At 45.0% G+C, this 142250-nt stretch overlaps 4 protein-coding genes and 1 long non-coding RNA gene across 9 annotated transcripts; 3 read left to right on the plus strand and 2 right to left on the minus strand.

Annotated features, from left to right (window-relative positions):
* Positions 1 to 5922: 5922 nt before the first annotated feature.
* Positions 5923 to 37729, minus strand: ZBTB49 (zinc finger and BTB domain containing 49). Of its 2 annotated transcripts, none has more exons than XM_012466996.2 (8): positions 37638 to 37729; positions 28442 to 28612; positions 25442 to 26547; positions 22309 to 22355; positions 15461 to 15534; positions 12356 to 12438; positions 12104 to 12265; positions 5923 to 7364 (listed from the first exon to the last, which is right to left on the minus strand). In XM_012466996.2, exons 2-8 carry the CDS (start codon positions 28591 to 28593, stop codon positions 6688 to 6690), a joined length of 2301 nt encoding a protein of 766 aa, XP_012322419.2. In that variant the 5' UTR covers positions 28594 to 28612; positions 37638 to 37729; the 3' UTR covers positions 5923 to 6687. The 2 variants fall into 2 exon arrangements, with proteins under 2 accessions (XP_012322419.2, XP_012322420.2); XM_012466997.3 differs by lacking the exon at positions 37638 to 37729 and adding an exon at positions 27508 to 27632 and having other exon boundaries at positions 28442 to 28505.
* A 111-nt stretch (positions 37730 to 37840) lies between these two features.
* LYAR (Ly1 antibody reactive) lies at positions 37841 to 61200 on the plus strand. 2 transcript variants are annotated; one of them, XM_064365647.1, is made up of 10 exons: positions 37841 to 37965; positions 41106 to 41159; positions 43752 to 43925; positions 45608 to 45722; positions 51163 to 51270; positions 51376 to 51459; positions 55081 to 55504; positions 56608 to 56694; positions 59963 to 60048; positions 60876 to 61200. In XM_064365647.1, the coding sequence occupies exons 3-10, from the start codon at positions 43804 to 43806 to the stop codon at positions 61008 to 61010; spliced, it is 1161 nt and encodes a 386-aa protein (XP_064221717.1). In that variant the 5' UTR covers positions 37841 to 37965; positions 41106 to 41159; positions 43752 to 43803; the 3' UTR covers positions 61011 to 61200. The 2 variants fall into 2 exon arrangements, with proteins under 2 accessions (XP_064221717.1, XP_064221726.1); XM_064365656.1 differs by lacking the exon at positions 41106 to 41159 and having other exon boundaries at positions 37868 to 37965.
* A 6822-nt stretch (positions 61201 to 68022) lies between these two features.
* On the minus strand, positions 68023 to 78357 carry LOC105727231 (uncharacterized). Of its 3 annotated transcripts, XR_010338529.1 has the most exons (3): positions 78151 to 78357; positions 73499 to 77601; positions 68023 to 72591 (listed from the first exon to the last, which is right to left on the minus strand). It is a non-coding gene; the product is annotated as an uncharacterized LOC105727231 (long non-coding RNA). The 3 variants fall into 3 exon arrangements; XR_002478312.2 differs by lacking the exon at positions 68023 to 72591 and having other exon boundaries at positions 73016 to 77601; XR_002478313.2 differs by lacking the exon at positions 68023 to 72591 and having other exon boundaries at positions 73016 to 77601; positions 78068 to 78357.
* Positions 78358 to 78407: 50 nt separating this feature from the next.
* TMEM128 (transmembrane protein 128) lies at positions 78408 to 90699 on the plus strand. Its single transcript, XM_012466994.2, has 5 exons — positions 78408 to 78504; positions 80402 to 80543; positions 85746 to 85904; positions 88357 to 88465; positions 89987 to 90699. Exons 1-4 carry the CDS (start codon positions 78423 to 78425, stop codon positions 88454 to 88456), a joined length of 483 nt encoding a protein of 160 aa, XP_012322417.1. The 5' UTR covers positions 78408 to 78422; the 3' UTR covers positions 88457 to 88465; positions 89987 to 90699.
* A 12194-nt stretch (positions 90700 to 102893) lies between these two features.
* OTOP1 (otopetrin 1) lies at positions 102894 to 142112 on the plus strand. The gene is made up of 6 exons (XM_064363943.1): positions 102894 to 103296; positions 114908 to 115044; positions 124286 to 124344; positions 126355 to 126485; positions 130764 to 131701; positions 140451 to 142112. The coding sequence occupies exons 1-6, from the start codon at positions 102894 to 102896 to the stop codon at positions 140619 to 140621; spliced, it is 1839 nt and encodes a 612-aa protein (XP_064220013.1). The 3' UTR covers positions 140622 to 142112.
* The last annotated feature ends 138 nt before the right edge of the window (positions 142113 to 142250 follow it).

Raw genomic sequence — 142250 nt, forward strand, 5'->3', positions numbered from 1 at the left:
GTAGGATGTACGGTATAAGCTACTTTAAAAAGCATTCAAGTGTCTATATTTCTTTGTGTCTGATTGCAGAGGGAAATGTCTGATAGGAAATAAACCAAGATGTGAACAGTGTGCGGCTGTATCCGATTGTCAAGAGATTTCATGAGAGAACGCACGTGAGGCATGACGGCCTTTTATCTTTTTTACTTATTTGTATTTTCTGGTATCTTTTCCTGTTGTACATGTATTATTACTTAAGTAATTTAAGAAAAAAGAAGTGACTGAGCACGGTGGCTGATGCCTGTAATCCCAGCACTTTGGGAGGCTGAGGTGTGAGGATTGCTTGAGCTCAGGAGTTTGAGACCAGCCTGGGCAACATAGTGAGACCCCGTCTCTATAAAAACATTAAAAAATTAGCTGGGCATAGTAGTGTGTGCCTGTTGTCCCAGCTACTCGGGAGATTGAGGTGGGAGGATCTCTTGAGGCCAGGAGTTCAAGACCAGCCTTGACAAGATAGTGAGACCCCCATCTCTACAAAAAGTAAAAAAATAAATAAATAAAATAAAAATAGCCAGGTGTGGTGGTACTTGCCTGTGGTCCCAGACTATTTGGGAGGCTGAGGTGGGAAGACCACATGAGCATGGGAGGTTGCAGTTGCCATGAGCCATGATCACCATTGCACTCCAGCCTAGGCAACAGAGTGAGACCCTGTAGTTAAAATAATGGGAAAGAATGCCAAACGCTCCTGGAGCAGGATGGGTGATGAGTATCATGAATACGATAGAGCAGGTGTCTCAGATCAATCCACAGCCCAGCAGTCAGCCCTGCCCTCCATTCCAGGCTGCATCTGATCCTGGCTTGGGGCTTTCCCACCAGGTCATCCTGGAATTTTGGGACCCAACTCTCCTGGCTAGGTGGTATTGGGCAAGTTCCTTTGCCTCTCAGTGAGTCACTTTCCCCAACTGTCCACGGGGCAATTATGAGACACACCATAGAGGGTTCTTATGAAGCCTGAGTTGACTTGCAGAGCATTTGCCATTGTGCTGGCACAGTAGACATGATGCGTTCTTGCCACTGTCATTATCCAGCAAGTCACTCACATTTCAGGGTGTCTGTATAATGCAGGATTCACACTAGATCAGCGTGCCTTCCAGTATTGTCCTTGCACTCTGCCTCAGAATCATCTAGAAAACCAGCTAAATGCAGATCCCCAGGCCTTGCCCCAACCTATAGAATCATTTTCAAACATCTGCAATGTCAACAAGTCTTCCAGCTGAGTCACAAAATGTTGAGCCCACGGAAATAAGATATAATTGCTAAGGTCCCTTTCTGCTCAGATGCTGGGGGTTTTCTGATGACCTGCCCAGCCTCTTGGCCTCTGCTACCAACTTTGTAATGGAAGCCAGGTCTTGACCCTGGAAGGTTCTACAGAATCCTTGCCATGGGCCATTCTTAGAAAATCATAGAGCACTATAATGGAAATTCTGTAGCCATTGCACAGTCAGGACACTGAAGACTAGTGAGAAGAGGGCATTTGTCACACGGTCGGCTAGGGATGGAGCCAAGAACACAGTCCTGGTGTCCTGACTGGGATAAAAGATGTGTGTACACATGCGGGGACACACACACACATAGAGTTATTCTTGCTGTAGATGACCCATGCCGTGTTCAGCACAAGGTCAGGGTCTCATCCACTGTCAGATAATGTGCTGTCCACGTCTCATTCATGCATATCCAAGTCTTTTCACCTCTTCTCAGTTTTTTTTTCTTTAGGATAAGGCTTTGGGGCCAGGGTAACAAGGACAGAAAAGGAAGGGACAGGAAATGTGAAAAGAGCTTTGGGGTTTTTGTTTTTTGTGACAGTCTTGTTCTATTGCTCAGGCGGGGGTGCGGTGGCACAATCTTGGCTCACTGCAACCTCTGCCTCTGGGTTTAAGCGATTCTCCTGCCTCAGCATCCCAAGTAGCTGGGATTACAGGCACCCGCCACCATGCCTGGCTAATTTTTGTATTTTTAGTAGACATGGGTTTTCACTGTGTTGGCCAGGCTGCTCTCAAACTCCTGATCTCAAGTGATCCACTCGCCTCGGCCTCCCAAGTGCTGGAATTGCAGGCATGAGCCACTGAGCCCAGCTGAGAGCTTTGATTTTAATGCTATTCCCTAAAGTTTTATTCTACAAGAGCAAATTATTGTCCTCATCAAGCAGATTTATTCAAAATTGTTACCTTGGCCCAGCTGTCTTGTTCTCTGAGCCTTTGGCAAACCCAGTGCCTGGCATACAGGAGGCAACTCCATGAGTGCTTCCTGATGCAGTAAGGTCACTCTTGAGGTTTTTAGCCTGAGTAAAACCCTCAGGACTTTTACTCAATAAAAATCCTGGAAGAGGGCCAGGCACAGTGGCTCACGCCTGTAATCACAGCACTTTGGGAGGCCGAGGCAGGTGGATCACCGGAGGTCAGGAGTTTGAGACCAGCCAGGCCAACATGGTGAAACCCCGTCTCTACTAAAAATACAAAAAAATTAGCCCAGTGTGGGGACAGGTGCCTGTAATCTCAGCTACTCAGGAGGCTGAGGCAGGAGAATCACTGGAACCCAAGAGGTGGAGTTTGCAATGGGCCGAGAACATGCCGTTGCACTCCAACCTGAGCAACAAGAGTGAAACTGTGTCTCAAAAAAAAAAAAAATCCTGGAGGAACAAGATTGCCATTTAATAAGGTGGCCATGAATTGGGGAGAGGACAAGGACCTTGGTCTTGAAAGCTCTTGGTTTGGGGTGTCTTTGAAGACAGTGGTTGGCAGCTCAGGACAGGAATCCAGAGTTCTGGGAGGAGTCACGGGCAGACAGTACTTAAGTTCATGAGATGTGAGTGTAAGAGTTAAATGAAGAGGAAAGAAACACGAAAAGCAGCTCAACAGTCAAAGATAGGTTTATTTTGGAGAATAAGCCTGAGAGGGGCTTCTGGCTGAGTTAGGTCAGAGGCCCTCTCTCTTACAGACTAAAGGTATTTAAGGGTTCAGGGTGGGAGAGCTTATCACAGGCTCGGAAAGTCTCTGTGTCTCTTTGTCTTGCTTATCTGGGAGGGAGAGTTTTTGTGTCTGTTCCTATACATCATCTTGCAGCTACAGGCATACCCTGAGTCTGCTTTTAGCTTCCCTATCTTAGGGCATCTAAAGGGAAAGGAATGTGCTTATTAGGGCTCACTGTTTTACTGGGACCCATTTTATGAAGGTGAAGTTTGGTGGTTATCCAAGAGACTTTCCCTGCTCCCTCTGTGCCCAAGCTGTCTTATCTGTGTTTTATTGTCTGCTCTTCCGGCTGCTTGTTGTTAGAAGAGAGGTGATTTCCTTGAAATGCAGGAGGTTAGAAAGGGAGCGGGCTGACTTAAAGTGGAGTTGTTTGTCCGAAATGAAGGTGCTCCTCTGTCAGTGAGGAGATGGCCTAGGGACAGAGCAAGGCCAGAGAGGAGGTCCAGGGCCTGTGCTCTTAAAGTTGGCCACCCCAACTTTAAGATGTGTGTTGGGGCAGGGGAAGGAGTCCAAGACTGAGCTGCCTGTGCATGAAGGGGAAACTGAGCGGGATGGTCCTCTTGGTTCTTGTTTCGAGGAGAAAAAAGGAATCTACTTGCTGCTGAAGTGTCCTATGTCGCCTAAGAGTCATTAGGATGGGGATTGAGGATTATCACTGGGTTTAGCAGTGGAGAGGTCGTGGGCCACCTGAGCAAAAAGTGTTTCAGTGGAGTGATGGGACAAACGTCTGATGAACAAGGCTCAGGAGAAAAGAAAATTAATCTAGGAAGTCCAGTATTTTGACGAAAAAGTATTCCAAAGACATTCATTTGACAATTTGTTACTGAGCATTTAGTGTCAGGCACTGTTCTGGGCACTGAGGATACAGTGGTAAACAAGAGACACAAAAGTTTACATCCTGGCCAGGCTCGGTGGCTCATGCCTGTAACCCCAGCACTCTGAGAGGCCTGGGCAGGAGGATCACTTGAGCTCAGGAGTTTGAGATCAGCTTGGCAACATAGTGAGACTCTATCTCCATTTAAAAAAAAAAAAAAAGCTTACATCCTAATGCAGGAAGAATATATAGTAACTAGGTCAGATGGTGATAATAGGACTTAGTGAGAAAAAGCAGGGGTGGGAAATCAAGGGGCTGGGGGCAGGCTGGTTTTAGATGGGAAAGTGCAGAGTCCACGGGCATAGATACGGGGAGGTAGGGAGGTGCAGTAGGAGCTTGAGAAACGTTCTTTTCCTATTTTTTTTTTTCAGATGGAGTTTCACTCGTTGCCCAGGCTGGAGTGCAATGGCGTGATCTCAGCTCACTGCAACTTCTGCCTCCCTCCGGGTTCAAGCAATTCTCCTGCCTCAGCCCTCCAAGTAGCTAGGATTACAGGCATGTGCCACCACGCCTGGCTAATGTTGTAGTTTTAGTAGAGATGAAGTTTCTCCATGTTGGTCAGGCTTGGCCTCCCAAAGTGCTGGGATTACAGGCATGAGCCACCACGCCCCGTCTCTTTTTTTAAATTATTTTTTTGAGGCAGTCTTGCTCAGTTGCCCAGACTGGAGTGCAGTGGTGCGATCTCACTGCAACATCCACTTCCCAGGTTCAAGCAATTCTCCTGCCTCAGCCTCCTGAGTAGCTGGGACTAAAGGCGTGTGCCACTGTATCTGACTAATTTTTGTATTGTTAGTAGACACAGGGTTTCACCATGTTGGCCAGGCTGGTCTCCAACTCCTGACCTTAAGTGACCCAAGTGCCTCAGCCTCCCAGTGTTGGGATTAGAGGTGCGAGCCACTGTGCCCGGCCCCTATTAGTTTCTAGGTTGAGAGAAATAGGAAGCAAGGCCATAAACAGGAGGACAGGTGAGCTGCAGAGGTCTGAGAAGATGTGACACAGGCGTCTAGGGCAGCACGTGGCCTGGATCAAGGAGAGGGGATTGTAGGAGACGGTGAGGGCTCAGGAGAGCTGTAGAAACTGGAGAACGGCCGTCTCTCACCAGCCTGACTGCGCTCCCTGTGGATGGCGCTGGAGGGTCACCAGGTCGAATGGATGAAGGGTTTGGTGGGTGAACGACGGCCAAGGAGGGTCCGCAGCGACAGCTGAGGGGAGGGTTGGGCTGTAGGTGCTGGGAGGCTGAAGAGCTACAGGAGTTGGGATGAGGGAGGAGCCAGAGGAGGCTGTGAGAGAAGAGGACACAGGGAGGAAGGGGAAGGTCCACATTCGCGTGCAGCCATTGTGTTCCAAGTTCACTTCAGACGTACAGCGGGGATAACAGATGCTCGCTGAGCCAGCCCGGCAGGACCACAGTGCAGCTGATGGTTGGGAAGCCAGGAAATGCACCTGTAATGGACTTCAGGGCTGATACCCTACTCTGCAACTGTGCTGTTCTTCTGTGAAAATCCTCACCTCCTCACTGGTCTCTCGCTGGGTACCTTGTACTTCCGAGTTAGAGCTGCTCATGAGCATTCAAGGGTGCTCTCAACGCAGTCCTCTGTGCAGGCAGTGCTATAAGCAGATCGCCTGTGACGTGCCACAAGGTTGCCACCTCTTCCCCTCCACAATCTCACCTTGATATTCTAGCGACAGCGCCATGAACACATCTTTTCGCAAAGGTCGTCAAGCCTGCTGGGAAGAAGTACATAATTAGAAAGCCCGTTCAAGGGCCAGGCCCAGGGCAGGTATTTTCAGGTGGATGATCTAACAGTCAAGCCTTGTAAAAATGCTGGAAGATGTTCCTCTCGTACTGTAAAAAAGAAACCCAGAGATCCTGAAGGGTGAGTGGCAGCCAGGAGTCAGGCTGTTCTGACCACTCAGAAACCCGCCGTACTAGGAGGGCAGGCCGGCAGATGCAGCTCTCATCCTTGCAGGGTGAGTCCTCGCTGCTATTTAGTTTTACACTCCTTTAGTCTTTAGATTAATAAAAATGGTAGAAGAAACATATTATATAGAAAAACTTCATTTATTCAAATTAAATTATGGTATGAGTTTCATATACAAATATATTCTGTGTGAATACTTAGTACAAAATGCTACAAATTTCAATCTTGTAAAAATGCAAAAATATTTGTAATATTATACATATGTAATTCCTTTAACATGACCAACATGTACAGTAGCTGACACATGCACTCTCCCTCGAGCTGAAGCTGCTGAGACAGCATCAAGCCTTTGGCTTCAGTGACATCAGCGCTCCCTCCTGCAGCTGCCTCACGGTGAGCCAGCAGGCCCTCCTCCCCAAACCCCCAGCTCAAAATGCTTCAGATTATGAGCCTTCACCAGGAGGAAACCTAGCTCTTCTCTGGCTAGTTAGAAGGAACAGTCATGGGGAAACTGGGTCCTCCTGCAGCCTTTTTATTTTTAAGATGGAGTCTCACTCTGTCACCAGGCTGGAGTGCAGTGGCACGATCTTGGCTCACTGCAACCTCTGCCTACTGGGTTTCAACGTTTCTCCTGCCTCAGCCTCCCAAGTAGCAGGAACTACAGGCACACACCACCATGCCCAGCTAATTTTTGTATTTTTAGTAGAGACAGGGTTTCACCATGTTGGCCAGGATGGTCTCAATCTCTTGACCTTGTGATCCACCTGCCTTGGCCTCCCAAAGTGCTGGGAACACAGGCATTAGCCACTGGGCCTGGCCCTTCTGCAGGCTTGATACCAGCCTGCCAAACTGAGAACAAGCCTCTACCGTGGAGAAGTGCAGTCCATCACTGGTCTAACTCGTTTTCATTCTGCAGTGTCTTCATCGCTAGCCCCCAGAGGGTCATACTGGAGAAAAACTGGCCCTCTGAGTTCCTATAAGTGGTGGAAGATGCTCGACTGCCCAGGGGGTCACCGCAGTGGTTGTCCAAAGCAGTCAGAGAGGAGCGGATCATGGCCATGCCATCCGCCTGCAGTGGCTCACCACCGGCTGAGGAGTCCACATCCGAGTAAGCATATGCCTGAGGCTGTGTCTGTGGCATCTGGGGCTTGGCAAGTTTACCAGGATCCAAACTCAGCTTCTCCTGGTCACTAACTCCATGAGGCTGGATCATGGACCGTAACTTGCAATAGGAGCCACCAGAGTGGCTATCAAATTCTGCCACAGAATCTTCCCCTGAGTGGACGGGGAGTTTCACCGACACCGGCATCAGCGTTACGGATGTGTCTTGGGAGAAAGAGTCTGAGCTCTGAGACTTCTCGAGGTCGGAGGTCTCGATGGCTTGGCTGAACTCCTCCAGCACGTCCGGGCTCTCGTCCCCAGTTTTGCAGTGCATCTTCTTGTGCCGCCGGAGCACTGCGGAGCGGGTGAAGCACTTGTTACAGATCTCACACGTGTACGGCTTCTCCCCAGTGTGAGTGCGGACATGCCTGCGGAGGTCGCCTGATCCCCCAAAACACTTCCCTGGAAAAAGAAAAACATTTATTTATTTACTTAAACAGGGTCTCGCTATGTGGCCCAGGCTGGTCTTGAGCTCTAGCCTCAAACAATCCTCCTTCCTCAGCCTCTCAAGTAGCTGGGACTACAGGCACATGATACCACACTTGGCTAATATACATATACATTTGGTAGAGATAGGGTGATGCCCAGATGCCCAGGCTGGAAAAAGATGTTTTTACAGTAGCCATTCTGGAAGGATTCTCCCCTCCCTCCTAAGACACTGAACAACCCTGATCTGAGGAGAGGGGGTCACCTCACAGCTCCTGCTCACTCTGGAAGGCTTTCCATTCCTGTGGGAGGTGCTTCTCCAGCTGCGGACCCCTCCAATGAACAGCCTTTGGGTTTTGAGTGTCTCAGTGTGAGTCCTTTGAGTCTCACCGAGTATCCCTGCACACGGGCACCATGGGCACCTGCCAAGCCCATGCTGAGAAACCACAGCTCTCCTCGTCAGTTTCACTGACATGTTCCTAAATCTAACACAGCCAATCTATAATTTAGAAACATCTTTTCTAAAGGTGTCTGTGTATTCGGGTGTTTTTTTTGTTTGTTTTTGCTTTTTGTTTTTTTTTTTTTGAGACAGGGTCTCACTCTTTCACCCAGGCTGGAGTGCAGTGGTGTGGTCTCGGCTCACTGCAACCTCTGCCTCTGAGGTTCAAGAAAGTCTCCTGCCTCAGCCTCCTGAGTAGCTGGGATTACAGATGCCTGACACCATGTCTGGCTAATTTTTGTATGAATATTTTTAGTAGAAATGGGGTTTTACCATGTTGGTCAGGCTGGTCTTGAACTCCTGACCTCAAAGGATCTGCCCACCTCAGCCTCCCAAAGTGCTGGGATTACAGGCGTGAGCCACCACACCTGGCCTGTATTCAGCTTTTGTTTTTGTTGTTGTTTTTGAGACAGAGTCTTGCTCTGTCTCCCAGGCTGGAGTGCAGTGGTGCAATCTCAGCTCACAGCAACCTCCACTTCCTGGGTTCAAGCAATTCTCATGTCATAGCCTCTCGAATAGCTGGGATTACAAGCATGCACCAACACACCAAGCTAATTTTTGTATTTTCTGTAGCGACGAGGTTTTGCCATGTTGGCCTGGCTGGTCTTGAACTCCTGGCCTTAAGTGATCCACCCACCTCAGCATTCCAAAGTGCTGGGGTTACAGGCATGAGCCAAGGCGCCTGGCCCTGTATTCAGCTTTTAACAAAATGTTATGCATTCCTCTCCAGGATCTATTTCCTTTCTCTGTGAATATGAAAGGGAAGGGATCTAGCTCCACCACTGGAATAGGTAAGATGAGAAGTAACTCAGCACATAACCTTACAAAGGCCACAGACTAGCCAAGAATGCGCTGCACAACTTACATGGATAAATATTTAGAACTTTTCACTTTACATGTCAATTCTCAGCTATCTAGCTCCAGTCAAGCAACGGGCGGGGTATGGTTTTTAAAGTCCTTGAATAATCAAACTGGATATGAGCTTACATGCACTAAACGTTGGGCACATTTTCCATATAAAAAATACTGCAGGCCAGGTGAGGTGGCTGACACCTCTAGTTCCAGCACTTTGGGAGGCTGAGGCAGGGGGCCTGCTTGAGCTCAGGAGTTCAGGACCAGCCTGGGCAACATAGTGGGACCTCATCGCTACAAAAAATAAAATAAAATTTAGTTGGGTGTGGTGGTGCATGTCTGGTCCCACTACTCAGGACGCTGAGGCAGGAGGATCGCCTGGCTGCAGTGAGCGGTGATCGCACCACCACGACTGCACTCCAGCATGAGCAACAAAGTCTCAAAAAAATTTAAAAAACCAAAACACCGCAGCAACACATCATCACAGTGATCTTTGCCTTTGTGATTTCACGTCTGTGTTTTGCCCACAATGTCAGGCTCAGCCTCCTTCACACTAGAGTGAAAGCATATTTAGTCTCCGTGTTGTCCTTACAGCACACACTTTACTCAGACATGTGGTATTCTGTGAATTAGAAGCTTCACTGCTGCACATGCTGGCTGCTTCCAACTGTTTGCTGCTCTAACATTAAGGTTTTTTTCTTTTTTTTCTTTGAGCTGGAGTCTCACTCTGTTGCCCAGGCTGGAGTGCAGAGGCACGATCTTGGCTCACTGCAACCTCCATCTCCCAGGTTCAAGTAATTCTTGTGCCTCAGCCTCCTGAGTAGCTGGGACAACAGGCACATACCACCATGCCTGGCTAATTTTTGTATTTTTAGTAGAAAAAAGGTTTCACCATGTTGGCCAGGCTGGTCTAAAACTCCTGACCTTAGGTGGGATCCGCCCACCCTGACCTCCCGAAGTGCTGGGATTACAGGCGTGAGCCACCACGCCAAGCCAAGTTTTTATCTTTCTTTACATCGTTTCTTCACGATAAATTCTCAGTAAATTACTGAACAAGATGGGACAACCACTTTTAGCATCCTTAATATGTAGAATTTTTAGTCATGATAGAATTCCCACCAAGAAAGGGGAAAAGGGGGCTCTCATCTCTCAAGTAGAGAGAAGCTTGGCTCTCCACCTGTGTCCCGGTGTGAGGAGGGCACAGAGGAACAGCGTCCACCTCCTGCACAGTAGGTCTAGTGGGGGACAGGCGGGTAGGCGCCACACTGCTGTGGGCTTGCAGGCCCCTGAATCAGGCCTGAGTGCTGCCACCCACTGGACGAGAGGCATGCTGGAGCTGCTCTGAATCAGCCGGGGAGGATGCCTGGAGGGCAGTGAAAGCCCAGCAAACCCTCCCTATAGTAAGTGGCTAATAAACCCAGGGAGCCAGGAAAGAGGCCAGCTGGAAGAACACACATGGCCGCGTGTAGGCCTGCCTCTTGGAAAGTGCAGTGAAACGCTGGGAGATGAGAGGGAAGGCCGACTTGAGAAGAACCATGAGGCCCAGGCGCGCATGAGACAGCGACAGCGCAAGCCTGCGAGTTTTCAACACTGAAACGCTTAGCGTGTGAAGCCCTCTTAATGTCAATCAATCTGTCTATAGATCCAAGAAAATGGAAACACACCCCCACGCAAGCATTTGTATACGGATATTATAGCTGATTTGCTGAATCCATAAGTCGACTACAAAAGACCCCATGTTGTATGAGTCCGTGCATAGGAAACGTCTAGAACGGGCAAGTAACAAAGACAGAACCTAGATGAGTGGCAGGAATGGGGTTGCTAATGCGTATAGGGCTTCCTTCTGGGGTGATGAAGATGTTCTAAAATGAGACCGCGGTGAGAGTTATACAACTTTGTGAATCTACCAAAACCCATTGAATTGTTCACTTGAAATTGGGAAATTTTATGGTATGGGACTATTGTCTCAAAGCCGTTAAAAAATTGACCCTGTCACGTAATGTTCCTGCTCTCTTCAGCTCTCCCACAGTCCCCCGAAGCTGACCTTGTCAGGGTGGAAAACCACGGGTAGTGAGGCAGGGAAAGAGCGGAACCCTAAGCGGGGCAGAGAGGGCAGAAGGGCCTACTCTGCTCCCTCCACTGCAGGGTCTGAGCAGCAGCAAGGCCGAGCTGGGGAGGGAGGAGAAAATTTACCTTTAAATCAAGTTCACAGCTGCGATAATTAGTTAGAACTGATATTTTATATCAGTGATTTGAGACTACATTACTGATTCTTTGAGATGAAGGTCTTGCTCTGTCACCCAGGCAGTGGTGCGACCTCGGCTCACTGGTCCTCCAGCTTCAACGTCCCCAGTACCCAGGATTACAGGCACACACCACCACGGTACGCTCCTACATTAGTGATTTAAAGTGATGAAACCTCCCTTTCTAAGAGTCATCAGAATGGTCATGGAGTTGCCTAAATCTGTATCCAGAAGATCTGTGTACAATTTAAATGGAGGGACAGAAACCAGGTTTCCTCTCGTTATATGCAGAAGTCCTGCTGGTTTCGGATTCCAGTTACAATCAGAATGAGCCCCTCCGAATGGTGCCCTGAATCCGGGCTCCCTAAGCTGGACTCTGTGCTGTTTCTTATTTGGTCTAAACACATCATCATGAAAGTTGCTGTCACTCATATTTTGCCCATGATTCAACAAGCACCTCAACTACTTGTGATGGGTACACACACTCCTCTTTAGAGGCCATGTGTGTAGGGATCCTGGCTCCAGCACTGTCATCACGGGTCATGAGTTACCTGACCCTGTGTCTCCATGTCCTCATTGGAGCAGTCAGGTGCCTGAAACCGAGGGCTGCCAGCTTTCCACTCTCCTTCCCGGATGCTCAGAACAAAGCATCAAGTGCCCACAAGAATGACCTCTGCTCTCTAAGTTTGGGGTCTAAAGAAGCCCACCCTGACCCCGGCATGTGCTCCTAATGCTCTGGCGGGACCCCTCTTCTGCAGCCCTAGGCCCCTCTCTTCATGTGCAGCGGCATGTCCTGCTCCCCCCAACTCTCCCAGCCGCCCTCCCTCTTCCCATCTGGACCATGAGCCCTCAGCACCTGGGACTCTGTCTTAGTCACCTTTGTACTGGGAGCATTTAGGACAGTTCCTAATACCTCAAAGACAAGCAGCAAATGCTTGACACACAAGTGAAGGAACGAACGAGAGATCACGTGAGGCAGTAAAAAAACCCAGTACTACTCCCATTTCACCTCAGAGAAAACAAAGGGCTCATCCCAGACACGCAATCAGCTAACGAGGGCTCGGGGGCGAAGCCCCTCCCACACACGGATGACTAGGGGACAGCCAGAAACCCAAACTCACCGCAGGCAGAGCAGCTGTAAGGCCGCTCCCCCGTGTGCCGAATTCTGTGTTTTACTAACTTCCTTTGCATATTAAAAGACTTTCCACACTCATCACAGGTGAAGACTTTATCAGCCGTGTGTGTCTTTTTGTGCTCCTTCAAATTACTGAAGTTACTAAACCCTAGAGAGACCATAACAGGTGTTAAGCTGAAGGACAGAGAACATTTTAATCAGAAATCTTCAAGAAAAATAGGAAAACACTCAGCTGTACCTCGACCACAGATGTCACACAAGTGTGGTTTTTCTCCTGAGTGAATAATAATGTGACGCTGGACATCGCCAGAGGCTGCAAACCTAGAATGTAATTTGAAAATTAAATTAAGAGCCTTTCTACATTACTGTGGGCCTTTATAACTGTAGCTCACTGAGGGAGGAGATATCTGCTCCTGACACTGTTCAGAATAGAATCTGAACTGGACTGCTTTCATCTGAAATGTGCACTGAAAAAATCCTTTTCTGTTTTTTTAAGGAAAGCAGAACATGATGCAAGTGTCTTGTTTTTAAAGCATTTTTTTTCTACCTGATTTCATTACACCTTCTTTCTCAGTTTTACAGAGTGCAAGACCACTCTATGGTTTAGCATCACTGCCTTAGGGGCTATAAAGAGAGTCAAAAAGGAGTCTCACAGTTCAGAGCCAAGCGCCCCTTCCACCCTTGCAGTTCTGCCAAGGTTCCTGGGGTCTCATGGGAGAGACCCTAGCTGGGTGCTGCCAACCCAAGGAGGATGACTTTGAGAGAGCCCGGAGTGAGTTCTGCCCTATCTAGCCAGGTGCCACCTTGGCTCTTTTCACTGTAAAATAAAATGCAAACAGGAGCTCAGAGTCTCAGGGACCAAGATGTATGGCTGTCATCCTCCACTGTGAATATCCCCAGAGAATAAGCTCTCGTCTTTCTGAGCCACAGCAGAGACTTACACCTATCAGTCCTAACATTGAGAACAAGGGAACTAAATGAAGAAAGGGAACCAGCATTCACTGAGCAAATGCTCTGTGCAGGTGATCAGTTACATGTTTTTTTTGAGACAGAGTCTCATATGTCGCCCAGGCTGGAGTGCAATGGTGTGACCTTGGCTCACTGAAATCTCCACCTCCCAGGTTCAAGCGATACTCCTGCCTCAGCCTCCCAAAGTGCTGAGATTACAGATGTGAGCCACCGCGTCTGGCCCAGTTACATGTGTAACAACCATTATCCCACTTAATCGTTCCTCAACACGGCCAGGCAGGCATTTTCACTCCCACTTTCCAGATGGGAAAACCAAGTTCAGAGACAGTTACTAACTTGCCTTAGACAGTAATTCCAACCCAGGCCCTCAGATGCGGAAATCTATATTCTTTACTTTCCACTATGCTTGATAGCAGAGTATGTTATATTTGGACGAAGATGCTGCGTATAGACCTGGTTTTAAACACATGCCTTGGCTAGGCAATGTGGCTCACATCTGTAATCCTAGCACTTTAGGAGGCCAAAAGATGGGTGGATCACCTGAGGTCAGGAGTTTGAGACAAGCCTGGCCAACATGATGAAACCCCATCTCTACTAAACATACAAAAATTAACCAGGAGTGGTGGCATGTGCCTGTAATCCCAGCTACTTGGGAGACTGAGGCAGGAGAATTGCTTGAACCCAGGGGTGAGGTTGCAGTGAGCAGAGATTGTGCCACTGAACTATAGCCTGGGTGAAAGAGCAAAAACTCTGTCTCAAAAATAAATAAATAAAAAATAAGCACATGCCTTACTCCGAAATGGAATTCGGAAGTTTCAGATTTCAAACCCCATGCAAAACAAGACACGCAGTGGCCAGCAGTGAAGTGACACCATCTGAGGTGGCAGGAGGCCTCTGCTCCTCAGCATCTGGAACGGGCAGCAGGCAGCAGATGAAACTGCGTCCTGAACTTGGCTTTTGGCGTTCAGGTAGCTACAGCAGAAAGGGAGATGTGCTGCCTTCTGCAGCTTTTGTTTGCTTTCTACCACTGGCAGAGACAATGGTTTCCCTGAAACTGAATCTAGAGTCGCTTTCTCCTTGGCTTTCCCCAGCATGTGCTGACACTGAATGTGAGGACTCTGACTTCTAATTCATCCCATGACTATCTCTTGCCCCAAGACCTAATTCAGTCCATGACTATCTCTTGCCCCAAGACGCTTCAGTATGAATTCGTAAAAGGCAGACACTCTGTACCATTTATTTTTATTTTTATTTTTGAGATGGAGTCTTGCTCTGTCACCTGGGCTGGAGTGCAGTGGTGAAATCTTGGCTCACTGCAGCCTCTGCCTCCTGGGTTCCAGCGATTCTCCTGTCTCAGCCTCCTGGGTAGCTGGGATTACAGATGTGCGCCACCATGCCCGGCCAATTTTTGTATTTTTAGTAGAGATGGGGTTTTGCCACACTGGCCAGGCTGGTCTCAAACTCTTGACCTCAGGTGATCCGCCTGCCTCGGCCTCTCAAAGTGCTGGGATTACAGGCGTGAGCTACCGTGCCCGGCCTGTACTGTTTATTTTTATGGTCCCATGTAGCACTTAGCATACAGCAGGTATCTAAAAAATGCTGAATCAATGAATGATTAAATAAATGCAAGTAAAAGCTACATAACCAAGGTGCGTACAGAGCTTCATGACTAGTACAGTCCCGGCTGATGCCTGTTGTTCTGGCACAACCACCAGATGACAGAGTACGAGGCCTGACTGACATATAGCCCAAGGGTGGGAAGGAGGGTTGAGGGTACCACCTGCACACACAGCAGAGAGGAGCTCCTCATTTACACCACGGTGCAGATAATTCCAGCTGCCACACACCTTATTCCATCTCAAGAATCAGATTCTTTCCCCAGGTCAAAATCCTAGCCACCCAGAAAGACTCAGTTCCCTTCTCCCAGGGACGGAACTCTCACAAGCTCTTACAGGCCCATGGCTTGTGGCACCTTCCACCACCTCCTCCTGAAATCTAGTCACTCAGCTGGCAAGTCCCATTTCCCCTAGTAGATAATCACCTCCTTGGGGGCATTAATCTATTATATTTCCAGAGACATTTTTAGAATGAATGAAAATTTTAGTATAAAATAATTTTGTTCTACATAAAGCCCCATTTCCTCTTTGGGACTCCTGTCCTAGATTTTCTTTCTTTGAATTAACTTTTCTTTTTATTATTCTCTTATGTGTCACGTGTAAAACCAGAAGGTTTGAATTTAACCTGTTTTCTGCAGTGGCGGAGTGAGCCCACATGTGGCTCATCTGTGAGCCACCACTTCGGAGGACACTGACTGCCAAAGACACTGAGACTCAACATGCTCCCTTCCACACAGAAGAACATGCCCAGCACTGACCTCTTTCCACAGATCTCGCAGATGTATGGTTTGTCACCAGAATGTCGTCGTAAGTGAGTCTGTAAGTTACCTGCCTGCAAAAAGAGGAAAAGAAAAACACACCAATAATGAAAGTTTTTTGTTTTTTAAATTATATACATTCAAAAGGAAAACTGACACATTTAGCCAGGTTTCAATCAACTTCCAGAAGAAGATGAGATACCCCCAACTCAAAAGAAGCCATGTGCAAGGGGATCAAGAACAGCCAGAGTGCCTGGCCACCTGCTGCACACGGCATGCATCTCTACTCCATCCTCCATGTGAGCCCTTGGCTATGTCCTAGCTCAGGCACGTACTATGCAGTGCTTCCCTCTTACATAGCACCCTGTGGAGGCTGCTTTGGTGGTCGTCAAGCCTGTACTTTAAACAGGCCTGAATGCATCTTATTTGGGCCATGTATTTGAAACATCATTTAAAACAAACAAAAAAGCACCATACATCCTTATTTCAGTGTTGTTTCTTTCTAAAAAACATGCTTTTGTTCATAAAGAAGGAAAGAGATTTCTAAAAAGTACTTCCTCTGGCAAGTACACGTGGTTCTTTCTGACAGGTTTCTTATCTTTACCTTTGTACAAAAGTGCAAATCAGGAGGATCACAGCAGCCTCTCAGGTGCTGGGCCACTGTGTTCCTAATTTCTGAAACTAGCAAGGCTTTGCCAAGAATAACACTGAAACGGAGATCATCAGATGGATTTCTATGTACTAAACAACAGGAAATCAATCTTAAATTACCTAAAGTACAGTGAAATTCAAACTGCAAATGCCTCAGATATTAAAAAAGCTATTTGCTAATGTTTCAAATTAGGATTTGGAAAATTTTCCATTGCTGTAATTAAGTTAATCATCTCAACCTGTTATTTTTCCCCATTTTAATTTTGTATAGTGTTCTGTTGCAAAAAAAAAAAGAAAAAGAAAACGCACTGAAATGAGCTAATATACCCAGTGGTAAAAATGAGCTGGCATCATGCACAAGATAAGCAAAAACCAAGAATGAATACTAGCCAACTAACACGTGACTTTTTAAATTTGCAAATTGTATTTTAAATAAAATGCAAAGATGAAGATTCATGATTAAGGTTTGAAGATGAGTTTGATAACGACTTGTGAGTGGAAACTAGAACTCCCAAGAATCAAAAAATGCCATCTGTGGACTATATAACATGGAAGATTCATCATGTCTGTCAAACGCTAGGAAACAGAGTTAGACATTACATTTAAGAATATGATAAATATGGCTTAGAGAAAAACTGAGATTTTCAGTAACCAAAGAGAAATACTTTGGAAAAACTTTGGAAAATGTACAGCTTTTAATAGAATGGCTACTGATAACAATAAAACAAATATCAACAGCAATATACACTTGCTGAACTTCAAATAAGGCCTTTTTATGTATTATCAAATTACCATCTATTTTCTTGAGATAATAATACAACTAACACTGTATTTAGATAAACTGTACAACTACCATTGCATTCAGATGAATAAAGTAGTTCTCCCAGTTACATGGTGGGGCCAGAAATTAATATTGGTTGGTGAGACTCTAAACTCCTCTACTTGTCAAGAAAACTTGAGGATGCACAAGTTTCTATGAATGAAATAGTGTGTTTTGAATATTTGATATGACAGTAGCTCTGCCACATAATGGAGAGTTAAACTAATACGCCAATGTTTTAAATTAGTCACTTGCAAATGTCAGAAAAGCTGATCAGTTATATAATAATCTGAATAGCACCATCTGCTGAACTGTTAAAGTAGAGCCCGCTTGTTTTCAGTTATTTTGTAAACTATGTATTATGATTGAAATGCATTCTGGGTCAATTCTTAGCAATGCTGCATTTTTCCTTTTTAAAAATGGCATAACAATTACTTGTTTTCAAAAGAAATATACTCAAATGATCTTCCATTTAATATTTTAAGTGGTAGGGAAAAAATGTTCTTTACCTATTTTGTACTAGAAATAATGACAATAATCTTTCTCTCTGATAAAGGAATGCATATTTCTGACAAACAATATAAAAGCAGATTAAATAAAACTAATGGATGAGTCAGGCAAAATATCCAATAGTACATTCGGATGATTTATTCCAGGTTACACAGCAAACTCAGGCCCAAATTATTAGAGCTTTAGTCAATTTTTTTTGTAAACTTTTGATATATTCTAGTAGTAAGGATATCCTAGGTGCACAGACCATGTCTTAGAAATCATCTACAGTTGTGTCCATAAAAATTCTAGCAAGTGGTAATAATAATCATTTCCTAAGAACTTACTACAAATGAAGCTCTTTGCTAAGTTGCTGCAAAGAGTATTTAACTTAGTCATCACAATGTCTTGTAAAGCAGTATTATTCATGTTTTACAGAGAAGTCAACAGAGGCTCTGAGAGGTAAGAACCAGCCTTGGGTCATAAAATCGGGATTGAATTCACTAATTCAGGCTTGCCTAGTGACTCCAAAGTTTGAACTGTTAAACCTTTGTTAAAGTTATTAGCAGTAAAGGAACTTTGATCCTTTCTAATACCATTTTAACTTCAGATGGAGTTGTTACCATTTTTAACAGAAAAACTCTGCTGTACAGAAGAATTAACGTCTGCCTTGAGGAATTTTTATAATAAACTCCTTCTGACGGGTACTTCAACCTCAGTATTTAAACATGAACAAACCCAGCGTCTATCATCTATTCCCTATCATGAACACTCTTATTGGCAGCTGAGTGTTTATATTTTAAAAAAGAGAGGAATCATAATCATTTAGAGATAAAAGGGATCCTGAATCTTTTCTTTATTTTCTTTTTTTTTTGAGATGGAGTCTTGCTCTGTCACCCAGGCTGGAGGGCAGTGGCATGACCTCAGCTCACTGCAACCTCCACTTCCCGAGTTTAAGCGATTCTTCTGCCTCAGCCTCTTGGGTAGCTGGGATTACAGGCCCATGCCATCACGCCTGGTTAATTTTTGTACTTTTAGTAGAGATGAGGTTTCACCATGTTGGTCAGGCTGGTCTCGAACTCCTGACCTCGTGATCGACCTGCCTTGGCCTCCCAAAGTGCTGGGATTACAGGTATGAGCCACTATGCCCAGCCGGGATTGCAGATCTTAAAAGTCAGCTAGCTCAGGAGTTTCCAGACTTTAGGATTTCATTAGGCAATAAAATTAAAAAGAAAAAAATGTAAGGATTCACAGAGATGTCACTTAAACAATAATTACCCTTTTGATAAAATGACACTTAACAGTAAAAGTGTGGGAAATATAACCTTAGAGATGAAAATGTAATAGCTTGGGTAAAGCTCATTAATTGTCCTTATTTTTGTGTTTCCACCATGGATGGGTGACATTGTCACCTCTGGCATGAGTCCACATCAGCACCCTGGAAACGCCTCCCATACAGTAATCCTGCAGAAGGCACTAACACCCCCGGACTTCAGCAGACAGCTGGCTAGACGGCGCTGCCGGGAGAGTAGCGCCTCTCAAAACCCATCTCTCTGTACCAGCTGCACAGTGTTTCTATTTCTACCTGCTTGGAGGAACAAAAACAATCCTACTCCTCTCCCAAAAGACAGCTCATTACGCCTCATTTTCTTTCCCGTTTCTCACACGACAAGCACTCAAAACTTGTCACTCTTTTGGTTTCTCTCCAATGCCCTCCGAACAGTCGGAGTTCTGCGCCACAAAGGAAACACTTCCCTCTGAGTGTGACTCAGTCACCCTCTAAAGTATGACATGGCTCTTCCTTGCAGAGATCTGGACATATACAGTGTCCAGTCTCAGGGACAGATGCAGCTTCTGTTGTCACTCTAAGACGATGCTAACTTCCTCATGCTGGCATGCCATTCTCATTATGTGGACTGCGGTTAACTTTTTAAAGAAGACTAACACACTAAATACTAAATTCTCAGTAAGCAGGATGAGAGATTCTTATTTGTAAATGTTTTTATACAAGAGCAATCCAATTCCCTATAACCACAAACATTTATTCTAGTTCATTACAAGAAAAGAATGTTAGGCATATAGTGGAGGATGGGTAAGCAGGCATCTTCTACTATGCATCCCTTTGCAGACAATCTGCCTTCTTGCTCTGCCATGCCAGGGACACAGGCTTGCCCAGTGCCTGCTTGTCTGCAGGGCTCACCTAAGCAATCTCTCAAGCACTTCATGCCCTCATGCTGTCCCAAACACACCTTTCAGGTAGAAAGGACTACTGTCTTTTCTTTGCCCACATTGTTCCTGTAGATACCTGTCAGCATTTCCAACATTTCACTGTACTTGATCACTTACATGTCTGTTTCTTCCTCTAAACAATAAGCACCTGGGCTGGGCGCAGTGGCTCATGCCTATAATCCCAGCACTTTGGGAACCGAGGTGGGCAGATCACGAGGTCAGGAGTTTGAGGCCAGCTTGGCCAATATGGTGAAACCCTGTCTCTACTAAAAATACAAAAATTAGTCGGGCGTGGTGGTGCGTGCCTGTAATCCCTGCTACTCAGGAGGCTGAGGCAGAAGAACTGCTTGAACCCAGGAGACGGAGGTTGCAGCGAGCCATGATCGCGCCACTGCACTCCAGCCTGGATGACAGAGTGAGACTCCATCTAAAAAAAAACCAATCTCTTGGAGGCCATGGCCATTTTTGTCCCCCCACTCCTAGCACATGGCAGAGCTCATGGACAGCACATAGACACTGTAGGCTTACAACAAACATTAAAACAGTTCCTTGTTCACCAAAATCCATACTTTACTATGAAAATAAAGCAGTAATATGCATCTGAATACCATCACGATGTATGACTCTACAGTCACAGAAACCTAACAAATGTACACAGATGAATGTAGAAGGGAAGGATTTCTGGATCAAGCAGGGCTACCCGTGGTAGGATTTAAGAGCGTTCGTACAGGTCAAGGGCTACAGCAGTGGTTCTCAACCTTGGCTGCACATCAAAATTGCTGAATTTTTAAAAATACCAATACCTGAGCCCCACTCCAAATCACAGAATCAGAATCTCTGATGTGAGCACCAGGCATCCGTGCCAGGAGAGAGGAGTGGAGGCGGACTGCAGCCTGCCTGAATGTCTGGTTTTAATTTATAGGGTCAGCGATGTAGAGTCAGAGAAGACATGAAAACGATGGAACTTCTGCTCTCATCATAATTTAAATGTATAAAAGGCTTTCAGCCCTAGTTTTTCATTTCATCTTCCCAAAAGTTCCATGAAGTAGTATTATCCCTATTTTAAAAATTAGAAAAATAAGGCCCAGAGAAGTTGTGACTGCTAATCATTAATGGTTATTAGTCCGATTCTCACACTTTTCCCATCAAACTAAAACTGCTGAGATGAAAATGGTGGGGGCAGGGAGGTGCCTCAGAAAGACTGGCATCTGAGGGTCATGGGGACACACAGGACAGAAGAAAGCGGATGGCAACAGGCAGAGAATGCTGGTGTTTCCTGAGGGCTTACTGGGTGCCAGGGACTGCTCTAAGGACTTGCCCTTATTAGCTCATTACACCTCACACTCTATGGGGTCAAGTAATCTTGTTATGAGTGTTTCACAGATAAGGAAACTGAAGGGCTAAAAGGTGAGCTTTCCAAAAGTCACAGTGCAGTTAAGCCCTGACAGAGGCAGAGCTCCATTCTAGACTATCCAGCCCCAGAGGCTGAACTCTGAACCCCAGGCCAGACTGGCAGGAAGAATGGGGGTGAGGGTGGCTCATCAAGAATGGCAGCTGGACTGATGAGCACTCAGCGCAGCTCATCAAATCCTTCCTGAACACCTGCTGGCTGCTGGGTGTTCTCCTGAATGGGAAAGAAGACAGAGCCCCAGGCCCAGCCCAGAAAAACTAACCACCCACGGGGATACAACCCAACCTAGTACAAGAAGGGAGACACAAGGACTTGGTGAATCCCAGCAGGCAGGGGGTCAAAGACTGGGAGGGTGAAGAGTCATTAAGGTGGCAGGTTTGGGTGTGTGAGAAAAGGAACTGACACCCTCAACAGAGGAAGAGAAAAACTGGAAGAGCCAGCTCTCGGGGGAATGCCAGAAAACACGTGCCTGCCATTTCCAAGCTCTGCGGGGCCTGCCCCTCGGCTCCCGAGGCACGCACTGCTGCCACAGGATCTACCATGCTCTGTGCGAGACAGTCGTGCCAGTGACTGTGCCCTGAAGAACTGCACCCTCACGCCCTGGAGCAGCTTCTGTCTGATTTACCTCTGGAAGCCCAGGGCGCCGCACAAGACAGCGAATAGTTACCTTCTGTTTCAGAGAGAAAGTAGGTTCCCACAAGCCATTTTCTATAGAACATTAGGTCTTGAGGTTTCTTTGTGTCCTATGCCCAGCGCAGTACCTGGCCCATGGGAGGGTATAACAAACGCTTCCTGAAGGAGTAAAGGACTACGTGTCCAAATGACCTTAAGAGGTCAGGTAGAGGCAGCAGTCAAAACAGGGAACAAAACTTGTTTCACCTGTTTTCCAACATCCTACAATCTACAGTCCCAACAAGAATAAGGAGACGACTTGTCTTCGGCCCATCCCAGCACAACGTGCAGCCACTGACCTTCACTCGTGAAACAGAAGACATACACTAAGTTTGGACTCATCCTTAGTGAGGGAAAAAAGTACTGTAAGAATTCACACGTGAAAAGTGCTGTTTTTCTCTCAAAGAACTAGAAATCTGTTTTCTTGAAAAGGATTTTTCCTGATTGATTCTGAAGTCTTTAAGTTACAGATATCATCAGAGGCTTCTCTCACAAGTACAAAAGTATGTCCCATTTCCAATAAAACAACACTGTTTTAGGTTTCCAATTATTAACAATAAATAAGAGTATTCCCACCTGAGAGAAATGTTTCCCACAAATGTTACATTCAAAAGGTTTCTCACCTAAAACAAAACAAAAAGACAACTTGTAAAATCATTACTAATATTTCTTCAATCATTTTTTGTTTAAATGACCTCCTATGTACAGTCAAAATGACATTACATTCTGTATCCTAACAGTATGAAAATGGGGAGTGTCTATTTCCTTATAGTTATCTCTAGCCTTTATTTCTACACAGAGATGACAAAAGTTATAGACGTATATAGAGTCAGAGTCCTGCTCTGTCGCCCAGGCTAGAGTGCAGTTGCATGATCTCGGCTCACTGCAAACTCCGCCTCCCGGGTTCAAGCGATTCTCCCACCTCAGCCACCCAAGTACCTGGGATTATAGATGCCCGCCACCACACCGGCTAATTTATGCATTTTTAGTAGAGACAGGATTTCACCATGTTGGCCAGGCTGGTCTTGAACTCCTGACCTCAAGTGATTCGCCTGCCTCAGCCTCCCAAAGTGCTGGGATTATAGGCGTGAGCCACTGTGCCTGGCCAAAATCTATATTTTCCTCTAAAATATTAAACAGTTCTCCAAATAGAACCTATGTTAAAATCAAATGTATTTATTTGCATCAAAGCAGACCTACATTCTGGAAGTAGTCTTTTCCTGTAGTTGAGATGAGTTTTCCTGTTGAGCGGCACGATCCTGCTCACTTGTTCCTCAGCCTGATGCCCCACAAGCACCAATTCCTAACAGACACAGGGTCACTTGTTCACACCACACCAGGTATGAACATAGAGAACCCCAAACAGAATGGGACCTCCTGAAGCACGAGTGTGACAGGCAAAGAGTCCCTTGCCGCAGTCTTCCTGCCTTGGTTGCTCAAGGAAGAAAGTAAGATTTCATTATGGGAGATGTGCTCCTCTGCCAACTTCTTTATCACCTCTAATTTCAGTAACTGAGTAACTGCACTTGCGGATAGAACAGATTCTAAGAATGGTACTCTACTACAGAAAAACCACAGCTGTAGGCTGGGCACAGTGGCTCATGCCTATAATCTCAGCACTTTGGGAGGCTGAGGCAGGTGGATCACAAGGTCAGGAGTTAGAGACCAGCCTGACCATCATGCTGAAACCCCGTTTCTACGAAAAATACAAAAATTAGCCAGCTGAGATTGTGCCACTGCACTCCAGCCTGGGTAAGAGCAAAACATTATCTCAAAAAGAAAACAAAACAAAACAAGACTGTTGGCCTCACAGACCCCCAAAAGGGTTCCCTAGACCATACTTTGAGAATTGCTGCTCTTCTCAGTAGAATATTTATGTCCCTGTAAGTATCTTTGCCATGACTGTATCTGTCATTCAAAGAGGTTCTTCCAGAATACACAATTTTTGATTCCTTTAAAAGCTAAGCAGGTAAGTTTCACAAATAAAAAATTACAACCATCAGGCCAAGCATGGTGGCTCACGCCTGTAGTCCCAGCACACTGGGAGGCTGAGGTAGGCAGATCACTTGAGGTTAGGAGTTTGAGACGAGCCTGACCAAAGAGTGAAACCCCATCTCTAGTAAATATACAACAACAACAAAAAAAATTAGCCGGGCGTGGTGGCACATGCCTGTAGTCCCAGCTACTCGGGAGGCTGAGGCAGAATAATTGCCTGAATCCAGGAAGTGGAGGTTGCAGTGAGCCGAGATTGTGCCACTGCACTCCAGCCTGGGTGACAGAGTGAAACTCTGTCTCAAAAAAAAAAATTGCAATAATCATTAGGCTGTAGGAGATTTAGGCAAAAGAGAATGATCTAAAGTTTTTTCAGGGCAAAACTAAGTCTGTGATAGTGCCTTCACATGGAATAATTTTGAACTACTAGTGATAATAACAGTACTTCATATTCAAATGCACTAAAATGTATCAAGGACTTTCATAATTATTAATGAAATTTCCCAATAATACAAGGTGGTAAACACCTATGCAAACTGGGAATCCATAGTGATAACGGAAGGTCACATCACCAAACACAATTATACATACACCTTAAAAGCAGTTGTTTTGGAAGCGTCTTGTATGTTACTTCTCATGCCTATAAGGTAAATGTTCATCTGTAATGTGTTATTAAACTCATGTTTAATTATAGGAAGAAAAGTAATATATATGTATTATATAACATAATGTGTGTGTTTGTGTGTGTGTGTGTGTGTGTGTGTGTGTGTGTGTGTGTGTATAGTATACCTTAGAAAAACTTTTGGGAGGCCGGGTGCGGTGGCTCATGCCTGTAATCCCAGCACTTTGGGAGGCTGAGGCGGGTGGATCACGAGGTCAAGAGATGGAGACCATCCCGGTCAACATGGTGAAACCCCATCTCTACTAAAAATACAAAAAATTAGCTGGGCACGGTGGCGCGTGCCTGTAATCCCAGCTACTCAGGAGGTTGAGGCAGGAGAATTGCCTGAACCCAGGAGGCGGAGGTTGCGGTAAGCCGAGATCGCGCCATTGCACTCCAGCTTGGGTAACAAGAGCGAAACTCCGTCTCAAAAAAAAAAAAAAACTTTTGGAAAAGAGAAAGAGGTATGAATTAAGATAATAAACCTTTGAAATTTCAATGTTTAAATTGGAAGAATTTTCATTTGAGAATATCAAATAGTTAAAGCTGATTCTTATTAAAAAGTTTACCTCCTGCCTCCCAAATCAGAATTTTACAAATTAGATACTCTGATTCCTTCCAAGAGAACTTTTAGAATTATTCAAAGTAAATTATGTTAGTCTAAATTGATCTACATTATGCTTTCAAAAAATAAGCTTAATCTAATTCTAAAAAGGCAACTAAATATAGCTTATCCATTTTACAATTAATTTGAAATTCTGAGTGCACCAAAATATACTTCTTTAGAGACAGATGGTTTGTCACATAAAAATAGTTGAAATAAAAATCAAGTGTGTACCTTTTTAAATTGGCTCTATAAAACCATTTACAAAACTTTAAGTCAGATGCATCACCAAAAGTGTAAAACCAAAAGCAGCTAATGCCCCTTATTTTGTTTAAAAACATCAATGACATAAAGCAATAGCAAAACTTCTTACAAAAACAAGAAGAGCCAGTGGTGTCTGAACATCTGCATTACATCCTTCCCTTCTGCCTGTGGGTACTGAATCAGTGTACCTGTATGAGACCGTTTATGAAGCTCCAAGTTGCTTGGGTGTTTAAAAGGTTTCCCGCATAATTCACACGCGTATTGTCTCTGGGACTGAAGTGTCTGGGACTGGTCTTCCAGTGCTGCCGGGTCTTCGGGCCTCTCTGTCTCACTAATGCAGTTATAATTCTCACAACTGACGGGTTCTTCACTTTCTTTTTCTTCAGTACTTTGGCTGCTAGTTTTCTCTAGGGTATTTTCACTAGCAGATTCCACCCTCTTTGTTAAACCATCATCCGACTTGGGTTCAGATGTTTGCTCTGCAGATTTCTGTGACTTCAGGAAATTGAGTTTCTTCAGATGAATTGCCTTTTTGAGCCTCATCTGCTTGACAGGTTGTTGGCATATGGCGTCTGACTCAGGGTCTGGGGCAGAGTCATTCACAGGCTGGGCCAGGAAGTTGGAAGGCAAGTGCTCAGAAGACTCCAAGATGCATTCGGCATGACTGACAGCACAAGGCTGGCTTTCTACTGTGGTAAGGTCTGCGGAGGTGCTAAAAACACAAGGCTGCTCAACAACTCGCTCCTGACTGGGACAAGCTGCATGTCTATGGTACTGCTTACTGTAAAAGTTTCTGAGTTTGTAATAGTGACTTGGCTGTTTGAAAGGCAGTTCTGTGCAGGTGCCATCTGAAGTATCAGGGGCTTGTTTTGATATTTCACCTGTGGAGTGATGAAGATTCACTGAGGGTGAAGCCTGTGAATGCGATGCATCCAACCCTTTATTATGCTGTGTGTCTGCCGAACATTCCGGCAGTAAATGAGGGGGGTAGTTGTTTTCACTGTTAACACAAGTGGCATCGGGGGTCAGGGTGCTTTGCAGAGACAATGTACTATTACTAGGCATGCCAGGTGGCTGTTCTACAGTGGCTGATTTTAAAAATGTGTGACACAGACTCAGAACATTTTGAACTTGCAAACACTGTGCTGTGTCCAGCATTACTTGTATATTGTCCTGGTTAAGCTCTAGATGAGAAGTATACATGAAGTCCAAGATCTGCCCTATGCCACTGACGTTTTTAATATTCAAGTGAAAGACATCATTTTTCTGGCTTGAAGAATTCTGAAAGAGGCCCCTGATAAAAGAAAGAATATCTGTTTACAGTGCCAAAAATCCATACCATCTTTTTCTTATAATAACATTTGTATATTAATATTAAAAAATACTATCCTATGAATGTTAAGACTTTCAACACAAGTATGTTTTAATCCTTTAAAACAATTTAGCAAACCATCCAACTAAATAATTCAGATGAATTAAATTAGTGGATTGGGTATTCAAACTTCAAATATATCTCAAAGTAAATTTTTGAAATATACTCAATTTTACAAATTTAAAAAAATTACATATAGTAATATGACTGATAAACCACGAATCAAGAAGATTCTAAGATAATTCCCAATATGACCTACTTAATAAATAAAAGATTGCTCTAAATATTTTTTCAAAATGTAATTATCCATATATGTGAATTACATACCAATAGAGCATACAAAACTAAAGAATATACAGTTTTCAATATTTCATAGTCTGACAAGTATTATATTTTAGGCCACAAACCATATAAACAAATATTTCTACATCCAAGTGCCTAGAAAACTTAAAATAAAATAAAAATAGCTAGAATAAACCAACCCTCCACATACATTCCTTTGTAACCAGTAATTTTTTTGGCTGTTAGGTTTTACAGCAACTCAGGGGTTCAAAAATCAACAGTGAGAAAAACCCTATGAGTTAATGAAGAACAAAAGGCACTCTAAAGCCCAGGCACTTTATTCTGGATACAAGTCACGGTCACAGGTGAACAAATTTGTATTATGTATGAAATAATAAGCTCAGGTATGTAAATTGAAAACATTTTGTCAAATACAGTCACCTATTTCCCCCAAATAGCCTCCAGTTCTGTTTCTAAGTGCAAAACAGCCTGTATATCACAACATCAAATTTTAATTGTCCTGGGAAGACAGAAAAAACAGGTGATAGCAAACCCAAGAGTTTGGGACCATTTTGCACAGGAAAAAAACCTGCTACCTACCTCAAGAAGCTGATGCACTACAATGTGTAATGTGGCCTATACAATAACTGAGACTTAATTTGATGATTCAGGATTATCAAGGAAAGAGCAAATCATGTCCCACGTTGTCTACTAGAGCAGTAAAACTGTATGCATTTTGGAAACAAAAAGTACTTTAAAAAAGAGACTTTGTATTTAAAGATAGATAAATCTGCTAACTACAAAATGAACTTATGCAGAATCACTTAACTCTAACAATTTATTTTTTAAGAGACAGAGTCTTGCTCTGTTGTTCAGGCTGGAGTACAGTGGCATGACCATGGCTCACTGAAGCCTCCATCTCCTGGGATCCTTCCATCTCAGCCTCCTGAGTAGCTGGGAATACAGAATAATGTTTAAATAAGCTGAAACACAACTTCTTGGTATTATTATTTATAAATAAATATTTCATATAAGCCAAAATGATTATAAGATTTTCGTAGAATATTCCAATGAGAAACAAAAGCTAAAATGCTTTAATTAAGAAAAAAAGAAAGAAAAACACAATACACAGAATATGTTTTTCCCTCTCCGATTTCTTATCACAGAAAAATTCTAACCAGGAACTTAACTCCTCCATCATTTTATGTTGAAAGGATGAGAAATATACATAGAACACTGACAACCAGAATTATTAAAATGAAAGACAAAGAACCAAAATACTTTCAATCATCCCAAATTCATTTTCATTAAGAGTCTCTTTTCTTTTCAGGTTACTCTAAACATGAAAGCAAAAATAATAAAAATGATTAACAAACTTAAAAATTAAAACAAAAAACTCTTACAAAATCCAATGTGTTATAAAAAGATAAACATAGTGAAACTCAAGGAGAACAAAATATGGTCAAAATACTTCCATACTGGAAGAGCTTTACCCTTAATTCACAGCTGGGAGAATGAAGTCTAAAATACCTACCTAAAATACTGGCTGAATGCTGCTAGCACATTCTTATGTGCTTTAAAGCAGACTCCTTTAACCACCAACATACAGTCACAAAGCAGGCCTTGGATTCGCTGCTCATGCAGTTGCTGGAGGAGATGGCAGCTGTGGGTAGCAACAGGGTCCATGCTCAACCATTCAAGAGACCTACAGCAAAAAATCACAAATATGACAGATATTCTCAAGGACCTCACTGGAAACTAAATGGCATTGAAACTCACTGATTGATCTGTGCTTCACTCTCCCATCGCAGTTTCACACATACACACGTGGACACACACACACACACACAAACTCTGTTTCTGAGGCATCTAGACCAGTGCTGTTCAACAGAATTATCTGTCACAATGGAAATGATCTCTATCTGCACTGCTCAATACAGTAGCCACTGGCTACACATGGCCACTGAGCACTTGAAATGTGGCTGAGGGATTGAAATTCTAATTTAATTTATACTTTAAAAGCCACAATATTTAAACAGTACAAATCTAGAATATGACCACGCCAATACTATATGTACTTCTTTTGTGTCCACTAAGGAATATGTCAAATGAAAAATAAAATAATATACACATATATAAAGAAGTATAAGGTGAAAGAAAAGCCAGCTGGCTGAAATCAAATCCATATTTATCCAACATGTGTACACAGGTCACTGAATTAGAAGCTGGGAAAATTAGGAGCCTACTTTGGGAGATAAGGTACAGGTCAAAATACCTACCACCACCAGACAATGATCTAAGAGGCATCACAAAGCGGCAGGTCTCCTCACTTGTGCCTTTGTGATTCTCTAAGGCACTACTTGAGCAGATACCTGAAGGAAGGGAAGGAGCTGTGCAGGCACCTGGGCCAGAGAGAACAGAAGCCCCAAGTCTCTGAGGCAGCAGCTTGCTGGGCTCAGGTGTGGCTGTGTGAGTGGTAAGAGACAACACACTAGAGGGGACACAGGGTCAGGTCATGCCCAGCCTTGCAGGCCCTGTTACGAACCCTGACTCTGACTCCAAATGAGATGGGACGCTGGAAGTCTCACCATTCAGCATCGAGTCACCAACTGACTACTGTGTGCCAGGCTCTAGGGCTACACCAATGCACCAAACTCTCCAGGTCGCCACTCTCATGCAGCTTAAACTGTAGTGAGGGAAACACACACACAAAAGTGCACGACACACGACTAAACAAAATAGTTAAGAGCTAGACACTGGAATACTCAGACCAGTAAGCCATGGTCTCGGATGCCTAGGAGCGCAGTCTAGTAGGGGATGATTTATGGACAAGAAATAGTCGGAAGAAATGGAGTCAGACTGGGACAAGATTATGAAAGTTAAGGTGGCAGTCTGCGCTGGGCATGGTGATTCACATCTGTAATTCCAACATTTTGGGAGGTTGAGGCAGGAGGATTATTTGAGTACAGGAGATCAGTATGGCAACATAGTGAGATCCTGTCTCTATGAAAAATAAAAACAAAAATTAGCTGGGCATGGTGGCACATGCCTGTAGTCCCAGCTACTTGAGAGGCTGATGTGGGAGGATTACTTGAGCCCAGGAGGTTGAGGCTGTAGTGAGCCATGATCGTACCACTGCCCTCCAGCCTGGGTGACAGAGAGAGACCCCAACTCAAAAAAAAAAAAAATGGCAGTCTGGCACTAAAAATCTAAAAAGCCATCATCTGCTTTCTTTGCCTTCATTCTCAGTACTGAAGCACTGCTGAATCACTAAAGCCCAAACCTAAGCTTTCCAATACACCTTCTCACTTAGACTTATCTCCCATTACTCCAAGTATGTGCCAGCCAAAATGAACCACCAGCGGCTCCCCAAACCAGCTATGTTCTCGGCCAGTGGGTTGGAGACCTAGTTCCACCACTCACTGGCTATATGACTTTGGGCAAATGACTTCTCTGTCCTCACCCTATCTCACAGGTTATTGCAGTTACCTGTGTTAACATTTAGTCTAGTATCTGGCATGTGGAAGGATTCTACAGTAAGTGTTATCCCTAAGAATCACTTGGGGAGCTTCTTAACAATGTATATTCCTGGGTACATCCCAGGGTTTGTTCTGTCAGTCTACAGTGGAGCCTGGTATCTGCATCACAGGCATTCCAGTGACTGGGCAGGTGGGCTGCAGATCTCTTCCTGTGCTCTCCTCCAAAAGCCTTTGGTTCTGTCCTGGGAATACTTTACTCATACCTGCCCCTCCCATCTTCCAGATCAGGGCTCAGCTGAGCTGTCACCTACTTTCCCATCATTCTTTTTTTTTTGAAACAAGATCTAGCTTTGCCATCCAGGCTAGACTGCAGTGGCGTGATAACAGCCCACTGCAGTCTCCTGGGCTCAGGCAATCCTCCTGCCACAGCTGGGACTACAGGTGTGCACCACCGTAACTGGCTAATTAAAAACAAATTTTGGCAGAGATGGGATTTTGCCATGTTGCCCAGGTTGGCCTTGAACTCCTGGGCTTAAGCAATCTGCCCGCCTTGGCCTCCCAAAGTGCTGGGATTAAAGGTGTGAGCCACCGCACCCAGCACCATGATTCTTAACCTGCTCTGCGTTTGGGGTTGCTCCTCTGTGATCTTCCCAGTGTCTTCATTCCCACCATATCTCTTTCCCTCACTCATAAAAATATAATGACTGTGATGTTAACTTCACTAAGAAGGCTGAAACCGGCCGGGCGTGGTGGCTTACGCCTGTAATCCCAGCACTTTGGGAGGCCATGGTGGGCAGATTACCTGAGGTCAGGAGTTTGAGACCAGCTTGGCCAACATGGTGAAAACCTGTTTCTACAAAAACACAAAAATTAGCCGGGTATGATGGCTGGAGCCTGTAATCCCAGCTACTGGGGAGGCTGAGGTGGGCAATTCGCTTGAACCTGGGAGGAGGAGGTTGTAGTGAGCAGAGATCGTGCCATTGCACTCCAGGCTAGGCAGCAAAGCAAGACTCCGTCTCAAAAAATAAAAATAAATAACATAAAATAAAAGAAGGTTGAACCCACTTGATAACCACAGTGCCTTAAATTTTACTCAGTTCCAAATTTCCCCTCCCTCACCCCTCCCTCATGCCTTAGGCTTTATGGGATGAAATGTGCCTCCTCCTCCCTAAGGTGAACTTTCCCTCGCCCCTTCACCCTACCTGCCTCCGCTAGGACCTGGTTCCATCAATGAAGCTTTCTTCACCCTATCCTTCGCCGGCTCACTGGTTCCTCCAAACAAACACATCGAGATTGCCCCATGTTGAAAACAAAGCAAAACAGGGTAACAATAAAGCCCTCCCTCTAGGTTCCTCTAGTCATCGCAGGCCTCTCTTTCACACTTTTCAAAATAGCTATCTATCTACACACCCCACTTTACTTTCTCATGACTCCTTTTTCACCTTGTGTATTAGTCCATTTTCATACTGCTGATAAGGACATACCCGAGACTGGGTAATTTACAAAAGAAACAGGTTTATTAGACTTACAGTTTCACATGGCTGGGGAGGCCTCACAATCTTGGGGGAAGGTGAAAGGCAAGGATGGGCAAGTCATATCTTAGATGGATGGCAGCAGGCAAAGAGAGCTTCTGCAAGGAAATTCCCTTTCTTAAAACCATCAAATCTTGTGAGACTCATTCACTATCATACTATCATAAGAACAGCACAGGAAAGACCCACCCCCATAATTCAATTAACTCCCACCAGGTTCCTCCCATGACACGTGGGGATTGTGGGAGTTACAATTCAAGATGAGTTTTGGGTGGGGACACGGCCAAACCGTATCACCTTGCAACCTTGCTGCCACTCTCTCTGCTGAAACAGACTTTCCCAACGACCTTTCCTCAGTCCCCAAACATCCTCTTCATCTTTCCTGCCACACATGGCAGTGTAGTCTTCCAACTCCCATCCTGAAATCTCTCCTTTCCCAGAACTCTTCTGGTTCTCTTCCTATGTCCCTGATCTGTCCCATCCCCATGCTGTGCCTGTCTCCCTCGAGCCTTGCAAACATTGATGTTCCTTAAGGTGCAGCATGGTAGCCCTCTCCTCTTTCACTTGGCAATCACTTTCATTCTTGGCTTTCACATGTTCTAACACAACTCTTAAATGTGAAACTTTAGCTTCAGCTACCAGTTCCAATCTTCCACTCTCTGCTAAATTTCTTCAATGGCATGTCCCTTCAACTTAGAATCTCTAAACTTCATCCTCCCATCGCCTCACCTATCAAGTCTAGACCTTGATTTCCCTTATCTCTTCATGGAAAGCTTTGTTTGGGGTATTGGCATGATCTCCTGGTTTGAGATCACCGTGAGATTCACAGAAAACTGGGACAAAGAGCAACACTGAGGTACTGGGATGGCTAATGCTGCCCTGAACAAGAGTATAGAAAGAAAGGCGTGATGGTAGGTGGCGGACACTGTTCCCAGTGCTGAATCCTCAAGGATAGTGAACAGCCACATGAGTAATCAGTTACCCTTTCCGCTGTGCTGCTTGCCTGAAAAGGCTTCCAAGGTGATCATTGTTTTTAGCTCTCATTTACTGACTACTCACCGCAGATCTGTGCTAAGCACGTCATATCTGCATTGTTTTTAGCGCTCATTTACTGACTACTCACCGCAGATCTGTGCTAAGCACGTCATATCTGACATGGTTTGGCTTTGTGTTCTCACCCAAATCGTAATCCCCATATGTCAAGGGAGGGACCTGCGGGGAGGCGACTGGATCATGGGAGCAGTTTCCCCCATACTGCTCTGGTGACAGTGACTGAGTTGTCACCAGATCTGATGGTTTAAAAATGTCTGGCAGTCCCCACTCCCCTCCACCTGGTTCTCTCTCCCTTGCTGCAATGTAAGATGTGCCTGGTTTCCCCTTCGCCTTCTGCCATGATTGTAAGTTTCCTGAGGCCTCTTCAGTGATGTGGAACTGTGAGTCAATTAAATCTCCTTCCTTTATAAATTACCCACTCTCAGGTCGTATCTTTATAGCAGTGTGAAAATGGATGAACACAATATCCATTAACTGAAACAATTCTGTAAGAACTGAATTCCACCATTTACAAGAGAAACAATTGAGATATGGAGAGTTTAAGTCACTTATCCAAAATCAGACAACTATTATGTGCCAAAGTCAGGATTTGAACCCTGGTCCCTAAACACTGGAGTGTATGCTTTCATGCTATGCTATCTCCCATGGGAATAAAGACATTTTACACACACACACACACACACACACACACACACGAAACCCTCCTCCATGGACCTAACTGTTAAAATTAGGTAAAACTGTCTAATTATACAAATGTAAATGTCTAGGTAAATTAGGTAGAGGTCTAATTAGAAAATTAGACATTTTCTAGCTCTATAGAAGTGATAAAGTAAAAGTTCTTTGGAATGACCCCCAGAGATATGATGCTATGCAGTTGTTAACTGTTACACAATTGACTTTTACTATAAGAATTATAGGCTGGGTGCAGTGGTTCACACTCATAATCCCACCACTTTGGGAGGCCGAGGCAGGTGGATTACTTAAGGTAAGGAGTTCAAGACCAGTCTGGCCATCATAATGAAACCCTGTCTCCATTAAAAATACAAAATCAGCCAGGCATGATGGCTCACATCTGTAATCTGAACTACTCAGAAGACTGAGGCACAAGAATTGCTTGAACCTGGGAGGAGGAGGTTGAGTGAGCTGAGATCAAGCCACTGCACTCCAGCCTGGGCAACACAGCAAGACTCTGTCTCAAGAAAAAAAAAAATTATAACTATTTCATATCATTTTTTATAGTTCTCTAAATAACTTCATGATGTCAATCCTGTACCTCCCCAATAAGGTTATAAAAAGTTCTGGGAAAAAAAATAACCTCTATTTTATATTTCTTATGTGTTCTATAAATTATAACTAGAAACAAAAATTATCTTATTATACCTAATAATAATGATTATGACAAATACTTACATTTCCCAGATGCCAGGCACTATTCTAAGCCCTTTACACTTAGTAATTCATTTACTGTAAGACAGGTACTACTATTATCCACATTTTACAGCTGAGAACAATGAGGAAGTTGGTAGATTTAAGACAGACACAAATTCTCTGATGCTTCTCCCATGGGATGGTGGAGTCTAGGTCTCCTTCCCTTGAATCTGCACAGGCTCTGCCTTAATCAGATTCTGTGCTTATAAAGCTGTGCTCATTTCCCAGGCCCAGGCCTTAAGAGCTAACAGCTTTCACTTCCCATCTTTTGGAACACTGGCTATGGAAGGCCTGAGCCACCTGTAAGATGCCCAACTAGAGATAATGCATGGAAGCAAAGAAGGGTTCAGCTGGCTCCCAGAGAAGCCATCCTGACCTCACCAGGCTAGCACCTCCTCCAGCTGAATGCCATTGAGCGATCCCAGTTGCCACCACATAGAACTGAAGAATTTCCCAGGTGACACCTGCCTGAATGCCTAACCCACAGAATTATGAGATAAAATAGTTTTTAAGTCACTAAATTTGGGGATAGTGTGTTACACAGCAATAGAAAACCTGACTATGTATAGAGAAAATGGTCACACAGCTAAAAAGTAATAGGTAAGCAGTAAGGGACAGAGATGGGATTCAAAGCCAGGGAATCTGACACCAAAGCCACACTCAACCACTGTTTCCTTTGATCGGAATCAGGTGCCTCTTCAGTTTACTGCCTAAGCCTGACTGTCCAGGTAATCCCACAGACAAGCACTGCATTAAGGGACTGCACAATTCAGGACTAACGTGTGCTACACAAGGTGTCGTAGTGTGAAAGAAGGAGCACAGGGTTCTCTTCCATCTTTGCAGCTAACTCACCTGGTGACAAGCAGCAAAGATTTTCTGTGGTGAAGACATGGACTCCATCTGTCTTACTGAACAATGTATCTCTGGTACCTAGCAGAGTGTCTTTGACATAGTAGGCACTCAACACATATTTCTGGATGGATCAGACTCTGGGCCTCAGTTTTTCATCCATAACAATGGAGGAGTCCCCCACTGGACTAGATGAGCTCTAAGGTTTCTTCTTGTTCTAAAAGCTACAAATTTGTACAAGGAATGTGATGGTGGAAAGATGGTATGAATGGCATCAAACAACAAAAATATGGGGGGAAAAGAAACAAGAAAAGGCTTACATCAATGTGAATTAAGAAATGCTTCTAAAGGAAACGAGCCAGAATGGAGTTTCAACCTGCAGAGAAGACTCCTAGAACAGAGGCCCCTCAATTCTATCAACAGGTCAAATACTACTGGATAGAATTTGTGGGTGTTTTCTCAGCTGAGCCATTAATAGACTACTTCTCCAAAGGCCCACAGTTTACACACCTTATTACCAAGCTCACCTTAGAGGGCTCCTAAGGAGTCTGCCCATCATCATACTTTCCAAACGGCTTACTCATAGCCCCTCACCTCCACCCCACTCAGAAAAGCACTGGCTTGAAGCAAACAAACCTGTAGTCTTGTCTTAGCTTTATACTGACTCTTATCATACCGGGAAGGCCAATTCAGTTAAACAGATATTCTGTGCCTAATAAGTACAACAGATTGTCGAGAGGACTGAATGCTGACAAATGGAACAGGATGGTTCCCTGCCTGTGCCTCAGTTTTCCATCATTCACCTAACTTTACAGAGTGCCCATTATACTCTAGGCACTGAAGGTACAATGGCAAACACATCAGACATGGTCATCCATGTCTTCATGAAGCATCAGTCTAGTGGGAAAAACAATTGTCACACTGTACCAGAGTTATTAAATGGAGGAAGCAGAAATTAATTTGGGAGGAAGGGTCACGGAAAACTTCCTGGAAGACACATCTAGGCTGAAACATGAGTTAAGTTTGCCAGACAAAAAATGAGAGGGCTCACCCTCTTTCAGTTTTCAGGGGGGCAAAATGAAAAAAAAAAAAAAGGAGGAGAGCACAAACAAGACTGAAGTACACATATGTGCCCTGAACACAAAAAAACACCTTGAGCACCCTGCTTTTAAGCCTCTTGTCCATTCTGTCACTTCTGTTGGAAAATATATCCCTCCTTGTCCATTCTCGTGAATTCCTTTCGTCATGGGTAAACTGTGTTCCCCCAGAACCACAGAATGTGACTGTATTTGGAGATCCGGCTTGTAAATGGGGTAATTAAGTTGCAATGAGGCCATTAAGGTGGACCCTAATACAACCTGACTGATGTTCTTATGAAGAGAGGAAATCTGGATACAAAGAGAGACACCAGAGATGGGGAAACACAGAGGAAACACCATGTGGTGACACAGCAAGAAAGCGGCCACCCGCAATCCAAGGAGAAATGTCTCAGAAGAAACCAAACCTGATGACACCTTGATCTTGGACTTCTAACCTCCAGAACTGTGAGAAAATAAACTTCTGATGTTTAAGCCACCCGGCATTTTGTTTGCAGCCCTAGGAAACGAATACACCTTCTATTCCAGGCCCAACACTGCTCATTTCCAGAGTGAAACCTTCCTTATCACCCACATACACACACCTTGGGGTTAAGGTTTCTCACAATACTCTGTGCATCCTCCATTCAACTTTCATTCATTCCTTTAAGTAACAAACGCCTAGTGACCACCACTGTATGCCAGACCCTGTCTTAAGGGCTGAGAACAGCTAACGTTTATTGAGCACCTACTAAGTGACAGCCACTACTCTAAGCGATTTACATGCACAACTCATGAAATCAGACAAGGTTCCAGCGACGCAGGTGCCGCTATGATACCCGCTCTACGGATGCCGTGCTGAGGCAGAGAGACGTCACACCGTAATGAGACTGAGCTAGGCTGTGGGTTCTGTCGTCTAAAGCACTACTCTCAACTACAGGGTGGAAGGAAACAGGAACTGAGAGATGGGCAGCGCGGGACAGAGGCGGGCGGGGCTGGCTTCCTGCGGGCAAAGCCTGGAGATGAGAGGACGCGGGTGGGGTATCCAGGCCGGGCTAGGCCCGGCTCCCAGGCCCGGAACCTGGCCTTCTGGGTGTCAGTCCGCGTCCCCTGCGATGCCCGGCACAGAGCAGATCCTCGTCGACTCTCGCAGGGGCCGCCAGCTCCCCTGTATCCTCGAGTGCCCTGGGATGCGGAGGGAGTGACGGGTGCATGCCCTGTTGGGCCACCCTCGGACGCCCGGCCTCCCTTCCCTTCCGGGCCATTCCCACCCTCGCCAGCCCCGCATGCCTTCGCAAGGCCGGCCACCTTACCCTCGGAGGCCGCTCTCTGCCCCGCCGCCTACTCTACACCTGCCGCCGATGTACTGAGGACCGCTCGCCAGGCTCCGCCGGCCGCGGAACCATCTCAACCACGCCCCCTGGGCTTGCCGGAAACGCCCTCCTGCTTCCGTTGGTGTCACTTCCGCTGGGTGGGGTGTCGTGTGGCCCCGGTGCGCAGACGCGCTGGGTGGGTCAGGAGTGAATTCTGCGCCGCGAAGCGTGAGAGGCCGGTAGTTGCGGCGCTGGGCGGGCGGCGGCGGCGGCAATTCCACGTGCTCCCTGCGGTCGGTTGAAACCGTTGGCGGGCGCTGGCTGAGAGGTGAGGGGCGGTGGCCCAGAGGTCCGACCTAGATGGCTGGGGCTCAGAGAGTGAGTAGGGGAGGGACTGGGTGGCTGATGCCGGCATTTCCACTGTCAGCTCCTCTAGCTTACGCTTGGAGGAAGGAGTTCCATTCAGATCTTATTCGTGCTCTGGGGAAGTGGCAGGAGTCCTGGACTTAGGGTGACCAACTTGTTTTAGTTTTAAAACTGAAAGTCCCGCGTCCTGGGAACCCCCGCGGGCCTGGCCAAACCAGGACGGTTGGTCACCACCCGACTGGGCTTCAGGTTTGCTGCATGTTGGGGACAGGGCTCTTCTCTTGAGTTTTGAGAGCTCAGTACCTAAGCAGGAAGCCTTAGGATGTAGAGGACCAGAGAACGGACTTAGGGCCGGAATAACTGCGTGTGAATCTGGGTCGCCACCACCTGGAGGTGTGATGACCTGGTCTAAGTTTTTTAACTTCTTTGCGCCTCAGTTTCCTCATCTGTCATAACATATAGAACCTAACTCAGAGGACTGTGATGAGGATTATATGAGTAGAAATGTGTTAACCTCCTATGAGAGGGCTTGGGTGCTCCATAAATGTTAGGATTCTCTGCAGCACCTCCCGCTGAGGAGAGCGGGAGAGGAATGAGGTGGGTGTGTATTTGCAACCTAACTTTCCTGCAGACAGGTCCAACTTGGGACTTACTCACACTGTGTCCCAGGCTTCCAGGGTCTAGCATAGTGCCTGACACATGATAGTTACTCGACTGAAGGGATGGTGTTTAAAACAGTGCTGGTGATGTAGTGGGTGGGGTGGGAGGCAGAGAGACATGGCTTCTGTAAGCCTCAGTTTATCTGTTTAGTGGAGATGGGTGCACCTACTTCCTAGGGCTTTTGCAAGGAACAAGGGAGAGGTCCTCTCCTTGTGAATGTCCCCCGTTGTAACCCTTGTCAGCCCCACATGTAAAGGTTTAGACAGGATGGCAGACAGAGTATGTTTGTGCTTCTCCCGCACCATACCCATGGTTTCTTACAATGCTACCCATGGAAGGGGCTTGAGTGTTGTCTGGTTGGCCTGACTTGTTTCACAGATGAGAGAACTTCAAGTTTAAAGGGGCAGTGGCATGCTCAGGGTCACAGTGCTCAGTGGGGGATGTCCTGGGGTTGCCAGCCAGACTCCTCAGGTGGGCTGTTTCAGTGGTAGTGGCGGTAATGGTGTGCAGGTTAGTGTCTGTCTGTGCATGAAAGGATATTTTAAGAATAGTCAGCCAGCCACTGTGGTTCACTCCTGTAATCCCAGCACTTTGGGAGGCCGAGGCAGGTGGATCATCTGAGGTCAGGAGTTAGCCTCCAGCCTGGCCAATGTGGTGAAACCCGGTCTCTAAACTAAAATACAAAAATTAGCCGGACGTGGGTTGGCGCTCACCTGTAGTCCCAGCTACTTGGGAGGCTGAGGCAGGAGAATCGCTTGAACCCGGGAGGCGGAGTTAGCAGTGAGCTGAAATTGCACCACTTCACTCCAGCCTTGGCGAAAGAGCAAGACTCTGTCTCAAAAAAAAAAAAAAAGATAGTCAATATTGTTTTTGTGAAAAAATTTAATAAATAATACAAAAATATAGAGGGAGGAAGGTAAAAAAAAAATCATTCCAATCCCAGAACCAAACCTAAGGGCATGTTACCAGGGCACATAGTGGTCGAGTAGGCACCCATGGGGTGAGGAGCCAGAGAAGGTTGGAGTGAATTTATAAAGATAAATGGGTGAGTTGATGGTCATATTTAATGGAGCAGGGGCTTGGGAGAGTGCTGGGTATAATGGCATTGATGTGCAAATTAGCAGGTCACAGAGAAACCTTTCTACAGTTGGACAAGGATGAAGCTTTCGTATCTGGTGTCTTAAAACTTTCCACCCAATGCTTTGAGTTAGGTATTAGATCCATTTTATAGATAAGCAGATTCTTGGAGGTTAAGATGCTTTGAGGTCATTTAGTTTTTAATGACTTTTTTGGCATTAGCAGATCCTCTACCCAAGTCAGGGCCCGGTCCAACAAAACCTGGCAACCATCTTATTAAGAGAAACCTATGAAGTTCCCAGCCCCTTACTGACCACTGGCTGCTGTCACTCAACTAGCTTTGCTGCCCACCTGACAGCCTCTCCTGTGACATGGGTGGTCTCCTTGCCCACTGCGCACAGGCTTTATAATTAAGGCTTAAGGTTCTAATATTTATACATGGAAAGTCATCTTGTGGAGGCTTTAATTTTTTTTCTTTTTGGATGAGGACCTCAAGGTCTCAGGTGCTGAGTAAAAGTCAAGCAACAGCCAGGACACGGCAGGTCAAGATGGAGGCAGGATGGGAACCTGGGCTTGTTGCCTGGTCTTTCACGCTACCTGTCCCACTTACTGTGACTTCAGGCAGTTCACTTACCCTCCTGAGCCTTGGGTTTTCCCTCCAGATGGTGGTAGTATGATCATAGAAGTCCTGGTGGACATACATGGGACATGGCTTTGTAGAGAGCTCGTGATCATGTATTCTATTGTGCAGACCCTGTCATCTTTTTCGTGGGTATGGCATGTGATGAGAGCTCAGTAAACTGACCATACAGACAGACGAGGAGGCAGCCAGAAGCGCACACGCTAAGTAACTGAGTGAGGGCCCCAGGCGTATGCTGTGGTGGATAGCATAGCGCCAGCATTCAGGAAATGTCTGCTGAACTGAGTTAAAGTGACTTACCTGGGGCAAGAATGGAAGTATGCTCTCAGCCAGTCCAAGAACACTACCTTCTGCTTGCTTTTGTCTTTTAACATGCCCACAGGGCTAGAAGGAAAGCGTATAGAATCTCTGTCGCTGCACTGGAACTGGACATTGGGCATAGGAAGCTGAGGAGCCAGGGAAGGAAAAGAGGACTCTGTTTAGATCCAGCCCCATAAAAAACTGCCGTCTTTTTACACTTAGGGCTAAACGTTGAAATCTGTCACATCTGAGCCTGGCAGACAGGGTGTCTTCAAAGTCTCAATGCAGTTTTAAGCTTTCATAATTTCAGAAGCATAAATGCTGCATACTTGCCAAAAGCGTCATTTGAAAGTTTAATTAAATTTTCTTTATGCTTATCTAGTCTTGTGGAATTTGAATAATACCATTTTACTTTATTGTTTTAGGCAATATTTGCTGTCTTCCATTAGAGGGACTGAATTTCCACGTGATGGCTTTTTGTAAGTTTGTAGCGTTTACACTTACGAATATTAAACCTGCTGTGCAGTTATGCTGACTTTGAAGGTTTTGATGGTTTTGGGCTTTTCTTTGAAGCTCTAGCAAGTGTTTATGGCGTAAATAACAGATATTTTCCCCTGGGGCTAGGTTGGGTTTGAGGTGTAATCAAGGTGACTCTTGGCCAGCTGCTGGGATGTCCTCCAGGCTCTGAATAAGGGGAAGGTAAGCTCCTTACAGACCTTAGCTCATTAGCCAAGCAAGTGGACACTGCTGTTCCCGTTTCATGGCACGTGTAAAATCCAGAGGAAGGCAGGAAGAGACAAGAGTTCTGACTTCCTGTGCAATCCATCCATTCTGCCTTAAACAAAGACCAAATGAAAATGATGGGAGAGTTATTTTTCAGCTGGCACGTAATCAGATTCTCATCATCTTCCGAATTGATATTAATTACACTGTAGCGTGTGGCTAATCTCCAGAGAGCTCGAATGTTTTGCACAGATACTCTTGAGTACCTTTTTGTCAACATCACTGCTTCTTTCAGTCACTATATTTTGTTTCCCACTTCCTTCCTAGGCCTTTAATTCCTGACCTGCCAGGACAGGAATCTCCCAATTGAATCTTAAGGCTTGTTGAAAGCTTGCTTTCTCCCATCTCCCTCTCCATCAAGAGATAGAATTGTCCTCAGCAACAGAGGTTGGCAAGCTCTAAGCCATATCTAAGTTCAGGGACTGTTTCTTGTTGTTGTATCTTATTAGGAAAGTACTTTAAAGTTTTTCAGCAGATAATTTGGCATATCACAGTTGCTTTCACCTTATGCCCATGATGAGAATCTGTTTCTTGGTAACAGTAATAAGTTATTCCTGCTCTTACACCAAAGTACACCTCCAGGCTCTTTGAGAATGCAGTGTTGGCTCTTGTTCAGCCTTTGTTCTCCCTTGTCAGGCATGATAGTGGCTCTTGTTGCCTGGCATGTGGAACACCCTTGGCCTTTTTTAGATGGTAAGCTTTGAGGGAGCTGGCTCATGGGAAAGGTGGTTCCAGCTCCCAGGAGCCTGGCAGTATCACACATCTTTACAGTAACTACATGAGAAGATGACAGTTGCTGCAGCACATCCAGGGTAGTCGTGTTTTCTTTCCTGAGGATTTGGTGCTAGGTTGTAGCTGACCGCATGCCCCCTGCTTACTAGTGTACACTGATAGTGAGCAGAGGAGTGGGACCTGGGACCCAGGGTCAGGGGTCTGTGGTTTGTGTGTAGCATAGAAGCTGAGCTGGCGTCTGATAGTGTCCCACAGGGCAACTCCACAAGAGACCGGCTGGGCCTCTGTAAACCCTGGAGATGCAGCCAGGATGTACGTTTCCATTCAAGGCTGAATGGACATGAATAACCCTGGTCATTGCTTGGGTGTGACCTTACCAGCGGTGATCCAGAACATGTTGGTGGAGGAGCGACTGTGTTTTCATGCATGAGAATGCTCTGCAAAACAAGGGTAGATCTGAAAGATTGTTGGATGAAGTCTTACCCTGAAGTAAATTACATCGGTTTACCTGACACTCACCTTTATTTTCATAAGGAGAAAGAAAGCGCTGGGTTAAACAGTTCTCAGTATTTTTGCTGTGAAACTTACAATGTAAAACAATTCTGTTTTAAAATCTAGTGATTAAAACATTATGTAAGTATGGAAAATTACTGTGACTTCTCTAACACTTTTGGATGAATGTGTGTTTCCTTGAGCACAGTAGCATTTCTGTGAAATTTTAAAATGATGTTTATGTACATGTACAGAATACTTCGTGCTGGAGCAATGCTCGGCACCCCAGGGTTCGTAAACTCCTCCAGTAATTCAGCACCCAGCAGTTGGGACACCTGGACATGGTTCCATTTCTTTCTGACTTGTCTGACAAGCTGTCACATGAAGCAGGCCCCTGTCCATTACAGCTGAGGCACATGTCCTCATTTTAACATCTGTAGACATATAGTAATATTGATATGAATGCTGTTAGTGCCATAGCAATTATGTCCATAAAATTGCCTCTTCTCCACTTTCTAAACTTCACTCAGTTTTCCTCTTGCTGTGTTCTTAGCGTATTTGAGGACCTGAAATAGTTTGTAGTGAACACCTAAATTGCAGTGCGTTCTATAAGTTTATATAATTGAGAGAGCTTAAGATATTAGGGAAAGTAAGATTTAACACCCTCAAAGCTCATCATCTCGAGAGCCAGTCTGCCAGGTTTAAATCCTGGTTCTGTTAACTGTGCATCCTTGGGCAAGTTATGTAATCTCTGCATCTCAGTTACCTCCTATAAATTCTGAACAATGATGGTCCTTCCCTCATAGGGTTGCTGTGGGGATTTAATAAGTGAATACATGTAAAGCCCCTGGAATAGTGCCTGGCACATGATATGGACACAATAAATGTTAGCCATTGTCACTGTTAATGTTAGTTTTATTTATATGAATGGTGGAGTTTTATGTAGATTGCTAATCAACTTTGACTGTTATTTTCATGTGAAATTATGGTTGAAAAGTTAGCTGCATGAGCCATTTATTGAAATGAGAAGCTTCAGTTTGTAATGATAATTATCTTTTTTTTAGGACAAGACCTAAAACCTGTCTTGAATAGCGAATATTTAGCCATTTACCTAAAATGGTATTTTTTACATGCAATGCATGTGGTGAATCAGTGAAGAAAATTCAAGTGGAAAAGCATGTGTCTGTTTGCAGAAACTGTGAATGCCTTTCTTGCATTGACTGTGGTAAAGATTTCTGGTAAGCTTCACAGAATTCATGTAGATCCATAGTAAATCCAGACCAGTTTTGGAAGCCTTGGCACCACAAAGCTTGGAAAAACTGTGGCAAATTTGAGGAAATAAATTAAGAATAAAAACTGATATGGTCCATTGATTAAAACTCATGTGATTCTTTACAATGTGCTTTACTAGGCTGGGCGCAGTGGCTCATGCCTGTAATCCCAACACTTGGGGAGGCCGAGGCAGGCAGATCACAAGGTCAGGAGTTTGAGACCAGCCTGGCCAACATGGTGAAATTCCATCTCTACTAAAAAATACAAAAATTAGCCTGGCATGGTGAGGTGCACCTGTAATCCCAACTACTCAGGAGGCTGAGGCAGGAGAATCACTTGAACCCGGGAGGCAGAGGTTGCAGTGAGCTGAGATTGCACCATTGTACTTCAGCTCTGGGCGACAGAGCAAGACTCCATCTCGGGGGGGAATTAAAATGTGCCTTACTAAACAGTTTGCTTTCTGAGGATGTGTTAAAGAGAAGACTAGGGGAAGGGGAATTACGATTAGAGCATTCAGTTGGTGACACTGTTTGCTATTGCATTGCCACTGTTACCAGACCCAGGGAAGCAACACATGGAAGATGGCTCTAGGGGGTTAGAGCTGGTTTTGTTAGACCACGGGTATCGTGTGCCCATCACAGTGAAGAGATGGACTTATGAACCGGAAAGTGAATTTATGAGCTCACAGTGGGGGAGATGACTGATAGCAGAGGAAATTATGTCCTCCCTAGAAAATCAGAGCTGCTGGTGGAAGTAAGGCTCTTCCTGGCCCCCTGAGTGTGTCAAGAGACACTTCCACTGAGGAGGCCTCTGTGAAGGTGAGGAGTTAGCGGGAAGGGGCAGGATAGATCCTGCCTTAGACACCATTTCTTAAGGTGGGTCGTTTGCAGAGAGCTGCCCTCTTGAATTTCATGTTGATTCCCTTTTGGCCGCAGAAGCCCCTGGCTTCTGGCAGCATCTGCCCCAGTGTCCTCTCAGGCATTTAGGTGGTATTGGCTAATAGTCTCCTAATTCACTGTAGAGCAGTGATTTTTTAGAAACTGCTAACCTCTGTTCAGACTTAATCCTAGGAGGAAGCTAGATATATAAAGTAGGTTAAAATTGAGTTTTCATTAGGGGACTTTGCCCTGGACCTTGTCCCCAACATTTCCCTGAAGAACCTCAAAGAGCTTCACAAAAATTATGAGACAAAATTGAGTTTTTCCAGGACCCTAAGGTATCCAGAACTGTTGGAAATCTCGTACTGCCATTTTATACCTGTTTTTTATTTATTCTACAACTAATTATTGACTGCCTAGTCTATTACCAGAAAGTAATTGATAATTTTTGTAATTTAAGAAGACTACCCTATTGCATATTTTTGTGTTTATTCAGTATATATGGATTTATGACTAAAAAAGTACTGCCTATCAATTTATTGTAAAGTGTTTATAAAAATGGGGGAAACATTTGGTGATGGGTTTGATATTGAAGACTTTGGAGGAAGCAGGATGTGGTTCTGACCAGGAGGTTTTCAACATAAGTGAAATAGATGGGTACTTGTGTGGTAGATGGATGTGAAAATATACAGAGGGTAGTAGCAGCGTGCTGGTATTAGTCCCTGCAACTTGGTGTCAGTCTAATGGGAGAACCTTTGATCACTTTAAAGGGGCGATGACTATAAAAACCACGTGAAATGCATAAGTGAAGATCAGAAGTATGGTGGCAAAGGCTATGAAGGTAAAACCCACAAAGGCGACATTAAACAGCAGGCGTGGATTCAGGTAATGTCTTTTTAATTCATTGAGTATCTTCCTCTGACACCTTCCGCTTTCTTTGGAAGCCCAAGAGACTAAGAATATATGTGTCATCCTGCAGATAAGCCCTGGAAACCTTATGTCCTAGGATAGACTGAGGTTGAACTAAAACTTCTTGACAAAGAGTTCTTTGGCTGGGCACAGTGGCTCACACCTGTAATCTCAGCACTTTGGGAGGCCAAGGTGGGCAAATCACGAGGTTGGGAATTCGAGACCGGCCTGGCCAACATGGTAAAACCTCATCTCTACTAAAAATACAAAAATTTAGCTGGGCATAGTAGCGGGTGCCTGTAATCCCAGCTACTGAGAAGGCTGAGGCAGGAGAAGTGCTTGAACCCAGGAGGTGGAGATTACAGTGAGCCGAGATCGCACCACTGCATTCCAGCACCAGTGACAGAGTGAGACTCTGTCTCCAAAAAAAGAAAGAAAAAGTTCTTTATTCTTCTAGCTGTTTGAACAATGTGGTGCATTATACCTTTAATGCATGTGTTTTGTTAATTTCTTGAAAAAATATTTTAGAATTCTCATTAGCTTTCCCTTGGCTGCAAAATTGAATGGAAGCCTTCTAATCTTCCCCTGCTTCTGGTGATAATGCAACTTTTCTAACTCAAGCCATGTTAATCTGTCATGTCTGCCAGTCATTAGAATTGGGCAAAATAAAGACACTTTGATCAATGTAAAGAATTTTCTGCTTAACCAGAATAGCATGAAAACATGCACAATAGAAATGGCAGAAGCCTTGACTCCCTCATTCACTGGGAAGCATCACTCTCAAAATGCTACTGATCATTTACAGAATAGGTAGCAGGAGGAAGGATTCAGAAAGGAAGGTGGGAGAATGAAAAGACAGATATGACATCTATGGGAAAATTCTGTTTTTCTAAAATCCAATAAAAAGTAATCACTCCATTTGATAATAGAGTTGAAACGTGAATTTCTAGCTTACTGAATTAGCATACTATTAGGAAGGCATTTCTGTTCACAAAGGACTTACAAAGTCGGCCCAGAGCAGATTGAAAAACCAGTGAAATCCTTTATCTTAACTAAGATGTTTGCGCTGGTGACCAGCAGCCATACTTTGGGGCACTCTCTCTGTAATTCTCTAAAAACTAGATGACGTTCCTAGGCCCTGAGGTTGAGGTACATGGGTCTGTGAGTTCCATCTCTGCTGTTGTCACTCAATGAAATCCTCTAAAGCAGGGGTCAGTCAGCAAACTATATAGGCCACAGGTGGCTTGCTGCCTCTTTGTAATGAAGTTTTACTGGAAAACAGCCATGCCCATTTGTTTATCTGTGGTCTTTGGCTGCTTTAATACTCAATGCCATGATAGGTGTGGCATTGAGTAGTGTGACAGAAACCTGCAAAGCCTAAATACTTACTGTCTGGCACTTTACAGATAAGGCTTGCTGACGCTTGGTCTAAACTGTCAGGCTTCAGCAGCCCTCTCCAGAACTCACTTCTGCTTCTGTCATGGTCTCCTGGTTTCTCCCCATCTGATTCCTTCCTGACTCCCTCATTGCCATTGTTCACAGATGGAGAAGAGTAAGTGTGGTCTGCGGGGGAATCAGCTGGCCCACTGTGGGGGTTTTGCTCTTTTCCTTAAATCATTAAACTCCACATTTGAAAAACAGAATTAAGGAATCTAGTCAGGAGGAATCCCTGTTCTCCGAAAGCTTTTTATTAGTAGATTGGGTGTTGAGGTCATTCATATTATGAAGGGCTCAGAATGTTGGTCCTTGGAGGGACCGTTTCTTCTTTCATCTGCAACTTGACCATTTTGTCTTTCGTCTGACATCTCACTTCTGGCATTTCTCACAATTCCAAAAAGTTGCTACTTTCGAGTTGCCTGGATCCCACCCCATCTCCCATGTTCTATGCTTGGGGCTGGCTGCTCTCAGACCGCACCCATTTTTATCTCTGACACTGTGCTCTGCTGCTCTAATTTTTTCCTGTTAATTTTTATTAATTTAATTTTTTTGAGACAGGGCCTTTTTCTCTCACCCAGATTATAGTACAGTGGTGCAATATAGTACAGAGGTGCAGCCTCGACCTCCTCAGCTGAAGCTATCCTGCCTCAGCCTCCCAAGTAGCTGTAGTACTACAGGCGCATGCCACCATGCCTACCTACATTTTTAAATGTTTTGTAGAGATGGGGTCTCACTGTGTTGCCCAGGCTGTTCTCAAACAATCCTTATGCCTCAGCCTCCCAAAGTGCTGGGATTACAGGCAAGAGCCACTGTGATTTTTTTTTTAGCCTTATCATTTTAATACAAAATAGGTGGTTGTTAACCACTTAATAAAAATAACTCCAGTAATACAGAAGAAGTACAGAGAAGAAAGCAATACATGATCCCCAAATCAACCGGCCAGAAACGAGCAGTGTGAATGTGTGTTGAGCATCCTTCCAGATCCTTCCAGATGTCTCTGGGCTTACAAGCAGACTGCGGGTAGATGAACCAGGAGAACACCACTCTTAAATGGGTTATAGTGTTTTTCTCTAACCTGTGTCTCCACTGCCCTGTTCTCTTCTGAAAGGGCTGGCTGTTCCAGTGAGTGCTAAGCCAGCCTCATTTTTCTATGTTCATGTTTGTCTTGTTTTCTTGATTTTTGTTTTTCTACCTGGGTGCCTGAAGCAGCTTTGCCTTATGCTTGTCTTAGTTTCCGGTTTTTTTCTAGTCTGTTTATATATAGATTCACTTCTTTCCTACTCCAGGGACATTTTCCTGCATTTTATTTGTTTAGCTCCAGCACTGATCCTTGTTTCCTGGTTGATGACCATCCTTCATGTCTACTGTCATCTCTAACTTTAATAATTATTTTTTCCTCTTCCTTCACTGAGATTGCCAGACTCAGAAAATTGAAATTCCTAGGTCACTATTTTTCTCTCTTCTGTTCTTGCAATTTCAGATTAGATTTTTTTTTTTTTGAGATGGAGTCTTGCTCTGTCATCCAGGCTGGAGTGCAGTGGCATGATCTTGGCTCACTGCTGCAACCTCCACCTTCTGGGTTCAAACAGTTCTCCTGCCTCAGCCTCCCGAGTAGCTGGGACTATAGGCACCCACCACCACAGCCGGCTAATTTTTATATTGTTAGTAGAGACGGGGTTTCACCATGTTGGCCAGGCTAGTCTCGAACTCCTGACCTCAAGTGATCCGCTTGCCTTGGCCTCCCAAAGTGCTGGGATTATAGGTGTGAGCCACCACGCCTAGCCCAGATTTTATTAGATCTTAATGCTTATTGTCTTGACTATAACCTAGTCCCTATAATACCCATTTTTTTATCACATTCAGTTTATTTATTTTGTTTTTTTTCCTGTGGTGAAATATACATGATATAGCCATTTAAAAGCTTACACTTAACACATTCACATTGTTCTGCGACTATCACTACCATCCATTTCCAGAATTTTTTTATCTTCCCAAACTGAAGCTCTATCCCCAGTAAACACTAACTCCCCCATTCCTCCCGCCCCCAGCCCCTGGCAAATACCATTCTACTTTCTGTCTCTCTGAATTTAGCAGCTCTAGGTACTCCATGTAAGTGAAATTATTCAATGTTTGTCCTTTTGTGACTGACTTGTTTACCTTCACATAATATCATCAAGGTTCAGCCGTGTGTCACAATGTCCCTTTTATGGATGAAGAATTTTCTATTGTGTATATATTTACCCAGCAGTGGGATTACTGGTAACTCTGTTTTTAATTTTTAGGGGAACCTCCATACTCTTTCTGGAGCAGCTGCAGCATTTTACATTCTCACCAGCAGTGGACGAGGGGTTCAGTTTCTTCACAGCCTTGCCCACAAGGCTTATTTTCTGTTTTATTTTAGATAATGGCCATGCTAATGGGTACAAAGTGATATCTCATTATGGTTTTGGTTTGTATTTCCAGCATCTTTTCATGTGTTTATTGGCTATTTGTATATCTTCTTTGGAGAAATGTCTATTCAGGTCTTCTGCCCATTTCAAAATTAGACTGTTTGTTTTGTTGTTGAGTTGTAGGAGTTCTTCATATATTTTATATATGGATTTATTTATTTCATTTGTAGAGATGGGGTCTTGCATTGTTGCCCCGGTTGGTCTCAAACTCCTGTCCTCAAGCCACCATACCTGGCCAGTACTTTAGATATTAACCCTTTATCAGATATGATTTTCAGATATTTTCTCCCATTCCATAGGTTGCCTTTTCACTCTGTTGATAGTGTTCTTTGATGCATATAAGTTTTTTATTTCAATGCAGTCAATTCATTTTTTTTATTTTGTTGCCTATGCTTTTGGTGTAATAGCCAATAAGTTATTGTCTAGTCCAGTGTTGTGAAGCTTTTCCACTATGCTTCTTTTCTTAGAGTTTATAGTTTTACCTCTTAAGTTTAGTTCTTTAATCCATTTTGAGTTAGCTTTTGTGTATGATGTTAGGTGAGGGTCCAGCTTCATTCTTCTGCATGTGGATAATCTACTTTTCTTACCACCACTTGTTGAAATGGTCTTGGTTTTTCCCCCATTGAATAGTCTTGTTGAAAGTCATTTGACTATATATGAGAGGGTTTATTTCGGGGCTCTCTATTCTGCTGGTTTTATGTCTCTTTATGCCCATACCACACTGCTTTGATTACTGTAGCTTTGTAATAAGTTTTGAAATCAGAAAATATGAGATCCACATTTTTGTTCTTCTTTTCAAGATTGTTTTGACTATTTGGTATCCCTTGAGATTCCATGTGAGTTTTACGATGGATTTTTCTATTTCTGCAAAAATGTATATATACACACATTGGATTTTGATAGGAATCGTGTTGAATCTGTAGATTGCTTGGTTAGTATTAACATCTTAACAACTTTAAGTCTTCCAATCCATGAATACGGAATATTTTTCATTTATTTGTGTCTGCTTTAATTTCTTTCAGCAGTGTTTTTTGGTTTTCAGTAAACAAGTCTTTTGCCTCTTTGGTTAAGTTTATTCTGATTATTCTTTTTGATGCTGTTGCAAGTGAAATTGTTTTCTTAATTTCTCTTTCTGGTAGTTTCTTTTTGTTATATAAAATGCAGCTTGATTTTTGAATGTAGATTTTGTATCCTGCAACTTTGCTGGATTTGTTTACTCTAACAATTTTTGTGTGAACCCTTTAGGATTTTTGACATATAAGAGCACATCATCTGTGAACAGAGATAATTTTACTTCATGCTTTGCAGTTAGGATGCCTTTTATATTGTTTTCTTGCCTAACTGGTCTGGCTAGGACTCCAGTACTATGTTAATAGAAGTTAATCTATATATATTTTAAGCATAGACATAAATACAGAATCTGGGCTGAAAATGTGAACCCTTCAGCCATGGCAAGGACTTTTTTTATTGGCTTTCATGAAACTCATGTTGGTTGTTTATTGTTTTTCTTTTTTCTTCCTTTTCTGTAGAAAATTAATGAATTAATAAAGAGACCTAACGTCAGCCCCAAAGTGCGAGAACTTTTAGAGCAAATCAGTGCTTTTGACAACGTTCCCAGGAAAAAGGCGAAATTTCAGGTATGAATTGACTTTCTTGAATGGAGGGGGCTGTGTGGCCCATCAGTGACTGAGCTTGTGTGTACCTGTGGGATCAATAGTTCTTTTTCTTTTTGTTTCTTACAGAACTGGATGAAGAACAGTTTAAAAGTTCATAACGAATCCATTCTGGAGCAGGTGTGGAATATCTTTTCCGAGGCTTCCAGCAGTGTAAGTCGGATCTGATTTTAGATTTACAGTGTGGCAAAAATAATTAGTAATAACGAAATGAGGATTCATATTTTTGGAAGTCAAGACAGCCTTCTTTGTTATTTTTATTTTTTTGAGACAGAGTCTCACTCCATTGCCCAGGCTGAGTGCACTGGCGCCGTCTTAGCTCACTGCAACCTCCGCCTCCCAGGTTCCAGCGATTCTCGTGTCTCAGCCTCCCAAGTAGCTGGGACTATAGGCATGAGCCATCACGCTAGGCTAATTGTGTGTGTGTGTGTGTGTGTGTGTGTGTGTGTGTGTTTTAGCAGAGACAGGGTTTCACCATGTTGACCAGGCTGGTGTCAAACTTCTGACCTCAGGCAATCTGCCTGCCTCGGCCTCCCAAAGCACTGGGATTACAGGCATGAGCCACTGCACCCGGCCCAGCCTTCTTTTTTAGAGAGCCTCTTAGTGCCTTCATTTATGGGAAGGAATAAGCTGAATGCACTGCAGAGATGTCCTTATTGTGCAGAGCAAGGTATTTCATCCTAACGTTTGATGATGGTGCCAGCCCAGCATGTAATGATTTGCTTAGTCATCAGGGAGGGAGATCAATAACGTGGGAAAGAACAGGAGCTTTGGATTTCTGAGAGACCTGGTTCAAATCCCCGCTGTGCAGTTTGCCTGACATTTGATCTTGTGCACATTATTTCGCCTCTGAGCCTCAGTTTCCTTATCTAAAAAAAATGTGGATAGTAATATTCATTTATTTAATACTAACTGAGTGCATGCTCTGTGCCAGGCCCCGAACAAAAAATCTAAAGTATCCCAGGTAGTGGTGCTATGAAGGAAAATAAAACAGGCTGAGGACATAGTGACTAGGTGTTCCTCTGGATAGGGGGTGAGGGGTCACACCTTACAGAATTAAGGTAGAAGCTTACAGAGTTAAGATAGATGAGCAGTCTGCGTGCAGCTCCTTCTGGTGGAAGGAGAGTTCCCTTTGAGGAATTAAATCAGTTACCTGTTTGTTAGTCAAAATGGTTTAGTAGAGACCCTAAATGTGGACTATATGCGTTGTTGATTACATTGTTTATTTTTGTGTAAATACCAGTTTCAAAAAACAGTGGGGTTCTGACTGGTCTTTCATTCTTCTCAAATTACCAGGAGTTGATTCACTTTATATAGAGAGAATACTTTTGGTAGCAAGTGGGCATCAAAATGTAAATTTACCTTGGTAGTATACCTAGCATTTGTCTCTTTCAGAATATACAAATTGGCCCTTTGAAACCTTATAACCGAGCATTAGATTGGCCTTTATGTAGCACCTATTTTTTTAAGGTTATTTCTATTTTAACTAAGAATCACAGATTTGAAATTGCTTCAACTGCAGAGTTTTTTAAAAAAGTTTTTTCCAGTTTCTCTTTTGAAGTATGAATGTATTAAATATTAAGTAAAATAATGAATAAACAGTCCCTGGTAAACCCTGAGCTCTGCGAAACACAACTTGCCATCCCTGACCTCTGTCTTTGCACCATGGCCCTCCCAGCATACCCTGAGTGTCTGTAGGGCAGAGCAGAGGGTCCTGAGGCCTTGTCCTCTGTACCTGGGATGTTTATCCTCCTGTAACTCTGCCAGGTGTGAGATCGGACGCTTTTCTGTCCTCTGCCTCATCACAGTTCACCTGGTCGCGGTGGATGCAACCATAATTAGGCCAAGTTCCTGGCTGCTTGGAGCTATGTTGTAGTGGAGGAGATAGACATCCACATACGGGTCCATGGCATAATGTCAGGTCCTGACCAGCACTGGGAAGAAGCCAGAGGCATTGGGAGGCCAGGACTGAAGGAGGTGCTTGGTTAGGAAAGAGTCAGGGCATCACAGAGGAGACCACATTTGAGGAGAGTGTTTAATGAGGTAGAAAGAAGAAGGGGAAGAATTGGTTCACCTATTTACTGAGCAGCTGCAAGATGGGTAAATGTGTGCCTCCCTCTCTCTCTCCCGGTGGCCGAGGAGTTGGTTTAGACATAGAGGCAAGGCACTAGCTGAAAACCTCATCTAGATTGTATAGAAGGGAGGCTGATGTCTCAGGCACTCCGTGGTTAAAGTAATATTTTATGGCTAGGCACGGTGGCTCACGCCTGTATTCCAATACTTTGGGAGGCTGAGGTGGGCGGATTACTTGAGGTCAGGAGTTCTAGACCAGCCTGACCAACATGGTGAAACCCCATCTCTACTAAAAATACAAAAATTAGCTGGGCATGGTGGTGTGCACCTGTAATCCCAGCTACTCAGGTGGCTGAGACAGAAGAATCGCTTGAATCTGGGAGGTGGAGGTTGCGGTGAGCTGAGATTGTACCACTATACTCCAGCCTGGGCAACACAGTGAGACTCTGTCTCAAAAAATAATAATAATAAGGTAATGTATTTAATAATAACCATTAGAGAGACACTTCCATATGTAAAGAATGGTGACCCCCGTCCCTACAGAAAATACAAAAATAAGCCGGTTATGGTAGCTTGCGCCTGTGGTCCCAGCTAATTGGGAGGCTGAGGCAGGAATGTTGCTGAAGCCTGGGAGTGGAGATTGCGGTAAGGTGAGATCGTGCCACTACATTTCAGCCTGGGCAACAGAACAGAGCAAGACTCTGTCTCCAAAAAAAAAAAAAAAAAAAAACAGAGTGGTAAGAATGGTGACTGTTCTTCTAATGATAGCTTTCCAATCTAAATAATGATAACGACAATACCATTTTCTAATGCTTGATAATTTACAAAACTGTTCACACACAAATGGGCTGGTGTATTGATCCGAGGTGCTAATAAGCACATCACGGATTTTTTCTTATTTCATCCGTCCATGCATAAGGTTGGTATTACTACCTTTGATTTTACAGATGAGGAAATAGGTTTGGAACAGATAATTTGCCCTTAGTCACGTGACTAGGAATGAACAGAACTGGAACTTGAGCCCAGATCTGCAGACACATACATCCAGTGGTACTACCACACCTAAGGACTCTTCTCTTATTTAAAAGGTCACTAGTGAGCTGGAATGAAAGGTCTTATCTTCTGTGGCCTAAGGATTCTTCACTTTTCCAGTGGAATGAAATTGTCTGTTCGGTGCGGACAGAGGGGTGTGGACTGGGGGAAGTTGTTTCCCATTTTGTATATTTACTGCTACATTGTAGCTGTTGGTGAGGGGTCACAGTTATAAAACGGTAAGTAATAAAACCATTTTTTTTTTTTTTTGAGATGGAGTTTCGCCCTTGTGGCCCAGGCTGGAGTGCAATGCAATGGTGTGATCTCGGGTCACTGCAACCTCCACCTCCCGAGTTCAAGTAATTTTCCCGCCTCAGCCTTCCGAGTAGCTGGGATTACAGGCATGCGCCACCACGCCCAGCTAATTTTGTATTTTCAGTAGAGACAGGATTTCTCCATGTTGATGAGGCTGGTCTCAAACTCCCAACCTCAGGTGATCTGCCCGCCTCAGCCTCCCAATGTGTGGGGATTACAGGGGGTGAGCCACCGCGCCCGGCCGATTATTTTTCTTGAACAGTTTATGTAGTAGGCACAGGCAATGACATGACAACTCTATTTACGCATTTAAAATGAATATTTATGTGTTTCTTGCTTTTGCTTAATAATAAGGAACCAGTCAGTAAGGAACAGGATCAACAGCCACTCAACCCGCTGGCAAATCCACGTGCAGAAACCTCCGCCAAGGTTCCACCCTCCAAAGGGAATGCCATGAAACAGGAAGGGGAGGTGAAGAAGAATAAAAGAGAAAGAAAGGAAGAACGGCAGAAGAATAGGAAAAAAGAAAAGAAGGAACTAAAATTAGAAAATCACCAGGAAAACTCAAGGAATCAGAAGCCTAAGAAGCGTAAAAAGGGACAGGAGGCCGACCTTGAGGCCGGCGGGGAGGAAGTCTCCGAGGCCAACGGCTCTGCAGGGAAGAGGAGCAAGAAGCAGCAGCGCGAGGGCCGGCCCAGGGCCGCGGAGCGTGAGGACGGCGCCGGCAAGCAACAGGCAAACGTGGGTGCGGGGAAGAGGAAGCGGAGGCGTTCGGAAGGTAAGTGGCTAGCTCACGCTCTGGGATTTGTTCTGAAAACCTGAAAGCTGTGAATTTGGGATATTTAAGCCTGTTAGTCCTTGTAGGTTTTTTTTGTTGTTGTTTTTGAGACGGAGGCGCGCTCTTTCGCCCAGGCTGGACTGCAGTGGAGTGATCTCGGCTTGCTTCAACTTTCGCCTGCCAGATTCGAGCGATTCTTCTGCCTCAGCCTCCCAAGTAGGGATGACTGGGATTACAGGAGTGTACCACCAGGCCCGGCTAATTTTTGTTTTTGTTTTGAGACAGAGTTTCGCTCTTGTTGCCCAGGCTAGAGTGCAAATGGCGCGATCTCAGCTCAGCACAAACTCCACCTCCCAGGTTCAAGCTAATCTCTTGCCTCAGCCTTTTGAGTAGCTGGGATTACAGGTGTGCACCACCACGCCTGGCTAATTTTGTAATTTTAGTAGAGACAGGGTTTCTCCACGTTGGCCAGGCTGGTCTCAAACTCCTGATCCGCCCGCCTTGGCTTCCCAAAGTGCTGGGATTACAGGCATGAGCCACCATGCCTGGCCTCAATTTTTGTATTTTTAGTAGAGATGGGATTTCACAGGCTGGTTTCCAACTCCTTACCTCAGGTGATCCGGCCACCTTATCCTCCAGAGTGCCAGGATTACAGGCGTGAGCCACTGCGCCTGGCTAGACCTTGTGTTTTGAACCAAGTAAGGGAAGGAGCATAAGCTTTGTGGTCCGGCAGAGCTGGGCCCCACTCCAGATCTGGGGTACAGGCAGCAAGAAGCTCACCCACTGTTGCTTCGCAGGCCCCGAGGTCCCAGCTGGTCTCTACCTTTCAGAGTCATCTTAAGTTTCTTGTGTACATAATTTCAGGGTTCCCCATTCCTCCCGCCCACCACAACTGAGAACCCTGGCCCCGCCCAGGCAAATGACCTCACCACTCAACTCCCTTCACTCCATCTCCAGCATGGAGGAGGGGGTTTTATAAACCGGCTGCCTGGCAAAGTGAGATGATGCATGGAGTGTGCCTAGCTTAACATAAGGTCTTATTAAATGGTAGCTGCTAGCATAGATGCAAAATCTTCTTTTACAAAATCTTTCTAATTACCTAGCTGAAACAGATTCTAAGAAGAAAAAGATGAAGCTCCCAGAGCATCCTGAGGGTGGAGAACCAGAAGACCAAGAGGCTCCTGCAAAAGGTATATCACTGCCATCGTGTGAAGAGCACAGCTGGGCACGCTGCTTTTGCCGATAGTCCCAGCTACTCGGGAGGCAGGGGCAGGAGGGTACTTGAGCTCAGGAGTTTGAGGCTGTAGTGAGCCATGGGCATACCACTTTCAAAAAGAAAGAAAGAGTGAGAGAGAGAGAGAGAGAGAGAGAGAGAGAGAGAGGAAGGGGGCCAGGGAGGGAGGGCAAGGGAGAGAGCACAGAAAGAAAGGAAAAAATGCACTGTCCCTTGTAGGTTGGGAGAGGGGCCGAGAGATGCCCCCTTCTGGGGAAGGAAGTGTAAAGCAGGCACTTCTGTTAGGGTCTTACCCTCCAGAGGCACGTGTAAGAGTTTGAAAGTAAAATCAGTTCTCTAGGATGTGTGAGTCAGTCTTACAGTGCCTCTCACCTGCTGTCTTTCAGGAGAAAAGTAAAGCAGTCTGGTTTGGAGATGGATGTTATCTTGAATTTAACCCAGTATAACTGAGACCCTGTTCCTTTTCCCCCCTCCCCAACTCTCCTGTTCCTGCCTTTCATTGTTCTCTTAGAAGTCCCTCCAGCTCTGCCCCTGCCCATCTCTGGGCCTGTTACTGGGGTCTCCTTGTTTGTATCCCCAACCTCAGAATCTCATCCCTGGCCTTCATGGGCCCTCTGAAATGCTGCCTCTTACACGAAGCTTCTCTCCTGCTTCTTCAGGCATGAAGCACTCCTGCCTGTTGAGGGGTAGCAAGTCGTCATTTCTCTGCCATCTCCCCTAGCCCCCGGGATCCTGCGGTTAAGAACAGGTCCAAGGACTCAAAGGCATCAGCCTTATTAGCAGAGTTCAATGAATTTGTAGATCTCTAATGGCTAACGTTGTTGAACATCTTTTTGTGTGCCTATTTGCTATCTGTGTATCTTTTTGTTGAACTGTCTGTTCTCTTTAAAAAAAATTTTTCCCTATTTTCTAATTTGGGTTGTTTGGGGGGGTTTTCGGTTGTTTTTGTGGGTTTTTTTTTTACTGTTGAGATTTGAGAGTTTTTAAATACTTTCTAAATATTACTCCTTTGTGGGACATAGGGTTTGTGATTTTTTTTTCAGTCTGTTGCTTGTTTTTTCATCATAATAGTCTTTTTTAGGACAAATGGTTTTAATTTTGATAAAGTTCAATTTATCAATTTATTTTTCATGGATTGTGCTAGGAACTCTTTACCTAGCCCTAGCGTCTAAAGATGTTTTCTTTTTTCTTTTTCTTTTTTTTTTTTTGAGACAGAGTCTCACTATGTTGCCAGACTGGAGTGCAGTGGCTCGATCTCGGCTCAGTGCAACTTCCGCCTCCCGGGTTCAAGAAATTCTCCTGCCTCAACCTCCCGTGTAGCTGGGACTACAGGCATGCGCCACCACGCCCAGCTAACTTTTGTATTTTTTAGTAGAGACGGGGTTTCACCATGTTGGCCAGGATGGTCTCGATCTCTTGACCTCGTGATCCACCCGCCTTGGCCTCCCAAAGTGCTAGGATTACAGGCGTGAGCCACCGCGCCCAGCTGGATGTTTTTGTTTTCTAACTATCTTATTGAGTAGCTTTTTTACAAATCAACATTTTATGTATTTCAGGTGTACAACTTAATGTGTTACTGTATTTTATTTTTAGTTTTGAGACTGGGTCTCACTGTTGTCCAGGGTGGAGTGCATTGGTGTGAGCATGGCCGCTGCAGCCTCAACTCCTGAGCTCAAGCAGCCTTCTTGAGTAGCTAGTACTACAGCCACACGCCACCACACCCAGCGGATTTTTTCATTTTTGTGAGGACAGAGGTCTTGCTGTGTTGCCCAGGCTGGTCTTGAACTCCTGGGCTCAAGCAATCCTTCTGCCTCAGCCTCCCAAAGTGCTGGGATTATAAGCATGAGCCACCATGCCCAGCCCAACTTAATGTTTTATTATACATGTACATTGTGAAATAGTCACTACAATCAGGCTAATTAACACATTTGTCACCTCGCATAGCTTACCTGTGTGTGTGTGTGTGTGTGTGTGTGCGCGTGCGTGTGTTGAGAACACTCAAGATATACCCTTTCAGCAAATTTCAGGTCTATGTTAAATGCTTCCTAGTCTTACCTTTTATATTGAAGTCCATGATCCATTTTGAGTTAGGTTTTTTGTAAGGTGTAAGATCCCGTTTACGCTTTCTATTTTACCCGGCTTTCTCTCGCACGACTTTGGTGGTTGTAGAGGGGCGTGGCCTCGTTGCTGCCACGTTGGGGTGGAAATCCAGGTTCCCCACTCAGCCTCCATCAGCACCTGAGGGCGGCTACTTCTTGCTGCTGCTGGGCAGGGCTCCCGGTGCAGGCTCCACTGACGTCACAGCAGGGGCAGCCTCATCGCTGGCCTGTGTGGATGAGAGCCCTGAATTCCTGCTTGGCCTTCTATGACACCGTCCCTCATTACGGTCTTCCAAGAGTAGAGAGCTCGGGCTCCCCGCTCGGCTTTTGCTGGTGCGGGTGTGGGTGGAGCCCCTTTTTTTTCTGTGATGTGTGGCTGCGGTAGGGTGGTTATTGTGTAAAAGTTTTCTGTCTTGTTAGGCTGCCCTTTCCTGGTTCTTTGCCAAGAGAGAGTAGGCTTCTGTTGGGGCCTTTTTGTCTGTGCCTGTTGGTGTTCAGGTTGCTGGCTTCTTCAGCTCCAGATCTGGGGTACAGGTGGCAAGAGGCTCACCCACTGTTGCTTCGCAGGCCCCGAGGTCCCAGCTGGTCTCTACCTTTCAGAGTCATCTTAAGTTTCTTGTATACATAATTTCAGGGTTCTCAGTTGTGGTGGGTGGGAGGAATGGGGAAAGTGTGTCTACCCATCTGCCCAGAAGTGGAAGTCCCCTAGATGAGTATTTTCAGTCCTTCTGTAACAGTTGGTGGCTTCCTCTCTCTCATTCCAGGTCAGGCTGCTTTGGCTCATCTTCGTCCTCCCTACTGTGCACAGACAGCCCATGATCTTAGTGGGTGCTTAGGAAATCTGTGTCGAGTTCATTAAATACAACTCTTCATCTAGGAGGTTGTCATGCCAATGGCACTTGGGCACCTGCTCACTCTAAGAGCCAGTCCTTGACAGGTAGTAAGTGCTTCCAGGACACTGGAATTGAACAGATGCAGTGATTGCTCCACGGTGCTGTGGAGTCCGGTCATTAGAGGGTTATTAGCTCATTTCCTGGAAGCAGACAGGTGTTGCAGAAGTTGTTTCTTTACGCTTCCTGTAGTACAGCAAAACAAACGTCTTACATACTCTTATTTATTTTGTAGGTAAATTCAACTGGAAGGGAACTATTAAAGCAATTTTGAAACAGGCCCCAGACAATGAAATAGCAATCAAAAAGTTAAGGAAAAAGGTATGGCACATGAACAAACCCACGTGTATAACAGCTGGGGAGAACTGATTTTTTTTTTTTTTTTTTTTTTTTTGAGACGGAGTTTTCGCTCTTGTTACCCAGGCTGGAGTGCAATGGCGCGATCTCGGCTCACCGCAACCTCCGCCTCCTGGGTTCAGGCAATTCTCCTGCCTCAGCCTCCTGAGTAGCTGGGATTACAGGCACGCGCCACCGTGCCCAGCTAATTTTTTGTATTAGTAGAGACGGGGTTTCACCATGTTGACCAGGATGGTCTAGATCTCTTGACCTCGGGATCCACCCGCCTCGGCCTCCCAAAGTGCTGGGATTACAGGCTTGAGCCACCGCGCCCGGCCGAGAACTGATTTTTAAATGTACAATTGTTTGTTTTTTCTTTTTTCACCTCAAACACTGAAAATGTGTGTGTGTGTCTCAGTGATTTTCAGTCTGCTCCAAAGTCCCTCACACAGCCTCAGCCAGGGTAGTGCCTAGATTTTGGACTTATTTTGAAGACTTTGAAGAGAGGCTCCATTTATTTAATTTTTGTTAGTTTGGAAATTATTGTTCTAGGTATTTGCTCTCTTTTGCCTATCCCAGAGCGATGGTTTCTTCTCCTTTATTTCACTTTGTATCTCAGGGTGACTCACATAGCCAAGCCCCTACACGTGGCTGCTGCCTGGGTTTCCACAAGCAGAACGCACCTGTGTAGCTTGCACCTGGGTTTCTTTTATTTTTTTACTGTTGTTCTATTTCTGGGTTAAAGACAGAACATTTTAAGATAAATTTCCAGGTCAAATACACTCATTTGGTGTTTGCTTTTCTTTGTGAAGGTTTTAGCTCAGTACTACACAATGACCAACGAGCATCACAGATCGGAAGAGGAGCTCCTGGTCATCTTTAACAAGAAACTCAGCAAGAACCCCACCTTTAAGTTATTAAAAGACAAAGTCAAGCTTTTGAAATGAGCATTTCTGTATTTAAAAATGGATTCCATTCTACTAACTTCTTCCTTTCACTGCTGTTTATAAAATGTGTAATGAATTCCAACAACTCAAATTTTGCTTTCTGAAGCTGTATTTTTAAGTTAAGAAAAAATATATTTTTGGTATAACTTTTATGACAAAAATAAAATATATTCTTGTCTAAACTTCTAAATTTGTTGTGGCAAAAGTTATTTACTTTACAAAATAGTTTTGTGTGAAAGATTTTTTTCCATGTAGTACAGCAACAGATCAAAAAGTAACTCCTCTTTTGATCAGACTAAATTAAAGTATTCATTTTAACCACATCATTTATACACTTTTTTGTTGTTTTTTGAGAAAGGGTTTCTGTCACCCAGGCTGGCGTGCAGTGGTGCAGTCTCAGCTCACAGCAACCTCCGCCTCCCAGGTTCAAGCAATTCTCATGCCTCAGTCTCCTGAGTAGCTGGGATTGCAGATGCCCCCCACCACATCTGGCTAATTTTTGTATTTTTAGTAGAGACGAGGTTTCACCATGTTGGCCAGGCTGGTCCCTAACTGACCTCAAGTGATCCGCCTGCCTCAGCCTCCCAAAATTCTGGGATTACAGGCATGAGCCACTGTGCCCAGCCATTTCTATACATATTTTGTTTTATTTATTTATTTTTGAGACAGAGTTTCACTCTTGTTGCCCAGGCTGGAGTGCAATGGTGTGATCTTGGCTCACTGCAACCTCCACCTCCCAGGTTCAAGCGATTCTGCCTCAGCCTTCCAAGGAGCTGGGATTATAGGCATGGGCCATCACACCCAGCTAATTTTGCATTTTTAGTAGAGATGGGGTTTCTCCATGTTGGTGAGGCTGGTCTCGAACTCCCAACCTCAGGTGATCCACCCACCTCGGCCTCCCAAAGTGTTGGGATTACAGGCATGAGCCACCACGCCCAGCTTTCTACACATTTTTGATTAAAGATGTTTTGTGCATTTGTTTTTTGTGATGTTAGAATGTGTATGTGAGCTGTGGTATCTGGTCCAGGAATGGTCATGACGAGTCTTTTGTATGTGCTAATCCTGTAGCTAGAAGTTTGGTGCTGTAAAGGAGGCTTCTCTGTAACAGGTTCATCCACACTGGCTCCGTCTGCCTTCAGCCAAAGAGATGAATTTGTCAGTGGCTGGATTCAGGAGCGTGGCCTATGACTGGAAGCCAGAGGTGCAGGGAAACAGCTCAGCGGAGGCTGAGTTCGTTGTGCCGCTGTGTGGCTGCTCCAGTGTGCTGACTGGACTGAATGCTTTCAGAAACTGAAGTCCTGGTTGATTGTGCTGGAGGACAGCCTTTTTGCCACCTCATTGATGGTTCAGTAGGTTTTGCCCACAAGACCCTTAAAAGCTGGTGCTCTGGTACAGATCACCCCTTAGCCAATTTCATTAATATCTCATCAGTTCCCCACAAAAGCAAGTCTAGGACATGGAACAAGTGGTTTAAAGGGTTAGGAGGGAGAGGAGGGGTGAGGCCCTGTCTGAGCCTCTGAGTGCCCAGAAGCCCATGGAGCAGCTTCTCTCTGGGACTTGCCAGCCGAGCTAAGCAGCATGTTGAGTTCAGTGCTTATTAGGGATGTGCCATGTGTAAGTGCAGTGATGGAATTGAGTGGCACTGTCGGAATGAGTAGGACACAGGCTTCAGAATCAGGCCAGAGTCAGGTCCTGGCTTTGTCCCTTACTGGCTAACCTCTGAACCTCACTTTTCTTAGCTGGACAATGGGGATGGTAAAGGTTGTGAGTGAATGAACTAATTCATGTAAAGGACACAGCACGGTTCCTTAAACCCAGTAGATACTCTCTGTGGGTGCTGTTACCAGTTACAATTTTTGGACCATGAGAAGCTTTAGATGTTCTGGAAAGCAAAGGAAAACTGAGAAAGTGAAACAACCAAGACCACACACCTAATTAGGGACAAAAGCAGAACAGAGCTGTGACTCCCAAGTCCAGTCCAGAAGTCTTCCTATGCCAGCGCTCCAGGGAGCAGAGAGAGATGCGCTCTGCAGTTCTCACCCGGGAACAGTGGGCAGACGCAGGGCCACCCCATGAGAGTCACATGATGCTCCACAGGACCATGGTATGTCACCGTTTGTGATTGTATTTGTTTTCACTCTGCTGATAAAAGTATACCTGAGACAGGGTAATTTATAAAGAAAAAGAAGGCTGGGCATGGGGGCTCACGCCTGTGATCCCAGCACTTTGGAAGGCCGAGGTGGGCGGGTCACCTGATGCCAAGAGTTTGAGACCAGCCTGACCAATATGGAGAGACCCCGTCTCTACTAAAAATACAAAATTAGTTAGGCATGGTGGGTGCCTGTAATCCCAGCTACTTGAGAGGCTGAGGCAGAACTGTTTGAACCCAGGAGGTGGAGGTTGTAGTGAGCTGAGATCGTGCCATTGCACTCCAGCCTGGGCAACAAGAGTGAAACTTCATCTCAAAAAAAAAAAAAGAAAGAAAAGAAAAAGAAGTTTAATGGACTCATAGTTACAGTTCCATGTGGCTGGGGGGGGGCCTCACAATCATGGTAGAAGGTGAAAGCCCTGTCTTCCACAGAGGAAGATAACAGACGAGAGAATTTGTGCAGGAAAAATAGCTTTTTATAAAACTATCAGATCTTGTGAGACGTCTTCACTATCACAGGAACAGTACAGGACCATCCCCATGATTCAATGACCTCCCACTGGGCCCCTCCCACAACACAAGGGAATTGTGGGAGCTACAATTCAAGATGAGATTTGGGTAGGGACACAGCTGAACCATATCAGTGATCTTTATTGTTCAGTCAAAACTGTCAGTTACCATGATACATTTAAGGCAAAGTCAAGCAAATGTGACACAGTTAAAAGGTGTCCTTAGTGCTGCAGCAGTCTTCATTTCTGTCATTCTTGCCATTCACCACCCCAGGTTCTCAAGTTAGAAATTCTGGGGCTGGCTATGCTGCTCAGGAATTCCAGCAGAGCATTTATCTCATGGAGGCTGGAGGTGATCTTAGCTCTCTCAATTCTACAAGGACAAAGAAGCAAAGCTAATTAATGCTGGTGACTCTTGATGGTCCGCGTCATGGAAGGGTCTGCAGTCAGTGGCAGGAAGGACTAGCTGTATGTGCAGTTGCCCCAGGGGTCTGTCTGGAAAGCATGGTCCAGGGGTCATTCCCAATGTCCTTGCAGAAACCACCTTTTCAATTTTGGCAGCTGCCTGCCTGACTTGGATTCAAAACACACATGATATTGAAGTTCCCAGGGACTTTAGAAAGTGATCTAATGATATTCCTGTAAGGCTTTTCAGCTTCACTTTGTCGAAGTTGGGGATAAGGTTGAATTCTACCATGTTCTGCCTGTTCTCAGGCGGGTCTGAGGAGCCTGACACTTGGGCATCTCCAACCCTGCCAGGCATGCATTTTGACATACTGTGGTTGTCTTTCCTTGATGTCCTATTTTCTGGGGATTCCTGGTGTTTGTCAACTGTGTGTACCAGCCATTTCCTGTGATGCTGCTTAACAAGCAGGATTTGGGAGAAGATGGACTCTGTTAACCTCCAAAAACTTAAAATGTAGGACTGTTGCAGGCCCTTAATTTGGGACAGAGTAGGTGTTTAGCACGCCAGTGAGGAAACAGGCTCAGAACAATGAGTGGGAAGGCAGGAAGTGAACCAAGGTCGCCCTTCCTTCTGCACCTGGATGAGGCAGCTAGACCGAGACTGATGCAGAAGAAATCAAAAGAACACAAATGAGCTGGGAGCAGTGATTCACACCTGTAATCCCAGCACTTTAGGAGACCGAGGCAGTTGGATCACTTGAGGTCAGGAGTTTGAGACCAGCCTGGTCAACATGGTGAAACACCATCTCTACTAAAAATACAAAAATTAGGATCAGGCATGTAATCCCAGCACTTTGGGAGGCCGAAGCGGGTGGATCACCTGAGGTTGTGAGTTCGAGACCAGCCTAACATGCAGAAACCCCCCCGCTGCTTTACGAAAAAAAAATACAAAATTAGCCAGGAGTGGTGGCACATGCCTGTAATCCCAGCTACTCAGGAGGCTGAGGCAGGAGGATCACTTGAACCCAGGAGGCGGAGGTTGAGGTGTGCTGAAATCATGCCATTGCACTCCAGCCTGGGCAACAAGAGCGAAACTCCAACTCGGAAAAAAAAAAAGAAACGAAAAGAAAAAAAATTAGCCAGGCATTGTGGTGTGCACCTGTAATCCCAGCTATTCGGTAGACTGAGGCAAGAGAATCACTTGAGCTCGGGAGGTGGGGGTTGCAGTAAGCGAGGTCATGCCACTGCACTTCAGCCTAGGCAACAGAGTGAGACTGTCTCAAGAAAAAGAGAAAAAAATGCAAATGGGTTGATGGCAGAGGGGGATTTATATGGAGAAAGCTTAAAAATTGCAAAATCACTCAAGTGTTCCCTTGGTGAAGTAAGATGACCTCTCTTCTCTGAGGAACTAAGGCTATTTCAGAATCTCATTTCTAGTTCTCTGTTTAAACCCACGTCAGGGTGGTTAGGGGAACAATGAAAGATTAAAAGTCAAGATTAATCATCAGCATTTTTACAGGTCTGTAGATTTTTGTGAATATCTATGAAAAGCTCTCACATTATCCTTCTAAGCATCTAAATTTCTTTCAAAGTTGAAACTTGAGCTGACCACGTCCTCTTAAATAATAAACTTTGGTAATTTCACGACTCTCTAATTGCCTCTCTTGTCCAAAATGGATTTCTAGGAATTAAACATTGTTTTTTTAAGAGCCGCCTTTGGTACAGATTGCTGTCTTTTAGATAGCACTTTTGCAGTCAAATAAAGTTTTAAGAGATCAAGTGGTTTTATCCAATTCATCTCCATTAGTGAAAGCTATTGAGGTACATTGTGGTTCTTTATTCCACCACTGAAAACTGATGCTCCTAGCTGGTATTATTCTTTTTTTGTCTCAATGATGAACTGGGACTCCAGCATAAAGCAGGTAACTGCATGTTGTTGACTTTTGCCTGAATATAGAACCATGACACCACAGCACTCAAGATTGTAACGCCTTCCTTTGTGGAAGGAAATTGGAGATCAATTATTATCCTCATCCAAGATAAGAGAAAGGCATGTCCTATATATTTTCCCATTCTTTGTGGTTGATCTCAGAATATATTCAGCCTTTATCCCTTCTCCAAATTAAGCTTTCAAGAAATGGCTAAAATAGGCCTTTTAAATTTCTTTTCTACTCAGGGAGCATATTATGTTTCTCATTTACTGAGTACAGAAAGCGTTACTTTATAGTGATTCCTGAATTACGTGTGGGCAGGAGGTTGTTTGTGGAGTTAATCCTTGTTCTCATTCCAGTAAGCTGGATTTCAGCAAAAGAGTTGGAATCTGGAGAAAGCTCATCCTTTTCAATTTCATAAGAGGAACTACTGACCGTAAGAATGTGGTGGGATTTCACATTGAAAGTGATTCTGGTAGGCTGGGCTCAGTGTCTCACACCTGTTAATATAATCTCAACACTTTGGAAGTCCGAAGCGGGTGGACCGCTTGAGCCCAGGAGTTCAAGGCCAGCCTGGGCAATGTAGCGAGACCCTGTCTCTATAAAAAAATACAAAAATCTACCTGGTGTGGTGGCACACGCCTGTAGTCCTCCCAGCTACGTGGGAGGATCACTTGAGCCTGGGAGGCAGAGGCTGCAGTGACCCAAGATCGTGCCACTGCACTCCAGCCTAGATGGCAGAGTGAGACTCTGTCTCAAAAAATAAAAATAAAAAAAGAGATTCTGTTGGGAAGTTGTCTTACATGTCTTGAGTTTTGCTTTCCCTACAAATGTTTAGACCTCAGTCCTCTAGTATCCTTGCTGTCTGCAATTCTGCACCAAGCCCTCGCGTCACTGAACCCATTCTAAGTCACAGGGACTAAGAAAATCATTCCAGATTTCCTATCCGGGCTGAGACCTGGGCCAGGTACTCAGGCACTGGGGTCTTCAGGAAGGAAGAGCCAACACTGAGGCCAACACAAGGAATGTTATGAGGTGTTCTGGTTAGAACGTAGGCCTGAGAGGGACTGGTTAATTCTGCCTGAGTGGGGATGGAGGGACCCAGGTTATTTAAGGCCCCTGGATTGATTCTTGGAAGGTAAATGGTTATCTATTACCTGCTTGATGTTTTAAGACATTGTTTCCATATTCCTGCCACTCTATTTTCACCCAGACTGTATGAGATAACATATTCTCAACAGGGTCCACGAGCCCGAATGAGACTTGATGTTGAATCTAAGCTTTGTATCTAACTCACTAAAGGTCCCTGCATGGGCAGGTTATTTAGCATCTCAATATAATTCAGGGGCTTTTCTCTTACACTAACTTTCTATGGTAGATAAAGAGTGAAATCGACATACTGTACACAAAGTAGCACACAGTAGGTGTCTGAAAATATCTCTTCTTAAAGTACAGAAGTGCAGACCCAGCAGTGTCTACCATTGACCGTCCGAGGCACTGGCCCGACAGAGAGGCTCTGACACCTTGCTTTTTCCTGCATGAAGCTCTCCAAGTGGGTGGACTGCAGCAAAGAAGAACCAGTGTGGCCAAACCACATAGTATTTAAATGAAGAAATCCACTTCAATTTTTGAAATGACACTCCACAGTTAATGTGTAACCATTTTTCTGAACAAAGACACAATCCTACAACTGCCAAACCTATATGAGTTAATTTTTCTTTTTGAATCAGAGTTTCACTGTTGCTGCCCAAGCTGGAGGGCAATGGTGCAATCTTGGCTGACCGCAACCTCTGCCTCCTGGGTTCAAGCAATTCTCCTGCCTCAGCATCTCAAGTAGCTGGTATTACAGGCATGCGCCACCATGCCCAGCTAATTTTGTATTTTCAGTAGAGACAGGGTTTCTCCATGTTGGTCAGGCTGGTCTTGAACTCCCAACCTCAGGCGATTGGCCCACCTCAGCCTCCCAAAGTGCTGGGACTACAGGCGTGAGCTACCGCGCCCAGACATGAGTTAATATTTTAATTCAAGTTTTCTATTGAAGTATGGCATACATATTGAAACATGTAATATGCAAATGTACTGCTCCATGAGTTTCAGAGTGCACACACCTAAATCAAGAAAGACTATACGGCCCAGCTTACTTCTCTCTGCATGGACTGGCTTTGCCTGGTTTTGAACTTGATGTACATGAAACCATACAGCATGTACCTGTTTGTGTCCTGCTTCTTTCACCCAACATTCCATGAGATTCATCTCTTGATGAAATGTTCGGCTGTACAGCCTGGTGTGGCAGCCCATGCCTGTAATCTCAGTGCTATGGGAGACAGAGGCGGGAGAATCACTTGAGCCCAGGAGTTCAAGAGCAACCTGGGCAACATAGCAAGACCCCATCTCTACAAAAAACAAAAAGTAAAAACATTAGCCAGGTGTGGTGGCGCATGACTGGAAGCACCTGTAGTCCCAGCTGCTCCAGAGGCTGAGGCGGGAGGACTGTTTCAGCCCAGGAGTTGGAGGCTGCAGTGAGCTACAATCATGCCACTGCATGCCAGCCTGAAGGACAAAGCGAGACCGTCTCAAAAAATAAAAATGAAGGCCGGGCTCGGTGGCTCACGCCTGTAATCCCACCACTTTGGGAGGCTGAGGTGGAAGGGTCACTTGATCAGGAATTCAAGGCAGGCCTGGTCAATGTGGTGAAACCCCATCTCTACTAAAATTACAAAAAGTAGCTGGGTGTGGTGGCATGCACCTATAATCCCAGCTACTTAGGAGGCTGAAGCCTGAGAATTGCTTGAATCTGGGAGGTAGAGGTTGCAGTGAGCAGAGATGGTGCCACTGCACTCCAGCCTGGGTGACAGAGTGAGACTATGTCAAAAGAAGAAAAGAAAAGAAAAGAAGGAAGGAGGGAGGGAGGGAAGGAAGGAGAAAGAAAAGAAAGAAAGAAGGTAGGAAGGAAGGAAAAGAAACGGAAAGGAAAAGAAAAGAAAAGAAAAAGAAAGAAGTGTTGAGCTGTTTCAGGGTGGCGCGGTTTCTAATGAAATCGACGACGTCTTCTCTGCATCTCCTGGTGCGTATACTTTCTCATTGCCGCGAGTACATGCCCACAAGTGGCATGACTAAGTTATAGGGTACATTTCAGCTTTAACAGATGTGGCCAGTTTTGAGAGGGCTTTTTAGCAGTTTACACTGCCACCCTTGGCATTTGAGGGTATATGCATTTATTTTGCCCCAAAATGCACCGAAATTTAGTATTACTCAAATTTCCATCTCTGTGTTTACCTTTTCAAAATAGCTCTGTTATTCAATGCTGCCAAGCAAAGTCACTGGTTATCACTAGCTTATAAAACTGTGGAAAATGGTGACTCCGTTTTCCCAGCAGATTTCAGTCTTGGATGATGTTAAAAATAAAACGAAATAGCAATTTCTTCCAGCTTAAAGAATGACATCTGCCTTCCACTGTCATTTTCACATTTAAGAAACTCGAGATCTCGCTCAGCTCACTTATCATTAGATTTAACAGCTTCTTTAATTTGGGGTGGGACCCTGCTTCTAACTGCCTGTCCTAGTGAAAACACAGACGACTTCTGAGAAAAAGAAAAATGGTATGTACTGCCGAAAAGAGAAGTTTCTTTGTTTTCTTTTGAGTGCAAATGCTGCTTTTGTTTCTTGTTGTTGTTATGCGATCTAGAGAAGCTTTTGTTTATTCCCTTTGATACAAGTGATTAAACTGCCCCTTCAGTAGTTTAAATTGTAATTGCTGAGTAAATACATGTTTGTCAGAGTTTAAAGGTTAGACATCGCTCAGGAGGTCAGGCCTTTGTTTGGCCACAGAGCAGGTATTGTGAGCTGCTGAAATACTACCTTTGCTCCTCTCCTCCCTTCCTGGTGACCCCAGGCTGACTTCTGTCCACTGTAGATCAAAGGTAGGTAAAGATTCGGTTCCACTGAGCAGTTGCTAACAGCATGGCTTTGGGGGTCTGGTCCATCGAGTTGAATCAGGTTACTATAGTAGTCATGTCATAGGATAGCCCCGCTCCGACTGATTTTATACTGAACAGGGAGGTATTATACAGTTGAACTTGAAATGGCAGTCTCTCTTGCAGGTTTCAGAAAAAAAGTTAAGGTCATAGAATTTCTGTTTTAGTGTCCCTGCGTAAAATCTCTTAAGCCTTTTGGCATTTGTGGCCATGAGATTCTAATTTAGATGCCAGGAGAGCTGGCATAAACTTTTATGGCAAGTGGCTATTTTTTGCTTAATTTATCCAGATTTCATGAAGTTCCACAAAAGCGCCTGGCACTCTACTGTGTGAATGAGCTTGAGAGCTGTGGGGTTATAGGGAGAGGCAGTAACTGCAAAACAATTGTAATGACGGCAGTTACCGTATCTTTTTTTTTTTTGAGACAGAGTCTCACTGTCACCCAGGCTGGAGTGCAGCTGCATGATCTCAGCTCACTGCAACCTCTCCCAGGTTCAAGCAATTTTTGTGACTCAGCCTCCTGAGTAGTGGAACTACAGGGGCACACCACCATGCCCGGCTAATTTTTGTATTTTTTGTAGGGACTGGGTTTCACCATATTGGCCAGGCTTGTCTTGAACTGCTGACCTCAGGCGATCTGCTCGCTCTGCCTCCCAAATTGCTGGGATTACAGGGGTGAGTCATCGCCCGGCTTAGCTACTGTATCTGGAGGGCTCCTTGAGCCAGGTGCTGTGTCGGTTCCTGAATGTCAGGTCTGCTTCCTGCCCCATCACAGCACCCAGGCTGGGGTTCCAGATGTGCTTGTCCTTCCCCTCACAGCTGGGCACTCTGCTCACTGTTGCCAATCTTGAAAGGCTGACATTTTCTCTCCTTTGCCTTTTTTAACTTGAGGGTCAGCAAGTATCCTCAGGAGTTGTGATGCTGGTGTTAGGGTGATGCCCAAAGGGAGATTACAGCGTCCAACTGACTCGTCCCTGTGTGGGGATTCATCCTCCAGGGACAACCTTACAACACTTCGACTTTTCCAAGGTTGTCAGGGGGATTTCCTCATACACTCTGTTCAAACATAAGCTTGCACATTGGCGTTAGTGATTCTCTTTTTTATTTTTTAAGTTCTGGGGTGCACATTTGTTACATAAACGTGTGCCATGTGGTTTGCTGCACAGATCATCCCGTCACCTAAGTATGAAGCCCAGCATGCATTAACTCTTCTCCCTAATGTTTTCCCCGCCCACTGCCCCTGGATAGGACCCAGCGTGTGTTGTTCCCCTCCGTGTCCGTGTGTTCTCACTGTCCAGATCCCACTTATACATGAGAACATGTGGTGTCTGGTTTTCTGTTTCTGCATTAGTTTGCTGAGCATAATGGCTTCTAGCTTCAACCATGTCCCTGTAAAGGACATTATCTCATTCCTTCAATGGCTGCATAGTATTCCATGGTGTGTATGTACCACATTTTCTTTACCCAGTCTATCATTGATGGGTATTTGGGTTGATTCCATGCCTTTGCTATTTTGAATAGTGCTGCAATGAACATGTGTGCATGTATCTTTATATTAGAATGATTTATATTCCTTGGGGTATATACCCAAAAATGGGATTGCTGGGTCAAATGGTGTGATTTTCCTTTTTACATTAAAAACTTTTATTTCATTCCTTTCTCATTTGTGAGAAATCACACCTGGATGTGATTTTCACTACTTCTTGATGAGCAGGTGTAGAGTCTCTCACGGGGATGACACGCGGATTCTTAGTGACATAAAACTGACATATGCCTTCAGTTGGTATATACCTGATTGGACTTCTGTCCTGTTGTTGGGCATGTTCTAAGCCATGTGATCAGAAAGCCCTTATCATGGTTTTATGGATGATAACATCAGGCACAGCTGTCATTAAAAAATACAGGGTTTTTTTGAAAGAGAAAAAATGAGTCTGCTTTATTTGATCATCTGCAAACCAGTAACAGACCAAGTTCTGGGCACTGAACAATCAGCCAGTGACAAGACTGACAAGGCTGCAGGGTTCACCTGGGAAGGGCAGTCAGCCAGGACCCACCTCCATTCTCCGCTAGCTTTGCCAGCCTGGTAGTGGCTCTCAACCTGAACGGCAGCAATTTAATAAAAGAAATTGTCCTCCCACAGAACTCGAACCCAAATGTTGGCCCCAGATCAGCCACACAGCCAGAAATTTCAGGAGTACTTGGAGGACACTTACACAGTCAATGGTCCTGCCCACCAGGGCTCTCAATCGAGGCCAGTTCCCTCCTAGCCCTCACCTCTTCTTTCTGGCTTTAGGAACTGTCTTTTCCCCACTCCTGATGTTTTGGTTGAGACCAGCATCTCTCTTCTCTGTTCTTCTTCTCAACATCCTATTTCAGAAAACAACACAACGCCTGTCCTTAGAGGCTCACTCGCGGCCTTTTTCTGCCAGTGCAGGAGACAGCTGTTACATGCACACTGACTTCCCTTCTGTGAGAATTCCCTCCATCTCACTGCTTCAATAGAATGCATCCGGAGAAAACCCCAAGCAAAGTGACGCAGGTGCTGAGAGTCAGAAGTAGGGCTGGCAGGCACTGAAGTGGTGAGTTCCACAGGGATGACGGCAGGCACACCATCTGTGACAAATGCACAGTGTCCTCAAAGCTGCGTCATGAGCTGCCCTGGGCTTCACACTCACTCGGGCTTGATGGAAATCCTATTTTTCTTTCAATCTTACGAAACAGTTCACAGAAATTCTAATAGGTTTTTTTCCAAAAAAAACAGTACATGTATTTTATGATAACGATTATTACTGTCATCATTATTATTATAGATAGAGACAGGGTCTTGTTATATTGCCCAGGTGGTGTTCAACTCCTGGGCTCCATGCAATCCTCCCACCTCAGCCTCCTGAAGTGTTGGTATTACAGGCATGAGCCACTGTGCATGGCCCATTATTACTGTTGTCATTACTGTTATTATTTTGCTTAGGCTGTGTATTAGAGTTCTCTAGAGGGACAGAACTAATAGAATACACACACACACACACACACACACACACACACATAAACGGGAGTTTATTAAGTATTAACTCACATGATCACAAGGTCCCACAATAGGCTATCTACAAGGTGAGGAGCAAGGAGAGCCAGTCCAAGTCCCAAAACTGAAGAACTTAAGAGTCCGATGTTCGAGGGCAGGAGGCATTTGGCACAGGAGAAAGATGTAGTCTGGGAGGCTAGGCCAGTCTCGCCTTTTCACGTTTTTCTGCCTGCTTTATATTCTAGCTGCACTGGCAGCTGATTAGACGGTGCACCCAGATTAAGGCTGGGTCTGCCTTTCCCAGCCAACTGACTCAAATGTTAATCTCCTTTGGCAACACCCTCACAGACACACCCAGGACGATACTTTGCATCCTTCAATCCAATCAAGTTGACAGTATTAACCGTGACCGGCTGGTTAAAGTTGGTTTCAGTTGTGGGTAGAACCTCTCACAGTACAGCTAGTTTGAGTAATGAATGGGTGAGGAATAACTAGGCTCACCTGAAGATGGTTCAAGTGGTGTTTACCACGCAGTACATCCCGAGTGATAGACACTAACATCAACCGAACACTTTCCAGGAAATATGCTTCTCCACTTGGACTCTACGGGGCAAGCCCATTGAAACTCTCTTCATCACAGGGTATCAGAAGTGAAAAACAAAACACAGGTATGAAACAAAACATAGGTATAAACCAAAACGTATGTTGAACATGATCAAACTTAAAAGGCAAACAAACTAGAAAAAAGGTAGACTTGCCACATATCTGACGTTCAAAGATAGTCTTGATCAAAATATGCAAAAATGAAAATTCCAAAAGGAAAAACATATACACATAGTCGATTAACATAAAAAAATCTGTTGCAAAGAAAAGCAAATTAAAATGGCAGGTCCCCCTGGCCAACAACTATCAATTGGGAAAAAATCAGAATGATAAAGCCCACCGTTTGTGCAAACATTGAAGATGGTATCTCCTGCCCTCTGCTGGTGGGAATTTAAACTACAGTAGCATGGTAAGTCCTTTCTGGAGCTTGTTTGAAAATATCAATCCAAAGTCTTTAAAATGTTCATATCTTTTGACTTAGTGATTCCACTGCTATAGCTTTTATCAGTGGAATAATTACAGCTATGTAGAAAGAGGCACACATTTCATTGCGTTTTTATACAATAAATGGAAGAACTTTTTAAAACTAGCTTTCTTCTTGGAATGAACAGTATCCCAAATTATAGATATTAACATTTACTGAGCACTTTCCATATGCCAGGTGCTTTTCTAAGAGCTTTCCCTGTATTCTCATTCCTGGAGGTGCTCACAGAATACCTGGGGCCCAAGGGTCAGTGACACAGCACGATGAGAGAACAGGGTAGTATTGCTCTGGCCTCATGTTGCAAGTAACGAAAAATTCAAAATTAGTTTGGAAAAAAAGGGAAAATTTAACAATCTGTAAAGTCTCAGCAATGGATAATAACAGCTAAGATTTATCGAGAGTTTTCTATGGGCTGCTCTAAGGAATTTGTATGTATTAATACTTTTAATCTTTACCCAATCCTGTGAGGTGGGTATTATTCTTAACCCCATTTTGCAACTAAGGAACCAAGGCAAAGAGTGGATAAGACCCTTGCTGAAGGTTGAATGAGCTAGTAACGACAGAACTGGCAATGCCAGCCAGACAGGCAGTTAGCTCCAGAGCGCAGTGCCTTAATAGGGTTAACTAAGGGTTGGCTAGATCTGGGAGGTGGCACAGTGCTACCAAGACTTCTTAGCTTGCCTCTCAGCGCTTCCTTCCCACGTGGGCTCCCCTGTTTCCAGAATAGCAGCCCCAAGCCCAAACCGACGTCACAGCTCACTGTGTCAAAGCAACCGTGAACATCTTCCTAGCCTAAGACCTGGAGAATGAGAGGTCTGTTTTGGGTCTTGTGCCCTCCCCTAGGACAGGGTCAGTCTCTGGGAACCAAGCAGAGCCACTATAGAAAGTAATAGAGGTTTCTCAGAGGAAGGGTGGTAGGCAGACACATGTATGTTGGTATTGAAGAACAGTTAGCTGTGCTCAAGGACCAAAGTAAGCACGGGAAATGGAGTTCCTGCTGCGTGTTCGGTGTTTGCAAGGCACTGAGGGATACTAAGACATGGCTGTTTTCCCCAATCCACTGGGGGAAACACAGGCAAAAGGAAAATAGCTATAAAGCTTGGTGATTCTTTTTTTTTTTTTTTTTGAGACGGAGTCTTGCTCTGTTGCCCAGGCTGGAGTGCAATGGCATGATCTCCGCTCATCACAACCTCTGTCTCCTGGGTTCAAGCAATTCTCCTGCCTCAGCGTCCAGAGTAGCTGGGATTACAGGTGCATGCCACCATGCCTGGCTAATTTTTTGTTTTTAGTAGAGATGGGGTTTCACCATGTTGGGTAGGCTCATCTTGAACTCCTGACCTTGTGATCCACCCACCTCAGTCTCCCAAAGTGCTGGGATTACAGGTGTGAGCCATCGCGCCCAGCCAAGCTTGGTAATTCTTGGAAGAGAGACATGAACCCAGGGACAAGGGAATACTGATCAAAGGGTGAAAAGTGCCAGATCTTGAAGGCCTGGCAAGCCAAATTAAGGAGTAGTGACTCGTAACTACCCTGTTTGAAGGCAAACTATATACGCCAGGCACTAAGCTAAACACTCTGTATATACCTCTCTTCACTCCAACACCCGATGTTTCACAGATGAGTAAACTGATACTTTGAATAATAAAATAACTTGCCCAAGGACTCACAGTGATGGTGGCAGAATTCAACCGTCTAGAAACACCTTGGATTTATGAACGTTGCTAAGGGGAGGCCAGCAAAGGTCACAATGAAATTCATTTGTTCCCCACAAGTAATCCACATTGAAAATTTCTTAATTGGTAGCAAGTCTGGCATCACATATCTATCTATAATTAGGGTGCCACAGTACACACATTGAAGGGTTTCTTTTCTTTTTTTGGGGGATGGAGTTTCACTCTTGTTGCCCAGGTTGGAGTACAATGGGGAGGTCTTGGCTCACTGCAACCTCCACCTCCTGGCTTCTAGTGATTCTCCTGCTTCAGGCTCCCTGGCAGCTGGGATTACAAGCACCTACCACCATGTCCGGTTAATTTTTTTTGTTTTTATTTTTAGTAGAGATGCGGTTTCACCATGTTGGCTAGGCTGGTCTCGAACTCCTGATCTCCCACCTGCCTCAGCCTCTCAAAGTGCTGAGGTTACAGGCAAGAGCCTCCGAACCCCGCCAAAGGGCTTCTTTAATGGACCTCAGAAATGAAGATACGGTCATTAAGTACTGGAATTTTTCCAACCTGCTTTTAAGTACCATCAATATGGTGTGCAAGTAGTGCCATTTAAAATATCAGAGAAAAAAAACGCTGGAAGGATTTCAGATCCAATTTAAAAGGCCCTGAAACCACAGAAGGAGAAACTTGATCTGACTTGAACATACCATGTCTGGGAACCTGGGATAGCTGTGATGTCTTGGGAGTATTCAGTTACCAGGGAGACCCTGAACTGACCCTTTTTCGAGGAGACAATTAACAGAAGATTGCATTTGATGGAACAAATTCACTTCCTGTTAACAAGGCTTCTAACCCTGTTCAAGAGAGAGAAGATGGGAGGGCAGACTCCAGTTGGTTTTGAAGAAATGAATCCAGCTCTTTAGGAGTCTTCAAAGAACAAGAAGAAAGAAAAAAAAAAAAGGAAAAAGGAGGTATTGTTTAGAAAGGCCATATGATCTACCCAGCTGTTAAATCCTGTGCCCTGAAGGGTGAAGAAATGCTGAAGAAATGATAAATCAGTAGAGATGTGGCACTCTTTTCTTTCTTTTTCTTTTCTTTTTTTTTTTTTTTGAGATGGACACTTGCTTTGTTGCCCAGGCTGGAGTGCAGTGGCCCGATCTCGGCTCACTGCAACCTCCACCTCCCAGGTTCAAGAGATTCTCCTGCCTCAGCCTCCCAAATAGCTGGGACTACAGGCGTCCACCACCATGCCCGGATAATTTTTGCATTTTTAGTAGAGACGGGATTTCGCCATGTTGGCTAGGCTGGTCTTGAACGCTTGACCTCGTGATCCGACCGCCTCGGTCTCCCAAAGTGCTGGGATTATAGGCGTCAGCCACCACGCCCGGCCGGCACTCTTTTCTTCTTCTTATTTTTTATTACATTCCTCTTACAAACACCCTAACACACAGAAGACATTAAACAGTGCCTACTAATTCAAATTTTACTTCCTATGTAGCTCTCTGGCTCTCCGCCCCTGCACTCAACCCACCTGAAGTCACTCTCCCTGCTCTCCCACACTCCCGCAGAATAAACTGTCCTTTATTCGGTACTTCCTTAGCCCCTTGTACAGTGTTTCTATTGTGGCACTGTACTGAAGCTGCTTCCTCTACCAGATTCTTACGTCTGTCCTCCCCATTTTATCACATGCAGTTGCTCAGAAAATGCTGGCTGCATTGATGCTTTCATACATTTATAAATACTGAGTTACCTTGTAGTAAACCTCTGTGGTCGTCTTTGGACCAGGAGCTCCTCACGTGCAAGGCCAATGTCTTACTCATCTTTACCTCCACCGCTAGTATGGTGCCTGACAGCGCCTAGAAAATAGTAGATGCTCAGTAAACGTTTGCGTAGCTAAGCCACCATTTCTCAGCACAAGACTCAGTGGGAAAGGGTTGGGAGAGTAATACGCGGGATTACTGACGGATAAAAAGTTGTGAACTCGTGAGTAGTATGGAAAACGGCAGTTTGCTAGGAAAGTAGTTCCCTCGTTTCAGACTGAGACGATTTTTCACAAGTGGGAAGGAGAAGGAGGCGCACAGGAACCACCACATACAGGTGTTTCTCACCGAAACGCACAACAAACCTAGAGCCAAGTGTAATAAGGAAACGGGGCCCAAGAAGTTAATTTAATGCCCAGGGGCCCCCAAGTGGTCACTGCCAGGCTCTAACATCCTGTCCAGCAGGCCCTCCTCCTCCTTTCAAGTCGTGCTGGGCGACTCCTGAAAAGCAAAAGTAGGAAAAAAACTGGGGGCTGAGAGGGGCGGCCTGGACAGAGGGTACCTCTCCGGCTCTGTCACCCGGGAGCCTGCGAAAGCTTCGGAAACGCAGCGTCTCACGGTCGCTCATCCCGGCCCGGCACGCACCTAGGGGCTACGGTAATCCTGGTCCTCCTGGGCTTCCGTAGAACGGAATAAACTTGGAACCTTTCGATTCGGAAAGCTCAGTGTTTTAGAATTCAAATCACACTTGGTTTGAGAGCGGAATCCACGACGCCGACTCCACCCTAACTGCTCGCTAACTAAAACCGCAAAGACAACACAGTCTCCAACCCCAACGCCAGGAAGCCCAACTCCGGGGCCGACTCCGGAAGTCCTTGTCGGACGTCACTTCCGTCGCATTTCAGGGCGGTACCAAGATGGACGCTTCGCGGGCCCGGCAGCAGCTCCGGCGGCGATTCCTGCTTCTGCCGGACGCCGAGGCCCAGCTGGACCGCGAGGGTGAGGCCAGGCCGGGTGAGGCGCGCACCAGGCCGCCCTGAGGTTCTCAGAGGCGAGGCGCCGGAAAACGACCGGCCTCTCGCAGCCCCGGCCCAGTCTGGAGGGACCGAGTTTCGGCTTTGCAAGTCGGTTATTTAAATGTCAGGAAAGATCCTTAGAATCGCGTAGTGCTGTGCATTTTCATCTCAGCTGCGCTTCAGAATTCTGTGGAGAGCTGATTTGACACCTGTTTGGAAATATCGATTAAAATTAAAAATACCCATCCCTTCTAAGTTTTAAGAATTTACCAGAAACATGCCTGTACCGCAGTGTACAAAGATGTGCGCAGTGCGAATAATTAGAAATAGCTATCTTGCCCTTCAGCAGAAAGCTGGTTAAGTAAATTTGGATAAATCTATACATGACACGCCAGACCGACTTGTATGTACCAGTGGGGATGATTTTCAAAGGGAGATGCAGACCAGTATATCGTATGCCGCCATTTGGGTACAAAAAGGTAACCTGTGATGTATGTTCACCTGTAGATGCATAGCATATGGAAGAATTCAGTAGAAATTGTAAGTGGTGGTTGCTTCTAGGCATTAGATCTGAGGTTAAGATTGGGAGACAGATATTTCATTTTGGACATTTTTATCCCGAATGTTTAAAAACCATGTCCATTTATTACCTTTTCAAAATAAACATGAACAACATCATGTCCAGGCATGATAATGTATATATTTTGAGGATATTCCAGAATATTGTGAACATGCTCCCCACGGTTTCTGATGGTCATCTAAAGGCCCCAAACCTCATATATAGACCAGTGATTCACACATGAACATAGAGAGAGTGCATGTCAGAATCCTTGGAAAACTTTCTAGTAATCACCCAAATCACCCATCTGACCCAACCCCCATCCCCTCATTCTTTTTTTTTTAAGAGATGGGGTTTCGCCATGTTGGCCAGGATGGTTTCGAACCCCTGACCTCAGGTGATCCACCCACTTTGGCTTCCCAAAGTGCTGGGATTACAGGCGTGAGCCACAGCGCCTGGCTTCATCCACGCATTCTTTCCTCATTCACCCATTCTTTGAGATTGGGTTCCAGACGGGGAAAAATGACTTGCCCATCACCTGTCTAGATAGTGCTGTGCTGGAACTAGAGCTCTGTTGTGCCATTTCCACTTTTGAGCTGTGTTTAAAGTAATTAAAATATTTACTTACAGGCTGGGCGTGGTGTCTCATACCTGTAATCCCAGCACTTTGGGAGGCTGAGGTGGGCGGATTATGAGGTCAGGAGTTCCAGACCAACCTAGCTAACATGGTAAAACTCCGTCTGTACTAAAAGTACAAAAATTAGCCGTGCGTGGTGGCGGGCATCTGTAATTCCAGCTACTTGGGAGGCTGAGGCAGGAGAATTGCTTGAATCCGGGAGGCGGAGGTTACAGTGAGCCGAGATTGCGCCATTGCACCCCAGCCTGGGTGACAGAGCGAGACTCCGACTCAAAAAAAAATTAATTATAAAAGTGTTCTTGGAAGATCGCAAGTCCATTTCATGTGCTAACATTTGCCCTTGGGGTTTTTCCTAATTAACAAGACTAATTACTTTCCTAGAAGAAATATGAAGCATATTACAATTCTTACATTTCTAGGTGGCATTATTTCAGAAAGACTATGCAAATGTAAATTTGATTTCAAAATATATTTAGAGAAAATAAATTGGCTGCATTGACTATATTTTGTAGTGGGTTCTGATTAATTATTTTTTGTAAATATAAACAAGGGTTTTACAGAGGATTTTTATAATGGAAGAGACTGGTTCTTATCTCTAGGAAGTGATTTTATTTGGCTTAAATTAAGTGTAATTTTTCTTCACAAAATTATCATAACTTAAGTTCAAATCTCCCTTATTTGCAGAAACCTCTACAGCTGTTGAGAAAAAGGAGAATCCTCTTCCAAGACTTAATATCCATTCTGGATTCTGGATTTTGGCGTCCATTGTTGTGACCTATTATGCTGACTTCTTTAAAACCCTTAAAGAAAGCTTTCATACTAGCAGGTAAGAAAACTTCATTGCTTCATAAATTAAACATGTGTATCATTTTTTGTGTTATGTTTTGTCAGTTGAATTCTTCAAACAGTAAGCACCTACTCTCTGCCAGGTCCTGTGTTGGAAGTGCTGGTGATACAGAGATGAATATGAGATGGGGGTCAAAGGGTACATGTTTTTGTTATAAGATGAATAAGTTCCGGGGATCTCATGTCTATACAGTATAGTGACTGTAGTTAATGCTGTATTGTATACTTGAAATTTTCTAAGAGTATGTCTTGTTTCCTCCCCATTGCCCCACCAGTCGTAACTGTGTGAGGTGATGAGTGTGACAATTAACTTGATTGTAGTAATCATTTCACAGAGTGTATATATATCAAGTCATCACATTGTACACCTGGAATATATACAATTTTAATTTGTCAATTATACCTCAGTAAAGCTGGAAAAAATAAAACCAATGAGAGGGTTTGTGCTCTGGGCATACACAGTAGAGTTGAAGAGAACTGAAAATTATTTATGTGCAAATAAATATGTTGTAGGATGAGGAAGGTAATCAATTTAAGAAAGACCTAATCCATTTAAGGAAAAAAGGTGGGAGAATGACTGAAGGTCTTCATGAAGACCAAGTATAAGAGTACTGGGAAGGGCTGGGTGTGGTGGCTCATGCCTGTAATCCCAGCTCTTTGGGAGGCCAAGGTGGGCAGATCACGAGGTCAGGAGTTCAAGACCAGGCTGACCAACATGGTGAAACCCCGTCTCTACTAAAAATACAAAAATTAGCCAGGCGTGGTGGCGCACGCCTGTAATCCCAGCTATTCAGGAGGCTGAGGCAGGAGAATTGCTTGAACCCGGGAGGCGGATGTTGCAGTGAGCCAAGATTGCACCACTGCACTCCAGCCTGGGCGACAGAGCGAGACTCCATCTAGAAAAAAGAGTACTGAGAAGAAGGAGAACTGTGGCCGGTGAGAATCAGGTCTCAGGGTTGGTTTCAGAGGGTAGTTATAGCTGACAAGGTAACTACAGGGTGTGACTGCAGTAGAGTGGAGGTGAAGGCCAGCAGTGGGAGGAGAGAGCTTTGTGGCCAGGCCAGATGTCCAGTAGTTCCTCATTCACAGGAACTGAGATCCCTTCAGTATAGTCTCCAGAGTTGACATGGAGGAGAGGGTTGGAATCATATCCTACGGTCCTTACTGCACATTGGAGAGTGATGTGGAGACCCTCAGATAATAGAAGGGAGAGGGATGTTGGTGAGCATCAGAGCTGGCACTGGGAGGGCTAGTGTGCTTAGGGTCAAGAGTAATACTTTGGAAGTACCAGTGGGGCTAGGAAGACGCAGACAGGACTGTGGGCCCCTGGTATCATGGCAGGACACATGATTTCTCCTCATGGGCCTTGAGGAGGAGCAGTGACTTCTGGGAGACTGTCAAGCCAGAGGGAACAAGCCCTCAGGGGAAAGTAGGCAGAGGGGAGTTTATTTAAACTGTCGGCAGAGAAACGTTCCCTAAACACTCCCATCTTCTGCCCTTCCAAGTCACTCCTTTGTGGGATGTGGCGTGACTGACTGAGTGTGTGATGAAGAAGTGGACGAAGGTAGCTCAGCACCTTCTCCTGCACGTCGGCTGCCCATAGGAAGCCCAGAGTCTGGTCTGCCTTCCTGTGGTGTCATTTCACAGGGGAAGCCCCCACAGGAAAAGGTCTCTAGGTTTTTACTGTGACCTGCAACCCAGTAGGTAGGCCTGTTTCTGGGTCTCAGTATTAGGAATTGCTTGTCACCACTCACCAAAGCCATATTCTTCCCACAGCTGCGTCAGTATAATGGACATTTAATCTTCATCAGCTTGACTCAGTCATTTGTCTTAAAACTTGGGCTGGGAAAAGAGAGATGGATACTTTATTTTTGACTGAGACAGGGCCTCGCTCCACTCTGTCACCCAGGCTGGAGTGTAGTGGTGTGATCATGACTGTCTGCAGCCTTGACTTCCCAGGCTCAAGTGATCCTGCCACTTCAGCCTCCCAAGTAGCTAGGACTATAGGTGCACACCCCCATGCTTGGCTAATTTTGTTTATTTTTTGTAGAGACGAGGTCTCTTCATGTTGCCTAGGCCAGTCTCAAACTTCTGGGCTGAATTGATCCTCCCACCTTGGGTTCCCAAAGTACTGGGATTATAGGTGTGAGCCACTACACCTGGCTGGAGGGGATGGGTGCTTTAACCAACACCAATAGCAGCTGCTCTTTACTTCATCAGTTACTTTATGGAACCTGAGATGTGTTTGGCTGTGGGAGCCAAATACATGGAAGGCGCATTTCTAGCTCTCCAACAGCTCCTTCTAGTCTGCAGCAGACAAGTTACCAGGCCTTGTGGTGTGTGCTCTGTAAGTGAAGGGCACAGGGTATTATGGGAGCATCTTGGAGGGGTACCTAGTCCAGGTCAGCCTTGGGACTGAGACCTTTTTGAGGTGTTAGGAGATGTGAGAGAACTTCTTTATTTTTGTGCTTATATTGGGTATTTTTAGAAGTTTAAAGAAATGGCAGAGTAAGAAATGATCACACAAGATGTTTGGGGGCAACTGCAGTAGTTAACTGGAGTGCCCAGGACCACACAGCTGCTAAGTGGCAAAGCCACAACGCAGACACTGGGACCAGGGCTGTGGGGGTTGGAAAGAAAGTAGAAGTCATAGATCTGTCCTCAAAAAGGTGTCATCCTTACCCCAAAACCTAAAATACAATAAAAAATAAATAAATAAATAAATTTTTTTTAAAAAGTGTCAACTTAGAGAGAAAAAGGCAGAATGCATTCTCAAAGGCTGAGAATGTTGAGTCACATTGTTTTCTTGGGAAGGACTCATTAAAGGGGGTTGGGGGATATTGAGCAGCCATGAAATGAGAAGGCTGCATAAAAGACAGTGCCGGCTGAGTTCTGCTTTTTGAAAAGGGCTAAAAGGGCTCATTCTCTGACACCCGAGGTAATTTCTTTTTCCCCCTGGCTGTAGCCTAATTTCAGAAGCTTGAGGCCTTAAGGTTCTTTATATTGTTCAAAGACAGACGAGCAGGTTTGTATTAAAAACAACGCTATGATGCTTTAAAAAATCACAGTTTAAAAAACTCTGCTTGTGTGCATCAAAATCAACTGTGGAGTTAAAAGCAAAAAGTAAAATTAGAATCCCAGATGCTCAGACTGAGAATTGTGGAAACTGGGGACTAGGTAGTTTCTCTTAGAAAGGTGCAAGGTGACTGTGATATAAAGCCAGGGTTGAGGACCACTGACTGATAGCATTGTGTTTTGTTCAGGCAGCTTTTTAAATTTTCTTATATCCTTTACCAGCATGTGCTCTTCAACCTTTTATCATCACCCCTAAGAAGTCTTTTTAGACATGTTTTTCCTAATCGTCCCTGTGGAATGTGGAATTTTAATACCACAGATAAACTACATATTCGCTTACATACTGCATGCATATCTGCGGTTTATACATAAAATTAGAGCCAGATTTGTTTCTTCGCTTTGGAGAATAATGATTGTGGAATATGGATGAGTGGAATAATAGTGATTGTGATTGAGGGTTAGCTGTGAGAAGCACTTTGCTGACCACCTGATTTAATTATCACAGCTATTCTGAGTTAAGTACTGTCAGTATTTCTGAAACACACAGAGGTTAGGAAATTGCTTAGAGTCACAAAACTAGTCTTAGTCAAGCTGAGATTCAAATCCATACAGCAAAGGCTGTGCTCTTAACCCCTTCACTATACTGCCTGTCATAACTCTGAATCTCAGAATTGCATCATCATAAAAAGCCTTCATGGAATCCAGAACCTTGCCATTATTGGCGGTTCACTTTGTGCCTTTGTGACTTAACTGTTGTAGCCATCTGTTCTCTCTCTCTTTAACATGGACCGTCAGGCTTTTCCCCGTAGAGAAGCAGGGGAATTTTCCCCGTAGAGAAGGTGGGGTATTGGGTTGAGTTGGGAGAAAGGGAAAGGGACTTTGGTCCCCAGTCCAGCTGGGGTGGAAGGAAGGGGTTGTCTAGGTTGCCTCACACTGGCTAAATCAGATCATAGGTGGAATTGGAAGGGAGTAAAAAGACATTACCATTGAAGATGAGATGGTGGGAAGCAGATTTTCTAAATAGGAAGATTTCATTTAAAAATCTTTTATGAGAGAAAATTGGAATTATTGATCTTCCAAGTTGTCTTTCGGTATTCCAAGAAAGTCCACTTAGAGAAATCAAGTTTACCACCGGTAATACTGTCACACTCAAAACTTCAGAGACAGCCGGAAAGCCACTATCTTCCTTGTATTTTTAGTTTTAGTCTTAGTTTTTTGAGACGGAATTTTGCTCTTGTTTCCCAGGCTAGATTGCAGTGGTGTGATCTTGGCTCTCTGCAGCCTCTGCCCTGGGTTCAAGTGATTATCCTGCCTCAGCCTCTGGAGTAGCTGGGATTACAGGCATGTGCCACCACACCTGGCTAATTTTGTATTTTTAGTAGAGATAGGGTTTCTCCATGTTGGTCAGACTGGTCTCGAACTCCCGACCTCAGGTGACCCACCTGCCTTGGCCTTTCAGAGTGCTGGGATTACAGGTATGAGCCACTGTGCTTGGCCTCTTCCTTGTATTTTTAAAGAAAATGCATTGCTGTGACCAGGCTTTTCCCTTGGTTGGTTGGTTGATAAGAGTGTATATAAATGCATGTATTTCAAGTCTTACTTTTCATCCTTTCCTGAGTCATGTGTCTCTTTTTCTCACCCCCGTCTCCCATGGATTGAGACTTTCTGAAAGCCTGGGTCCCTTTGCACCACTTGATATTCTTCTTAGAAATAGATTTTCCGGCTGGGCGCGATGGCTCACGCCTGTAATCCCAGCACTTTGGCAGGCCAGGGCGGGCATAACACCTGATGTCGGGAGTTCGAGACCAGCCTGACCAACATGGAGAAACCCTGTCTCTACTAAAAATACAAAAGTAGCTGGGCATGGTGGCGTGTGCCTGTAATCCCAGCTACTAGGGAGGCTGAGGCAGGAGAATTGCTTGAACCCGGGAGGCGGAGGTTGCAGTGAGCCGAGATCATGCCATTGCACTCCAGCCTGGGCAACAAGAGCAAAACTGTGTCTCAAACAAAAAAAAAAAAATAGATTTTTCAGCTGTTAATAAAAACATTTAAGACATCCGCTGATTCGTTAAGTGTTGTCAGCCTCTTACTGTTTTTATCTCCACAGCTGGTTTCTCTGTGGCAGTGCCTTGTTGCTTGTTAGCTTATCAATTGCGTTTTACTGCATAGTCTACCTGGAGTGGTATTGTGGAATTGGAGAATATGATGTCAAGTATCCAGCCCTGATTCCCATTACCACTGCCGCCTTTATTGCAGCAGGAATTTGGTAAGTTAACTTTGAAATGACTAACAGGAATGAAAAACAATTTTTTTTGGGATCAGATAGTAATATACTTGGTCTAAACTTTGAAAGAAAAAAAGGTACAACAGAAAAATAGTCTCCTGGGCATTCCTGCTCTCTGGTTGCCTTTTCATTAGTATCTCTCTCTCCTTCTATTTATGGACCTAGTTATTTAAAGCACAAATGGTGACACTCTCTACATAGTCTACATTTTGCTTTTTAAATCTTTTTCATTATGACATACAATACATGTAGACAAGTGGAAAAGACTAAAATGAATTAGTGGATGAATTCTCATGAAGTGAGCACTGGTGTAAATGGAGCCAGCACACTGGGAACCCCCTTCATTCTCCCTCCCAGTTCCCACACCTTCCGTCCTGCCACAGGTAAACAAATACTGCCTTGACCTTCATGGTAACTCTTGCTTTGCTTCCATGAGATACTCTGTTTTTGCTTCGTCTATGTTTTTGAACTTTATAGAAATGGATTCATGCAGGGTGCGTTCTTTCACACGTAGCTGCCTGTGTGCAGCATTAAGTGCAGTTCTTTCATGTTGTTGCCTGTTACTCATCTTCATTGCTGTTTAGCATTCCGTTGTATAACTGAATCCCAGTTTCTCTTTTCCATTGTTTTGTTTTGTTTTGTTTGAGACGGAGTCTCACTGTGTTGCCAGGCTGGAGTACAGTGGCACAATCTCGGCTCACTGCAACATCCGACTCCCTGGTTCAAGTGATTCTCCTGCCTCAGCCTCCCAAAGTGCTGGGATTACAGGCATGAGCTATCATGCCTGGCCCTCTTTTCCATTGTTGATTGTGTTTAGATTTTTTCCAATTTGAGGTTACTATGAAGGATGCTATGAAGAACATTCTTATACATGGCTCTTGTGGCACAGTGCCCACATTTCTGTTGGGTGTAGAGGTGTGTGTATACATACATATGTGTGTGTGTGTGTGTACCCCAAGGGGTAAAATTGTTGGGTCATAGGGTATGCATACCTTTGACTTCAGTAAATCATGCCAAACTGCTTTCCAAAGTGGTTGTTCATCATTTTTTTCCTTTTATTTTTCAATGGATCCTTATAGTTTGGATTCTTCCATAATGGTACATATAGATGTGTCTCATTCTTTTAAACAGTTGTGTAGTTTTCACAACATGGACGTATCATGATTTATTTAACCTGTTTTCTGTTATTGGACTTAGTTATATTTGTACTCAAACAATGCCACAATGACTGTCCTTCTTCATAAGTTAATTAAGTACTCAATGAAAAATATAGGGTTTTTTGGGTTTATAAAAGTAATACTTGTTCACTGAGGAAAAAAAAATCAGTAAATTACAGAAAAACACAAAGGACGTACATCCTGTGATTCAACCAGAGAGAAAACTACTTTTCTCATGTTGTATGTAGCTCTTTGTTTTTTCTCTCTTTATATCAATTGGAGTTTTGTTTTGTTTTGTTTTGTTTTGAGACAAGGTCTCACTCTGTCACCCAGGCTAGAGTGCAGTGGCGCAATCACAGCTCACCGCAGCCTTGACTTCCCAAGCTTAAGTGATCCTCCTACTTCATTCAGCCCCCCCGAGTAGTTGGGACCACAGGCACGTGCCACGGTGCCAAGCTAATTTTTTGTATTAATTTTTTTTAGTAGAAATGAGGTTTCACCGAATTAGCCAGGATGGTCTCCATCTCCTGACCTCGTGATCCACCTGCCTCAGCCTCCCAAAGTGCTGGGATCACAGGCGTGAGCCACCGCATCCGGCCCTTTCATTCTGTTTTTAAGAGAAAATACTTTGGTCTTTTTTACCATGATAGTTTAGTGTGTGATGTCATGAAAATGGGCTGTAGCCATTTAAATTCTTGTTCAGGTGCAGGAACTATGAGACTTAAGTTTTTTTTTTTTGAGACAGAGTTTCACTCTTGTTACCCAGGCTGGAGTGCAATGGCGTGATCTCGGCTCACCGCATCCTCCACCTCCTGGGTTTAGGCAATTCTCCTGCCTCAGCCTCCTGAGTAGCTGGGATTACAGGCACGTGCCACTGTGCCCAGCTAATTTTTTGTATTTTTAGTAGAGACAGGGTTTCACCATGTTGACCAGTATGGCCTCGATCTCTTGACCTCGTGATCTACCTGCCTCGGCCTCCCAAAGTGTTGGGATTACAGGCGTGAGCCACCGCGCCCGGCCGAGACTTAAGTTTCTATGAAACCATGTCAACTCCTATTAGGAGACCTTCAGTGGTTCTGGTTCCAGGGCCTTCTTGAAGAAACTGCAATTGTATATCTGGAGTTTTCCTTTCCAACACTGGCTAAGTCACATAGTTGAGAAATATAGATACGTATAGAAAGTACCTGACTTTTCCACTTTGAATTCTTTAAATCTAGATTCTAGAATGAAATATATTTATGTATATTAGAGTTGTCAACTGTTTCTGTTCTTTTCAGCTTCAACATTGCTTTATGGCACGTGTGGTCATTTTTCACTCCCTTGTTGTTGTTTACCCAGTTTATGGGGGTTGTAATGTTTATCTCACTCCTTGGATGATTTCTGAAGGTAAGATATCTGGAATGGTTTTTCTGATAATGAACTCGTTTGAAACATGTCTTTTATGACAACTTTCAGTGGATGGAGCTGTAACAGACTATTTGTAAATTATTTTCAGTCATGTTGACACCAGAGTTGTCCACACTAGAATTGTCCATCTGTTGAACTCTGAGATAGAAGAGACTGAGACTCCTTTTTTTGTTGAGACTGGGTCTCACTCTGTTGTCCAAGTTGGAGTACAGTGGCGTGATCACAGCTCACTGCAGCCTTGACCACCTGGGGGCTCAAGCGATCCTCCCACTTGGCTAATTAAAATTTTTTTTTGTGGAAACAGTCTCCCCATGTTGCCCAGGCTGGAGGGGGTGGGGTCTGAGACTCTTTCTTTTGTAAAAGTTGATTCTAAGTGACTACTTTTTAGAGAAAGTACCCTGCCTTTCAAAGACCTCATAAAGACAGGATTGTACCTTTCAGTATAGTTAAATTCATACATTCGACCATTTTATATTGAAATTATATTAATTTCTGTCAACTTAAATGACTGTTGACTAGATTATTCTAAAGAAATGGGAATACAGGAAGAATGGACAGTTTTACCCAATTGGTAAAAAAATTCTGCCATCTTCTAACTGTCCTGGATTCCTCATATAAATGTGTTGGATGACACAATCAGCTTTTGTTTGATGTTATTTATAGAATTTCTGCCTCCCCACACATCACCCCATCCTGAGATCTGCTGCCTTACACAGTGGAGGCTGTTTTCTGAGTGTTAGAAAATTCTGTTATTAAATAAGTATATATAGAGAATACTTACTCCAGATGCTTAGGGGCGTGGTGAAAAGGACAAAGATAGTGCCTCGTTTCAGGTCACTTACATCAGAACTTGCAGGAAATCTGCTTTCTACAGCAGTTTACAGATGTGGAAACTGAGGCCCATGGAAATAAAAGATAATACACTAAATTTTCAAGGAGCTAATGAAAACTGACATTTGTGCTAACAAACAGTGTGTTCTCCCTGTGGGATGTTAAAGAAAAGTCAATGGTAGCCAAATGAAGAAGAAATGGATGTAGTCTCACTGTTAGCAGTCTGAAAATAGTTGCTAGCACATCCCTGCCCACGCCAGCGTCTCCAGTCTCCTTCATGCGTCTTGCTGTGTCGGGATCACTGGGAGCCCTCATGGGAGGCCCTTCTTTCCTGTACACACGTGGTGCCACCAGCGCCTCTGGGCCTGGAGGAATCCTGCACATCTCAGAACACTTCCTCACCTGATCCGATCACCCACCCCTCCCCTTCTCATGTTGTGAAGTCTTCTTTGACTCTTCAGGTTTGAGATTTTACAGATGTTTGGGAGCGCTTACTCTGACATGAATTTATAATTGGTAATGGAGATACAGAATTTGCTTAGCAGAGTAAACTCGGCTTTTTAATGTTAAATGCAATAGCTTAAGATATAATGTTTTATTTGGTACATGAATGCTGGTTTTCTTTCAGATTTAAGGACATACATTTTTTTTTTTTTTTTTTTTTTTAAGAGACAGGGTCTTCTATGTTGCCCAGGCTGGCCTTGAACTCCTAGGATCAAGTGATCCTCCTGCCTCAGCCTTTGAAGTAGTTGGGACTAGAGGCCCATGCCACTGTGCCTGACTGGACATGTAAATTTGAAGTGAATGGTTAAACATCCAGCCAGCTGAAAGCATGGCAGACCCTAACAGAAAAGCTACACTGTGTTTTTGCAACTATGAAGTGGTTTCCTGGGAAAAATTGTGACTTTGTATAACTGTTATTGAAACCAGAATAAATAATATTTCACTTGCATATTCTTAAATTATTAAAATTTTCAGAAGTCAATGATATAGAAATACTGTTTTGCAATGTTAATCTGGTTGAATCTTTGGAGAAAGTGCTTTCATTATAGGTGCATAATGCACTCTTAATATTTTAAATAAATTGTTCACTCTTCCATTTGAGGGATTTAGACAAGGATGTCTAAAATGGCTGAATGTGTATAAAGGAATTATGTTGTCCTGTGCCTTTAACCAGCTTCAGTAATTGCTATAATCTCGTGTTTATGATAGTTTTGTTAGGTGACAGGACCAAATGAAAGCATTTTATGTTATTTCATCACTTTAGATTTTATCATTGTGTAAATTACTGAGTTTTTAGAATTTCCTAATGTGAAGTTTTAATCATTTTAAGTATATATGTTTTTTTCTGTGCCATTTAAATAAAATATTTTTATAACTTTCTTGTGAGTTTTGTTCATGCAAACTTTGGAATAACTTCTGCTTTTTAGCTATTAGCACTTTGAATTAACTGTAAAAATAAAGGCTAACTCTGGTCTTCAAAGACCTTATAAAGACAGTATTTGCATTTTCAAATGCAGATATGTCTGCATTAAATCTAAACAGCATAAGCATTGTGACAACACGTACCTGATGTTGATTGTTTTCTTTGTAAAGTGACTTCCAGTAATGACCTGATTGAATCACCACTTGTGTCTGGTTCAGACCATACCCTGCCATTTACTAGCTGCAAGGTCTTCAGCAGTACAGGTTTAGTATCCCTAATCTCAAAATCCAAAATTCAGAATGCTCCAAAATCTGAAACTTTGATTGCTGACATGACGCTCAAAGGAAATGCTCATTGGAGCATTTGGGTTTTGGGTTTTGGAGTATAATGCAAATATTCCAAAATCCAAAACACTTCTGGTCCCAAGCATTTCAGAGAAGAGGTGGTCAACCTGTAATCTTTTTTCGACTGTGAAGTGACAATAAAAAAGAGACTTTGAGACAGAGTCTCTCTCTGTTACCCAGGCTGGAGAGCAGTGGCACGATCTCGGCTCAGTCTCCGCCTCCCAGGTTCAAGTGATTCTCCTGCCTTAGCTTTCCTGAGTAACTAGGATTACAAGTGCGCCAGTATGCCTGGCTAATTATTTGTATTTTTAGTAGAGATGGGTTTTGCCACGTTGTCCACACTGCTCTGGAACTCCTGGCCTCCCAAAATTCTGGGATTATAGACATGAGTCACTGCACCTGGCCAAAAAGACATTTTAATAAATATGTTTAAACAAGAGTATGATTGGTTCCTGTTAAATACTTCTTATGCAAGTTATGTTTTTTTTTTTTTTTAAATTTAAGAAATGGGGTCTTGCTGTCACTCAGGCTGGAGTACAGTGGCACCATCATAGCTCACTGTATACTTACACTCCTAGGCTCAAGCAGTCCTCCCACCTCAGCCTCCTGAGTAGCTGGGATTACAAGCATGAGCCACCGTACTCAGCTAAGGTCCTTTCCTTTTATTATAATTATTATGTAAATAAAAATAGTGTCAAGCAATCTTATTATTGCTTCTAAACTGACAGGAGGAGCACCTACTTGTAAGAGTAATGAAGAGCTACATTAAGAGTTATAATGAAAGTTGGAGATAAAGTGTGTACCCTGGCTTTGACAATCAGTGTCAGGATCATGTTTTCAACCTGTATTGCACACTCAGGGCTTAGAAGTTCTGATTGAATTTGTAGGCAAAACTGTCCGTATTGTTTGAAGAGTTCCTCAAGTGGTTGTAATGTGCATCCTGGATCCAGAGCTATCCTACTACCCTAGTTAGTTTGGGTAGAGACATCTTGGAAGAAGCTGAGACACTAGGATTGGCAAGAAAGATAGCGATAACTGAAAAAAAAAAAGATAACTGAATCTTGGCTCACTAGGGTAAAAACCAGATTAGAACTTCCCCTAAATCTGTGTCTGGGACCTGGTTTGGGAGAGGATTTGAAACAGGACTTAAAGTTCCTGGCTGTATTTGGTTTTATGCTACTAGAAAGTGGTCTCTGACTATACTTCAGCAAAAAACGCATTGGACAGGAATCCAACAAGGACAGTAAGTAGTTCACTTTTTGGAGGCGGGGCTAAGGGACTAGGTAATGGGAGTAACAGGACATGACTTCCCACTATCCTACAGATGGTGCATAATGTCAAACAATTTTGGGCCATGTTTTAAAATTGCCACCGTTTGATCTTTGGCCACAAATTATATTCCTCCCACATGCAAAAGTAACTTACTCCCCAAGATTCCTCCAAAAGTTTCATCCCATTACAGTATCGGGCTCAGGCTTGAGGTCCAGGATCTTATCAGATGAGGTTCTTCAGGTGTTGAGTCCTTTTAATCTAATTTTTTTTTTTGAGACAGGGTCTTTGTCACGCAGGCTGGAGTGCAGTGGTGCCATCTAAGCTCACTGCAGCCTCAACCTCCTGGATTTAAGCCATCCTTCCACCTCAGCCTCCCAAGTAGCTGGGACTACAGACATGTGCCACCACACCCAGCTAATGTATTTTGTGTAGAGACAGAATTTCACTATGTTGCCCAGGCTGATCTTGGACTCCTGAGCTCAAGCAATCTGCCTGCCTCGGCCTCTCAAAGTGCTAGGATTACAGGTGTGAACCTCCACGCTCAGCCTCTAAACATTTTTAAAGTCAAGTTACTGGCCATCCACACTGATCGTACAGTGGTGGGACAGAAAGGGAATCACAGTCAACATTCCCATTCAGAAAGGGATGCTTCAGTCTACAGCAATTCTGAAATTCAGCTGGGCACATGGCCCCCTATCTTGACTAGGGATCAGTACAGCTTCCTAGAAATGTGTCATAGCTCTTGGCTCTGGGTTCTGTGTCATCCTCTGAATCATCCTTTGTTTTTTGTTTTAAGTAAGAAAACTGAGTTTGGAGTGGAGTAGCCTTTCAGCCTGCTTCCTGCCCATAAAAGGTGTGAGGTCCAGAGGACTCATTGTGTACTGTCTGTACCCCTTTAAGACTGAGCTGGTGGTGTTTCTACCAGAACAATTCACAAAGCCTAAGACGTAGGAGATATTCTTGGTAGCTTTGAAAGAGACTTTCATGTCCTGGAGCTGCAGGGTTGATAACAACTGAAGAATAGGCACAGAACTTAATTCTAAGATTGGCAGAGTATCAAAGAAGGCTGAATTCTCAGTCTAGGAAAACCTCCTATGCAAAGTCAGGGAAGGATTATGGCCTTAATTGGAATGGGGGTATTTATTTAAGTGCGCTTGAGAACCTTATATCTTAGATTCCTCAGAACCCTTTGGGCCTGCAGAAAGGGACCACTTTCCCTTACTGGAAGATAGACATGAGGTCAAGACAATGCAGAGGCTTCAGAGGATGTAGGAAGCCACCAAGCAAAGCTTCCCCTCCTCGGCATGTGTCCCATATTCCTTCCTGCCCATCCAACCAATATCCTGGGGCAAATATTGATATCACTTTACTGGAGTGATCACTTTACTGGCTGGCCTGCCAAGTAAAGAGAGAAGGATTATGTGGCAAAGGTGCTCGGGACCTGCACTGCTGCGAATCAGGAGAGCGTGTCTGGGAGTAGATCCTGGTGGTGCTGGATTACAGGCTGAATACAAAGTTGGATAAGCGAGAGTTCGTCAAAACTTATGACATAGGATTCAACACCCTTGTAAGGGCTTCAAGAGATGATTCTAATCCATTGCTGTTACGGCTCTTGCGTACTTGGAAAAAGTAATGGCCCATATTAAACAAATGAGATGTCAAGATTGCTGTGACAGCTTGTAGAGGAAGAGATTCAAGAGTTTCTGAGGGAGTAGACATGTTCAAATGGGTTTACTATATTAGGCTAGAAAGCCTATCTACCAGATTCTTCGGAAGAGCCTGAAAGATTCCATTTATCAAGGAAATAAGAAATGAGTAAGGGCAAGCATCACTGAGCTGGTAACTAGTGTCTCTGTAGGGTGGAGCTGAGGTGTGAATGCGGTTGTAGAACTGGGCTCCCTTGTAGGAACTGTAATGATAGGGTCCCATAATAGTAGAGGCTGTGCCAGTTTCACTTTTACCAGGCAGAGCTAACAGTATGTCTTCACAGTCCCGCTTCAGGGCTGGTCAGCCTCTTTGTCATGTGCCATAATATAGATCTTGATTGTCCTGACATTGTACACAGCATCACACTGGTCCACTACATTGATGATGTTATATAATTGGATCTGATGAACAGGAAGTAGCAAGTCCTTTAGATGCCAATTTTTTGAGAGAAAAATTTATTTGCTACTGGGCCCTGGTGGAGACTGAACACCTAACTTAAGACAAGTGACCACAGAACCTGAGCTTTCCATCATGAGCTGGGTATTATCTGATCCACCAAACCATGAAGTTAGGCCTGCACAGCAGCACTGTATTATTAAGTAGAAATGGGATAGATGACACTGAATCTGAGCAGGTTTGGAAACCATAAGTAATGCACATGCAGGTGGTTCAGATTCCTTTGAGACCAACTCCTGTTGCATTGCATTCTTTCCCCATCCACACCCATGGTCCTATGGGAGTTTCTCATGAATGAGGAGGAAAAGCTCAGGCTGAGCTGCAGGTGCTTTTGCATGCTGTGATGGCACCAAGCCAAAGTAGACAGCCGCAGCAATGCAGTCCATCCCAGTGGTGGCCCTGAGGGACAGTGGTGAAGGAAAACCCTCCCAGTGAGCAGAATGTTGAGTTGTGCATTTGGTTGTCCTCTGTGTCTGGATTAAGGGACATCCTGAGTACAAATCTCCACTGTCTCATGGGTGGTTGCTAACAGGCCAGCAATTTGGCTGGATGGTTGGTAACTTGGAAAGAAAAGAATTGGAAGATTGGTGACAAGATTGGGAGAAGAGGGATGTGGATGAATATCTCAGAATGGATACAGAGTGTGGAGATTTTCATCTCATGTGAATGGTCACCAGTGGCTACACCCTATAGAGGAGGTGGGCAGAGTGGCTTGTTCTGTGGGTGTCTGTCAGCCTCTTTTCCCAGACATCCAGTGCTTGCTCCATGGGCCATTGTACAAAGTACCTGGTGGCAGGAATGGAGACTGTGAGTGGATTCAGCAACACAGAAGTTCCCTAGGCAAGGCTCAGCTTGCTTAACACTAGCGCTGGGTGCAGAATCTGCTATGATGGTTTTAAAAGAGGGCCCTGAATTTTTGTGATGCCTCCCATTGAGAAGGGACTGTTTATCTTCATCCCTTGAATGGCATGGGCTTATGAGTGCTTTCACTGATAGAGTATGCTAGAAGTGATTCTGCATGGCTTGGAAGGCTAGGTCACAAAGGCCATGCAGTTTCTGCTTAGCTCTCTTGGAATGCTTGTTCTCCCTAGATTCCCTTCTGGCTTCCTGTCTCTCTCAAAGCCTGGAGACAAGGCTGTAGAGGCTCAAACCACATAAGGAGGTCATGTGTAGGTGCTCTGGTCCACAGTCCCAGCTGAGCTCAGCCTTTGTGTTTTCCTATTCCCGGGCACCAGAATGTAAGTAAAGAAATTTCAGATGATTCCAGCCTCAGCCTTTAGTTACCTCAACTCTTCAAGTGTCAGTCCATTTTGGCTGCTGTAACAAAATACCACAGACTGGGTGGCTTATCGGCAACAGAAATGTATTTCTCAACATTCTTAAGGCTAGAATTCCAAGATCCAGGTGCTGGCAGATTCAATGTCTATCAGTGTTAATTTCTTCATTTTGACAAATGTACCATGGTGTCTAAGACGTCAGGGGAAGTTAGGTGAACAAAGATGTTAACAGGAATGCTCTGTACTATCTTTACAAGTCTCCCATACATCTAACATTATTTCAAAAGAAAAATGAGGGGTCTTTAGGAAGTTCACAAAAAATGTATATTATGAACTATGCATGGATTTCAAAGTCTTTCTGCCCCAAGTAAAACTTGTACTAACTTGTTATAACATGTCTGAATAGGATCTAGTTTGAGACACTAAGAAAGATAAGACATCAGTTTGAAAAGAGACCACATCAGTGCAACATGAATTCTGCTAAAATGGAAGCAAGAACAAACATCAATTTACTGTGAAGCTTGGGTGAAAAAATGATGAAATCATTTATGCTTCATGGAAAGTTTATGGGAACAATGCCCCAAAGAAATCAACAGCTTACAAATGAATAACTTGTTTTGAGAAGGTGTGAGATGATGTTGAAGATGAAACCCTTAAGTGAGAGACCCTACACACGAATTTTTGAGGAAAAAATTAATCTTGTTTAGTAATCAAAGAGGACTGATGATTAACAGCAGTTAATAATAGCAGAAGCAATAGCCAGTGTCATAGATGTCTCAGCTGGTTCAGGTTGCACAATTCTGACTGAAAGCAAATCTTCCACTTAACCAAAGCTGTTGTTCCCAGATCAGCTGCAAACAACAGCAGAGCTTTCAATGGAAGTTTTAAACAAGTGGAATCAAGATCCTGAAGCATTTGTTCAAAAAGCTGCAGCAGGATATGAAACATGGATTTCCTAGTACTACCCTGAAGACCAAGCACAATCAGAGCAATGGCTACCAAGGGTGGAGGTGGGTCAGTCAAAGCAAAAGCAGACCAATCAAGAGCACAGGTCATGGCAACAGTATCTGGGGGCTCCAGGCGCTTATCTTGTTGACTTTTCTAGAGGAAAAAAGAATGATAACATCTGCTTATTATGAGAGGTTTTTGAGAAAATTAGCCAAAGCTTTAGCAAAAAACTCTTGGGAAAGCTTTACCAGAGTCCTCCTCCACCACGACAATGCTCCTGCTTATTCCTCTCATCAAACAAAGGCAATTTTGGGAGAATTTTGATGAGAAATCATTACAGTCATGATTTGGCTCCTCCTAACTTATTTTTGTTTCCTAATCTTAAAAAAATCTGTAAAGGGTACCCTTTTTTCTTCAGTTAATAATGTGTAAAAGACTGCACTGACATGGTTAAATTCTCAGGAACTTCAGTTCCTTAGGGATGGGCTAAACGGCTATATATGACTTATAGAAGTGTCTCGAACTTGATGGAGCTTATGTTGATAAATAAAGTTTATATTTATATGTTTATTTTTAATTAATTTTTCCAAATTTTGCAGTCCAAGGGTACATGTGGAATGGCTAGATTGAGTTCATTAACATATGCATTACTTTGCCTACTTATTTTTTGTGGTGAGATTTATTTATTTATTTATTTTTATTTTTTTTGAGACAGAGTTTCGCTCTTGTTACCCAGGCTGGAGTGCAATGGCGCGATCTCGGCTCACCGCAACCTCCGTCTCCTGGGTTCAGGCAATTCTCCTGCCTCAGCCTCCTGAGTAGCTGGGATTACAGGCACACGCCACTATGCCCAGCTAATTTTTTTTTTTTTTTGTATTAGTAGAGACGGGGTTCACCATGTTGACCAGGATGGTCTCGATCTCTTGACCTCGTGATCCACCCGCCTCGGCCTCCCAAAGTGCTGGGATTACAGGCTTGAGCCACCGCGCCCGGCTGTGAGATTTCTTAAAATCCACTCTCTTCACAATTTTTTAAATCTACAAATTGTTATTAACTATAGTTATATGCTGTACAATAGATCTCTTGAACTCTCTCTTACTTAACTGAAATCTTGTGCCCTTTGACGAACATCTCCCAACCTGCCAATTCTCCCAACTCATCAATTCTCCCTGCTCCTCAGCCCCTGGTAGCCACTATTCTACTCTTTATCTATATGACTTCAGTTTTTTTAGATTATACATATATATATATAAATGAGATCATGTGGCATTTGTCTTTCTGTGCTTGGCTTATGTCACTTTACATAGTATCTTCCAGGTTCATATTCAATGCTGTTATAAATGTCAGGATTTCTCCTCCTTTTTTTTTCTTTTTTGAGACAGGGTCTGACTCTGTCACCCAGGCTGGAGTGCAGTGGCACAGTCTTGGCTCACTGAAATCTCGACTTCCCAGGCTCAAATGATCTTCCTACCTCAGCCTCCCAAGTAGCTGGGACTACAGGTGCACACCAGTGGGTCTGGTTAATTTTTTGTATATATTTTTTTGTAGAGTTGAGGTTTTGCCATGTTGCCCAGCTGGTCTTGAACTCCTGGCTCAAGCAATCCACCCACCATGGCCGCCGAAAGTGTTGGCATTATAAGCATGAGCCACTGTGCCCGGCCATTTCCTTCTTTTTAAAGGTTAAATAGTATTCTGTTGTGTATGTATACAATGTGTATACACACGCACGTTTTCTTTGTCCATTCATCCACTGATGGATGTTTAGGTTAATTCCATATCTTGATTATCATTTGTGTGTTATGGATTAAATTTTCTTTCACCAGAAGATCTGTTGAAATCCTAACTTCTGGTCCCTCTGAATGTGATGGAATCTTTATAGATTTAATTAAGATGTAAATTACAATGAAGTCATTGGAGTAGGGGTGGGTCCTTAACCCATTATGACAGGTGTCTTTATAAGAAGAGGAAAAGAGAGACAGACAGAAGAAAGATGGTCAAGTGACACCAGAGGTAAAATTGGAGTGACACAGCCACAAGCCAAGGAAGGCTAAGGGTTGCCAGCAGCCAGCAAAAACTGGAAGAGGCTGGTGAGGACCCCCCGCTGGAGCCTTCAGAGAGGACTTGGCTCTGTTGACATCAAAATTTTGGACTTCTGGCCTCCCGAACTGTGCGAGAATAAACTTTTGTTGTTTTTAAGCCACCCAGTTAGTGGCACTTTGTTATACCCATCCAAGAAATGAACACTGTTTAACTCTTTTATTCTTAAAAATACTGGGATTACATAGCCACCACCAAAGGTGACTGGGGGCAAAATGTTCTAACTGCCCCTTGGGACCTTCTATTATCTCCAGTAGCTGAGTGTGCCAATGGGCCTCTGGCCTTGTGAAATCCCGTCATCCTCCCTGGAAGAAGGGAGCCCAGGTCCGAGGGCAGCGTGTCTCCCCGTCATCTGCATGGTTGTGAACCATCACTGGGAGGCAGCTGACTGGTTGGAACATTTCCAGCTTTTACACTGATTGAGCCATGCCACACAGTTCTCAGGGCACAATGTGGGCAGCTGTAAGATGCGCTAAACGTGGTGAAAACAGCAGGCCTGGGCACCACCAGAGTGTCATTTCTGACCCCTTGTATCTGCCCACCACAGAGCAGGGGTCAGTCATAAGAAATTGGCAGATGCGTGTGACTCAGACTTTTGGGAAAAAAAAAATAAATCTCATCGGTGGAAGGCAGAACACACTTTGGGTAAATCTCTCAGTTAATTTAATTTAATTTATTTATTGAGATGAAGTCTCTCTGTCATCCAGGCTGGAGTGCAGTGGCACAATCTTGGCTCACTGCAACCTCCGCCTCCCGGGTTCAAGTGATTCTCCTGCCTCAGCCTCCTGAGTAGCTGGGATTACAGGTGGGCACCACCATGCCCAGCTAATTTTTGTATTTTTAGCAGAGATGGGGTTTCACCATGTTGGCCAGGCTAGTCTCGAACTCCTGACCTCAAGTGATCTGCCTCAACCTCCCAAAGTGCTGGGATTGCAGGCTCTCAGTTTTAACATTGTCTTGAGATTACGATAAAGGGGGCTGATTTTAGCCCCCAGAAGCTTTCATTTCATTGTTTCTTTAAAAAAATGCAGGCTGGGCATGGTGGCTCACAGCTGTAATCTCAATACTTTGGGAGGCTTAGGTGGGAGAATCACCCGGTCAGGAGTTTGAGAACAGTCTAGCCAACATGGTGAAACCTCATCTCTACTGAAAATACAAAAACTAGCTGGGTGTGGTGGCGGGCACCTGTAATCCCAGCTACTCAGGAGGCTGAGGCAGGAGAATTGCCTGAACCCGGGAGGCGGAGGTTGCAGTGAGCCGAGATTGTGCCACTGCACTCCAGCATGAGCGACAGAGTGAGACTCCATCTCAAAAAAAAAAAAAAAAAAAATGCGGGTAGCCCAGAGACAGGCTTTCCACCTGACTTTCAGACAGTGACTGAGTGTTATTTACCTTTGTACTGAATGGTATATGGTACTGCGAGCTGCTGTAACACTTCAGACTTGTGGTGGCTTAGCACAATGGAAGTTTATTTCTCATTCATGTAAGGTCCAGCTTTGGGAAGGGAAGCCGCATCACTAGTCACCGGGGATACAGGCGGACAGGCTCTGCCATCTTCAGCTCAGGTTTCCAGGTCGCTCTGGCTGTTGGTGTCAGTATCTGTTGGTAGGAAGGGGAGGGGAGAAGGTGGAGGGTCCCTAGTAGGCTTGCTGGATTCTCTCTCTGGACTGCCCTCCCTGACCCCTGCTCCCTTCTGCCTGGCCATCCACTCCTAAAAGTAAAGAATGTGCAGGATGCCAGACGCGGTGGCTGGTGCCTGTAGTCCCAGTGCTTTGGGAGGCTGAGGTGGGAGGATCGCTTGAGCCCAGGGGTTTGGGATCAACCTGAGGAACATAGCGAGACCCCCGTCTCTGCAAAAAATAATTTAAAAAACCAAACCAATCCAAACGAAAAACAAGCCAGGCATTTTAGTACAAAACTGCAGTCCCAGCTATTTGGGATGCAAAGATGGGAGGAGCACTTGAGCCCCAGAGTTTGAGTTATAATCATACCACTTCATTCCAGCCTGGGCAACATAGGGAGACCCTGTCTCTATTAGAAAGAAAAATAGGAAGGAAGGAAGGAAGGAAGGGAGGGAGGAAGGAAGGAAGGAAGGAAGGGAGGAAGGAGAAAGAAAAATAAAGAAAGAAAGAAGAAAGAAAGAAAAGAGAAGGAAAGAAAAAAAGTGTGCAGGTGTTGCCTCCTCCCTGAACCCTTCAGCCTTCCTGCAGACCTGGGCTCCCCGCGGGCCCCTTCTTGCAGCCCAGCTCAAGGCTGCTGTGCTGCTTACTCTGTCCTCACCCCCAAGCTCCTCGAAGTTGAGGGCTAAGTCTCACAGGTCATGTTTCCCAGCTTCCCAGTGACGACTCATTAGCTGTTTGTCTATTGCTGTGGCTCTACCTGACATCAGCTCCACCTGAGCAGAGCCTTTCATAGCTAAAACCCCAGAGCCTAGAACAGAGACCAGCAAATGATTCATAAGTCAACGCATAAATATGTGTTGGTCAAATGGATGAATGAATGAGTTGGAAGAATGTTGGAGGCAAGGCAAGGTCCCCAGGTTGACTCCCTGCCGGCCCAGGGCTCCCCGCCCCTCCTTTACTAGTCAGAACCCGCGATTGCAATTTGCTGAGCCCAGCGCAAAACAAAAACGTGGGCCCCCTTGTTCAAAGATTAAGAATTTCAAGACAGCAGTAGTAGAGCCTTAAACCAAGAGGGAGAGAGTGTCTTCCGGGGCCAGCCCCGGGCTGCTGCGCGGGGGTAGGATGGGGGCTCGCCCCAGGCTCGCTCCCAATCCCCAGAATCGCGGTCCTGCGGCTGGGGTTCTGCGCCTCCAGTCCGACACGCCAGACCGTTGGACGCTCTTCTGCAGAAACTTTCTAGACTTCCACTTAGCGGCACCCGAGCGCGGCGCCCGGGCGCACGCAGTCCCCTTCCGGGAGCCGGCGGGCGTGAGGCGGGCCCCGGGGGCTTTGGAAGGGGATGGTGGAGACGCTTGGGTGCCAGTGGCTCCAGGCAGACCCCGGGGCGTCCCCCACTCCAGCTCCGCACGGCCCAGAACTGCTGCCACTCCTTTGGAGGAGGGCGCGGGATGGTCTCTCTTCTTGGAAAGTGGCTTAGGTCTTCTTCCGCTTCTGGGCGTCTCGCAGCCTACACACAGGCACACCAGACAGACAAACAGAAAAACCCACAAAAGGCGGCCCCTCCCCCGATTCAGAGAGCCAGTGACGGGCCCTCCTCCACCCCTAACCAGATACGCCCGAACACAGACACAGAGTGACCCGCGCAGAGAAGACAACACAGAGATACGCAGGGACAAGGACAGACCGACAGACGCTTGGACACGGACCCAGGCAGGATCACCTGGGCCTCTGGGTTCCCCAACGGAGACCCACGGGGACGGCCCAGAGCAGCGCATGCTCCTGCAGAGCCCGGGACGCCCCACTTGGCAGCAGCCACGCCCCCCGTGCACACCCCCTTGGTCTAGCTCCGGGAGACCCCTTCTCTTCTCCCTACCCCCGCAACCCCGGGAGGCACCTCTTGTCACCCAGCATTTCCAGGGCGCCGGGACAGGGGCTGGGTCGGCGGGCGTCGGCGCAGGGGTGAGGGCTGCAGACGGCGGCGGGCGGGGGCCGGGAGCGCGGGCGGAGGTGCGAGAGGACGCGCGAGTGTCTGGGCAGGGCTTGCCTGTGTCCCAGGGATCAGGAGTGGGGAGCTGTCCGCGTGGGTCCCGGAGTAGGCAGGGGGCTGCCCTGGGCGTTGCCCAGTGAGGGGCAGTGGGCAGGGGAGCGCGTAGAATCCCGGGTCAGCAGGGTGGGGCGCCGGGTAGGTGGACAGGGTGGTACCTTGACCGAGGGTGAAGGGGCAGAAGAGGGGAGGGCGGGCCTCGGGAGGTGTCAGGAGTGGGGGCAGGTTGGCAGGGGCGTGGGATGGGAATCGGAGGGGCGTTGAAAAAGGAAAGGGGGGGTGCTGGTTGGCAGAGGCGTCGGGGCAAGGACAGGAGCTGGAAGCGCAGGCGGGGCCCGGCAGCGGCCACCTCCGGGACCAGACTTGGAGCGGGTGTCTCGAAGATGCTCAAGGGCCTGGGGTCCCCCGCCTCGCCCCAGGCAGCTGCAAACGCTTCGGTCGAGGGGTCGTCGGGGCCCGCGGCCTGCCCGCCGCCCTCGCCCTCGTCCCTGAGGTCCCCGGAGTCCCCAGCCTCTCGGCGGGGCGGTGTGCGCGCCAGCGTCCCGCAGAAGCTGGCGGAGGCGCTGAGCAGCCAGTACGGGCTGAACGTGTTTGTGGCGGGGCTGCTGCTGCTGCTGGCCTGGGCCGTGCACGCCGCGGGCGTGGGCAAGAGCGACCTGCTGTGCTTCCTGACGGCGCTCATGCTGCTGCAGCTGCTGTGGATGCTGTGGTACGTGGGCCGCAGCTCCGCGCACCGCCGCCTCTTCCGCCTCAAGGACACGCACGCGGGCGCCGGCTGGCTGCGCGGTGAGTCCAGGCGCGGGGCGAGCGGGTCTCGGCCTCCTCGCTCGCGGGCCGCATCCTAAGGCGGCTGTGCGCCCTTCCCACCGCTGCCGCCTTCCCTTCAGCCTTTTCTGCCTTGGTCTCTGTGCATCTTTCCTGGCTCTCCTCTCTGCCCTTCCTTCTCTCCTCTTTTGAAGCCTGGGTAGCCACAGGAGCCTCCTCTCGGCCTCCAGGCGTTTCCATCATTACAGCTACAGTTACACAAACCTCTCCAGTCTCCCCAAACCTCTCCAGTCTCCCCCTGGCTTACAGCCGTGCAGTGGCCGTACTAACCCCGTGATGAAGGCCACGCTCTCTCTCCTGGCACTCAGGGCCTTCTAGCACGTGGCCTCCGAGGGCCCGTTTTCTTTGATCCCCTCCTTCGTTCTCATCCTGTGCTGCGGTCGTTCTCACGGACTTTCCACTCCCGTCGCAAGATCTCCTGCTTCCTTGCCTCTGCACACTCGGCACGTTCGGTTCCCGCCTCCAGGAATGTCTTTTCCACTCTCCCACCTGCCCCCCTGCTTTCCGAGACAGGGCTCAGGCGTCACCCCATTCTTCCCTTGAGGCTTCTCTGAACCCGTCTCCTCCTGGCTTTGCAGGTCTTTCCACACGCCCCCCGCCTGCACTGGGCCCTATCGTCCTTGACGACACGTCGGTACCCTCCACCCCACTGGGGAGCTCTGTGATTCGTGTCTCTCGGTCCTATAGCCACTTCAGGGCCTGGCACGAAGTGGGTGCCGAGAAAATGAGGGGGAATTAATGAGAGCGTGGATGCAGGGTGGGGCAGGGAGGGATAGAAGCTCCTGCTGGTGCTCACAGGCATTGACTGAAATTGTCAAGATAGGAACTCTCCCTTCCTCAAGGGGCTGCCACTCTTTTTTTATGTTTGTTTTTGTTTTTGAGACAGGGTGTTGCTCTGTCTCCCAGGCTGAAGTGCAGTGGCGCAAAGCTCACTACAGCCTCTACCTCCTGGGCTCAAGCAGTCCTCCCACTTCAGCCTCCTGAATAGCTGGAACTCCAGGCACAAACCACCTTGCCCGCTGAGTTTTGTTATACCTTGTAGAGACAGGGTATTTCTGTGTTGCCTCCTGGTCTCAAACTCCCGGCCTCAGGGGATCCTCCTGCCTTAGTGCTGGGATTACAGGCTTGAGCCACGGTGCCTGGCTGGGGCTGTCTGACTTGAATGAGAGACAGAGGTGGTGCAGGTGAAAGGGAGGAGGCCTTGGGCAGCATGCTTGTGAAGAAAGCCTGTGTCTGAGTAACCTTCCCGGAGAGGCCGACTGCATTTCACATCATGTGGTCCAGATACATCACACATGGCCACCTGTATTCTCATGTTAGACCTGCATTTAAAACTCCGTTAGAGTGGGGCTTCCGTGTTCCTTGCATGCATGAGCTTGGGCGAGTTACTTGATTGCCTCCCTTACCCTGAACCCTGGTTTCACCATCTGTAGAATGGGAATCCTGCAGTGATTGACGGGGAGGGGGCGGGGTGGAGGGGCGGGACACACTAGGCCTCCTTCCCACATTTCCTTCAAAGGTCCTGCCCAGATGCCTGGCAGGGATTGCTCCTCCCTTCCATGGGCCACCGTGGCCCTCCCTCTGTAAAGCGCCTTTGGTCCTTGTCCATTTCTGCCTTGTATTATGCCTATTTGGATATGATCCTTATCATCCAGATGAGACTTTAGGCTTCTTAGGCTCAGGATCTAGTTCATCTTGCTTTTGGGAAAATTTGACACCTTTGCAGGTTGGCCCAAATTCCTGTTCTGAAAATGGTTGTTTTAGGGAGGTTCATGGTTTCGTGACTCCCTGTGAATGACAGTGAATCTGGTGCTGTTTAAAACAAGGCACAAAGAGTTATTTTAGGATATTGACTTACAATATTAGGCTAAAGAATATTATACACATGAGCCTGTGCCTGTGCTTTCCTGAAGTCAAGGACCCCTTTTTGGTCTTTCACTTCTTTTTTCCTCCATCCTTCTTCCTCCCTTCTTCCTTCCCCTCCTTCCCTATTCCCTCCCCTCCCTCCTCTCTTCCTCTTCCCTTTCCTTCCTTTTTCCTTATTTTCTTTCTTTCTTCCCCTCCTTCATCCTCCCTTCCTCTCTCCTCTCCACCATCCCTCCTCCCTCTCTCTCCTCTTTCTCTTCTTTCCTTCTCTCTTCCTCCCTCTCTCTCTCTTTTCTTTCTTTTTTTTTTTTTGAGATGGAATCTCACTCTGTTGCCCAGGCTGGAGTGCAGTGGCTTGATCATGGCTCACTGCAACCTCCACTTCCTGGGTTCAAGTGATTCCCCTGCCTCAGCCTCCTAGCTTGGACTACAAGTGCACACATCACCACACCTGGCTAATTTTTGTATTTTTAGTAGAGATGGTGTTTCACCATGTTGACCAGGTTGGTCTCAAACGCCTGAGCTCAGGTGATCCGCCTTAGTCTCCCAAAGTGCTGTGATTACAGGCGTGAGCTTATTATAGGATAAGCTCACACTGTGCCCAGCCTGGTGCATTTAGTATGCTCTTCTTCTTCTTTTTTTTCTGGTCAGTCTGTGCTTATCCAAGGAATGCTCTTCTTTATATTGAAATGCAGTTGACTTTTCAACTTCCCTGGAGCTTCTATCATCATTCACTTATCCATCCATCCATCCATCCATCCATCCATCCATCCATCTGTGTTTTTTTATTCTTCCTCTCTCTCTGCCTCTTTCTAGGTTGACTGTGAGCATTGGAGCCTGAGTCTATGGGTGAATGGTTGCACCATTTCCCAAGATTGGGAAGCCAGAGGGAAGAGCAGGGTGGGGACACAAAACCAATGACATGTTACATTTCTCTTGTGGACATGCTACATTTGAGGTGTCTTTTGGACAGTATGTAGAGAGGGAATAAATAGGCAAGGTAGAGAGAGCACATGATAGGTGTTCAGAAAATGGTGGCTGTTTAGACATTCCGTGAGTTGCCTCATAATAGTGTAATTCAAGTGAGGTGTGGGTATCATGGAAATGGCGTTGGCCCTGGAAGGCTTGGCTTGAGGTATCAGCTCTATCACCTTCACCTTTCTGAGTCCCGGTTTCCTCATCAGTAAGATAAGACTCCCAGTTGCCTCTCTGGGAGGAGCTGGGGGATGTTGCGAGAAGCAGTTTGCAAAGCCCTGGCCATTCCTGTGGGTTCATCAAAGAAACAAGAGGCTAATTTTGAATGTCAGGAGGCCCTGATGCCACAGGGAAACACCTTCAGCCCCAACAGGGACTGGGGTTTCCTCTGGAATTCTAGCTGGAAAGACAGGTTTGACCCAGGAACTCAGCCCTGCCCTGGTGCTGGTGACAATCTTAGATCAATAGTCAGAGGGCACGTGCCTCAGGAAAGGGAGCAGTGATCCCCAAGCCCCATTCTGGGGCCACCATGAGGGTCTTGCTTAACTGCATGCATTTTCTTACACATTTGTTTTCTTGGATGAAATTTCTGGTCCAGTGGAAAACATAGACATAGTGTCACGATTTCGACACAAACAAGAGAATGTGGCTGCCAAAAAATCAGATGCAGGCTTGACTTTCAATGGAAAGGAAGTCAGACTGTACATGGAGGGTCTCATCCTCCTTGAGCATTTCACAGGGCCCTGGAAAGAGTGGCAGTAGGAGGAGCAAAAGGAGGGCCAGTCCAGAAGAGAGAAGGATGCGGAGGTCACAGGGTAGAAAGTGCTGCTGCCTTGCACCTGTTAGCTCCAGGTCATTTTCTGTCTTTCAGCAAATAAGAGTCATTTCCTCTGGGAAACCTCTCCCAATAGTTTCAGACCAGGGGCAGCTCCCAGGATGTAAGGTCTCATAACACTCTGTTCATTTTCTTTCTAGCACTAATCAAGCAGGAGATTGTATTATTCAGTGACTGTTGGGCTAGCCAGACTGAGCTCCTAAAGGTAGAGACCCTGTCTGAATGTGCTTACCATTGTATCCCAAGCTCCCAGCATGGTGCCTGACATGTAGTAAATACCAGTTGGTATCTACTGAATAACTGAATGGATGAATGAATGGATGGATGGATAACTAGATGGGTGGATGAGAAGTGAATGATGATAGAAGCTCCAGGGAAGAGGATGATGGTTCTGGGAAGTCAACTGTACTTCAATATAAAGAAGAGCATTCTAAATTAAGCACCAGGCTGGGCATGGTGGCTCACACCTGTAATCCCAGCACTTTGGGAGGCTGAGGTGGTTGGATCACTTGAGGTCAGGAGTTTGAGACTAGCCTGGCCAATGTGGTGAAACCCCATCTCTACTAAAAATACAAAAATTAGCCGGATGCGGTGGCAGGTGCTTGTAATCCCAGCTACTTGGGAGGCTGAGGCAGGAGAATTGCTGGAACCCAGGAGGCAGAGGTTGCTAGTGAGCCAAGATCATGCTACTGCACTCCAGCCTGGGCAACAGAGTGAGACTCCATTTCAATAAAATAAAATGAAATAAATAAATAGGGTAAATACCAGCTGGTGATGGAAGGGTGCACTTTGAGAGACATGGAGCCTTCCATCCCTGGGCTTGTCCAGGTAGAGGTCAGATGGCTGCCGGTCAGGATGCATTGGAAGCATTCTTGCATGAGATAGAATGTAGACTAACTCTATGGGACCTTCCACCTCTGAGAGGGGGGTTCAAGATTCTAGACTCCTAGGAGGGATTTGGGTACCTAACGAAGAGGAGGGGGGTCCCTCTGCCATCACTAGATGGGTACCCTAGGTAGTCTTTAGATTATTCTCAAGTATTGTGGTTGGTAAACTTTCTAATTGGTTCTAATGCATCAAGTTTTTCTTGGTGATTGAGGGATGATAATGACATCCCACGTATAGAACTTTCTAGGTAAGGGGCACTGTTCTAGGTGACTTCCATGTAATGACTCATTAATCTCCTCAGCACCCCTACAAGATAGGCATTATTCCTGCTCTTACATTTTATAGATGGGGAAACTGAGGCATAGGTAAGTTAAGTAATTGCCCAAGCTCATCAACTAATAAGTGGTAGGAAATGGGCACCTGGCCTCTGCCACTTGATGTTCTACTGTCTTTTAGAGCATGACCTTTGTCAGCGTTCCATGGACATCCAACATTTCATGCTCTGTTTTGAGGTGTGCCAGATTTTATATACACAGAAAAGCAAGTTCATTGATTGTGTGATTCAATTCTTCTATGTCTTTACTTATATTTTGTCTTCTTAATCTGTCTAGTTCTGAAATTTTCAGTTCTTTTTTTTTATTACCAGCAGTTAAATATATAAAGCAGGGAGGCTGAGACAGGAGAATCGCTTGAATCCGGAAGGCGGAGGTCGCAGTGAACAGAGATCGCTCCATTGCACTCCAGCCTGGGCGACAAGAGCGAAACTTTGTCTCAAAAAAATATGCATATATTTTATATTTATATATATTTATTCTTATACATACATATATATATAAAGCAAAAGCTGTTTTATTTGGGAACACATGTGACTGTTATATCTTTCTCATACAGTCTGTCTTTTGTCATATGTCGTGATAAAGGAGGAAGAACTCTTTATCCTACTCATTACATTAACGTTAAATCCCGTATGGTCTGATATTGATATTGCCACTCCGACTTTCTTTTTGTTTGCATTGGTTCCTCTTTGTCCTCTCCTTTATTTTAAACCTTTATTACTTTGTTCAAAGTCTGATTTGTGTAAAGATCATGTAGCTAGGTTTCCTGTTTAATTCAGTCTTCCTATTCTTGCTTACCACTTAGTGGGAGGGCTTAGATCATTCTATCTTATAGTAATGACTTACACAGTTGACTTTTGTTTCCATTTTTCTTTAGGATGTTTATGATATATTTTACAATCTAATTCTTTCCTTTTTCTTTTCCGAATGTTTGCCTCTTTTGAGCATTTGAAAACTTTATTGTGATTTTTTAATTCCATTAATGGCCATTTTTTCTTCCCTCACTCTCATAATCAGATGCATCTTACTTCATTCTTTTTTTTTTTTTTTGAGATGGAGTTTCCCTCTGTCACCCAGGCTAGAGTGCAATGGCGCAATCTCGGCTCACTGCAACCTCCACCTCCCGAGTTCAAGCGATTCTCCTGCCTCAGCCTCCCAAGTAGCTGGGATTACAGGTGTGTGACAGCATACCTGGCTACTTTTTGTATTTTTAGTAGAGACGGGTTTCACCGTGTTGACCAGGCTGGTCTTGAACTTCTGACCTCAGGTGATCTGCCTGCCTTGGCCTCCCAAATGCTGGGATTATAGGTTTGAGCCACTGTGCCTGGCTGAACTTAGGGGTTTTGTAGAGATGGTTTAATATTTAATAAAATTTTGCCTCAACATATCTATTCTGTATGAGAAGTCTTTATAGGGCATGTAAATCACACATCTCAGCCAGTTTATCCATTTGGATTTAAGTTCTTTTCTTTTTTTTGTTCTCCTATTAATCTAATTATCTATCTCCTTGACTATCTGTCTCTCCATCCATTATACCTCCACCCTCCTCCAGTCTTCCACAAAGTTGATTGGTCACTGTCATTTGCTCTCCTCTTCATCTTCCCCTCTGTTGGGGACTCTTCCAGTTCACAAGTTGTTTGTTTAAAGTCCTTTGTCAGACGAGTTATGTAGATGACAGTTTTCTCTCACCCTCTGTTCTCTGTTCAACAGTCACCCCCTTTCCTGCCCACATGCCTTCACCCTCAGTCCCCTTCTCTGCTTTGCTTTTCTTCATGCACTTAGCACTTCCTGACATTTTTTTTTTTTTTGAGGCAAAGTCTTGCTCTGTCACCCAGGCTGGAGTGCAATGGAGCGATCTCCGCTCCTGGGTTCAAGTGATTCTCCTGTCTCAGCCTCCTGAGTAGCTGGGACTACAGACATGTGCCACCACACCTGGCTAATTTTTTGTATTTTTATAGAGTTGGGGTGTCACCATGTTGGCCAGGATGGTCTCGAACTCCTGACATTCTTTACATGTTTATTATTTATTGTTTTATTTTCTTCCTTCCCCACTAGATGTGAAACTCCCCGAGGGCAGATACTCTATTTTATTGACCTTTATATCTTCAGTGCCCGGAACGGTGCCTGGCCCACGGTTGCTGCTCAATAAATAGTTGTTGAAACAATCACATTTTGTAAATATTCAAACATCGTTCTGCCTTTTGCCTGACACGTGGGTGACATCTTAGCTGGGAATACGGTTTTTGAGGTGCAGTCCTTTCCTTGGGGCAGATTCTTCCACTGTCTTCTGCTTTCCCAGGCTGCACAGAAAAAAGTGAATTGCCAGCTCATCTCTCTGATATTTTGTGCACACCCCAATTTATGCAATATTATACTAGTATATTTTTGTTTCTACAGCAATCTCATATGTCTGTCTTTGAGCCCTTGGCATAATGCCTCATGCATAGTAGGAGTCCCCAAGATATTTGCCGTATAAATAACTGGGTGAATGATTCTGTGGAGGAATGGATGAACAAAGGAAGAAAGGAAGGATTTCAAAAGTATAAGAAAATCTGTTAAGTATTTATTACTGAACCCTTGACATGTTAACCGCAGCAATGGTCTAGACTAGTAGTTTTCACAGTGGGGCCTAGATGGACAGTGGCAGCCCCACTTGAAAACCTGTTAGAGATGCAGAATTTGGGGCCCCACCCAGACCTACTGAATCAGAAAATCTGGAGGTGGAGCCCAGCAATTTGTGTGTGTGTTTATTTTTTGAGACAGAGTTTTGCTCTTGTTGCCCAGGCTGGAGTGCAGTGGCCTGATCTCGGCCCACAGCAACCCCCGCCTCCCAGGTTCAAGCGATTCTCCTGCCTCAGCCTCCCAAGTAGCTGGGACTACAGGCATGTGCCACCACACCCAGCTAATTTTTGTATTTTTAGTAGAAACAGGGTTTCCCCATGCTGGTCAGGTTGGTCTCAAACTCCCGACCTCAGGTGATCCACCCACCTCAGCCTCCCAAAGTGCTGGGATTACAGGCATGAGTCACCGAGCCTGGCCACAATTTGTGTTTTAACAAGCCCTCCAGGCGATTCTGATGCTGTAGACCATCCTCATTTTCTGTGTGGGAATCCTGAGGCTGGGAGCAGGAAGTGACTTGCAGGGACTCATGTATTCTGTGAGTTTCCGGGTCTCTACAGTTGCAGGTCTGTGCTCTCGCCACTCAGCCACGCTGCCTCGCCTCATCTTACTATGTTTTTTTGTAATTAAAACCAACCACGTATTAGTCAAAACATTTCAAAGCACTGTGATTGAATCTCCACTCTTAAAAAGTTTCTGATTTCATTGGGGTGTTTCCAGGATTAAAAAACAATGTGAGTTAGAATTGTTTCTATAAGGCTTTGAGCAGTGGAAAAGTGCCAGGTGATTGCATTACTTTTCAGCGGAGGCTTCTCAGGCTGGGGCTGTAACGTTATAGCCCAGCGTTAGGGCTCATGCCCGCCGCTCCGCTCAGTGCCTTAATGCACGGCACACATGATCCTGTTTCCTCCTGTTGGTGGGAGAAATGTATAAATGGAGGTCAACGCTGGCCCGGGAGAGAGATGAGGAACTGTGACATTGATCGAGCGCCCATGATCACTGCCTTTTTCTCACTAATGTCTTCATTTGTCACCAAGTGTCCTAGGAGGGATTTGGGTGCCTAACAAAGAGGAGCAGGACCCTCTGCCATCCCTAGATGTATTTTATATATTCCTTTCCAGTCTTTTTAATATGCATTTTTTATTAGTTTTTATATTTTGGGCAAAACCACGCTCATTATATTATCAAAGATTGCTTCCTTTCTTCAGTACACCTAGCACAGGCCCTTCCTAGCTACTACCAAAGAGCCTCTACCCATCTTTTTTTCTCTTTTAAATAAACTTTTGGCCAGGCTCAGTGGCTCATCCTTGTAATCCCAGCACTTTGGGAGGCTGAGGCAGGTGGACCACTTGAAATCAGGAGTTCAAGACCAGCCTGGCCAACAGAGAAAAAACCCATCTCTACTAAAAATACAAAAAATTAGCTGGGCATGGTGGTGCCACCTGTAATCCCAGGTACTTGGGAGGTTGAGGCATGAGAATCACTTGAACCCTGGAGGCGGAGGTTGCAGTGAGCCAGGATCGTGCCACTGCACTTTAGCCTGGGTGACAGAGTGAGACCCTGTCTCAAACAAATAAATAAACTATTTTAGGAAAGTTTTAGATTTATGGAAAAGTTGCACAGATAGTTCAGAGAATTCCTGTATACCTGTATGACCTGCACTCTGCACGCTTATTCCTTAGAGAGCGGGATTATAGGATTAGAGAACTGAGATTTTCAAGTAGAACAGTGACATTCTTAGATTGCTCCTTTTTGAAAAAGCTTCTAGAAGCCTTCTGTTGATTGGACCAGTCTTCGTTGATTGTATATCATTTGTCAGACTCTGGGATATGGGTGGTACAATGATGAACAGGACACAGCACCTGACTTCTAGTTTTACCTTCACAGCCCAACGGTAGAATTTATTTATTTATTTAGAAGTAATTTTTATTTTATTTTTTGGTAGAGATGGGGTTACTTAGGCTCGTCTCAAGCTCTTGGCCTCAAGTGATCCTCCTGCCTTGGACTCTCAAAGTGCTGGGATTACGGGCATGAGCCACCATGACTGGCCTTGAATTTATTTTATTAATATATTTTTAATTTTTAATCATAAAACATGCATTTATATACATAAAATTTACCAACTTACCAGTTTTTAAGTGTACAGCTCAGTAGTGTTAAGTGCATATAAACTGTTGTGCAATCAATCTCCAGAACTTTTTCATCTTCTAAAACTGAAACTCTGTCCCCATTAAACACCAACTCCTCATTCTTCCCTCCCTCCCGCACCTGGCAACCACCATTCTGCTTCTGTCTCTATGAATTGGCTTACATTTGATACCTCATATAATGAAATCCCACAGTATTGTCCTTTGTGATTGAGTTTATTTTACTTAGCGTAATGTCCTCATGGTTCATCTATACTGTATCATGTGTCAGAATTTCCCTCCTTTTTAAGCTGAATAATATTTTATTGTATGTCTGTACCTCACTGTGTTTATCCAACCTTCTGTTGATGGATACTGGGTTGCCTCCACCTTTTAGATACTGAAAATAATGCTGCTATGAACAGGAGCATACAGATATCCCCTCGGGTCCCTGCTTTTAATTCTTTTGGGCATATACTCAGAAGTGAAAATACCAGATCATGCCATAACAGTATTTTGCATTTTTTAAAGGCCCTTCATACCGTTTTCAATCGTAGCTGCACCGTTGCGCATTCCCACCAACAGAGCACTATTTCGCTATATCCTCACCAGTGCTTGTTCTTTTCTATTCTTTTTTTTTTTTTGTAGTAGCCATCCTAATAGGTGTGAGGTGGTATTTTTTAGTTTTGATTTGCATCTCTTTAATAATTAGTGATGGTGAACATCTTTTCATGTACTTGCTGGCCATTTTAATGTCTTCTTTGGAGATATGTTTATTCAAGTCCTTTGCCAATTTTTAAATTGGCTTTTGTTGATTGATTGATTGATTGATTGATTGACTGATTTTTGGAGATGGAGTTTTGCTCTTGTTGCCCAGGCTGGAGTGCAATGGCATGATCTCGGCTCACTGCAACTTCCGCCTCCCAGGTTCAAGTGATTCTCCTGAGTAGCTGGGATAACAGGCATGTGCCACCATGCCTGGCTAAATTTTGTATTGTTAGTAGAGGCAGGTTTCACCATGTTGGCCAGGCTGGTCTTGAACTCCTGATCTCAGATGATCCACCTGTCTCAGCCTCCCAGAGTGCTGGGATTTCAGGTGTGAGCCACCACGCCCAGCTCGTTGTTGTTGATATATAAGAATTCTCTTTAAATTCTCTCACAGAAGCATTATTTTCAGTATCCAAAAGGTGGTGGCAACCCAGCATCCATCAATGGATGGATAAACACAGTGACGTATAGACATACAATGAAATTTTATTCAGCTTAAAAAGGAAGGAAATTCTGACACATGATACAGTATGGATGAGCCATGAGGACATTATGCTAAGTAAAATAAACTCAATCACAAAGGACAATACTGCAGGACTTCATTATATGAGGTATCGAATGTAAGCAAACCTGTGTATTGTGGGTATTAATCACTTATTAGATATATAATTCGCTGACGTTTTCTCCAGTTCTGTGGGTTGTCCTTCCACTTCTTTGGTAGAGTCCTGTGATGCGCAAAAGTTTTTCATTTTCATGTAGTTCAGTTTATTTATTTTAATTTTTGTTGCTTGCATTTTTGATGTCATAGCCAAGAAATTATTGCCAAAGCCAATGTCATAAAGCTTTCCCCCATGTTTTCTTTTACAAGGTTTATACTTTTAGCTTTTATATTTAGATCTTTGATCTGTTTTGAGTTCATTTTTGTATGTGGTGTAAGGTGAGGGTCCAACTTCATTCATTTGCATGTGGATATCCAGTTTTCCCAGCACATTTGTTCTTAAGACTGCCCTTTTCCCATTGAATGGTCTCAGCACCCTTATGAAAAATCATTTGACCATGTACATAAGGGTTTAATACATAATATAATTTATTTTGAAATGACATCCATGCATATTAATGCAATGTGTGTGTTTCTACTCCTCCCTTCATCCCACATTCAGGTAGTATCACATTGTTTGCAGTCATTACCGTCATCCTGGGATGCCTTAAAGTTGGATACTTCATTGGATTTTCAGAATGTTTACCCGCCACTGAAGGAGTTTTCCCTGTCACCCATGCAGTGCATACTTTGTTGCAGGTAAACCACTGATGTTTATTTATTTGTCTTGTACCTGTGAAGTGTATCCCAGGGTGTGTAAAGACTTGTAACATCAAGGCGTGTGGCACCTGGAGCCAGCGTGAGCAGCTGCGGACCGCTCAGGGAGTCCCAGGGTGAACTGGAGTTTGTCTCTGAGGCTTAGTTCTTCAGCTGCCTCCACTGCAAAATGAAACTGTGTCCCCTTGACCATTTTTGCAGGGATCCCATGAGGCAGAACTTCTGATGATGAAGAGTCAGGAGATTCTGCCAAGCCAGAGTCTATCCTAAAGGCTTGAGAGAATTTTATTTTCTGGGTGTATGACAACTTTATTGAGATAATTCACATGCCATATAATTCACCCACCTAACGTGTGCATTTCAATGGCTTAGTCTCTTCATAGAGTTACGCAACCATTGCCAAAATCAATTTTACTTTTAAAAAATTTTAATATTTTTCCTACGTAGAAACCATGTGCCATTGCAGTGCCTCCTCTGGCTCATGGAAACACTTTTGTTTTCTCACTTGGGGATTAAAATCTTTTAGAAATGGAAGATGGCTGATGATTAGCAGCTCAGGCACGTACCTCCCAGTGAAAGCGCAAAGAACGAGAGGACGCCACACTTTCAGACGAATATTAGTTGCTCATGGACCAGGAGATTCCCAGTGGAGGAGCACCACGGGTCGCCAGGGCGACTCTTGTGGCCGGCGTGGCGGTTTTGCTGGTGCCTTAGCACGCCAGTTCTTGGTGCAGAGTCCGGAGATTCCCGGGCAGAAAAGCACCATCAATCTTAACACCGCTGTTTTGGCCGGCTCAGTGGATTGCTCAGATTTCGGCGCAGGGAATCAACAAGTTGGACGTCAGAGACCCAGTTAGAAAGTCGGTAATTATAAAGACGACAGACGGACAAATATATAATGAAGGGAAGAAACCAGCGTAAAAAGGTAGAGGATACTCAAAATCAGAGTGCCTCTCCCTCTACAGGGGATTGCAATTCCTCATCAGTAACGGAACAAGGCTTAATAGATTACACGGGTGTTCCAATAACAGAAGCAGGTTTCCAAACGTGGGTGATAAGAAACTTCTGTGAATTAAAAGAACTTATTCTAACCCAATGCAAAGAAACTAAGAACCTTGAAAAAAGGTTTGACGAAATGTTAATGAGAATGGACAATTTAGAGAAGAATATAAGTGAATTGATGGAGCTGAAAAACACAACACGAGAACTTCGCGAAGCATGCACAAGTTTAAACAGTCGAATTGATCAAGCAGAAGGAAGGATATCAGAAGTCGAGGACCAGCTCAGTGAAATGAAACGAGAAGACAAGAATGCAGAAAAAAGGATGAAAAGGAATGAGCAAAGTCTCCAGGAAATATGGGACTATGTGAAAAGACCTAATTTACGTTTGATAGGTGTACCTGAATGTGATGAAGAGAATGAATCCAAGTTGGAAAATACTCTTCAGGATATCATTCAGGAAAATTTTCCCAACCTGGCAAGGCAGGGTAATATTCAACTCCAGGTAATACAGAGAACACCACAAAGATATTCTTCAAGAAGACCAACCCCAAGGCACATAATCGCCAGATTTATTAGGGTTGAAATGAAGGAGAAAATACTAAGGGCAGCCAGAGAGAAAGGTCAGGTTACCCATAAAGGGAAACCTATCAGACTTACAGCAGATCTCTCAGCAGAAACCCTACAAGCCAGAAAAGAGTGGGGACCAATATTTAACATCCTCAAAGAAAAGAACTTTCAACCCAGAATTTCCTATCCAGCCAAACTAAGCTTTATGAGCGAAGGAAAAATTAAATCTTTTGCGAACAAACAAGTACTTAGAGAGTTCACCACCACCAGGCCTGCTTTACAAGAGCTTCTGAAAGAAGCACTATACATATAAAGGAACAACCAATATCAGCCCTTCCAAAAATATATCAAAAACCAAAGAACTTTAACACAATAAAAAATTTACATCAACTAATGGGCAAAACAGCCAGCTAGCATCAAACGCCGGTATTAAACTTATATATATTTTAATTGGATAAAAAGCCAAAACCCATCGGTATGCTGCATCCGGGCCCATCTTACATGCAACAATACACAAAGACTCAGAGAGAAGGAGGAAGATTTACCAATCGAACAGAGAGTAAAAATAAACTAATAAACAAAAAGCAGGAGATGCAATTCTCACCTCTGATAAAGTAGACTTTAAAGCAACAAAGATCAAAAGAGGCGAGGAATGACATTACATATGGCAAAAGGATCAATGCAACAAGAAGAGCTAACGATTCTATAGATCAACGAGATAGAAAATTAACAAGGATATTCAGAACTTGAACTCGGACCCGGAACAAGTAAACTTAATAAACATTTACAGAACTCTCCACTTCAAATACACAAAACATACATTACCACCTCACACCTATTCCAAAGGTGACTATATAATTGGAAGTAAATCACTCCTCAGTAATCACATAGCATTTCATAGGTTTAAATGAAATATTGGTTGGCTGTTTGTTTGTTATCTTCTTCCCTTATTCCTTCCTGACTACATCAATAAGTATAATTATCAGTATAAAAGAGGTTTTCAATACCCATTACTAAATTGCATTCTAGCCTGGACAAGAAAGCAATACTTCCATTCTCTCTCCCTCTTTCTTTTCCTTCTCCCTCCTCCCCATTCTCTCTCTCTCTTTCTCTTCCTTTTTCCTCCTTCCTATTCTCTCTCTCTCTTTCTCTTTAAAAAAAAAAATAAATAAAAAATAAAATCTTTTAGAAATGTATGCGGATTTTTTTTTTTTCCCACAGCACTGGTGAACTTGGTGTGGCTCAGAAGTTAGGATTTGATGAATATAATTTAAATACATAGCTTAGAGTCAGAAAAATCTCATGGTTGATAAGAATATTAGATGGGCCTTCAGTGTAGTGTTCGCCCTTGGCAGAAATCCCTGGTAATGTTATCAGAGTCAGGATCTGAACTGTTGAATTGTTAGCCTCATTTTTTTTCTTTTTTCTTGTATATGTTTAAGGTATACAACAGGATGCTTTGATATTCCTATCCATAGTGAGTGATTACTACAGTCAAGCATATTTATGTCTGTCATCTCACATAGGTGCCTTTCTTTTTTTTTGGGTGTGGGAAGAGCACCTATATTTCCAGTATATAATACGATATTACTGACTATAGTCCTCACATTGTGCGTTACATCTCTAGAATCATTCATCTTACGTATTTGCAACTTTGTACCCTTTGACTAAAATCTTCTAATTTTTTTCCTCCAACCACCATTCTACTCTTTATGTTATTTTGTTTTTATTTATTAATTTAACATAATTTTGCAGACAGAGTCTTGCTCTGTTGCTCAGGGTGGAGTGCAGTGGTGCAATCACAGATCACTGCAGCCTTGAATTGAGCCCAGTCATCCTCCTGCCTCAGTATCCCTAGTAGCTAGGACTACAGGCCCATGTCACCATGCCCAGCTTCTACTCTGTTTTTATGCATTCGATTAAAAACGTTTTCCTAGATACCACAGGTAAGTAAGATCATGCAGTAATTTTCTTTCTGTGTCTGCCTTATTTCACTGAGCACAGCATCTTCCGGATTTGCCCTTGGCAGGCTCTGCCCTCATTTTTTTCTTAGGAAGAAGTTGGAGCTCAGAGAAGACAAGTGACTTGCTTAAAGTCACCGCGGAGACATAGTGATTATTTTCTTCCTGACAAGTCACCCTGGAAGACCATGAGCTTGTTTTAGTGATACCGCCATTGCTGAAAATATTTTTGGATTCCCAGTTTGAGAATGTTCTTTGTGAAGTTTTCTACCTCTAGAAAACTAGTGATGCCATTTAAAAAACTTCATCTTTTATCCAAAGTGACCTCGAGTTTGTACACCCAGTTGACTTACCAGACAGCACTGGATGACCTTAGAGTGTTTCTCCAGATCAAACACATTCTCAAATAGTGAAGCTAAGAGACAGAGTGTGACCAGAGAGCCTGAAATCAGTTTAGCTCAGTAGTGGCATGGTGGAATCACTGCAGAGCTTGCTGAGGACTAATTTGGAGGGGGTTGCCTTGTACTCGAAAGCTGTTATGGACTGAATTGTATCCCCTGTAAAATTCACATGCCGAAACCGTAATTCTCAGTACCTGAGCATGTGACTGTATTTGGAGATAGGGTCAGCTGGAAGAAATTGAGGTTAAATAAGATCATTAGGGCTGCCCCAATTCAATATGCCTGGTGTCTCTATTTTTTATTTTTTTTGAGATGGAGTTTTACTCTTGTTGCCCAGGTTACAGTGCAATGGCACGATCTCAGCTCACTGCAACCTCTGCCTCCCGGGTTAAAGCGATTCTCCTGCCTCAGTCTCCCAAGTAGTTGGGATTATAGGCGCCTGCCATCATGCCCAGCTAATTTTTGTGTTTTTAGTAGAGACAGGGTTTCACCACGTTGGCCAGGCTGATCTTGAACTCCTGACCTCAGGTGATCCACCCACCTCAGCCTCCCAAAGTGTTGGGATTACAGGCGTGAAGCACCATGCCTGGCCCTGGTGTCTTTATAAGGGGAGGAGAGAAGGACACAGCACACACACACACAGGGACAGCCATGACACTGGAGGAAAGTGACCATCTACAGACCAAAGAGAATGGCCTCAGAAGGAATGAACCCTGCCAACACCTGGATCTTGGATTTCTAGCCCCAGGACCCTAAGGAGAGAAATTCCTGTTATTGAGGCTGATGGTCTGTGGTCCTTTGTTATGGCAGCCCGAGCTGATCAAAGTTAACTGGCTGCTCATTCCAGGGACGCCAAATCCCATGAAGACAGAGCCTTATAGTGATAAAGTGATAATGTGGAAATCTTATCTTTTTTTTTTTTTGAGATGGAGTTTCACTCTTGTTGCCCAGGCTGGAGTGCAATGGCCCGATCGCAGTTTACTGCAGCCTCCGCCTCCCAGGTTCAAGTGATTCTCCTGCCTCAGCCTCCCAAGCAGCTGGGATTACAGGCACGCACCATCATGCCTGGCTAATTTTTGTGGTTTTAGTAGACACAAGGTTTTGCCACGTTGGCCAGGCTGGTCTCGACCTTCCGACCTCAGGTGATCTGCCCACCTCAGCCTCCCAAAATGCTGGGATTACAGGCATAAGCCACCGCACGCCGCTGAATGTGGAAAGCTTTAATGAGCCAAAAGAACTGCATTTGTTCATTCATTCATTTTTTCATGCAGTTCATCTTTAAGTATTGGGTGAACCTTGTTCTCAGTATGGGAAATACAAGGGTACAAAGCCGTGGTCTGTGACACACTCCATTGGGGTGTCAGGTAGGAGACAGTACCCAAAACAGTGACAACACTGGGTTCAGTGCTTTGACCAGAGTGTCCCAGAGCAATGAGGGGCCACAAAGGAGCGCATTTCAGCAGCTTGGGTTGCGATTCGGTTTCTGCCAGGGAAGGTCCCAAAACTGTCTGTGAAAGAGGGAGGAGCACAGGGTAGTGGGTCAGAGGCCACTGGAGGAGAGTGTCTTTGGGACATGCAGTCTTTCCTCACAGTGGGGTAGGGGGAGATGTGTGGGCACAGGCTGGATCTGCAGTTTGGTGTAGGGCTTTAAGATTGCACTTCTGGTCAGATTGCATGACTCTGGCTCTGACTACAGCTGTGTGACCTCAGGCAACTTACTTAACCTCTTTGGACCTCATGGGTCTTACTTGCAAAGTGGGGACAATCACAGTACCTACTTCATGCACGCGTTGTAGGGATTAAAGGCACAGGTGTATGAACGGCACTTTGCAAAGGGCTAGGTGTACAGCAAATTCTTGGTCAAGGCTGACCACCACCTAAAGGCTTGGGCTTCACTTTGAGGGCAATGGGGAGCCACTGAAGGCTTTAGGGAGAGGAATGACCTGGACAGATGTGAGTTTTTAAAATATCCCTCTTACTTGGTGGGTTGGAGATTCTAGCTTTCTAATTTAAGGCATTTTATTGGCCTGGCAAGTCAATGAATTAATCATTCTATACCTGTTGAACACTCACCATGTGCTTTTGCTACATAAGATGTCCAGAGAATGGAAAAAAATACACACACACACATATATATGAAACAAGTATGTTGTATTCTAAAAAACAGAGCATTTATTTATTCTAAAATTGTGGCGAATACTGTAAAACCTGTAGCTACCAAGATGAAATCGCTGTTGTCAGACCCAGGCAAAAAAAGGCTGGGAAGGCACCAAGGAGAGGGGACTCCTGCCTACGTGTCTGAGATAAAAACTGTTTCCAAGGACTTCCTTAAAACCCTCCATACATCTTCTGCTTTGATGAGACTAGACATCACTAGACATTCTTAAGGACTGCAGTAATGCAGATAAGATGCTCTTGGAAGAACACTTGCCCAGCACTGGCATCTCCACCAATGAGCTGATGACAACTCTGGCTTTAAGCCTCTAGAACCAATGAACTCTGTTTCTAAGCAGCTTATGTAAATCTCTCTTTGCTAATAACAGCTCCTCCTTACCCTTCCCTCACTGAATGCACTGGTGGCTTGCCATTCCATGCATTCTGGATTATTCTGGATTGTAATTCCTATTTCTATTTCCGAATAAATCTAACATATTTAGAGATAATTTTCTCTAGTGTCTTTTTTTTTTTTAGATTGACAATACACCTAACATTTCCCATCTTAGTCATTATAAGTGTACGGTTCAGTAGTGTTAAGTACATTCACATTATTGTATAATCAATCTGCAGACCTTTTTCATCTTGCAAAACTGAAACTCTGAACCCACTAAACAACTCTCTATTTCCCCTCCCCCGGCTTTTGGCAACCTCTATTCTACTTTCTGTCTTTTTGAGTTTGAATATTCTAGATACCTCAAAATGGAATCATACAGTATTTGTCTTCTTGTGTCTGACCTATTTCTCATAGCATGATGCCCTCAAGGGTCGTCTATATTGCAGTGTGTATCAGAATTTTCTTCCTTTTTAAGGTTGAGTAAAATTCCATTGTATGTCTATACCACTGTGAAAGCAAAATAAATCTTGGGATCCCCAAATCACTAAGCCAAAAAGAAAAGTCAAGCTGGGAACTGCATCAGGCAAAACTTCCTTCCATTTTATTCCTAAATAAGATAGCTACAAAGATCTTAAAAAGCTGCATACCTCTCTCACAATTTGTCCACTAGGAAATTCCTTGTGGGCGCCAAGATATTTACCCTAAAACAGTTGTGTTCAATTTCACCCTCACAAAGTAAATGGATAGTTTATCTTCACAAGCACAGGACAAGGGACAGAACTCAAAGCCAGCCCTCTGCTCACCTGATACAAATACATACCTGATGGCTTCCTGTGTCCTGTGTTTATTTTATCTTGTGTAGAAATGCAGGTTCACTGAGCTAGATGGATGCATAGTGAAAGACTGATCTCACATGTGAAAGACTGATCAAAGACTCAAAAGAATGCAACCATTTGCCTCTTATCTACCCACACCTTTAATAAAAAATGTCTTCCTTGTTTCCCAACATTTGCCCCTTCTCTTTAAAACATTAAACCCTCAAAATAATCTTTAAAGAAAGGCACAGACCTGTCTTCCAGGTGCATGTCCTTAATCATGGCAAAATAAACTTCCAAATAGATTGAGACCTGTGTCAGGCACTTTTTGGTTTATATCACATTTTGATCATCCACTCATCTATCTGTGGGCACTTGGGTTGCTTCTACCTCTTGGCTATTGTGAATAATGCTGCTATGAACGTGGGCGGACAAATATCTTTGTGAGAACTTGCTTTCACTTCTTTTGGACATATATATATATATATATATATATATATATATAAAAAACCAGAAGTGGTATTGCTGGACCATATGATAATTCTAAAAAAATTTAAAAAAAGCATTTATTTACTACTGAAAGAAGTGGAAAAGATAATAAAAATGCGTCTGTGAGCAAATCAACTGAAACCAGCACTTGTTATTGCTTTTATGTATTTTCTCCGTTACTTGTACTTGAAGTGTACATTCTTGTCAAAGTTAATGGACGTAGAATTTTCCATTACAAAATTTTCACTATAAAAAGATTTTAATGTTGCTATGTAGTTTTTATAAAAAGCATCAATTAAATGTCTGTCTAATTTTAAATCATCGATAATTGCTAATTTACTTAACCATTTCCCTGTTATTGGGTTGAATGCTTTAATGAGGAGTCACTGCTATTTTTATTATTGGATGTTTCCAGACAATTAGTGCCTTGAATGTGTTTTCCTGAGTAAGACAGTAAATCTTAGGTAAAAGAAGGTGAAAGAGGTGATATGTGTAAGTGTATTTTATTTTGTACTGTCTGATTTTATTTTTATAACTCTTAATTAGAAAACAAAGATTAAATGAGACAAAGTTACAAAATGCCTAGCAGTGTTTGGCATGCAGTAGGTGCTCAATATGTGTTTATCTCTAAAATAAAGCCCAAAACATTTTAGAAGCCTAAATAATGCCTGACAACATCAGTGAATTTATTGAAAACATACATGCTTCTTCAGGAGCTAGTCTAAGTAATTGACATAGATCATTTCATTTAATTGCTCACAATACCCTCTAGGGTAAGTTCCTATCATTCCCATTTCAAGGACGGGAAAACAGATTCAGTAAGTTTCCCTGACTTGCCCAAGGCCATTGGCTATTCATTGAGGAAGTCAGGATTTTTACAGGTCTGATACTATATAGTATCCATGACGTCAATCCCTTCCCTGTATTGCTGCTAGTGACTACATAACCAGGGGGCTACATAGCATATGTAACAGAGTGAAATAAAAGACCAGCCCAAATCAATTTCATTATTCATTTCAAGCCCTCAACATTTCCTTTCTGGCCACTGACACAGAGTAACTGTACAGTGAATATTTCTTGGATGAAAACTAACATGTGATATAAACCAGTTATAGTTAATGACTGGCAGGCTACTACTTCCATACCCTGTCCCACAGCAGACATCCTCAGTCAATCACCCCATCTCACAGAAGACATTCTTAATCAATTGCAGCACCATTTCTTCCTGAACCAAGAGGCCTCACTTTACTTTTCTGCATAGTACTCTTCAATCACTGTCCCCACTGGGGAGTGGCACTGCTACCTAAGATGGAGTAGGAGGTCACTGATGTCCCAGCATTTTCCCATACTTTTTCTTTGAGTTTTATAGTTTCTCAAGTTTGCAAGTGTAATGATGAGTGTCTCACCTATTTTTCTTCTTTCTTTATTTCCATCTAGGTATATTTTCTTTGGGGGCATGCAAAGGATATTATCCAGTCTTTCAAAACACTGGAAAGGTAAAAATTGTGGGTAATTGCTTTATATGTTGAATTTGGCATTCATTTAAAATTATCAAAACTCACCACTGCCATCTTGCTTTGGTTACAAAAACAGACCAACTCTCCACTTGGTCCTGAAATCTAAGCCCTCATTTGTGGCCGAGAGAAGGGGGCCTCTGTTTTTGGCTCCTTCCTGGGACAAGTCCAGAGGTAGCATGGCGGGGGGCAGTGGGGGGCTTGAATTTTGAATTTGAATCTGCATCTTAGACACTTTTGCCTTTTGACCCTCAGTTTCCTCATCTATAAAATAGAGATGAAGGGAAGAAAATGTAATTTCATTTTTTAACCCTCGTAAATTCTCAGTTGAGTGTTGGCCTGAAAACAAAGGTCAGATTAACAAGAGAAAAAACTAGCAGGAGTTTATTGACACTTGCTGTGTGCCCATCATGTGGGAGGGACCTCAGTTCTAACATGCTTCTGTCAAAGCAGTGGTTTAGGGGGCATTGCTTAAATAGTATTTAACAAAGAGCCATAAATCCTATAAGGACAAGACAAAGGTGAGTTTGCTCCCAGATTCTCTTATCTCTGCTGGCTTCGTTTCTGAGCTGGTAAGAGCTCAGAGCTGTCCCCAGTAAGAACAAAACTCACATCTCTGTCTGTATGCAGGAAGGGAAGGGGAGGTAGCAGGATCTTTTTTTTTTTTTTTTTTTTGAATTGCCATCCTGCCATCAGGCAGGTGCAGGGAGAGGCAGTGTCCCCTGCATTTTTATCCTTCTGCCGCTTGACAATCTTCAGTATTGTAGAGAGGAAACTATTGGTGTCCTTCAGAGACAGTAACATAGACTGCCTCGAGGCTTGAAAGAGGGAATTGATGTAAAGCACCGTGTAAGAAGCACTCAGCAAGTGTAGGGTCTGTTACGAGGTCCACCCATCACCCTCCTAGGTGATTGTGAGGATGGAAGGAAAGCATTGACAAGGTAATGGAGTGAATCAGCTAAACGCAAGGTGTTGTTACCATGTAAGAAAGCACCATGCACACACACACAGATGAAGGAAACATAAATTGAGATTAGAAATGACTCATGGAAGCCTTCCCTCTGTTGTAGTCTGGGATTAAGGCAGCCTGGCATGGGAAAATGACGTCTGCCATTGGTTTGTGGACCATTTCCACAGCAAGCCAACAGGAGGCTGCCAGCTCGCAGGGAGCTTGCGTGGCAAAACAGCTTATAGCCGTGCGTGGCAACAGTGCTACCTCCCTGAGTTCAGTGGGCCTGGGATTGGATAGTACCATTTGGACCAGGAAAAAAGAGAGAAGAAAGGGGAGCTGTGGGCATTACGAGTAAAAGAAAAGCCAGCCAGTGTGAGGCAAACAGCATTGTCTGCCTTTATCAAAGGCTCTATAGAAGGCCTCCCAGACGCCTCGGGGAAGGCTGGCCAGGATCTACAGCAACCGGGCAAGCGCAAGGGGCAAACAGATGGGCAAACACCTGACTCAGACACCCTGGGATTCTGTTTCCTTCTTCGGTTGTGTTTGGACATTATGCCAAAGGAAGCCAGGGTTCAAATGAGGCAAGGTTTTGCCTACAGTTGCCCATGAGAGCCCCAGAGAGATCAGCTGAGGTTAAAACTCAGAGGAGAGGCAGGGTCAAAGTTGAGGATACAGTTGGACCGTTTTTCCCTTGGGCAGAATATGGACAAGTGGTCTCTTTGGTTGTCTGCTTTTAGTAAATTTTCACCCCTCCAGCTCTGCTTCCAAGACCCAGCCTCTTTGATGTTCTGCAGGCATTGCGTTGAGTACTGGTGAGTTCAAGACTAAGGCTGAATGCCAAGATTCTGTGGTTTTGGAAGGTTTCATGGAACTGCCCCTCCCAGCCAGGCAGGAGACCCACCCAGAGCCTGAGCTGCCAGGTGAAACCAGAAACCATGTCTGAGAAGGAACTGTGTGATTGTGTGCACACGTCTGTCTCACCCCATGGGGCTTGAGGCTTTCCCAGGGCTGCTCGAGAACGGAGTCCCTGTGTTTTTCAGGTTTGGGGTGATCCACTCGGTGTTCACCAACCTGCTTTTGTGGGCCAGCGGTGTCCTCAATGAGTCAAAGCACCAACTCAATGAGCACAAGGAACGGCTCATTACTCTGGGCTTTGGGAACATAACAACAGGTGAGTGGTGAGAGAGGTGAGTGGCCCTTCTGCCATGTTGGAATATCTTGGAAACCTGTAGGTTTCAGAGGTGGAGTGCAGGTTCCAAAGAATTGCAGGCCACCCAACTCAGCACCAGCCAGACAGGCCCTGTTGTCGAACATAAGTGATATGTGCTGAGCATAATTAAAGATTTCTTCCATGACTCAGGGACTTGGAAGACCCACGGTGATCATTCTGATGGCCATTTCTCATGGTCCAGTTTGCTGCAGAAATAAAGGTCTTTGTTTTCAACTACAGAAGATTGATGGTTGCCTCTGCTTGTGTTTTTAATTAAACCTCTATTACCAGTTCTTTCTGGTGAAAGTATGGCTTTTAAAAATTCATACGAGTCTAATGGTAGGTTGTGGTTAATTGGCTGTAGTTCATTTAAAGTTTTAATCTAACTGTACTTTGCTTTTAATTCTAGCTGATGGCTGTTCCCCCTTGCTCGCATTTGAGAGCCTGTTGGGTTAATCTTTCTATTTTCTTCGAAAATCCTTTAGCATTTTACGATATGTCACTTCTGTGTTAGAATATTCAGGGCAAGGGGGATGTGCGGCAGGGAACTGGGTGTCTCAGGCTTGTTCCTATCATGTACGAGCTGTGTGACCTTTGAAAGACATTTAATCTCTCTGAGCCTCCCTTTTCTCATCTGTAAAGTGAAGGCGTCCAAATAATGCACTTGCAAAGATCCCTTCCGCTTTACCGTGCAGCAAGTCTATGCCAGCTGTGTAACCCTCGGCTGTCCTGGAAAGTCACTTTGAACCTGTTTCCTCATCAGTGGGGTAGAGTCAACGCAATCACCACCTCCAACCAGCAGCCACTCTTAGCGTTTGGGCCTCATGTCCTCCTTGGTATCAATATCAGTAGCAGCAATGACAATAATAACAAAAATAAATTGCAATTAAGCGCTTGCTGAGTGTCTGACACTGTTCTTGGAAGTTTACACTCTCAGGTAGGCAAGTTTTTCTTTTTTTTGAGACGGAGTCTCTCCCTATCACCCAAGCTGGAGTGCAGTGGTGCAATCTCAGCTCACTGCAACCTCCACCTCCTGGGTTCAAGTGATTCTCCTGCCTCAGCTTCCCTGAGTAGCTGGAACTACAGGCATGTACCACCATGCCCAGCCAATTTTTGTATTTTTAGTAGAGACAGGGTTTCGTTATGTTGACCAGGGTGGTCTCAAACTCCTGACCTTGTGATCCACCCGCCTCAGCCTCCCAAAGTGTTGGGATTACAGGTGTGAGCCACCGCACCTGGCCTCAGGTGGGTAATATTAACCTCATCTGGATAAAGCCATCAAGCCACAGAAGTTAGCCCAGGGTAACATAATGAATACGTGATTGAGCCGTGATTTGAATCCCAGCAATCTGGTTTTTAAGATCCTCTGTGAAAGATGAGGTTGGATTAATTTTCTACAAAAGGATGCTGTCAGAGCTAACATTCTGTTAACCTGAACTTTTCCTCCTGATTTCTTCCCTTGTCTTCTGCGTAACACCGTATTGAATTATAAGTGCTAGGGAAACCCTGTGTGAATTGAAGATTATCACCGAGTGCAGTGGCTCATGCCTGTGACCCGAGCACTCTGTAATCCTAAAGCAGGAGGGTCGCTGCAGCCTAGAAATTTGAGACCAGCCTGGGCAACAAAGGGAAACCTCCATCGCTGCCAAAAAAAGCCAGGCATGGTGCACAGGCTGTGGTCCCAGCTACGCGAGAGGCAGACGCAGGAGGATCACTTGAGGCTGGGAGGTCAAGGCTGTAGTGAGCTGTGTTTGTGCCACTGCACTCCAGCCTGGGAACAGATGGAGACCCCATATCAAAAAAAGAAAGAAAGAAAAAAAGAGAAAGAAAATTGCATCATGTTCTGTGAGAGTAAAATTAATGCTACTATGTAGCTTTTCTCAGATTTTGTTAGTAATATATACGTATTATTAACTAAAACAATGACAAAGTGTGAAGAAAAGCAAATCTGGGCTGGGCGCGGTGGTTCACGCCTGTAATCCTAGTACTTTGAGAGGCTGAGGCAGGTGGATCACGAGGTCAAGAGATGGAGAGCATCCTGGCCAACATGGTGAAACCCTGTCTCTACTAAAAATACAAAAAATATCTGGGCGTGGTGGTGCGCACCTGTAGTCCCAGTTACTCGGGAGGCTGAGGCAGGAGAATCGCTTGAACCCAGGAAGTGGAAGTTGCAGTGAGCCAAGATCATGCCACTGCACTCCAGCCTGGGTGACAGAGTGAGACTCCACCTCAAAAAAATCCACAGCACTTACCCAGAAATGCGGTAAATGCTGTGAACGTTTGGTTGTTTTTTTATAGTGTGACATTTATTTATAGTTGATTTTATACTATACATTCGATCTTTTTTTATTGCAACCTGTAAGAGGCAGATTTTACATTGCAACCAACACATAAATATGTGTGTGTGTGTGACAAAATAATACTTAGTTTTACTGTATCAGAGACACTCTCAAATTTTCTCATAGTTGATTCCACTCCATTCTATCCTATTCCAGTCCACTGCAAATTTATTCTGCTACAAAACGGTTGCTACCTGATTTTACAGCCTGATACTGGGTTGTGGCTCACATTAAAAAAATAGATATACAGTTTGTTCTTACTTTTTTCCATTTTCCTTGAAATGGGATTACTTTCTTATATTATTAAAACACATCCTGGCTGGATGTGGTGGCACATGCCTTTAATTCCAGTACTTTGGGAGGCAGAAGTGGGCAAATAGCATGAGCTCAGGAGTTCAAGACCAACCTGGCCAACATGGCGAACTCTGTCTCTACAGAAAATATAAAAATTAGCTGGGTGTGGTGGTGCTTGCCTGTTGTCCCAGCTGCTCGGGAGGCTGAGGCAGGAGAATCGCTTGAACCCAGGTGGCGGAAGTTGCAGTGAGTGGAGATTGTGCCACAGCACTCCAGCCTGGGCAACAGAAGGAGACTCTGTCTCAAAACAAGCAAACAAACACACACCAAAAATAACAAAAACCATAAAGCACATCTCAATTATAATCTGCAGTGGCTGTCTACTATCCCATTGTTGGGATATACTAAAATTTACTTACCAATTTCTAAATTGTTGGACACTGAGGTGTTTCTCTCTCTCTCTCTCTCTCTCTCTCTCTCTCTCTCTCTCTCTCTCTCTCTCACACACACACACACACACACAATTTTACCTGACTCTTTTTTTATCTTTATTTTTCAAGACTGAGTCTCACTCTGTTGCCCAGGCTGGAGTGCAGCGGCGTGATTTTGGCTCACTGCAACCTCTGCCTCCCAAGTTCAAGCGATTCTCCTGCGTTAGCCTCTCAAGGAGCTGGCATTACAGGCATGCCACCACACCTGGCTAATTTTTGTAATTTTAATGGAAACAGGGTTTCACCATGTTGGCCAGGCTGGTCTCAAACTCCTGACCTCAAGTGATCCACCCGCCTCAGCCTCCCAAAGTGCTGGGATTATAGGCCTGAGACACCGCGCCTGGTCTTACCTGACTCTTTGATTACATTTTTCATTTGTCCCTTTGAGTAGAAGGGTGGATGGAATTATGGGTCAGAGACTGTATCGCCTTTAGGGCTTTGGAGACATGTTTCATCATTTACTTGCAGCATCTCCCCTCCTGTGAAGAGGGCCCTCCAATACCGCCGCCAGCTTGTCTTCCAGAGGGTGGCGCCCATTTGCTTTCCCCACACTGGTGTTGGAGAGCACCCGTCTCCTGCACGCTTGCTAGCACTGGAGTCATAAGAGGCATATCTTTTGCTAATTAAAAATGGCATTTACAAAGTACTTTTTAAAAATAATTTTAAAGAGCACACATGTAAATTTAGAAAAGTTAGAAAATACAGGGAAGCAAAATCTAGAAGAGATTAAAAATCACCCGTCATTTTCCACCCAGAGATAACCACTGCTAACATTTTTAGTTTGTGTCCTTCCAGAATTTTACCGTCTGTGTGTCTGTCTATCCATCTATCTGTCATCTGCATATCTATTTCTTACAGCAATACAGTCATCGTCTCTGTTTTCTTTGGCAACCTGCCAAATAAATGTGATTGAGGTAATGAATATGCTTTAGGGATAATCATGGCTATCAACTTAGCCATGATATTAAACATGATGATAAGCCATGACATGATAAAGCTTGTAATCCGGTGGGAAGACCAAGCATGAATCCGCCGTGGAAATGGCTTTCTGGGCTTTTCTGCCTCCCCTCGCACACACTAATCGCCCTCCCATGTGCTCTGCCCGTCTCCCCCAGTTCTAGATGACCACACGCCGCAGTGTAACTGCACGCCCCCAACTCTCTGCACCGCCATCTCCCACGGGATCTACTACCTCTACCCCTTCAACATAGAGTATCAGATCCTGGCCTCCACAATGCTCTACGTCCTATGGAAGAACATCGGGCGCAAAGTTGACAGCCATCAGCACCAGAAGATGCGGTTCAAGTCTGATGGGGTCGTGGTGGGCGCGGCCCTGGGCCTGACTGCGCTGGCCGCCACCATTGGGGTGATGGTGGTGTACCTGATTCATATTGGGCGCTCCAAGACCAAGAGCGAGTCGGCACTCATCATGTTCTACCTGTATGCCATCACCCTGCTGATGCTGATGGGGGCTGCGGGGCTGGCTGGAGTCCGGATTTACAGGATGGATGAGAAATCACTGGACGAGTCCAAAAATCCCGCCCGCAAACTGGACTCGGACCTCTTGGTGGGCACTGCCTCGGGCTCCTGGCTTATCTCCTGGGGCTCAATCTTGGCCATCCTCTGGGCAGAGAACCACCCCAGCTACACCTGGTACAACCTGCCTTACTCCATCCTCGTGATCCTGGAGAAATACATCCAGAACCTCTTCATCATCGAGTCCATCCACCGAGAGCCTGAAAAACTCTCTGAGGACATCCGAACCCTTCGGGTGGTCACCGTCTGCAATGGCAACACCGTGCCCCTTGCTTCTTCCTACCTCAAGAGTGGAGGCGTGGCTGAAGATGTGGCTCCCCGGGGCAGGGACACGCCACCAGCAGCCAACGGAAATGTGCACGTGAGAGAAGGCTGTGGCAAGGAGGACGAGAAGCGGGAGGAGAGCAGCTGGGGAGAGAGCCCAAGCCCAGCCCGCCTTCCCTGTTTCTTACAGGGCAACGCCAAGAGAAAAGTCTTGAGGAATATTGCAGCCTTCTTGTTCCTCTGCAATATTTCGGTAATCCGCACCAAGTTATTCTTATTCTTTTAATTTTATTTGAAACTTTCATTTTCAGTTCAAGGGGTACATATGCAGGTTTGTGACATGGGTAGATTGCGTGTTGCTGAGCTTTGGTGCGCAAATGATCTCGTCACCCAGGTAGTGAGCGTAGTACCCGACAGGTAGGTTTCTTCTGCCTCTCCACTCTGGTAGTCCCTGGTGGTGTCTGTTGTTCATATCTTTGTGTTCATGAGCACTCAGTGTTTGGCTTCCACTTAGAGGACACGTGGTATTTGGTTTTCTGTTCCTGTGTTAATTTACTTAGGATAAGGACTCCAGTTCCATCCAAGTTGCTGCAAAGTATGCAATCTCATTCTTTTTTAAGGCTGTGCAATATTCCATGGTGTATAGCTACCGTATTATTTATTTATTTATTTTTTGAGACAGGGTCTCACTCTGTTGCCCAGGCTGGAGTGCAGTGGCACGATCACAGCTCATTGCAGCCTCGACCTTCTGTGCTCAAGCAATACTCCCATCTCAGCCTCCTGAGTAGCTGGGACCACAGGCACGTGCCATCGCATATGGCTAATTTTAAAAACTTTTTTTTTTTGAGACGGGGTTTTACTCTTGTTGCCCAGGCTGGAGTGCAATGGCATGATCTTGGCTCACTGCAACCTCCGCATCCTGGGTTCAAGCAAGTCTCCTGCCTCAGCCTCCAGAGTAGCTGGGATTAGAGGTGTCCACCACCACACCTGTCTAATTTTAAAAAAGTATTTTTAGTAGAGATGGGGTTTCACCATGTTGACAAGGCTGGTTTTGAACTCCTGATCTCAAGTGATCTGCCTGCCTCGGCCTGCCAAAGTGCTGGGATTACACGTGTGAGCCTGGCCAAAACTTTCTTTTTGGTAGAGATGGGTTCTCACTGTGCTGCCCAGGCTTGTCTTTAACTCCTGGGCTCAGACAATCCTCCCGCCTCAGTCTCCCAAATTTGGGATTACAGGTGTGAGCCACATTTGGGATTACAGATGTGAGCCACCGTACCCGGCCATAATACGTTTTCTTTGTCCAGTCCATTACTGATGGACATCGAGGTTTCTCTTGCCTTTTAAAAATAAGAAATGGAGGCAGCTAGTAATAAAAATGCTGTAAGTACAAAATTAAAATACGAGGCTGGAAAGTAGACCTATATTCTACAAATTACCTACAGAAGACTTGCTGTGTGCTAGGGGCTGGGCCGGGCACTAAAAATTAAAGGGGAAAGACTAGGTCTCTTTCCTCTAAAAGGTCGCAGTGTGATGGGGGAGGGAGACAATGCGAAAATCTAATACGGTGAGCAGGACAAGTGCTGAGACAGGCTTGTGCAAGATGTACTAGGAGCAGGCATCCAGAGGACTTCAGTGAGGAGGGGGTGCCTGAGTGAGGCCCGGTGCCAATCAGGAGTGCTTTTGGCTGCGAGTGATAGGCAATTTGATTCGCAGTGTCTTCAGTCTTAACAACGTTTAATTATCTCACTAGAATTCCAGAGGTTAGCTGCTTGGGGTTGGCCCGGCAGCTGAACCGTATCATCAGGCATCCAGGCCCTGTTCATCTTGTCACTTGGGTGATGTGGTGCTTTTGCCACATGGTTATGAGATGACTGCAGCTGCACCAGGCATCACAAATGGATCCAAGACAGAAAGCATGGGGAAGGGCTGGTGCCAGGCAGTGTCTCTCATGTGGGCACCCCTAGCTGCAAGGGAGGCTGGGGAGGTGGATGGTTTGCTTTCCAGCCTCTCTGATGGAAGGTAGCAAGGGTGAGGAAAGTGAACAATCACTCACCCAATCTTGTCTGCATCAGCAAGGAATGACTGGAAGTTCACCAGATGATCAAGACAGGGAAAAGCATTTCAGGCAGAGGCACACAGTATGTGAAGACGCAGAGGCAAAAGACTCCACGGCACGTTTTGGGAGCACCAGGTAGTTTGGTATAAATTCCATGTGTTTTAAGCAGAGCAGCAGAATGGGAAATAGGAGAGGGGGCCCAGCTAGGTGGGCTCTGGCTTGAGCAGGGCTTCTTACGCCTGGCTGGAGTCTTTATGCTGAGGGCCAGGGAGGACTCGCTCAGATTTGCACTTTGGAGTGATCCTCCCAGCAGCTGTGTGTAGCAAGGATGGAGACAGATGGGGCCAGAAGCAGAAAGACTGGGAGAGAAAGCCCTGCAACAGCCCAGGCAAGTAGGGCAGGAGCTTGAACCCGGGCAGTGATGGAGCGATGGAGAGAAGAAAAAGGAATCAGAAGCATTGTGTGCTGTTGGGGTACCTTTAGAGACACAGAGAGGAAGGATGGCGGGGGCTGGTGAGAAGGAGGGGGAAGCAGCCTTTGCTGCCGCATGAGTCTCTGCAGTGATGGTGACTGGTGGCTGGAGGGGAGTGCCCCAGTCCACAGAGGTGTCTGCCCATCGCTCTGGGTGAAGCCACTCTCTGCTACCAGCCTCCATTATCAAGCCTGCTCTCTGTCGCCCCAGCAGCTCAGAGGCTTTTGAGCTTCCTCCCCTGAATTTCAGATGGTGCATTCAGGGCCTGCGACTTCTGTTATCACCCTAAGAACACAAAACTGGGAAGGTGCCTTCTGAGGTCAGAAGGGCTGTGTGTCTGCCAAGCAAACTTGATCCTCCCCAGCCTTGGATCACCTGGCTTCCTTCAGCTCGTTAGGCAGTGAGGAGGGGCTCAGAAGGGGGAAGGCCAGAAGGGTTTGGCTGCAGGCAGACTCTCTTCTCCATCCAGCAGACACTTGTCAGGCACCTGCTGTATGCCAGGACTATGTCTGGGGCACAGCAGCGAACCAAGAATTTAGAGTTAAAAGAGAGATGGATACTAGTCGGCTGTATTTTTTTGAGGTGCATATTCCAAAATGCAAACTCTTATACAGTCAGAGCTAGTTCTAGAATCCTCCTCAAGCACATGCTTTTTGTGCATACCCTGTGATTAATCTATATATTTTTTGAGATGGAGTCTTGCTCTGTGGCCCAGGCTGGAGTGCAATGGTGCCATCTCGGCTCACTGCCACCTCCACCTCCTGGGTTCAAGCGATTCTCCTGCCTCAGCCTCCTGAGGACCTGGGACTACAGGTATGCACCACCACACCCAGTTAACTTTTTGTATTTTTAGTAGATATGGGGATTCACCATGTTGGTCAGGCTGGTCTCTAACTCCTGACCTCAGGTGATCTGCCTGCCTAGGCCCCCCAGAATGCTGGGATTACAGGCGTGAGCCACCACTCTTGGCCTAATATATCTTTTTAAAACTAAGTTCTGAAAAGCTGTTTTTCCGTGGTTGCCTTTTTGGTTGATTACTGGGTGAAATAGTTGGCTTACATTTTTGTACCCACTTGAAGAAAGATAGCACAGTCTGAAATACCAGAATCAAGAGGCAACTGATGGTCTGTCAGGACCTGAAGGCCAGACCCAAGACCCAGGGCCCAGTCCAGGGAGGAGGGTGGGCTTCGTTTCTTCCTCCCTGTGCTGGGTCCGTGATGCCCCCAGGCACTGGCTGGGTTATGGGGGATGGAACGAGAGGATGGAAATCATCACAGGGCGGTGTCTTAGGATGTCAGTGCCGGCTCATCGGGCGGCACTTTGAAACCTTGCAGTTGACCCAAGGTTGTGCCGCAGGCATCTGGCAGAGAGCAAGAGCTGTCTTCTCCAGCATCGGGAGCCAGTCCACAGCCCAGCTGCAGGTGCCCATGTGCATGTCCAGGTGGCGTGGCTTCCACTGCAGCCAAGACAGAGATGGAAACGTTAGTTGAATTTCCAGGAACCGCGCCCTGGAGACAACAGAGGGTGGGTGTGGTGATGGGGAAGGGCAGGGTGCTGTGGGAGACTGAAGTCAGGAAAGGCCTCTTCTAAGGAAAGGTGTGGACAGGGCTGGGGCGAGGGACTCCCGGGGCAGAGCTGCAGGTGTGGGGAAGGCACAGGTGCAAGGCAAGGCAGAGCTCACTGGACATGACCCAGGAGCACGGAGCAGAGGGGAGACCACACAGGGCCCGCGATCAAGACTCCATGCTAAACACAACAGAAAACCGTGGAAGGGTCTACGCTGAGAGCGACGGGATCTGACTCATGCTTATTATTATTATTATTATTAGAGATGGAATTTCACTTTTGTTGCCCATCTTGGCTCACTGCAACCTCTGCCTCCCAGGTTCAAGCGATCTCCTGCCTCAGCCTCCCAGGTAGCTGGGATTACAGGTGTGTGCCACCACACCCAGCTAATTTTTGTATTTTTTAGTAGAGACGGAGTTTCTCCATGTTGGTCAGGCTGGTCTTGAACTCCCAACCTCAGGTGATCTGCCGGCCTCTGCCTCCCAAAGTGCTGGGATTACAGGCTTGAGCCACCATGCCCGGCCTATTTTTATTATATTTTTTATTGTGGTAAAAAACATACTACATAAACTTTCCTGCTGTACCCACTTTAGAGCGTATAGTTGAGAAAAGGACGCTCATGTTGCGCAACCATCACCACCATCCATTTCCAGGTTATTCTCATCCGGCAAAACTGAAACTCTACCCCATTAAATATGGAGTCCCCATTCTCCCAGCTCCTGACAACCACCATTCTTTCAGTCTCTAGGAATTTGACTCCTAGACTCCTCATATAAGTGGATTTGTGGAGTATTAGTCCTTTTGTGACTGGCTTATTTCACTCATCATAACACCCTCCAGGGTCTCCAGGTTGCAAGTCACAAAGGGTGACAGATGCCAAGCAGGACCTGTGCCTTCAGACTTGAGTTCTCGGGGAGATGGTGATACTAGGTTGGACATGGAGGACTCTGGAGGAGGGGCAACCTTGGGGGCAGTGGGTGGAGATGTGGAAGGAAGGACCAGAGTTAAGTACTGGACCTGTTCTGTTTCAGGTGCCTCTGTGGCATCCAAATGGGCAAAGCCAGTAGGCAGATATTTTGGTTTTCTGTTGCTGTGCAGCGAACTACCCCAAATGTATGACCGAAGCAACATGCATGATTTCGTTTTTCTCTCATGGCTTTTATTGTGACTCATGGCTTTGTGGGTTAGAAATTCTGGCAGGGCTTGGATGGGCAGTTCTGTTCCTCACAGCATCAGCTGGAGCTGGTGAAGTCTTGTCCGGAAGGTCCATGGTCTGGTGCCTTGGGTGGGGGTGGCTGGGAGGCTGGGCTCAGCCTTGACTGGGGCATCCACAGGTGGGTCTCCATTGTGACGTCTCAAGGTGGTTGGACTCTGTACGTGGTGGCTAAGGGTCCCAGAGCCAACCCTACACAAGATTGAACTGGAAGCAGCCTGTCTCCCAAGGCCTGGGCTTAGAAACTGCATGGGGTCATTTCTGCCATATTTTATTAGTCACGTGGTGACAGAGCCCATCCAGATTCAAGGAAAGAGATCATAGGCCACCTCTCAATAGGATAAGTAACGAGAATTTACAGCCAACTGAACAGCACATAGAAAGATGTGGGTTTCGGAAGAGGTCCCATCTTCCCGCCTTCCTTTCTTCTCCTTTTTCCTCCCTGTCTCCCTCTCCCTCCCTCTGTCCCTTCCTTTAAAACGTGTCCCTTGAATACCTACAGAGGGCCAGGCGTTGCTGTGAATGGTAAGGGTACAGCTATGACCGAGATCTCTGGTCCTCCTCCTCTGGGGCTTAGAAACCAGGCAACAAGCTGGGCGCGGTGGCTCACGCCTGTAATCCCAGCACTTTGGGAGGCCGAGATGAGTGAATCACCTGAGGTCAAGAATTCGAGACCAGCCTGACCAACATGGTGAAACCCCGTCTGTACTAAAAATACAAAACATTAGCTGGGCATGGTGGTGCGTGCCTGTAGTCCCAGCTACTCAGGAGGCTGAGGCAGGAGAAATGCCTGAACCCAGGAGGCGGAGGTTGCGGTGAGCCGAGATCGCGCCATTGCACTCCAGCCTGGGTAACAAGAGCGAAACTCTGTCTCAAAAAAACAAAAACAAAAACAAAAGCAAAAAAACAGAAACCAGGCAACAGTAGGCAAAACCATCAACCAAGCAAGAAAGACCCCCAATAGTGACGTGTGTTAGGCGGAGAAGTGGAAAGGAGGGTGTGGGAGACAGCTCTTGGGCAGCCATTGTAGATCAGATGGACCAGCTCAGCCGGAAGGCCTTGCTGAAGGGTGACGTGAGACAGGGAGGGCTGGCCGCGCATGTTCAAGGCAGAGGCAGCTGGTGAAAAACCCCCGGTGGGAGTGAGCGGGTCTGCTTTGAGAAACAGGAAGAAGGGCTGTGTGCCACGTGGGTGGGGTGAGTGGGGAGAACGTGGACAGTGGTCAGAAATCAGCTAACAGAGCGCTTTATCACCCCATGCGGGAGTGTAGATTTTATTTTAAATATTTTGGGAAGACTCTGGGGGTTTAATCAAGGTAGGGACAGGATCTGATTTTCATAAAAAGTTAATCTGGTAGCTGAGTGGAGCCCTAGTGCGAGCTGGGAGACCAGGTAGGAGGCCACTGCCATGGTCCGGTGAGAGAGTCCGGCTGGACAGGTGGAGACAGAGAGCCACAGGAGGACTGAAGATACTGCTTTGGAGGCGCATGGTCAAGATGCGCTGATGGGCCGGATGGCAGGGGGCATGGTTATGGGAGGAAGAGGGAAGTAAGGATGACACCTGGAGCTTTGATGGACCACCTGGGAGGAGGACGTCGGTGATCAGATGGAGAAATGGGGAAGGTGGGTTGAGTTTGAGATGTGTTTTAGACACTCAAGTTGCCAGTGGAAACTATGAGCCTGGGCTTCTTGGGAGTGGTCCAGGCTGGAGATTTAGCCTGGGAAGTCATAGGCCTATAGTGGGTATTTACAACCAGGGACTGGGAGAGAGCCCCAGGGTTCATGTGTATAGAGAACAGAAAGGGACCCAGGAAGGAGCCCGGACTGCCAGCCAACATTAAGGGGCAGAGCAAACGATGAAACAGCAAAGGAGACGGGAGGGACCCACCAAAGAGGTAGGAGAGCCCCTGAGTCACAGCAGCCAGGGAACAAAGTAGAAGAGAGGGACCTTGGTTCCAGGCCCCATGTGCTAGATACCAAATGCACAGTGCTTAAGTCCTATATATAAAATGGGGCAGTATTTGCATGTAATCTACCCATCCTCCCGTACACTTTAAGACATCTCTAGATTACTTACAATACCTAATACGATATAAATACCGTGTAAATAATTGTTATACTGTATTGTTTAGAGAACGATGACAAGAAGAAAATCTGTACATATTCAGTACAGACACACCCAACCATTTTATTTTTTGAATTTATTTACTTTTATTTTTTGAGACAGAGTCTCACTGTTGCCCAGGCTGGAGTGCAGTGGCACAATCTCGGCTCACTACAAACTTTGCCTCCCCGGTTCAAGCAATTCTCCAGCTTCAGCCTCCCAAGTAGCTGGGATTACAGGCACATGCCACCACACCTGGCTGATATTTTGTGTTTTTAGTAGAGATGGGGTTTTACCATGTTGGCCAGGCTGGTCTTGAATTCCTGACCTCAGGTGATCCACCTGCCTGGGCCCCCCAAAGTGCTGGGATTACAGGTGTGAGCCCTGTGCCCAGCCTACTTTTTGAATATTTTTGATCCATGGCTGGTTGAATCCATAGACACAGATCCCTGGATAGAGTTTGGCTGTATATACCAGGGAGGGTTCCGTATGGAGTTCTAATGAAGGCTGCGTGTCTCAGTTACCTATTGCTATGTAAGAGACTACCCCAGTACTCAGCAACTTACACAAGTACATTTATGGTTTCATAGTTTCTCTGACTTGTGAATCCAACTACAGTTTTAGCTTGTGTCTGTACAGGGCCATTCCCAGGCTGAAACTGTCGGCGGGGGCTTCATTCATTTCAAGGCTTGACTTTGAGAGAGGTGGCGGAGGATTTGTTTCCAAATCTACTCATGTGACTGTTGGCAGGATTCAGCTGCAGCTTGTTGGACTGAGGGTCTGAGTTCCCCGAAGCACTGAGGGTGCTTCGCAGCATGGCAGCTACTGCCCGTCTTACAGGGGAAGATGAGCAAGAGGGATAGCAGGTCCTTTGCAACCTAATTTCAGAAGTGACTTCCCGTGTCTTTTGCCATATTTTGTGAGTTGGAAGCGGGTCATTAGGTGCATCCCACACTCAAGGGGTGGGGACTCCACAAAGGGGTGACTGCAGGAGCTGGGGATCATTGAGGGTCATCCTAGAGCCTGCTGCCACAGCCAGGGACGGGAGGAAGCTGAAGAAGTGTGGAGCCTGAAGCGGGAGAGAGCCCAGGGCTGAGCTCTGGGGCTCTGAGGAGCCTGACAGCTCGAGGTGGCAGAGCAGGAGGGAGCTGGGACGAGGAAGACACTGAGAAGCAGGGAACAGTGTGTAGGTTTGGGGAGCAACACGAACAAAAGTCATTGCTTTCAGTTTTCAGAACTTAGTTCTCATCGAAGCCCTCTCAGACCCCTGTTAGTATTCCCATCTTCCAGATGAGGAAACCGAGGCTGGGCGAGGGCTGTAGGGATGGAGAGAATTGGATGGGTTCAAAAAGTGCTCGCTCGGGATGGATCGCGGGCAAGGGTGGGTGAGGCAGTGAGCAGGATCCTGGCAGACAGGATTTGGTGGTTTCTGTGCAGATGGGAAATGTTGCGAGGTCTCCTTATTGTTCTGTCAGGGGTGACTCAGGCCCCGCGCATCCAGGTTGGCTTCCACAAGACCTGGACTTGAGTGGGGCCTCCACGGTGGCTTGGAAGCTGCTCCCCACCACAGGCCATTTTCTCTTCTCTTGCAGCTTTGGATACCTCCCGCCTTTGGGTGTCGACCCGAGTATGACAACGGATTGGAGGAGATTGTCTTTGGCTTTGAACCCTGGATAATTGTGGTCAACCTGGCCATGCCTTTTTCTATTTTCTACCGAATGCACGCAGCTGCCTCCCTCTTTGAGGTCTATTGTAAGATATAGTCTGGGTCCACAAGAGCCCGAGGAGTGAGCTAACAAGAGAGTTCACTGGAGCCACCTGGGAGTGGCCAGGTTGGACAAATATTGCCTGACAAATATGAGAAGGGCCGCCTTTTGTCTGCAAAGATTGCGCTTCCTGTGGGCTGGAACTGCCTGTCACCCCTGATGAGTGTAAACAAGTTAGATCAAAATCCATGGGGTGGAATCTGTCCTTGGTTAGTTAAATGCTAATCAAGCCGAAATTATTCTATTCCCTCTAAATGATTTAGAAGAATGTGATTATGGTTTGGTAAAGAATCTACCCAGTTTGTTTTTCATAAAAAGTGTTTTCTGTGTGTCATTTATCATGTGACTCCGTACAACATTTTCCTGACCACCTGCCTAGTAATTTATACTTGAAAATTTTATCCTTCTCAAAGCTGATAAATTGGGACACAATCACATTGAGCTGATATTGTTTCTGCATAGGTTTAATTTCTTGAAGTTACTTTTATCATCTGGATAGAAATTTGTGTACAGGTCAATATAAAAACATATTTCTTACCTGAAATGTTGGCACATTTTTGTGATCATTTTGAAGTATTTTTAAAAAGAAATTTCACTGTTCTCTCTTTCAGTGTAAATACATATATGTTTATTGTAAAAAATTTGGATATTTCAGAAAAGTGAGAGAAAAAGTCACCTATGTTGCCACTGTTCAATTAATGTTACTTTTTTTTTTTGAGACGGAGTTTTGCTCTGTTGCCAGGCTGGAGTGCAGTGGTGTGATTTCGGCTTACTGTGTGCAACCTCCACCTCCCGGGTTCAAGCGATTCTCCTGCCTCAGCCTCCTGAGTAGCTGGGACTACAGGCGTATACCACCATGCCTAGCTAATTTTTGTATTTTTAGTAGAGACAGGGTTTCACTATGTTGGCCAGGATGGTCTCGATCTTCTGAACTCATGATCTCTTCCCACCTCAGCCTCCCAAAGTGCTGGAATTACAGGCATGAGCCACCATGCCTGGCCAACAATTACTTTTAATATCTTGATGTATTTCTTCCAACCATGTTGATGTGATTCTTTTTGTTGTCATTATTATACCTTTGAATGACGATGCAACATATTTGATTTTGTATTCAGTTATTTCCCACTTAACAATATGGCATAAACTTTGCCCCCATATTGTTATAAGCTCTTTATAAATATCATTTTAATGCTATAAGATAGTCTATCAAGTGAATGTACCTTAATTAATGTAGTTTCCTATGGCTGGTTTTAGAGTGTTTATAACTTTTTGCTTTTATAAGTAACTCTGTAAAAATCAACCATGTCTGTGAAGCATTTCCCATGTTTAGAATTGCTTCTTTAAGATACAGAATTACAATTAGGACGCCTAGTCTAAAGATTAAGATTATAAATAGTTCAAAGGTGTCTAAGGAATATTGACATTTGGGAGGCCTTTGTATATGTTTTTCCATAGCTATTTTAAAATCGTAATAAAATTAGTTTTCTTACTCTAAGTATCTATGCGAATATCTTTTCCTTTGAGTGTGTTTTTTTTCAGTCAGTGAAGGCAATGGGACAGCAAGAAATATAAAGTTGTTTTCTTTTTTAACATGGGTAAAATACATTTACTTTAGAAAAAACTGAA

This window comes from Aotus nancymaae, unplaced genomic scaffold, assembly GCF_030222135.1.
Source record: "Aotus nancymaae isolate 86718 unplaced genomic scaffold, 86718_ANA_hifiasm-v0.15.2.pri h1tg000006l, whole genome shotgun sequence".
In the NCBI taxonomy this organism is placed as follows: domain Eukaryota; kingdom Metazoa; phylum Chordata; class Mammalia; order Primates; family Aotidae; genus Aotus; species Aotus nancymaae.

What these genes read in the sequence shown, in the direction of transcription:
- ZBTB49 (XM_012466996.2), bottom strand. Translation starts at nt 28,593, where the DNA reads ATGGACCCTGTTGCTACCCACAGCTGCCATCTCCTCCAGCAACTGCAT. An exon ending in GTGTGACATCTGTGGTCGAG is followed by an intron (nt 12,266 to 12,355) that starts GTACAGCTGAGT and finishes TGGTCTCTCTAG; the next exon opens with GGTTTAGTAACTTCAGTAAT. An exon ending in TTACAGCTGCTCTGCCTGCG is followed by an intron (nt 7,365 to 12,103) that starts GTGAGTTTGGGT and finishes TTCTTTTTCCAG; the next exon opens with GGAAGTGTTTTGGGGGATCA.
- OTOP1 (XM_064363943.1), top strand. Translation starts at nt 102,894, where the DNA reads ATGCTCAAGGGCCTGGGGTCCCCCGCCTCGCCCCAGGCAGCTGCAAAC. An exon ending in TCTTTCAAAACACTGGAAAG is followed by an intron (nt 124,345 to 126,354) that starts GTAAAAATTGTG and finishes TGTGTTTTTCAG; the next exon opens with GTTTGGGGTGATCCACTCGG. An exon ending in CTTTGGGAACATAACAACAG is followed by an intron (nt 126,486 to 130,763) that starts GTGAGTGGTGAG and finishes CGTCTCCCCCAG; the next exon opens with TTCTAGATGACCACACGCCG.
- TMEM128 (XM_012466994.2), top strand. Translation starts at nt 78,423, where the DNA reads ATGGACGCTTCGCGGGCCCGGCAGCAGCTCCGGCGGCGATTCCTGCTT. An exon ending in GGCCCAGCTGGACCGCGAGG is followed by an intron (nt 78,505 to 80,401) that starts GTGAGGCCAGGC and finishes CCTTATTTGCAG; the next exon opens with AAACCTCTACAGCTGTTGAG. An exon ending in GAAAGCTTTCATACTAGCAG is followed by an intron (nt 80,544 to 85,745) that starts GTAAGAAAACTT and finishes TTATCTCCACAG; the next exon opens with CTGGTTTCTCTGTGGCAGTG.
- LYAR (XM_064365647.1), top strand. Translation starts at nt 43,804, where the DNA reads ATGGTATTTTTTACATGCAATGCATGTGGTGAATCAGTGAAGAAAATT. An exon ending in AACAGCAGGCGTGGATTCAG is followed by an intron (nt 45,723 to 51,162) that starts GTAATGTCTTTT and finishes CCTTTTCTGTAG; the next exon opens with AAAATTAATGAATTAATAAA. An exon ending in TCAAAAAGTTAAGGAAAAAG is followed by an intron (nt 60,049 to 60,875) that starts GTATGGCACATG and finishes TTCTTTGTGAAG; the next exon opens with GTTTTAGCTCAGTACTACAC.